Here is a 144,179-nt window from a genome sequence, read left to right as displayed (position 1 = left end):
GAGCAGAGATGGAAAGAAATTCATAGACTATGGATGTTTTCAGGGTGAAGGCAACAGGTTTTACTGATGGTATTGATGTAAGATGAGAAAAGATTTTTGGCTTTAGCAACTGAGTGAATGATACATACCTTTATGGAACCTAGGAGAAATCCATGGCTTTTGTCTTCTTAATGTTTTTAAATTTAACATGGTCTGAACTCATGATCCCCATGCCACTCCCAAGTTTGAGATGACAGCCATGTGGAGATGTCAAGTTAGATATGTGAGTTCCTGTGAGATGCTCTGGTTGGAGACGCATGTGGGAGTCAATGGTACACAGAAGGCATCCAAAGCCCTGGGATTGGAGACGTGAGGTCACCCTGGGAGAGTGGGTGGATGGAGGAGAGAAAGGCGGCCAGGATAGAGCCTTGGGGACCTTCAGCACTGTTAAATGAGGCACTCTCTTCTATTAATTACTCCATTAAGAGAAAGACTGAGGTTTTTAACATTAATTGTAATGGGAATACTCAATGATTGATGACACCAGTTTTGGCTTATGAACAGAAATTTTGAAATGAATTATACTCATTTATCAAAGCATGAGGATGGACTTCTTCATGAATTTCAAATTATTTCCCAATGCATAGAGAATGGATATCATAATAATCTTATGATACCAAAGTAGTAATTAGTGTTTGGATTAAGAGCAGGCCACATAAGGGAGGTCTTGGACTTACGTTCTCATGAAAAATTACAGATAAAGTCCATTAATCAGTATTTATTGGTCACCCATAGAATAGGCCGTGACATTTTTCAGTTTAAAAATTACTTTCGGCCGGGCGCGGTGGCTCAAGCCTGTAATCCCAGCACTTTGGGAGGCCGAGACGGGCGGATCACGAGGTCAGGAGATCGAGACCATCCTGGCTAACACGGTGAAACCCCGTCTCTACTAAAGAAATACAAAAACTTAGCCGGGCGATGTGGCGGGCGCCTGTAGTCCCAGCTACTTGGGAGGCTGAGGCGAGAGAATGGCGTAAACCCAGGAGGAGGAACTTGCAGTGAGCTGAGATCCGGCCACTGCACTCCAGCCTGGGAGACAGAGCAAGACTCCGTCTCAAAAAAAAAAAAAAAAAAAAAAAATTACTTTCACATTTTCTAAGGGAATTTGATAGATTCGATTTTCTAAATTAAAAAAAAATGTAACAGCCTTATTGAGTTGTATAACAACTCTTATACCATATAATTTTCATCTTTTTTTTTTGTTTTTTTTTGTTTTTTTTTTTTGAGGCGGAGTCTCGCTCTGTCGCCCGGACTGGAGTGCAATGGCCGGATCTCAGCTCACTGCAAGCTCCGCCTCTCGGGTTTACGCCATTCTCCTGCCTCAGCCTCCCGAGTAGCTGGGACTACAGGAGCCCGCCACCTCGCCCGGCTAGTTTTTGTATTTTTAGTAGAGACGGGGTTTCACTGTGTTAGCCAGGATGGTCTCGATCTCCTGACCTTGTGATCCGCCCGTCTCGGCCTCCCAAAGTGCTGGGATTACAGGCTTGAGCCACCGCGCCCGGCCATAATTTTCATCTTTAATTTGAAGTAGTTACAGTGCATTTTCAAACAGACATATGTAAGTTAGAAACTAAATGACCCTGCCAGCTTAACAAAACATGAAACAGCAATTACCGTTTATTGGGCATCAACTTAGGTGACAGTTATGATAAGCAGCATTTAATTGATCCCAATCCTCCCAGCATCCCTGAAGAGTATATCTTCCAATTTACAGAGCGAACATCCCACCTCAAAGGTTCTGGAGAACTGGGCCAGAGATCACCCAGAAGAGAGTATACAGGAGCCCGGATTTGGACGCAGGTCTCTCGAGCTCAAATCCTTTCTCTTTCCCTTACTTCATCCTCCCCTCATCTCCTGAAAAGTGGAAGCTGGAGTCTGGAATACACACAGAAAACCCTCCACCCATTTTAAGGATACATCAAGATCAAAACACATTGATATTGGAATCTTACTAGTTTGAACTTTAAAACATTTTACTGCCATATGGAAATTGGCTTCAAAGAAATGTTTTAGTGGTGTTACGTTTAATGCCTTGTGTTTATGTAGAATTACATATCCTACAAATGTTAGGTTGGCTTATCTTGTCTCCTCCCTCTCAAAAGGACCTATGCCAATTTAATTTTCTAAATATATTTAGGCAAGTGTTGGAGGGTGGGTAGGAAAATTAGTAGGGACATGAGTTAATGGATTTTACTAGGTACAAGTGAGTTAATATACGCTGACTGGTAAGGGTAGAATCTGCTGTGTACTTAGGGCAAAGTGGCTGCCAGTTCACCCAGTTATGAATCATACACTTCCAGAAGTGGAAGAGGAGACTTTGATGTCTTGACCAAAGGAGACAAAATTACACTACCAAAATAAATGCTTGCCTGCGAAGGACTAAAGAAGTATATGGGATGTGGAACTCTACAGAAAGAGAATATCCAAAGTCATGGTGAAGCCACATACTGACTGTGAATTCCTGGTGGGGTGAAAGAATGACTGGGATGTGGTTTCAGCAGCAACAGTGGGATGTGGATGACAGTAAGAACTGAAGAGTAGCTAGAATCTTTTGAGGTCAGCAGTGCTCTGAGGCTGAGGATGGGAGTCACAGGTCTGAGATCAGATGTGGAAATCATTCAAGGTAGTGTAACTGGATGGAACCAAGAATAACGAAATTATTTTAATATTGGGAATCACAAGGGTAAGGGATGCCCTAAAAAGCAGCTGACTAGTCTATAAATTAAAGGTGTGGTAGGGAATAATATATATGAAAATTTACATTTGTAAGTACCCTGAGAGTACAATTATCAGCAAATAGGTTAAAACTTGCAAAATAGTCACATCATTATCTTCAAGTCAGGAATCTACGGATGAGATTCCTGTTGGAAGCATTAGGGGAAAATTGGCAGGGTCTATTTTATTCACATCAGCTATATACATACCGAGCACCGCTTTTTTTTTTAATCTAAATTTTTTATAATTTTTTATACTTTAAGTTTAGGGTACATGTGCACAACGTGCAGGTTTGTTACATAGATATACATGTGCCATCTTGGTTTGCTGCACCCATCAACTCATCATTAGAAATACATTAGGTATTTCTCCTAATGCTATCCCTCCCACAGCCCTCCACCCCCCAACAGGCCCTGGTGTGTGATGTTCCCCGCCCTGTGTCCAGGTGTTCTCATTATTCAATTCCCACCTATGAGTCAGAACATGCAGTGTTTGGTTTTCTGTCCTTGTGATAGTTTGCTGAGAATGATGGTTTCTAGCTTCATCCATGTCCCTGCAAAGGACATGAACTCATACTTTTTTATGACTGCATACTATTCTATGGTGTGCATGTGCTATATTTTGTTAATCCAGTCTATCATTGATGGGCATTTGGGTTGGCTCCAAGTGTTTGCTATTGTGAATAGTGCCACAATAAACATACATGTGCATGTGTCTTTATAGTACTATGATTTATAATCCTAGGGGTATATACCCAGTATTGGGATTACTGGGTCAAATGGTATTTCTAGCTCTAGATACTTGAGGAATCACCACACTGTCTTCCATAATGGTTGAACTAATTTATACTCCTACCAACAGTGTATAATCGTTCCTATTTCTCCACATCCTCTCCAGCATCTGTTGTTTCCCGACTTTTTAATGATGGCCATTCTAATTGGTGTGAGATGGTATCTCATTGTGGTGTTGATTTGCATTTCTCTGATGGCCAGTAATGATGAGCATTTTTTCATGTGTCTGTTGGCTGTATAAATGTCTTCTTTCGAGAAGTGTCTATTGATATCCTTTGCCCACTTTTTGATGGGGTTGTTTGTTTTTTTCTTGTAAATTTGTTTGAGTTCTTTGTAGATTCTGGATATTAGCCCTTTGTCAGATGAGCAGATTGCAAAAATTTTCTCCCATTCTGTAGGTTGCTTGTTCACTCTGATGGTAGTTTCTTTTCTGTGCAGAAGCTCTTTAGTTTAGTTAGATCCTGTTTGTCAATTTTGGCTTTTGCTCCCACTGCTTTTAGTGTTTTAGTCATGAAGTCCTTGGCCATGCCTATGTCCTGAGTGGTATTGCCTAGGTTTTCTTCCAACGTTTTTATGGTTTTAGATCTAACATTTAAATCTTTAACGCATCTTGAACTAATTTTTGTATAAGGTGTTGGGAAGGGATCCAGTTTCAGCTTTCTACTTATGGCTAGCCAGTTTTCCCAGCACCATTTATTAAATAGGGAATCTTTTCCCCATTTCTTGTTTTTGTCAGGTTTGTCAAAGATCAGATGGTTGTAAATGTGTGGTGTTATTTCTGAGGCCTCTGTTCTGTTCCATTGTTCTATATATCTGTTTTGGTACCAGTACCATGCTGTTTTGGTTACTGTAGCCTTGTAGTATAGTTTGAAGTCAGGTAGCGTGATGCCTCCAGCTTTGTTCTTTTGCTTAGGATTATTTTGGCAATGTGAGCTCTTTTTTGGTTCCATATGAACTTTAAAGTAGTTTTTTCCAATTCTGTGAAGAAAGTCATTGTTAACTTGATGAGGATAGCAGTTAATCTATAAATTACCTTGGGTACTATGGCCATTTTCACGGTATTGATTCTTCCTATCCATGAGCATGGAATGTTCTTCCATTTGTTTGTGTCCTCTTTTATTTCCTTGAGCAGTGGTTTGTAGTTCTCCTTGAAGAGGTCCTTTACATCCCTTGTAAGTTGGATTCCTAGGTATTTTATTCTCTTTGTAGCAATTGTCAACGTGAGTTCACTCATGATTTGACTCTCTGTTTGTCTGTTATTGGTATATAGGAATGCTTGTGATCTTTGCACATTGATTTTGTATCCTAAGACTTTGCTGAAGTTACTTATTAGCTTAAGGAGATTTGGGGCTGAGATAATGGGGTTTTCTGAATATATAATCATGTCATCTGCAAACAGGGACAATTTGACTTCCTCTTTTCCTAATTGAATACCCTTTATTTCTTTCTCTTGCCTGTTGCCCTGGCCAGAACTTCAAACACTGTGTTGAATAGGGGTGGTGAGAGAGGGCATCCTTGTCTTGTACGAGTTTTCAAAGGGAATGCTTCCAGTTTTTGCCTGTTCAGTATGATGTTGGCTGTGGGTTTGTCATAAGTAGCTCTTATTATTTTGAGATATGTTCCATCAATACCTAGTTTATTGAGAGTTTTTAGCATGAAGGGCTGTTGAATTTTGTAGAAGGCCTTTTCTGCATCTATTGAGATAATGATGTGGTTTTTGTCATTGTTTCTGTTTATTTGATGGATTATGTTTATTGATTTGCCTATGTTGAAGCAGCCTTGCATCCCAGGGATGAAGCCAACTTGATCATGGTGGATAAGCTTTTTGATGTGCTGCTGGATTCAGTTTGCCAGTATGTTATTGAGGATTTTCACATTAATGTTCATCAGGGATATTGGTCTAAAATTCTCCTTTTTGTTGTGCTTCTGCCAGGCTTTGGTATCAGGATGATGCTGGCCTCATCAGATGAGTTAGGGAGGATTCCCTCTTTTTCTGTTGATTGGAATAATTTCAGAAGGAATGCTACCAGCTTCTCTTTGTACCTCTGGTAGAATTCGCTGTGAATTCGTCTGGTCCTGGATTTTTTTTGGTTGGTAGGCTATTAATTATTGCCTCAATTTCAGAGCCTCTTATTGATCTATTCCGAGATTCAACTTCTTCCTAGTTTAGTCTTGGGAGGGTGTATGTGTCCAGGAATGTATCCATTTCTTCCATATTTTCTAGTTTATTTGCATAAAGGTGTTTATAGTATTCTCTGGTGGTAGTTTGTATTTCTGTGGGATTGGTGGTGATATCCCCTTTTTCATTTTTATTGCCTCTATTTGATTCTTCTCTCTTTTCTTCTTTGTTAGTCTTGCTAGCAGTCTATTAATTTTGTTGATCATTTCAAAAAACCAGCTCCTGGATTCATTGATTTTTTGAGGGGTTATTGTGTCTCTGTCTCCTTCAGTTCTGCTCTGATCTTAGTTATTTTTTGCCTTCTGCTAGCTTTTGAATTAGTTTGCTTTTGCTTCTCTAGTTCTTTTAATTGTGATGTTAGGGTGTCAATTTTAGGTGTTTCCTGCTTTCTCTTGTGGGCATTTAGTGCTATAAATTTCCCTCTACACACTGCTTTAAATGTGTCCCAGAGATTCTGGTACTTTGTGTCTTTGTTCTCATTAGTTTCGAAGAACATCTTTATTTCTGCCTTCATTTTGTTATTTACCCAGTAGTCATTCAGGAGCAAGTTGTTCAGTTTCCATGTAGTTGTGCGGTTTTGAGTGAGTTTCTTAATCCCAAGTTCTAATTTGATTGCACTGTGGTCTGAGAGACAGTTTGTTATAATTTCTGTTCTTATACATTTGCTGAGGAGTACTTTACTTCCAATTATGTGGTCAATTTTAGAATAAGTGTGATGTGGTGCTGAGAGGAATGTATATTCTGTTGATTTGGGTTGGAGAGTTCTATAGATGTCTATTAGGTCTGCTTGGTGCAGAGCTGAGTTCAAGTCCTGGATATCCTTGTTAACCTTCTGTCTTATTGATCTGTCTAATGTTGACAGTGGGGTGTTAAAGTCTCCCCTTATTATTATTTGGGAGTCTAAGTCTCTTTGTAGGTCTCTAAGGACTTGCTTTATGAATCTGGGTGCTCCTGTATTAGGTGCGCATATATTTAGGCTAGTTAGCTGTTCTTGTTGAATTGATCCCTTTACCATTATGTAATGGCCTTCTTTTTCTCTTTTGATTTGTGTTGGTTTAAAGTCTGTTTTTTCAGAGACTAGGATTGCAACCCCTGATTTTTTTTAGTTTTCCATATGCTTGGTAGATCTTCCTCCAAGCCTTTATTTTTAGCCTATATATCTCTGCACTTGAGATGGGTCTCCTGAATACAGTCCACTGATGGGTCTTGACTCTTGATCCAATTTGCCAGTCTGTATCTTTTAATTGGAGCATTTAGTCCATTTACATTTAAGGTTAATATTGTTATGTGTGAATTTGATCCTGTCATTATTATGTTAGCTGGTTATTTTGCTCATTAGTTGATGCAGTTTCTTCCTAGCATCAATGGTCTTTACAATTTGGCATGTTTTTGCAGTGGCTGGTACCAGTTGTTCCTTTCCATATTTAGTGCTTCCTTCAGGAGCTCTTGTAAGGCAGGCCTGGTGGTGGCAAAATCTCTCAACATTTGCTTGTCTGTAAAGGATTTTATTTCTCCTTCACTTATGAAACTTAGTTTGGCTGGATATGAAATTCTGGGTTGAAAATTCTTGTCTTTAAGAATATTGAATATTGGCCCCCACTCTCTTCTGGCTTGTAGGGTTTCTGCCAAGAGATCTGCTGTTAGTCTGATGGGCTTCCCTTTGTGGGTACCCTGACCGTTCCCTCTGGCTGCCCTTACCATTTTTTCCTTCATTTCAACCTTGGTAAATCTGACAATTATGTGTCTTGGAGTTGCTCTTCTCGATGAGTATCTTTGTGGTGATCTCTGTATTTCCTGAATTTGAATGTTGGCCTGCCTTGCTAGGTTGGGGAAGTTCTCCTGGATAATATCCTGAAGAGTGTTTTACAACTTGGTTCCAGTCTCCTTATCACTTTCAGGTATACCAATCAAACATAGATTTGGTCTTTTCACATAGTCACATATTTCCTGGAGGCTTTGTTCGTCTATTTTTACTCTTTTTTCTCTAAACCTGTCTTCTCGATGTATTTCATTAATTTGATCTTCAATCACTGACACCCTTTCTTCCATCTGATTGAATCAGCTATTGAAGCTTGTGCATGCATCTCAAAGTTCTCGTGCCCTAGTTTTCAGGTCCATCAAGTCATTTAAGGTCTTCTCTACACTGTTTATTCTAATTAGCCATTCGTCTAACCTTTTTTCAAGGTTTTTAGCTTCCTTGTGATGGGTTAGAACATGCCCCTTTAGCTCGGAGAAGTTTGTTATTACCGACCTTTTGAAGCCTCTTTCTGTCAACTCATCAAAGTCATTCTCCATCCAGCTTTGTTCTGTTGCTTGCAAGGAGCTGCGATCCTTTGGAGGAGAAGAGGCGCTCTGGTTTTTAGAATTTTCAGCTTTTCTGCTCTGGTTTCTCCCCATCTTTGTGGTTTTATCTGCCTTTGGTCTTTGATGTTGGTGACCTACAGGTGGGGTTTTGGTGTAGATGTTGTTTTTTGTTGATGTTGATGCTATTCTTTTCTGTTTGTTAGTTTTCCTTCTAACAGTCAGGTCCCTCAGCTGCCGGTCCATTGGAGTTTGCTGGAAGTCCACTCCAGATCCTATTTGCCTGGGTATCACCAGCGTAGGCTGCAGAACTGCAAATATTACAGAACAGCAAATATTACTGCCTAATTCTTCCTCTGGAAGTTCTGTCCTGAGGGGCACCCACTTATATGAGGTGTCCGTCAGCCTCTACTGTGAAGTGTCTCCCAGGTAGGACCCACTTGACGAGGCAGTCTGTCTGTTCTCAGAGCTCAAACATCATGCTGGGAGAACCACTGCTCTCTACAGAGCTATCAGACAGGGCCGTGTAGTCTGCAGAAGTTGTCAGCTGCCATTTGTTCAGCTATGCCCTGCCCACAGAGGTGGAGTCTATAGAGGCAGTAGGCCTGACTTAGCTGAGGTGGGCTCCACCTGGGCCGCTTTGATTACCTACTCAAGCCTCAGCAATGGCGGATGCCCCTCCCCCCAGCCAGGCTACTGCCTCACAGTTCGATCTCAGATTGCTGCACTAGCAGTAAGAAAGTCTCCATGGGTGTAGGACCCACCGAGCCAGGCACGGAAGAGAATCTCCTTGTCTACTGGTTGCTAAGACCTTGGGAAAAGTGCAGTTATTTGGGCGGAAGTGTCCTGACTTTCCAGGTACAGTCTGTTGTGGCTTCCCTTGGCTAGGAAAGGGAAATCCCCCAACCCCTTGCACTTCCTGGGTGAGGCACTGCCCTGCCCTGCTTTGGCTCGCCCTCCATGGGCTGCACCCACTGTCCAACCAGTCCCAAAGAGATGAACAAGGTAACTCAGTTGGAAATGCAGAAATCACCCATTTTCTGCATCAATCATGCTGGCAGTTGCAGACCAGAGCTGTTCCTATTTGGCCATCTTGGATCGGACCTCTTTTTTTCTTCTTTTCTTTACCATAATGCTTATTATTGTTATGGGGATTTAAAAAATTCTTACTGGGTTTCAAATCAACTCTCATATCTCAAGGATACTGAAAACCCTACCACCTCCACTTTTTCTGTATACACTAGACCTATATTAATGAACCCCTCTAGGTCACCATGACCATTGCAGCCAAGCCACTATTAAGCACTTACTGTGTGGCTCTGTGCAAGTATTTAATGTGCATCACACCATTACAACCTCACTTATGAGAGAGTGACTGTTATTTTTCCATTTTACAGATAACGAAAGCTCAGGGATTAATTCACTTGTCTGAGGTGAACCAGCTAGAAAATGGTAGAGCTGGGAAGTCTGTATAACTCAGTATCCACTCCTAGCCATTACATATGCAGTATAATTCAAAATCCATGGGATGAAAATTAGGTGTAGGTGACTCTTCTCTAGTCTCTGTCAGACACAAGACCAAAGCAAAGATGAAAATGTTCTCTCTCCAGCTAGGCGTGGTAGCTCACGCCTATAATCCCAGCACTTTGGGAGGCCGAGGCTGGTGGGTCACTTGAGGTCAGGAGTTTGAGACCAGCCTGGCCAACATGGCGAAACCCCATCTCTACTGAGTAATAATAATAATAATAATAATAATACAAAAATTAGCCAAGCATGGTGGTACATACCTGTAATCCTATCTACTCAGGGGGCTGAGGCAGGAAAATCACCTGAACCCAGAAGGTGGAGGCTGTAGTGAGCTGAGATCACACCACTGCACTGCAGCCTGGGTGACAGTGAGACTCCATCTCAAAAATAAATAAATAAATAAGAGGTGTTTTTTGTTTGTTTTTAAAAAGAAAATGTTCTCTCTCATATTCTCACAGGGTTTGTAATCCTAGAGTAACAAGAAGCACTGTTGAAATTTCTTTTCTTTCTTTCCACTCCATTTAAAAATTGTCTAAGTTTACAGATAAAGAGAGCCATGTTATTTTGATATATTTGTTTTTTGGATCAAGGGGAAATTTACAAATTCTCAGGTTTTCACAAAGTATTTCTTAAAGACAATGCTCCCAAGCTTTAATTTTTTTTTTTTTATTTGTATTGTTTTCTCTTACTGGGTTTTGTTTTTTTTTCTTTTGAGACGGAGTCTCACTCTGTCACCCAGGCTGGAGTGCAGTGGCGTGATCTTGGCTCACTGCAAGCTCCACCTCCTGGGTTCACACCATTCTCCTGCCTCAGCCTCCCGAGTAGCTGGGACTACAGGCACACACCACCATGCCCACCTAATTTTGTTTTTGTATTTTTAGTAAAGACAGAGTTTCACTGTGTTAGCCAGGATAGGATGGTCTCAATCTCCTGACCTCGTGATCTGCCTGCCTCGGCCTCCCAAAGTGCTGGGATTACAGGCATGAGCCACCACACCCAACCTCTCTTACTGTTTTTTAAAAACTTTTGTTTTAGGTTCAGGGTACATGTCCAGGTTTGTTATATTGGTAAACTCATGTCACAGGGGTTTGTTGTGCAGATTATTTCATCACCCAGGTACTAAGTCTAATACCCAATGATTATTTTTTCTGATCCTCTTCCTCATCCCCCTCCACTCAGGGAGGCCCCAGTGTCTGTTGTTGCCCTCTTTGTGTCCATGTGTTCTCATCATTTAACTTCCACTTATAAGTGAAGACATGTGGTCTTTGGTTTTCTCTTCCTGAGTTATTTTGCTAAGGATAGTGGCCTCCAACTTCATCCATGTTCCTGAAGAGGATGTGATCTTGTTATTTTTTATGGCTGCATAGTATTCCATGGGTTACGTAGCACATTTTCTTTATCCAGTGATATGGTTTGGCTGTGTCCCCACCCAAATATTATCTTGACTTGTAGCTCCCATAATTCCCACATATTGTGGGAGGGACCTGGTGGGAGATAACTGAATCATGAGGGCGGTTTCCCCCATACTGTTCTCATGGTTGGTAATAAGTTTCACAAGATCTGATGGTTTTATAAGGGGAGACCCCTTTTGCTTGGCTTTCATTCTCTCCTGCCTGCCACCATGTAAGACGTGACTTTTGCCTTCTGCCATGACTGTGAGGCTTCCCCAGTCACATGGAACTATGAATCCATTAATCTCTTTTTCTTTATAAATTACTTTATCAGCAGCATGAAAACAGACTAATACCTCCAGTCTATCATTGATGTACATTTAGGCTGATTCTGTGTCTTTGCTATTGTGAATAGTGATGCAGTGAACATATGCATGCATGTCTCTTTATGATAGAATAGTTTATATACTTTTGGATATATACCTTGCAGTAGGATTGCTGGGTTAAATGAGGGTTCTGTTTTTAGCTTTTTGAGGAATTGCCACACTACTTTCCACAATGATTGAAACTAATTTATACCCCCACCAATAGTGTATAAGCATTTCATCTTCTCTGCAACCTCACCAGTATCTGTTATTTTTTTGATTTTCTAATAATAGCCATTATGACTGGTGTGAGATGGTATCTCATTATGGTTTTGGTTTGCATTTCTCTAATAATCAGTGATATTGAACTTTTCAAAATATCCTTGTTGGCGGCATGCATGCCTTCTTTTTGAGAAGTGTCTGTTCATGTCCTTTGCCCCACTTTTTAATAGGGTTGTTTGGTATTTTCCCTTGTAAATTTGCTTGTAAAGTTCCACATAGATGCCGGATGTTAGACCTTTGTCAGGTGCATAGTTTGCAAATATTTTCTCCCATTCTATAGGTGTCTATTTACTCTGTTGATAGTTTCTTTTGCTATGCAGAAGCATTTTAGTTTAATTAGATCCCATTTGTCAATTTTTTGCTGTTGTTGCAATTGCTTTTGGCATCTTCGTCATGAAATCTTTGCCAGTTCCTATGTTCAGGTTGGTATTGCCTAGGTTGTCTTCCAGCATTTTTATAGCTTTGAGTTTTGCAGTTAAGTTTTTAATCCATCTTGAGTTGATTTTTGTATGGTATAAGAAAGAGCTCCAATTTCAATCTTCCGCATACAGCTAGCCTATCCCAGCACTATTTATTGAAGCAGAAATCCTTTCCCCATTGCTTGTTTTCATCAGCTTTGTCAAAGATCAGATGGTTGTAGGTGTGTGGCTTTATTTCTGGACCATTCATTCTGTTCCATTGGTCTATGTGTGTGCTTTAGGACCAGTACCATGCTGTTTTGGTTACTGTGGTCCTGTAGTATAGTTTGAAGTTGGATAATGTGATACCTCCAGCTTTGTCCTTTTGCTTAGGATTGCCTTGGCTATTCAGGCTCTTTTTGGTTCCATATGAATTTTAAAATAGGTTTTTCTAGTTCTGTGAAGAATGTCATTGGTAGTTTGATAGGAATAATATTGAATCTGTAAATTGCTTTGGGCAGTGTGGCCATTTTAACAATATTGATTCTTCTTACCCATGTGCATAGAATGTTTTTCCATTTGTTTGTGTCTTCTCTGATTTCCTTGAGCAGTGTTTTGTAATCCTCACTGTAGAGATCTTTCTCTTCCCTGGCTGGCTGTATTCCTAGGTATTTTATTCTTTTTGTTGTAATTGTAAATGGGATCAGTTCCTGATTTGGTTCTCAGCTTGGCTATTGTTGGTATATAGGAATGCTAATGATTTTTTGTATATTGATTTTGTCTATGGAAACTTTGCTGAAGTTGTTTATCAGCTTAAGGAACTTTTGGGCTGAGACTATGTGGTGTTCTAGGTAGAATCATGTTGCCTGCAAACAGGGATAGTTTGACTTTCCCTCTTCCTATTTGGATGCACTTTATTTCTTTTCTTGCTTGACTGCTCTGACCAGGACTTCCAATACTATGCTGAATAGGAGTGGTGAGAGTGGCTATGGGCATCATTGTCATATGCCAATTTTCAAGGTGAATTTTTCCCAGTTTTTGCCCAATTCAGTATGATGTTGGTTGTGGGTTTGTCATAGATGGCTTTTATTATATTGAGGTATGTTCCTTCAATACCTAGTTTATTGAGATAATCATGTGGTTTTGTCTTTAGTTCTATTTATGTGATCAATCATATTTATTGATTTGCATATGTTGAACCAATCTTGCATCTTAGGGATAAAGCCTACTTTATTGTGGTGGTTAAGCTTTTTTGATGTGCCATTAGATTCAGTTTGCTAGTATTTCATTGAGGAATTTTGCGTCTATTTTCAAGACTATTGGCCTGAAATTTTCTTTTGTTGTGTCTGTCAGGTTTTGGCATCAAGATGGTACCAACTCATAGAATGAGTTGGGGAAGAGTCCCTCCTCCTCAATTTTTTGGAGTAGTTTCAGTAGGAATAGTACCAGCTCTTCTTTATACACCTGGTAGAATTTTGCTGTGAATCCATCTGGTCCTGGGCTTGTTGGTTGGTAGGCTATTCATTAATGATTCAATTTTGGAGCCCATTATGTTCTTTTCAAGGATTCCATTTCTTCCTATTTCAGTCTTGGGAGGGTGTATGTGTCCAGGAATTTATCAATTTCTTCTAGATTTTCTAGTTTGTGTGCATGGTTATTTGTATTTTTGTGGGGTCAATGGTAACATCCCCTTTGCCATTTCTTATTCTGTTTATTTGGATTGTCTCTTTTTTCTTTTTTATTAGTCCAGCTAGCAGTCTACCTACCTTATTATTATTATTATTATTTTCAAAAAAACAACTCCTAGATTCGTTGATCTTTTGAATGATTTTTCTTGTCTCAATCTCCTTCAGTCCAGCTCTGATTTTGGTTGTTTCTTGTCTTCTGCTAGCTTTGGGGTTGGTGTGCTCTTGCTTCTCTAATTATTTTAATTGTAATGTCAGTTTGTTAATTTGAGATATTTCTAACTTTTTTATGTGGGCATTTAGTGCTACAGATTTTCTGTAGCTATGTCCCAGAGTCTGATGTATTGTATGTTTGTTCTCATTAGTTTGGAAGAACTTTTTGATTTCTGCCTTAATTTCATTATTTACCCAGAAGTCATTCAGGAACAGGTCGTTTAATTTCTAGGTAATAGTATAGTTTTGAATGATTTTCTTAGTCTTGACTTCTTTTTATATTGCACTGTGGTCCAAAAGAGTAGTCAGTATAATATCAGTGCTTTGCATTTGCTGAGGAGTGTTTTATGTCCGATTGTGTGATTGATTTTAGAGTAGGTACCATGCGGCAATGAGAAGAATCTATATTCTGTTGTTTTGGGGTAAACAGTTCTGTAGGTGTCTATCAGGTCCATTTGTTCCAGTGTTGAGTTTACGTCCTGAATATCTTTGTTAAATTTCTGTCTTGATTATCTGTCTACTACTGTTAGTGAGGTGTTGAAGTCTCCCACAGTTTTTGTGTGGGAGTCTAAGTCTCTTTGAAGGTCTTTAAGAACTTGCTTTATGAATCTGGGTGCTCCTGTGTTGGATGCATATACATTTAGCATAGTTAGGTCTTGTTGAATTGAACCCTTTACCATTATGCAACGCCATTCTTTGTCTTTGTAAATCATTGTTGGTTTTAAATGTTTTGTTTGAAATTAGGATCACAATCCCCACTTTTTTGTGTTTGCTTGGTAGATTTTTCTCCATCCCTTTATTTTGAACCTACGGATGTCATTGCATATCTTCTCCTGAAGATGGCATATCATTGGGTCTTGTTTCTTTATCCAGCTTGCCACTCTGTGTCTTTTAATTGGGATATTTAATCCATTTATGTTCAAGGTTAGCATTAATACATCTGTATTTGATCTTGTCATTGTGTTGTCAGCTGGTTATTATGCAGACTTGTTCGTCTGGTTGCTTTATAGTGTTCCTGGTATGTGTACTTCCAGTATGTCTTTGTAGTGGTTGGTAATAGTCTTTCATTTCCATATTTAGTGCTTCTTTCAGGAGCTCTTGTAAGACAGGTCTGGTGGTAAGGAATTCCCTCAGCATTTGCTTATCTAAAGAGGCTCTTATTTCTCCTTCACTTATGAAGCTTATTTTTGACAGATATGAAATTCTTGGTTGGAATTGCTTGTCTTTAATAACGTTGTGTAGTGGTCCCCAATCTCTTCTGGCTTATAGGGTTTCTGCTGAGAGGTCCACTGTTAGTCTGATGGGCTTCCCTTTGTAGGTGACCTGACCTTTCTAACTGCCTTTAACATTTTTCTTTCATTTTGACCTTGGGGAATCTGATGATTATGTGTCTTGGGAATGATCTTCTTGTGAAGTATCATGAGGGGATTTTCTGCATTTCTTGTATTTGAATATTGGCTCCTCTAGCTAGGTTGAGGAAGTTCTCATGGATGATATCCTGAAATATGTTTTCTAAGATACTTCCATTCTCCACATCTCTTTCAGTGATGCCAGTGAATCATAGACTTTGTCTCTTTACATAATTCCATGTTTCTTGGAGGTTTTGTTTCTTTCTTTTTTCTTTATTCTTGTCTTACTGTCTTATTTCAGAAAGCCAGTCTTCAAGCTCTGAGATTCTTTCCTCATCTTTCATCTTGATCTATTCTGCTCTGAATACTTGTGATCACATTATGAAATTCTTGTAGTGTGTTTCTCCAGCTCTCTTGGGTTGGTTACATTCTTTTCTATATAGGCTGTTTTGTCTGCCAGCTCCTGTATCGTTTTGTTGTGATTCTTGGCTTCCTTCAACTGGGTTTCAATGTTTTCCTGAATCTCAATCATCTTTGTTCCTATCCATATTCTGAATTCCATTTCTGTAATTTCAGCCAGCTCAGCCAAGTTAAGAACCCTTGCTAGAGAACTAGTGCAGTCATTTGAGGAAAGAAGGCACTCTGGCTTTTCGAATTGTCAGAGTTCTTGTGCTGTTTCTTTCTCATCTTTGTGGGCTGATGTTCCTCAGTATTTAAAGTTGCTGTCCTTTGGATGATCTTTATTTTATTTTATTTATTTATTTTGTGGTATTTTTATTTTATTTTATTTTATTTATCCTATTTAATGACCTTGGGGATTTGACTGTGGTATAAGGTGGATTCATTTGAGTGGCTTCATTCCTGGAAGATTTTAGGGAGCCAGGCCTCAGCTCAGGACTCCTAGACTGCATGCTGTAACTCTGGGGGATTGGTATTGGGTCCTGGCTTTGTTCTTTGGCTCCTTGAGGTTAGAAACATGCTGCGCTGGAGGGGCTGACATGTTCTCTGGCTGTTAGTCACAAGCTAGTCACAACACTCCAATGGGTAGTGCCAGCCAAAGCACTTTGTGGGGCAGTAGCAGTGGTATCTATCTTTGTTTGCACAAGCCAGCAGCAGCAGCAGCAGCATGGCGGGGTACACACTCATTTGTTGCAGAAGGTTGCTAGTGGATACCAAAGTGCCTGTCTCTGTGAGGGCATTTGCAACATCGGTGGTGGCAGCATGGCTGAGAGGTGCTGGTGTGGGGGACGTGAGGGATTCTGCTGGTGACTGTGCATACATTCCTGCCAGTGGTGGTGTTAGCATGGGGGCAGGACACTGTTGGGCACAGTACTATGTGCCCTCTGTGCACGTTCACACCAGCAGTGGTGGCTACCCAGGGTGGGGGCACGTCCACTGTTTTCTGTGCCTAGTTTTGCACCAGTGGCAGTGACAGTGCAGGGATGAGGCCCTGGTTGGGGCATGGCTGGCAGGCTCCATGTCTGCCAACACTCTGACAGCAGTGGCCGTGTGGTGGGGGAAAGGGGCAGGGTGCACTTGTGCCAGCAGCAGTGGCATGACAGGGTGCACATGCACATGCCTGCTGGTGGGGAAAAGGAAGCAAGGTCTGCTGATGCACACGTGCACTGGCATAGTGATGTTGGGGGTGGCTGTGTGTGAATGCATGCAGGCAAAACAGTGCAGGGGAGGCTGCAGTGAGGAAAGAGTGTGAATGGGCTGGTGCATGTCTGTGGGAGCTGCTCTGCTGGAGCTCTCTTCCAGTCAGGTGTGGTCTTCCAGCAAAGGAACCATGATGTGGGCCCCCAGGCTCCCTGGGCACCCGAGGCTGCACTGCAAGTGGGCATGGGCAGGCTGGGATACCAGGAGAGGCCACCAGACCAAGGGACGCTCAGGTCAGACTGGCCCCATTTTATGGGCAGGATCACCCAACAGAGTTCAGCCTTGACAGTTCTGTTGGGGTTAAAGTCCCGTGTGGGAGTGAGTGGAGCCTAGGGTCATGGGCATCCCTGGCTATGCTCAACTACATGTGCTCCTGCACAAAACCCTGTGGGCTCTGCACCAGCTGGAGTTCTGCCCCTACCAGTTCTCTGAGCAGCTCTCCTTGTCAATTCAAGTGTCCATGGTGGTCACGGAGTCTCCTGCTGTCAGGACTCTGGAGGCCTATGGTAAGAGTGGGTTGCTCCTTGCCTGTTCAACTCACCCTTTCCCCAGGAGTCACTGGGGGCTAGGACCAAGTCCCAGTGTATGGTGGTCCCGTGCAGGGTTCCCACCTTCCTCCCCCTTTAGCCCAGCATCTGTGTCTTCTCATCATTCACTCTCAATGCCTTCCTTCTGAAGATCTGTTAGAAATATGCCAGTCTTCCCAATGTCCTGGTTTCTCAGTGGCAGATATACCTCCTGACTGTGTCTAGTCAACCATCTTGCCATATTTCCTCAAACTTTAAATATGGAAATTCCTTGCCTTTTAATTATCAGCCAACATTTAGTCTGAATAGATCATGTCCTTTCAATTGCAAACACTGAGCTTCCAAATGTGTTGAGGTGGTTTTACAGTTCCTGTGCTTGAAAACTGCAGGCCTGAGGTATCCCTACAGCAGTCTTTGGGGTACCATTGCTTTTGAAACCACTTAAGAATTATGAAACTACACATGGTACACAGTTACCAGACTCAATAAAAAGTAGACTTTTCAGTAAATTGCCTACAATTTGTGCAATCGCAATTATCCCAGAAAAAGTTAAAACAAACACATGTACATGTAACAAAGAAACCAATTATTGTGGCCTACAGCTCATCTTTTATGTTGGGTGAAACCTGAATCTGGCTCTTTTCTTTTCTTTTCTTTTATCTTTTTTTATTGTTTTTGCTTTTTTGTTTTTTTGGACAGAGTCTTGCTCTGTCGCCCAGGCTGGAGTGCAGTGGCGCAATCTTGGCTCACTGCAACGTCTGCCTCCTGGGTTCAAGCAATTTTCCTGCTTCAGCCTCCCAAGTAGCTGGGATTACAGGCATGCGCCACCATGCTCAGCTAATGTTTTTTAGTACAGACAGGGTCTCACCATGTTGGCCAAGCTGGTCTTGAACTCCTGGCCTCAAGTGATCCACCTGCCTTGGGTTACAAGTACTGGGATTACAGACATGAGCCACTATGCCTGGCCAAATCTGGCACACTTTTAAGACACCCAGCAAATTATTTCTTTTTAATAAGTCCTGGTAGTATACAAAAATGCAGGCATACAATGAAACATTATTTTAAGAAATACCTACTGTTCTAAATGATTATATTATATCAGCCCAGGAAATACCAAATGTCCTATGCCCATGGTCCCTAGAGTTGGCAATAGACAATGAGCTTTTCAGAGATTCAGTATTGTTTCACTTGTGGCTAGAAATACAGTGTGCTTTGGGAAGAAGAGAGGTTTGGCTGAGATGAAAAGATCTTGTATCCCCATCACCATATTCCTTTCCTGCTATTCTCTCTATGACCTTCTCACTACATTGCATTCATTCCACTTGCTGGGTGTGCTCTTATTCTGCATATTATTACTGACATAGTAACACGTGGGGAAGCAACTAGTTCATACCTGAAATATGAGAAAGAAGGAGACTCTCAAGAGCCTGGGAATTCTCAGTCAGTGTGCTTCACCAACCTAATTTTCTTCACCCCACACTTGTTTCCTCTTTCTTGAGTTCCTACTTTATTTAATAGTACCACAACCTCTGTGAAGTCAGCTAGAAATTCTTCAGAAATCCTTCTAAAACCTCAGGTATAGGGAATCTTTAAAAGATACACAAGACAGAAGATGAATGTCTACTGAGCTCTGGTATAATACCTGCCTCTGCCAAGCATGGGGAAGACCATTCTGATCCCAGGATGATAGATGTTGCTGATTTGCCCTGGTTTTCTTTCTGATTTATCTTCCTTTTCAGACCCTTGTTTTGGATTGTTGATGGTTTAACTTTTGTTTCTTCACTGCAGTGGTTCTGCCCCTCCCTTTCCCTAATTCCACTGTAATCTTCACAGTGCCTCCTGTATCATCATAGATAACTCAAATGTCTGAGGCTAGACAGTATCATTCACTCATTCTTTACTGAAAGCCTACTGTGAGTTAAGCACTACCTGGTGATGCAAGGAGGAGCGAAAACACTTCACTCCTCTCAGTCTACTTCTAGGTTCCTTGATTTTCCTCTCTTCCAATGACTTTCACAACTCTGATCTATATTAGCAACCCTTGTGAAATGGCCTTGGTTCAGGATTTATTATCTCTGAGAATTTCAAGATGCTTGTCTTCTCAAATTTCTCTGGGAGGAAGTAATGACTGAAGACTGTGGACACTCACACTGAATGCACTCTTTGCTGTCATCTCAGCTTCCCAGCAACTCCCTTTGGCTTCTTGTTCCTAGTTTGATTCTTAGCCTGCTCCACATAGGCCATCATTCCAATGATAGTCATTAGTCTGACAGAATTTCCCCAGGACTGCTTTGCCGATCCTCAACTCTAAGCACTTTACCATTCTTTTTCTCTGATTTGGTCCCCAAATTCCAGAGACTTTGTATGATTATGTGGACTGAATCCACCTCAAGGTCCTATCACCCAGCCTTTGCCATGCACACTGATACTTCTTGACAGTGCTTTGGTTTATTACTAGTGAACTCCTCTCTTCACAGTGGCTGCTCTGACCTTTCTGTTCTTCAACCAGTCTTAGTCTCCTTTGAGTGGATGACCTTACCAAGGAGGCAGACATCATTGAACAGGCATGTCCATAGCTCCTTGTTCTAACAGAGTCTCTCTCCACAACTACTGATCTCTCCAGTCACCTCATTCTATTCTCTTTGCGTCCTTCTTACCAATAAACTTTTCTAGAATCAAAATGCTTTTAAGCTGGGCACAGTGGCTCATGCCTGTAATCTCACCACTTTGGGAGGCTGAGGTGGGAGGATCACTTGAGCCTAGGAATTTGAGACCAGCCTGGGCAACATAGTGAGACCTCATCTTCACAAAAGAAAAAAATTTCCTTCACTTTTTTTTTTATTATTATACTTTAAGTTCTAGGGTACACGTGCACAACGTGCAGGTTTGTTACATATATATACATGTGCCATGTTGGTGTGCTGCACCCATTAACTCATCATTTACATTAAGTATATCTCCTAATGCTATCCCTTCCCCCCTACCCCCTCCCCACAATAGGACCTGGTGTGTGATGCTCCCCTTCCTTTTAGTCCCTTGTAATTTGGCTTTATGCCCCACTCCTACAAAACTTTAAGGTTATCAAAGACTTCCTAGTTACTAAGTGTAAACTTCTTCTAAGTTCCATCCTTCTCTATATTGTAAATCAAGCCCTGCTTGTTGAAATGCCTCCCTTGGCTTCTATGATTATTTCTCACTCTTTGTTAGCTCCTTTCTCCTCCTTACGTGTATGGTTGGCTGTTGGTTTTCTCCTGGCCCCTGTTGATCCTTGGGTTGAGATCCCGAGGAACTAAAATCTTTGGGGAACATCCCATTTCTTAGCAGAACACACACAAGATTGTTAATGGCTTGGCCCCTTCCTACCTCTCCATTCTCTTACTTATCATTGCATATAATTGTCCTACATTCCAGCTACCCAGAATTACTGGTGGTTCCCAACAGTCTTGCCTTATTTTCTGCCTGGTACACATTTCCCTCTTCCCATCCCTTGCTGTGTAATACCTATTAGCACAGCAAGACTCAGCTCTGAGGCACTGTCTCCTCTGAGAATTTTCCCCTTACTCCTCTCTGGGTTATGTACCGTTCTTTGCTCCTTGCTATCATGGCACTGTGCCATCAGTCTATTTACTTGTCTGTCTTTCCCATTAGAGTTCAGGCCCCTTGAGGGCAGGGCTGAGATTTGTTCACTTTTATCACCCACCACAGTGGCTGACACAGGATTGGTACTCAATAACTGCTTAAAAAATGGAGTCAATCATCATCTCTTTACTAAGCAGGTGATCCAACTAACCTCTAGACTTGCATTTCCTATAGCATGCTACCTCTATGCCAGGTTATCCTGACCTAGTTCAAGGATAAACTAATTTACTTATCATGGGTTAATACAGGTGATTTTAGGTTTCTTCTTTTTGTTCATCCCTTACTTTATGGGCCCAGTACGCTTCCACTGCATGACTCTGCTTTTTTATCCTATACTTTAAAAATCTTTCGTGAACAAGTATTATTTTGGTTAAAAGAAAATGATCTATTTAAAAAAGGATCTTTTTTTTTTTTTTAAAGTCAAATAGTTTCATACAGTATTACTTAATCCTCATTTGCTTCTTTCTTGTCTCCAGCCCATATAGCAGGTGAGATGACAGGGGACAATTCACAAGGTTTACTGTATCTTCAGCCACGCAGAGACTTTATTTCCAGCTCCAGAATTCCCAAAGAGCAGATTCCACCCAACAGTGGCCAGAGGTGATATGTAATGCAGTGTGATAAATCCCAGTCACCCTGAGGTTGGAAGGCACATCTTTAAAAACTGGGGGGTAGATGCTGGGGCATGGCAAACAACAGGTATCTGTCTTGGAGTCTTCTCCTGCCCACGAGTTCCTCCAATTATCAAAATGCTTCCCAAGATTAAAGCTCAATCTTAAATGACACTTCCTCTGTAAAAACTCCACTGATCTCCAGCCAACCAAGTCTTAACTACTTCTTCCCTCTGTGCTCTTCATTCTACTTTATTTTATAGTAAGTACATATGACTGTAAACTCACGAGAAAGAATATAGTATTTAATAGAATTAACTCTAGATTTTAAAGTCAGATCTGAATTGAAACTCTGATTTCCACACCAACTAGCTAGGTGACTTTGGGCAACTTACTTAGCTTCTGAGTTAAATTTCCTCCTTTATAAGAAAAATGGTGGCCAGGTGCAGTGGCTCACACCTGTAATCCCAGCACTTTGGGAGGCTGAGGCGGCCTGATGACCTGAGGTCAGGAATTCAAGACCAGCCTGACCAACATGGGAAAATCCCATCTCTACTAAAAATACAAAATTAGCTGGGCATAGTGGCACATGCCTGTAATCCCAGCTACTTGGGAGGCTGAGGCAGGAGAATCACTTGAATCCGGGAGGTAGAGGTTGCGGTGAGCTGAGATCGCGCCATTGCAAGCCAGCCAGGGCAGCAAGATTGAAACTCCATCTCAAAAGAAAGAAAGAAAAATGCCATAAGGAGTTGGGGACAGAGTGGTATCTCATATGTCCTTGGGAGGATGACAGACAATGTTTGGGAACCCCTTGCAGAGTCCTGGAAAATAACAGGCTAGGTACTCAAGCATTGCTAGTTTTCTTTCTCCAGGTTTCTCTCTCTCGACTCTGAGTTCCTCAAAGATAAATCTTCCACTGTGTCTATTAAATACTTCAAAGGTAAGTAGGTCTTCATCAAACTCTCTTGAATAATCTTCCCAGCCAGATTTAGCTGGCTGTATTAACACTTATTGAGAGGTTCTAACTGCTTTGCATGTATCAGCTTAATTTTCATGATAATCCCAGGAAATAGGCTTTATTGTCTCCATTTTACAGATAAGGAAACAGGTGAAGAAAAACTAAAAAATTTGATGGAAGTCAAATACTATTAAATGAAGAATGACGCAAGAGCTCTAGGACCCTCCACTTCTAATAGTTGATTTTTTCCATTCCTTTAATTAAACCTTTCCAAGAGACTTATAGCCTCCTATGGCTGGTGACAATGGTCTTCCTAAGATTTCACCAAAAATACATAGAGTTGCACTTAACCATGAAGGACCTACTTATGCACCATGTTGCAAAGTCCACAGGTCCTCAACCAGGAGATTTCAATCTACGGGATGATCCTGATGTTTTATCTGATAGAACTTCAAGCTGGCTACCAGCATTGCTACACCCAACTAACAACTTGCATAACTGTCCCACCAGGCAACCATGGGAACTCAAAAATGGCTTTTCACTAGGAAAAGTATGAGGAATCCTAGCCTGAGCTCTTTATCTCTTTACTTCATTGTTAAGCCTAATAGTTTTAATATCAACTTTGATTTTATCTCACCAATCACTATTATCTAGATCGCCTGTGCTTGAAATGACTTAGGTAAGTGGAAAATAGAGCGTATGGGAGAGTTCAACCGATCTTCACACTTGCATGGCAGATGCGTTTTTAAGGCATCTGCACCTCAATTTTGTGACAAGGCACAACTATATTATTTCCACTTGACAAATGAAGAAACAGAGATTCACAGAAGTTAAGTGACCCAGCAAAGATGTGTGTGAATTTGTGTTACAATGTAGGACTTCTGTCCGGGGATTTCTCTACTTATATCATGATGTTTTTTGGACACAAAAAGCAGCAGTAGAAATTTTTGCTTGGTCATAGTTTAGGGAATAAATGTTGTATTTTGGGGGTGAAAAAGCAAGGCATTCTTTTCTTTCAAACCAGGTTTAAAAAGGGAGGGTCCTTAAATTTCAGGTCTCATAAACACACTCCAGGAAAGATACACAAAAATGTAAAGGAGAAAGAATGGCATCTATTGGGGCAGGAAATAATCTAAGTGTCCTTCAATCTGTGTCCCTCATTGGGGAACTTTTTTGTGGGGGAATGGGTAGTGTTGGGATCATCCCAGCCTTAAGTAGACTGCAAAGGTAGTCATCATCTGCTGCACTGTGAGTTCTCATCCCTCCCCCTTTATTACCTCCTCCCACAGTCACACTTGTATCTTCATCTGAAGTTTAGAAATTGTTGCTTTGGTTGACTGCCTGGTACTAACCAACAAGTGCTGCTGCTGTAATTTCTAAAATTAAAAAGTTTATACACGTAAGATTTTTGTAGTTTTTCTTAATTTTTAAAGGTGTACATGTCCTGTGTTTTGTGATTGAAATTGGCTCCAGTCTCTTCATGCTGCTGTGTCCAGTCTCTGAAATAGTAATTTCACTCATGTTTGGTGGAGGATATTTAAGAAAAAAACTCTCACAAGGGTAGCAAACTTTACTGATCCTAAAATCTAGTAGGTGAACAAAGGAAATGACAAATTTTTAATCAAAGTAAGCAATAATGACAGGTTTATTGAAAATTTCCAGTAGAGAAAACCCACTAGTTTTGGAATAAAAGTACTCAATGTACGAGAGCATAAGTGAATACAAAAGATTAACAGAAGAAAAATAAAACCAAACATAGTACAAAAAAATTAAAAAGTTTGAAATGAATTCAAACTGGGATGTTCTTTAAATCCTCCAAATATTTAACAGAGTTACTAAGTTTGGCAAAAAATTCACTTGAAAATTAAAGCCTATTTCTGTACTGTAAACTCCATAAAAACTGCTTATTAAATTCAAGCACTCCATATAACTGGTATTGAAACATGTAGGCAATTTCAGAATAGCAGGAATTATTCATTTGTTCTCACAGTTACATGAATTAACCAGCTGCAGAACTGCCTTTTGAAGAGCATGAGATAAAAGAATGCCAAAAGAGAGAGAAAAAAATGATAAAAATCTCTAAAAAATGGAAACACAGCAAAATTCAGATATCAGTTTGTTTCTTTAAAGCAACAAACTGAATTTTTACAGTATAGTCTACATTTGCAGTTGTCATTTCCCTCTTCCCCCCCACCCACCTCAAATACTCCTAAATTCACTAGTCTAATCAATTCTTAACTTCCAAATACTCTGTACATACATATTTAGCAAAGAGCATATGCCTAGCATTATTCTGACAGCAAGTAAGGTCAGTATACAATTTTAGAAAGATTATTATGTATATCATCAAGACTAACCTTTACTTAAACAAACAAAACCATCGCTAAACAAATAGTTTTAAAATATTATGAAAACCCATGAAAAGAAGACTCAACATGGGCTCTAAACCTGATAAAACACGTTTCAGAACAACTATTAATGCTAAACTTCTGCCCAACGATGACCTTAAAGTGCCAAACACCAAAGAATCTCTTAGGACCATTTTCTAATAGACAATTTGTCCCTGGCTTGGTCATTTCTCCTTTAACTATACACAAAGTCCTGCTAAAAGTCTGCATTTTAGTTTGATTTTACAATAGAATGTTACGATGTAAACTAAACAGGTTCTTGATATCAACAGTATGTTACCAAGGTGGTTTTTTTTGTTTTGTTTTGTTGTTTAAATTTCTGAATCCAACAGTTGGTCACAGAGGTCAAGTATTATCAAGGCTCCTTTGTCAGTTCTCAATCGTGTCTGACTCATCCATCCTTCAAGTACATGCAAGGCTCAATAGTTTTCAAGAGGCAGATGCCTGGGGCCATTTAAGACACAGATGAAATAGGATTATGAGGTGAACCCATTTGAGTAAGAACTTTATCCAGCCACTGGAGGGGGCCGTGCAGATGTATCTCAATCCAGCAGGGGGTGCTAGTAACATCCTGGCGGTGGTATTCTGCTCCCCAGCCCTAGGAAAAACATACTGGAGGTCATTTAACTTGTTCTAACTCAGTGGTTAAACTTATTAAGTAAGAAGGGTTCACACAACCAAGACTCTGATTAAAGCTATGCATCTTTCCTCCCTGCTCTCCGCCGCCGGGGAGAAAAAAACACACATATACAAACACATACATAATTTGGCAAGCAATTTCAAGGGATGGATGTTAGCTCCCCAGGCAGAATCCATGGATTCCAATAAGAATACCGGTCTTGAGGAATGAAGGTTTTAAAATACATTATAAAGTTGTCTTAATAAAGGCACTTTAAAACTTTTATTTTAATTGCCCATTTCTGATAGTAATGTAATAGCTATTATTAAATTCTCATTTTATCAAGAAAATAAAACAAAAAAGCTATGCTAGACAGACTGACATTCAGTTTCTTCCTTATTCGGCCACTGATTCAGCCTCCTATCAACACACAGCTCTTGATCTTTCAATCTCTAAGCAAAACGGGCAGGAGTACATTCAAGTATCCAAAAAGCTATTATTGACACCTAGCCATTGCCATGAATCAATACATTCTATCATTCATTTGTACAAGAAGGTAGCTTGTCAGAACTACTGCATTAAGACAGTAGAGTTCCACAGAATAAAGTCACTATGAAAAAGAGAAAAGTAACTGCTACTGCAAAGACCAAAAACTCATTGGTGGGGATGGACAATGATTAATCCTTTAGTCCTGTTTCATGGGAGTATCAGAGAAGGTTGGGTTCTATTTATTTCTGCTACCTATCTACTCCAGCAGTTTTAAGAAATAGATCTGGGACCAGGCGCGGTGGCTCACACCTGTAATCCCAGCACTTTGGGAGTCCGAGACGGGCAGATCACCTGAGGTCGGGAGCTCCAGACCAGCCTGGCCAACATGGTAAAACCCCATCTCTACTAAAAATATAAAAAGTAGCCAGGTGTGGTGGTGTAGCCCTGTAATCCCCGCTACCTGGGAAGCTTAGGCATGAGAATCACTTGAATCCAGGAGGCGGAGGTTACCGTGAGTCAAGATCACACCACTGCACTCCGGCCTGGGTGACAGAGCAAGACTCTGTCTCAGGCAGGTGTATCACTTGAGATCAGGAGTTTGAGACCAGCCTGGCCAACATGGCGAAACTCTGACTCTACTAAAAATACAGAAATTAGCCGGGTGCTGTGGCACATGCCTGTAATCCCAGTTACTCGGGAGCCTGAGTCAGGAGAATTGCTTGAACCTGGGAGGCGGAGGTTGTAGTGAGCCGAGATCACACCACTGCACTCCAGCCTGGGCGGCAGAGCGAGACTCTGTCTCAAAAAAAAAAAAAAAAAAAAAAAAGAAAGAAAGAAAGAAAGAAAAGGAAATATATCCAAACATCAAAACTTGTATAAACTACATCTATATGGATATATGTAACTATATAGATGTATGTACACTCATGCATTCGTAAATATAAACAAACTCCTAAATTTAATTTACAGGCTTATGTGCAGGTTTCCTCCATCAGATATCAACATCTTTGAAGGCAGGAATTTATCTTTACCTCCAATATATAGCATAATGACAGAAAGCAGAAGCTCTATAAATATGTGTTCAGCTGAGGTGACTTGGACTTTTCAGACATAGAGTTTAAAGTACAAATAATTTATAAAATATGTTTTATGTTAACATCCAAAAATGATCATTTTAAAAACAGCACAAGATTGGCTATTGTTAGTAAAATGTTCTCTTATAATTTCTTTAAAATGTTGAATGGGAGAGGATAAAGTATGCAGTCCATATAATAAAGAACAGTTCTGTAAAAACAGTGTGCACACTTTTGTTGCTAATATATGATAAACAGCTTCTCTTTAACATTCAGCAGGATTTTAAAATAGTATTTACCTTCAGCTCTCTAAATCCAGCTTCCAAGCTAAGTTCATTATATCTTTTATAACTCCATTCTAGTGCTTATCAGATTATAATTAAAGATATACTAGAGCATAAGGATCTTGATGATAGAGACTTTAGGTGCTTTTTCATCTTTGTATTACTTCTCTGAACTAGTGCTAAAATATCTGCTGAAAGAATACAATCTAATACATTTTGAATGCATAACTTTGCATTATAAATACTTTTATTAGTGTAAAGGTTGTTTTTACTTGTGTAAAAGTAAATTATTAAAACTGTACAAAAGTGAAATAATGAACATTGATTGGATAAACAATAAAAATGAGTTTGAGCAGGAAGCTAATTGGAACATTAAAGTCATAAATTCTCCTAGAGTGGTCCTTCAATAATAGACTCACTGAGGGACCTTAATAATAATTACCACAGTTCTCAACTCCATCCACCCCCATTTCAAAGATAATAAACATGAGAACCAGAGAAGAAATCTGTGCCTTAATCACACAGTTAAAATGGCAGAAAAAACTGGAAACTGCACCTCGACTCTCAAGAGTTGTTCTTTCCCCCATAACAATAAAAACAATAAACGAAAACACTTCTGGCAGGTCACTGTTCTTATTTTAAAAACCATTTGAGCCAAATGCTAAGTCAAAAATTAAACAGCACATGTTAATAATGAATAAGATAGGTCTTTGTAGCCCCATATGTACATAGCATATAGGTCAACTTCTTTAAAGGGTAAAAAAATTTTCTTAATACTAACAAGGTACCAGACTCAGCTACAAATAACTGTTGAAGTACACTGCAAAAAGGAAGCAAGCAAGCAAACAAACAAAAACAAACACTAAGGGAACACATTGAAAATCTAAGATGCTTTAAATAAGCAGGAAAAGTAATTATATTCAGGAAAAGATATCTTTGATCTAAGGGATGATTAACAAGTAAGGCTCCAAAATTATCCTCAGTAATAAATACATTACAAAACAGGTTTAACAACAAGTTTGGTGAGCTTCTGAACAGACGACATAAAAGGTAATTGCCTCACTCAAATATATAATTAGTTCTGTTTCTCAAAGTACAAGAGGATGAAACTTATTTTTGAGAATTCAGAGACAGGTCAGTTACTAGAATAAGTCACTGACTCATGAAATCTAATCGGACGTTTAAGGTTTTTTAGATTTCAATGGCATCCTGAACATTTTTATTTCTCAAAGGCAATCTCAAAGAAGATGAGACAGCAAAAAGATCAAGTATTATGAGCAATGTGTTTAACCTTCTCCCTCATCAAACCTTACAATGCAATCTTTGAGCTAAGGCATCTATTTATCTTGGGCAAGGGCCTTATTAACTTCTGAATTGTAAGAAAATCATGAGGCTTACTGAAACCACTAAAAAAACCTGACCAAACACAATTTCCAATGTGATGAACTTTAAGTTTTACAAAAAGATCACTTCCTTACTGTTGAAACAAAAACAAGCATTACCATCATAAAAGTACTAAAAACAAATAACAAAAAGGAAGATATGTTTACTCAACTGATCTTGTAAAACAACCATGTATTTAAATTATATTTTACATATGTAACATAACATATTCTACTGGTAATACAATAGCTAAAGTGGTGCTACCTGAATAAGGAAAAGGCTATTAAAACCCACAGCTATTGATATTTAATACAAGTACTCTTATGTTCCTATAATATTTTCCTAATAATTGACACTCTCGTTACAGTTTAAAAATGCCTAGATAATAAGTCAGCTAATATGAACATATTATCAAGAGGATATAGATTCACATATTGCCAAAAAAAAAAAGCACAGCAAAAGTATGTGAGACCCTAAATGGAGGAGTCAGAGCTCACTTACCTTCACAAAGCTCATACGTATAGTACACATTTTTGTAAGCTCATAGACTGTCTCAAATCCATGGTTCACAGACTGTGCCAATAACTGAGCAAATTCTTGGTTGTTAAAAATTTTCAGACTACACCCACTAGGGATCTTGCAAACAGTAGTAGGATGAAATCCATGATGGTAGTTGCAGTTCCGACTTTGCACAAAGATGCTACTGTCACTAAGGCATTCGGCATACACCTCCCCTCCAACATAATAAAGATGAACTCCTATTGGAAGGCAAAGCATATAATTTAGTTATTATTAATTTTTATAGCTCAAAGGCACCTGTGCAGCTTCAACACAGAAACTTAAATTTACATGGATTTAAACTTTGGCTAGTTAGATAGCTATTCTCTAAGTCCTGTACAACAGGGGTCCCCAACCCCTGGGGCCATGGACCTGTATCAGTCTGTGGCCTGTTGGAAACCAGGCCACACAGCAGGAGGTGAGTGAGCAAGCATTACAGCCGGAGCTCCCTCTCCTGTCAGATCAGCGGCAGCATTAATTCTCATAGAAGCATGAACCCTATTGTGAACTGTGCATGTGAGGGATCTAGGTTGCATGCTCCTTATGAGAATCTAATGCCTGAGGATCTGAGTGGAAGAGTTTCATCCTGAAACTATCCCTTCCCCATCCCCTGTGGAAAAATTGTTTTCCATGAAATTGGTCCCTGGTGCCAAAAGATTGGGGTGGCTGATGTATGACTGATAAAATCTTAGTTAACTATATTAGTTAATACAGTATCTAGGAGGTTTCTAGAAAATAACAAAATGTTTAAAAAAATACTAATAGGCCAGGCACAGTGGTTCAGGCCTGTAATCTCAGCACTTTGGGAAGCCAAGGTGGACAGATTGCTTGAGTTCAGGAGTTCAAGACTAGCCTGGGCAGCATGGCAAAACCCTGTCTCCACAAAAAAAAAAAAAAAAAGAAAAAGAAAAAAATTAGCTAGGCATAGTGGTGCACGCCTGTAGTCCCAGTTACACAGAGGCTGAGGTGGCAGGATTGCTTGAGGCAAGGAGGTCAAGGCTGCAGTGAGCTGTGATCAAGCCACTGCACTCCAGATTGGGTGACAGAGTGAGACCCTGTCTCAAATAACAACAACAACAACAAAATGAAGCAATTTCATTTTGGTAAGTAATTAATGTCTTACTTGGCCAGACATGGAAAGTATATTTTCACTCTAAAAATACAACATAATAAAACCTGGATGCTATGTATTTACTATAAAGCGCTCTTGCATTTATTGTACAGCTAAGATGTTTGGAAAATTTTAGAAAGGGAAGAGAGGAGAAAGAGAAGAGAGGAACTGTAAAGTCACAGGTGGAAGAAGTATTGCCAAGAGCTGTAAGATACAAGAACCAGTTAAAAAAACCATGAAAATGAAACTAGAAAAGTCATACGGTGTATGTAAAATTAGATCTCACTAAACTATCACCTGCTCCTAACTTCTTCCTTTGAGACCCAGGGTGCTTAAAGTGTAGGAAATTGGTCTTACCCTGCCTTTAAAAAAAGTGAAGTAGAGGTAAAAAAACTCATTCTCACAAAGCCCCACACCACTGTGGGAGATGACTTTATATAGGTCACCCAGCAGCGTTAGATCCCATGTGGGTTTAAATGATCCACCTTGTAGGTAACTCTGGTATGGCTTAGTCAAGGCTATACTGTGTCTCATAGAAAATGTTACATGTTGTGTTTATATGTATACACAACAGTTAGGATTTCTGTAACAATTAAATAGCTGCTGGAGCAGAAGCCCATTTGTTTGGTCTGATGTAGGGAAAACAATTTAAGAGTGTGTGTGCCACTAATTTTTCCTGATAAAACTGACAAATTTTCATCCTGAAAAATCAGAAAGTAAATCAAAATATAAAGAGGCAGAAAATATTATCACTCTTTTAGTGACTCAGAGGCAATAATTATTAATAGTTTGATACACTGTATTTGGTTTTGGCTATCATTAAAATGTCTTTGCAAACATTTAAAATATCTGTATGATTGTATGAGTGTTTTTAAAATGATTTTCCCATTAGTGGACCACTGGCTTGATAGCAATTTTCTGCTTTTATAGTAATGCCATGATAAATGTCTCTGGACAATTTTTGATAATATCCTTAGGAGAGATTCCTGGAAGTTAAATTATTGGATCGAAGGCTGCTGATTAACTCTGCCAAATGACTTTCCAGAATGCATCAATTTACACTGTCACCAGCAGTGTAGGAATGCTTTTCTCATTTCACCCGTGCCAGTACTGAATCTGCGTGTAGAGCATAAATAAAATTTCCCTAATTTATAGTTGACAAATAATTGTTTAATTTGCCTGTGAGGCTGAATATGTTCTCATAGTTTATTAGCCATCTGTGTTTCTCTTGTGAATTCACTGTTCATACTTCTTACCCATTTATCTCACTGGGGTCCTATTTTTATTTTTTTTATGAACTGTTCATGTAAGAAGGATATAAATACTTTCTTATTTGTTTCCCTGTTAGTCCTTTGTCTTTTATTTGTGACACATTTTTAACCTACAGAAGTTTGCAATCTCTTGGTCAAACCTTTTATAATCCTTTGTTGCTTTTTATGCTTAGAAAATTTCTACCTCTCTGATCAAGCATATTTTCTTCTAGCTTTTTAATTGTTTGCCTTTTGAAAAACATTCAACTCATTAATCTGTTTGCATATATAGTATGAGGTCAGGGTTTCTCTTTCCCAGCCTCACCCAAAAGTTAACTTGGTTTTGTAGAACCATTAGAAGACTCTACTGATTTGCTATGCTTCACTTAACATACATTATATTTTTATGTACAGAATAGTCTGAGTTTAACTAATTCTACTGTTTTGTCTACACACTGGTTTACTTGTAGTTTTACAATGTTTTATTAACCCTAATGCCAATAATTTTTTTCTTTATTTTTCCATTTACAAAGTTAGCTAGCCTTACTTGCTTATTCTTCCAGGTAATATTCAGAATACATTTTCCAGTTTTCAAAAAAATCACACTGTGATTCTGAAAAGAGTTGTTTTAACCTTATAAATTAAATTAGATGGAATTAATATGCTTAAAATGTTCTCACAATATTAAGCTTTCCCTTTAAGGAACACAGACTGCCTATTTATTCAAATTTTCCCTCTCTCAGTTAAATTTGGTTTCTTCATGTAATTCTCACATATTGCAGGTTCAGATTATTTCGAAGAAACTGATGTTTTCTGTGGCTATTGGGAAGGGGATTTCCCCTTTCATTATATTTTCTAACTGGTTATTACCAGATTAAAGGAAAATGACTAACATAATTTTTAAAAGATAGATTCTTTGGAAGTTTCTAGATAAATAATCATATCATTTGAATAGGCACAATGCCCAACCATAATACTGGCATGGATGAAGGGAGAAAGGCACTCATATATTTCTGGTAGGAATGCAAATTCATTTTATGTATGCATCTATGTATTTATTTTATTTTAATTAATTTATTTATTTTGAGACAGTCTCCCTCTGTCACCCAGGCTAGAGAGCAGTGACTTGATCTCAGCTCACGGCAATCTCCGCCTCCCAAATTCAAGTGATAACTTTTCCTCTGCCTCCCGAGCAGCTGGGATTACAGGCATGTGCCACCACACCTGGCTAATTTCCATATTTTTAGTAGAGACCCGGTTTCACCATGTTGCCCAGGCTGGTCTCAAACTCCTGACCTCAACTGATCCACCTGCCTTGGCGTCCCAAAGCGCTGGAATTACTTTTTGGAAAGTAATTGGGTGAAATATATCAATAGATTTTGATCTACTAATTTTACTTCAAGAATCTATCCTGAGAATATTGTCAATCACACATATCATCTACACATAATAATCTTGCCTTATTTCCATTATCTATAATTGTATATTTGAGTACACTATTCAGGGCATCTGGAACAATTTTAAATAACAGCATTCCAAGAATCCTTATTTTCTTAATAATGTTTTAGGAGGAAATGTCCCATAGTACAATTTTTTTTTTGTTCCTTTGGGATAAGAGTCATCTTTAGAATTTAATGAAAAGTATGTCCTTTCCTCCCAAATGTATGCAAAATTTTGTTTATATACAACTTCAGAGGTTTACAGACCATAGAGAGATATCTATGTATGTTATGAACCTAGGTTCTAGCATTTCATTATTAAATTTATAGTCAGAGTTTTTTCCTTTAATTATACAAGAAAGTATCTACCAATTTCTGATTTAAGAGTTGGAGTTCTCTTCCCCTCAGGATTAAATGTTACACTTTATCTTGAGTGCTTTTAAAGCATCTAATAAATAACCTTTTAATCTGGTCCACTGTTCTAAATTTCACAGGTCACTGTTTCATACTTTTACCCTGGAAATAATTTTAGATTTGTAGAAAAGTTTGAAAAGGAACAAAGAAAAACAGAACAAAGAATACCCGTATAACCATTATCCAGATGCATCTATTGTGACAATTTGCTCCATCTGCTTGATCGCTTGGGCCCTTTCTCCCCACTGCTGCTGCACACGCACCATGCATGTGTGTGTCTGTCTGTATGTATGTATTGTAACACAGGTTTTAGGTAAATAGATGGTGAGTAGACAGGTATCTTTACATACTAATTTCTTCCTGAACCACTTTCTTAAATACTTAAGTATTTCCTAAGAATAGTGATAGTCTCTTATATAGCCATAGTATAGTTGGCAATGCTAATACCTTTAACATTGGTCTAATCCACCATTCATATTTCAGTTTTGACTGCTGACCTTAATAATGTCCTTTACAATATTAATATTTTTCTCCTGTTCAGTACAGGATCATATCCAGGGCTAGATATTGCATGCAGGTGTCATATCTCTTTAACTATTTTTAATCTGGAACATTTCCATACCTTTGTCTTTTGACACTGACATCTTGGAAAAATTAGTCCCCCTTCTTCACCCTTTTTAATAGAATGTTTTGAGTCTGTCTGATATTTCCTCAGGATTAGATTCGGATTTGCATTATCAGCTGGAATCCTGTGTAGGTGATGTTATGGCCTTCTCGGGGTATGACATCTGGAGGTATATGATACCCATCTGTCTCTCATTGGTGATGGTAATTTTGATCTCCCAGTCAAAACTGGGCATCCATCAATTACACAATTATAATTAAAATACAAATGATACACTTTTCCACTGTTTAGTTAATGCTTTTTATTCTCCCTCATACTAAAAGGCAGTTTGACGATAAACACTCTTAAGACCATGCAAATATACTGATTCTCATAAACATTTTCTTTATATTTAGCATCCATTGATGATTCTTGCCTGATCCTTACTATGATGGTTGCAAAATGATGATATTCAAACTTTAGCACTCACTCTGTATTTGTCAACCAGCCTTCCCCATTCACTTATTTATCTATTTATTATGAGTATGGACTTATGAATTCATATTGTTTTTCAATGGTGTAAAATTCAATGCCGTACTGAGGCCAGGCACAGTGGCTCACAACCTGTAATTCCAGAACTTTGGGAGGCCAAGGCAGGCTGATCATTTGAGGTTAGGAGTTCGAGACCAGCCTAGCCAACAAGGTAAAACTCAATGACTCTACTAAATATACAAAAATTAGCCGAGCATGGTGGTGCACACCTGTAATCTCCCAGTTACTGAGGAGGCTGAGACACAAGAATCACTTGAACCTGGGAGGTGGAGGTTGCAGTGAGCCAAGATCACACCACTGGACTCCAGCCTGGGTGACAGGGGGAGACTCCATTTCAAAAAAATATAAATACATAAATAAAATGAAGTAAAATTCATCACTGTAATTATTTTGGGGCTCAAACTGTCTGAGAGTTGGCTCCTGAGGCATGCCTCATGATTTCCATAAGCATTTCTTTACTTTCTGCCACAATAAGATGCTCTAGGGTCCTCCTGTGCCTACCTATCCCAGCCTAGGGGTCAGCCATTTCTTCAAGGGGCCCTAGCTCCTTTTAGTGGGACATGGTATTAGTGATGATGATCTGAACACTAGACATGCTTATTGCTACTGGGTATGTACGCTTCTGGGCCCTTTCAGCAGGCAGATCAGAAACCATACGCACGTAAAAATGCATATACAGACGCATACACATGCACATACGTAATACATGAGAACTTAAACATACATACACACATACACATAAGTATTATTAAAATCAGAATTTTGCACTGATACCTCTATTCTCCTTCATATAGTTTATTTTTTGCTCCCCTCTGCATTTATATGTCTATCTTCCACAGTGGAAACCCAGGCTCCCAACAATATCCACACATTTAGTCATTTGCTTCATCTTTACATATGAAAATTTCAGAATGGTTTCACTCATACTGCTATGAAATAATCAAGTTTACCAAAAAGAATTCAGGATTTATTTGAAATCCTGCCCCTACTCTATCTATTCCACTCAGCCTAGGCTGAGGATATGGACAGTTGTTCTTATATGGACAGTTGTTCAATCTGGTGTCCCTGTGAAGGTACAATCACTGCAGGGTTCTATCATGCCACCTTGCACGATGTTTGTGCTAGAATCTAGTTCTTTATTTACTGAGTTATGGTATTCATCTGAAATACAATTAAGCAATTAACTTTAATTTGCTTTTAATTTTAGGTTGTAATTCATTTTTTAACAGCCAATTTATTCGGTAGCAAAATATCATACAGAATTGTGTCTTAAAATGGCAAATCATAATTTCAAGTAATTAATTTCAATATTATGACAGTTGATCGATCACAAAAATCACTGACTGCAAGAGCTTCCAGATAGCAGAAACTGGAAAAATATTTACAAACTGCGGCAAGTGAAATGACTTGGTCTTTGCTACACTAGTTTGTTACAGGAATGATTTTAAGTCAGCTCTGGAGGAACAGGGACACAACAGATAAACATCTGAAAGAGGTTAAAGCAAAAACTCACCTTTTCCAATATGCCGCCTGGTGTTTTCAATAGTGGAATTCCGGTTAACATTGGAGAGCAGCCCAAGGCAGAAACGGTTCTTATTATTGGAAGGATCAGTGAAACCATCCACCAACACACTTGTGGAGGAGGCATGGAACGCTTCACCCACACGATTGTTGAGCTCATAGTAGACAATAGAGCACCAGTGTTTTGGTTCCTCATAAGCAACCGCCTGAACATCTATAGGAAAGAAAACGTTGTATCAACCAAGGTTAGTGCCTCAGGCTCTCAAAAACTGAAACCGTGTGGTTGAATTGGCTCAGGATCATGGAATGAAGACATTGGAAAAGCAATTGCTATTATAATGTATACAGTTTTTCTATGATGTTTAAAGCAGGTACTTCTTAACTAAATATGACATTCTCCTTATTCTCCTAATTGGAGAAAATTGGAAAACCATTTTCTCCAGTTACTATCAGATAACCAAAACACCAGATAAGGAAGCACAGCAAAAACTTTTGTTGCATAATACGCAGAAATGGAAATCACCCCTACCATAGACTTTGGCTCACCATCTAAAGAAACACAACAAGTGACAAGTGAAAAAATAAGTGGGAAGAGAACAATAGAAGATAGGAAATATGCCAAAGGTATTGGCATAAAAATAAATTACTTTTGGCAAAGACTAAGTATGCCTATGCTTATTCAAAGCAATGAAAATCAGTTTCTAATTATTGATAAAAAGTTACTTTACCTCATATTAAGTTGCCAATAACTATCACAGCTACAGTGTTGCTCCAGTTCTCAAACTCAGGAAGAAATCTTGCCAGCTGGCCATTCTTACAGAATGAATCATATCTTTCTCATCCAGATTTCATGCTAACTTCCTTATATTTGCTTTAAGTCATGCAGAGCAGGTGTGTTTTGTCTCTCCATTCCCAGAATGGGCCAACAATGGAAATTACCCAACTTTACTGACAGGATGCAGCTTGTTAAGTCAAATCTCTTAAGACTAACAAATCTCCAAACAGAACATGGTTCTAAACATTTGCAACTAAAAGGTTTTAAAGATGAATTCCTTCTGTAGTAAAACCTCTAGTACCACTGCTTTAGAGATTCCTGGAATACAAACCATATATTTCCAGCATACCAATAATATAATAATCTGAGGTTTATGAAGTCTTGGGTGTACAATAATAAGAGAAAGAAAAGAAAGAAAGTCCACATCAGAAGCCCAGACTATAACTGCTAAGGGAGAAACACCTCTGTGTTCTTAACATCAAATTCCACAAATACTAAAACGCACTTTTAGAAATTGGTAAAAAAAAAAACAAAAAAAAAACAAAAACAACAACACACACCACACACACACAAGAAAAAAAAAAAAAAAAAAACAAGGAAAATACTCATTAAAAAACCCACATGTAAGTTAGCTGCTTTATATACGTAAGTAGTTAGCTAAAAACATACACTATCTTCCCTGCTTGCTAAGCAACTCTACCACATCAATTTGCCATAATCCAAAGAGCAAAACTTTAGTGATTTACCAGTGCCAAATCTTAAAGCAGACTGCAACATTATTAACAGAAGGCTTTTATCAGCTATCAGGATACTTCAAAATATTATTCATCTAGGTCAGAGGTTGATAAATTTTTTCTGTGAAAGGCCAGAAAGATTTTGTGGGCTGTAGAATCTTTATCACAACTATCCAGTTCTCCCCTTGTAACACAGAAGCAGTCATAGACAATATGTAATAAATGAATACAGCTGTGGCCCAATAACGCTTTATTCACAGAAACAGATAGCAGGCTGAACTGGCCTGTGGGCTGTAGTTTGTTGACCCCTGCTCTAGGAAAATCACCAAAGGTTAAAAAGAAGTAAAAAAAAAAAAAAAAAAAAAAAAAGGCGGGGAAGAAAAAAAATGGCCAACATTCCTTCCTCGTGAAAATACTGACTGACTATAAACTATAATGGAAAAAAAAAATTTAAAGCTATTTAAATGAAAAAAATCTTAAAGCAATTTAAAGATCTGTTTCCTGAAATTAGACATTTTGGGTTTAGCAATAATAGTTACTGGGTCCACATGCTCCTAATAGTGTGGTACTGTGCCGATTCTCCCCTGGTATCCTGGTCTCCAAATATAAATTCCACAGATGTGTGAGATAAGGGTTACTTCCCCCAACCAGAGTGTTCATTGACAAAGAATTATGTTTGATAAGATGTTTAAGAGATAATCAGGAACCATAAAACACAGAGGTAATAAAAAAGATTTAAAAATCATATTGATTAAAACGGTGTACATTCCAACTGATGACACTGTACATCCAAGAAAGGTCCTTTGAGTTCATCACCAATGTTTTTTTTTTTGGGGGGGGGGACTGAGTTTGCTCTTGTTGCCCAGGCTGGAGTGCAATGGCGTGATCTTAGCTCACTGCAACCTCTGCCTCCTGGGTTCAAGTGATTCCCCTGCCTCAGGCTCCCAAGTAGCTAGAACAACAGGCACCCGCCACCACACCCAGTTAATTTTTGTATCTGTAGTAGAGATAAGATTTCATCATGTTGGCCAGTCTGGTCTCAAACTCTTGACCTCAGGTGATCCACCTGCCTCAGCCTCCCAAAGTGCTAGGGATTACAGGCGTGAGCCACCACACCCAGCCTTCATCACCAATTTTTAAATCAATGTTTAGAGCAGTTTTACATTCACAGCAAAAATGAGTATATGATAGAGTGATTTTCCATATGTCCCCCACCCCCACACCTTCCTAGCCTCCCCCATTATTAATATCCCCCACCAGAGTGGCACATTTGTTGTAACTGATGAACCAACATTCATCCTACAGACCTACACCCAAAGTCTACAGTTTACATCAGGGTTCACTCACGGTGGTGTAAATCCTATGGGTTTGGATAAATGTATAATGACAGGCAGTTACCACTGTATAACGTATCATAGAGACAAAATCAATTTTAAGTACTTAAAAATATAAGCAACTCCTATTTTAATAAGTATCTCCTATTTTAATAAAAAAGCACTAAGAATGAAATAAGACATACCTAGTAACCAAACTGCACTTTAACTTCAATTTGCATAAACATTATATAAATTGCATGATCCATGCCATGTGTTGAGTGCAGCAGCGAAGCACTTTCCTTCATGAGACGTTATTTAGGAACAGTTTTATCTGCCAGTGTGGCTGTGGATTCTAACAGATTCTCAGAGAGTCTACCAAACTCATTTACCTGAGTTCTCTGCTCACTTAAGTCTATGCCACTTGCCTATGCAAGGCTGGAAGAGTGACGGCATCCTCCACCCAGTCACTGCTAAGGACAATACAGTGCTGGAGTCAGACCCGCCCGTTACTGGAGGGGGAAGAAATTTTCATTTCTGCCTGCAAGTTCTTCAGGCTGAGAAGGGGAAAAACTTGTGCCTCAATTTCTTTCAGTAACAAAGTCAGAAACAAACAGCAAGAAAGAAATTCTATTAGTTTGTTCCAGTTGTAGTTACACACATAAAAGGCCTGAAAAATAGATGGGGTTTATGAGTATCTATCCTAATTACAGAAGAAAGCCTTTGGACAGCCCAGTTATACCAACTTCCAACTTTGGAAATCACCAGTGAAAACTCTACTTTAGTTCTGTTATACTTATGGTTTCTAAATACCATTTTGTTCATTTAAAAATACTCTTTTTGGCTGGGTGTGGTGGCTCACGCCTATAATCCCATCACTTTGGGAGGCCAAGGTGGGCGGATCACCTGAGGTCAGGAGTTTGAGACCAGCCTGGCCAACATGGTGAAACCCCATCTCTAGTAAAAATACAAAAATTAGCCGGGTGTGGTGGTGTGCGCCTGTAATCCCAGCAACTCAGGAGGCTGAGGCAGGAGAATCACTTGAACCCAGAGGTGGAGGTTGCAGTGAGCCAAGATTGCACCATTGCACTCCAGCCTGAGTGACCTGAGCAAAACTCCATTTCAAAAAAAAAAAAAAAAAAAAAATTCATCATCAGTTAGAAATGATTAAGTGTTAAAGATCTAAACAGATAACTGCAAAATTATTCTCAGGTCTTCATTAGTTAAGTCAGTGTATTTGTTCTTTAAATGAAAGACTAACTTGTTATCTAGGAATTCTACTGAGCTTCTCTTATCATTGGGCTCTATTTTTCTCAAGTAGCTCTCTTTTTAAAGACTAACAACAATTTGTGAGAGAAAGCAACATCTGGACAAACTTTAGACTCTAAGAAAGGGAACAGGTAGCAATTAGTTTTACCTCCTCTGTTGATTTCTGAGGGAAGGGGAGGCGCCATCATGTTTGTGTCCATCGGCTGAGAGCCATCCTGGGTCATGGGGTCTTCAGGAGGCAGGTAAGCAGGTGGGGGTGTATCAGCTACAAAGTTTTTAAAGAAGTTATTTCTTAACCCTTAGTAAACATACACGCTCAAAACACATATCCTCTTCTGTACTGAAATTCTTAAGAGATCAAGTTGCCATTTCAATCTCCCCATTAAAAGACTAAAGGCTACAGGCACTGGCCTTGATGTACAATTTTTGAAAAGTATTAACCATGCCACAATCATATACATTTTTGTCAAAATTCAGTTTGAGGAAAAATATTATACTATATGCCAGTTCTAGAAGCTGTTTGCCTATCCAGGATCATGCTGTTTAAAAGCAATCAGAAGAGTATTTTAAGCATACTTTAATATAATCTGCTTTGAGAGAACCTCTGCATTGCAGTTTCACTGGTAGATGGAAAACTTCTGAAAGCTTCAATGGACTTCTTAAGAAAAGGAGCCTCAGGGTCTTTTGCATTAAATCTATAGACTTTTAGAAAATTTACCAACTGAGTTTCATTATAGCCTACTGATTTGAACTGTTAATTTTCCATGACTTTAGGGAATCTGTTAGGACCACATTCTCCCTACCCATTTAAATGATCACTAGCTTTAAAATCTCTAGCAACAGAGTAATAGAAAATGAATCAGTTTGTCACAGCTATCTTCTATTTCAGAATTTACATATATGTTTCTTCTGGTAAATAAGAGGCAAACATGATTTTTTAAACAAAGAACACTAACACAAGTCTTGCATTTTCTTAATATAAAACAAAGGGTATAGGGTTCTCACAAATAATCCTTTTCCATCCAAAAGCAAGTTCCTCACTAGTTATCATGAGCCCATCTAGCATACGTGACATAGTCTTGGAGACAAAATTTTACCTGAGGGAATCGCGAATGCTTGGATAAGTAATCGAGACCACTCAGAGCAACTGTCAAATACACGTAACTCATGCTGTTCCTTCAGAGAGCCCTAGCGATTTCCAAGACTCACTCTTCAGCTGAATCATAACCCAGTAACTTCACATCCAGCTGCTAACAAGCAACGACTCATAGTACTGAGACAGGACCACTGGGATCTTCTCTGGATGCCTCTTTTGCCCTTTCTCCAGCTTCTTTTAATTCAGCCTCTTCCCTGCAGCTGTAAGCCTGACTCGGCTTTATCTCAAGCCAGGAACAAAGACAAAGAGCCTCCTCTGAGCCCAAGTCAATGAATTTCTGCCAAGAAGCTGGTGAAAATTTCACTGGCAACCTGTGGCATCAGCACAACCAAGAGGGACCTGGTAATTCTTGATACTATTCTACTATTCCTACAAGCACCTCCTCCTGTCCCTTGCAACTGTTTTCCATATTTCCGTTACTTGGCCTGTGCCTTAATCTCTGACATCTAGGGACAAAGTGTAAATTCAAGCAATAATCTTTAATTCAATCTTGGGGCCACTCTGGGCTGCCGTCACTGCTCAAAAGTCTTCTGAAATGTATCTCCTCACCGCTAACCCGTCCATCATACAGGTTAGCGGTGAGGAGGAAGGGAGTGAGGCAGACAGGAAGTCACCAGTTACTTTAATTTTTAAACTAGTCTATCTCCCAACTCTCATCCAAAAAGCTTTGGAGTGAAAACCAGACAAAGTAATGTGAAATAAACAAGATTTAAATAAAAGAAACTAATAAATACATAAATAAAAGGAAGCAATATAAATGTGGACCACTTTTCAATTTTTGAAGGCCTAGCTCTGATGCTGAATTCAAATTTACTTAAAAATATTTCAAGCAGCCCAATAAACACACTTGCCCAGTCAATTTCCCTTCCGAAAACACTAATAGATATTAAGTATATTTTTGTTTAGGGTATCCTTCTTAAGGTCTACTGGCAAGAAATCTGGCACTTTTTTTTTTTTTTTTTTGGAGATGCTTGCTCATTAACCTGTAACTTCAAAATATATAATGTCCTTATTAATCATATATTTTGATAACCATTACACCATCAGTTACGTCTAAAAAAAGAGGATGTTTTTTGTCTTTGCTAAGTTGAACAAGCAGATGGTTTCCAGTACTTCTGTTGTAATTCCTTTGTTGTTAAAGTATACGTTTCTTGGGATTACATCATCATTTAAATGAATTTAATTAAGTAGGGGGTGGGATTATCCCTCAGGAAATACTTTTTCTGAGGTTGCACTTACAACAGGAGTTTTTTCCATGTATGAAAACGATGCTAATTGAACTTGTGCTCTCATAACAGCAAATGTGTGTAACACACTATTTTTCTTTTTATCAAGAGTAAAGACTGTAACAATTATGCCACTCCCAGAAGGATGCAGCTGTTTCAAAACCTTTTAAAAAACAAGGGAAAAATATAGCTTATTCAAGCATCTGTGCCTGACAAATAAAATAAGACATTTGCTTACTTGGCTATGAGGTCTCCTTTCTCCAGAAGTTGTATCCTAAAAGTGCGAGAGCACTATGTCATAATACCAGGACTGAAAACCTCCCTCCACTGCAGGTTGACCCAGTTTTTCCGTGACACTGTGATAACACTGTCTGATGTGACCACAGAACATCCATCACTGAACATTCCAACCTACCTGGCATCTGGAAAGGACTTCCTGGGTCTGAGCTGGTGGGAGAGTGAGGGTAGGTGCTGCTGCTGCTCCCAGGAGAGTTTGGGTAACTGCTATTGGGAGAGTGAGGAAACGGGTGGCTGTTGGGTTGCTGGAAAGAATCTGGAAAAGTGGCGTTGAGTGGCATGTGAGGCTCATTTTGTCCTAAGTTACGGAACTGAGCTAAGAGGCTGTGCTGAGGATTATATTCGCTGTGTCTTGGAACCAGCACAGGAGGAAGTACTAGAAAAAGGAAGGGAAAAAAGAGAAGGACAAAAATGAGAATGATGATCTATAATTACATCACAATAAAGTAAAACATAATCTGTAAGCAACAACAAATTATCTGTTCCATGCCCTGCTGCCAACTCAAAAGCATCATTCATATGAAAAGCTATTTTACCCTCAAGAACAAATGCAGGAACAAATACAATCCCTTTAGAATCACTGATGACCTATGCCTGAGATTTGCAGTATTCACAAATTGCCCAAGGAAAGTTGGCAAAATACAATCTTTTAGGTTACAAATGTTAAGGTTCTCTCATTCTTAATTTTGTCATTCACTAAAAACCAAAGCATAATTGTTTATCACCATTGACACTTTACTTCACAGCCCCAGCTGGTAAGACTTCACATTTGAGTTAATGCTTATTGAATGATATGAATTATTCACCACAAGTGTTTTAAGCTGACACACTAGTTCACTTTAACACAAAAAAAGCAGCATAATAAATAGAGCTGAAGAGGTAAAATCAGTGAACTGTAGAAAACTCAAATGCCATGAAGATAATTATACAAAATACGAGGCGTTTTGTGGGACAGAATTTATCTTGAATCCTGTCCTAGGAGTCACACTTTATGAACATCTGTTTTCTAAGGATCTTACCCACTTTTCAAGAATCCTTACCACCACCTGTGAGGTCAAGAAAGAAACAGGTCATACAATTCACATTTTGCTAACTGAAAACTCAAGGTACAAACGTGGCCCAACAGGCAGGCACCTGTTGAGAAGCAAAGAAAACAACTCCTGTCACTCCTAAATGCTCTATATTAGGAACCTAAGGAGTTAATAATTGGCATGGTCATCAACCTCCAGAAACCTCCTGAGGCAAAGCCACTATAAATATAATTATCCTAGAAAGGTAGGGCTGGCTAACAGTCAGTTACAGAGCCCTAGCCAGATCCTAGGGTTAGATCCTAAGTTTCCCTACCAGGGTCACCAGATGGATGCTCTTTAACAAAGGCCTTTGCAATCCCTCCAGCTCCTGTGGCCTCAGCTGCAAAGAGAAAAGCAACCCATTTTATAAACTGCATGAGAGGAGAGATTTAAAACTTATGATTATTGTTGGTTGTTAGGAATCAGAATATATTTCCCCAAAGAAACAATATTTGGTGGCAATAGGAATTTAGCAGACTTTTGAGGGCTTTCCAGGGAATCTATGCATAATTTATATCATTTCTACAGTAAAAAGTGCTCTTAACACTTGGATTATCACTTTTTTATGAACTGAACATTGCCTTTTAGATAAAAATAGGTATTTTAAAAAGCATTAAAATTTCTCATGTGCTACATTTTATACTCCTATATAATCCCATAGCATCAGATTTGTTATTTCCCTATTTGATCCTTTAGGAACAAATCTTTTGAGTATATAATAAATGTATTTTCTTTTTAGTACAGTGATGGAATCTTCCCAAACCAAACCATTAAAAGCATAATTTCTTCTTCTACCTTTCAATAGTCATCTGAACTATAAAATGCTTTTGTATTGTTGAAGAAACATTCCTGATAAGGGATCCCCAATGCCAATAAAAATTTATATTCCCAAACAGTTCAATACCTTTCAATTACCTTTGCAATGACAAACGTTCCCTTTGCTTTTAGCTGCTGTGACTTGAATTGCCATTTCCCAGCTTGCCTTTTACAGGCATCTAGCTATGGTCTCAATTACGATTTTTACCCATAAAAGGGGGAAACATTGGCCCCTAAACCCCTCCCCACAAATGCAGCACCATACAGCAACTAGAATCAATCTGTCATGTCCTCTATCCTTCAGAGGACCTCTCCCTCCCAAAACACACACTCACAGAGTCCACTAAAGTTGGTGCAAAAATAATTGTGCTTTTTGCATTTAATGGCAAAGACTGCAGTAACTTTGCACCACCCTAACACTTAGCGGAGCATCTGTTTTAGCAGTTCCTGTTTCCTAACAGTTTTAGAACTGGAGACTTACTTGTTCCTACTACTTGCAGATTCAGGGAAGAAGAAGCCTTTGCAATGGCCACAGCAAAGGGCAATGTATTTCTGCTCCCCAAGTTGATAATCTGCATACGTGTTCCTCAAAATGTGAGATTCATCCAATGTTGTGTTACGTGTAGCATCTTGTTATGTGTATAAACTACAATTTATTTGATGATACAATTTTGTCTTCTGCTGATAAATACTTGGGTTGGGGAAAAGAAAAACAACCCAATGCTTGGGTTGTTTCCAGCTTGAGGAAGTTATAAAAACTTCTATGAACTTTAAAAAATGTAACTTATTTTGAAATAATTTCAAACTTACAGAAAACTGCAAGAGTACAAAGAACACTCAAATATCCTTTACCCAGATTCACCAGTTTTTAACATCTTGCCACATTAACTTACTCATTCTCTCTCCTCCCTTCCCCGGCCCCAGAACACAAATACACTTCTGAATTATCTGAGAGCAGGTAACACACATATCCCTTTTTCCTAAAGCATTTCAGAGTAACTCCCAAAAGGAACATTAACTTACATATACACATTTGTTATCAAACTTGGGAAATTTAACATTGCTGATTTTATCTAATATAAAATCATATTCCAACTCTGTTAACTGTCTCAACCATGTCCTATGTAGCAACTTCCTGATACAGGACCTAAGGTAGAATCACATATTGTACTTTGTTGTCATTATTTCTTCAGTCTCCTGTAATCTGGAATAGTTCTTCAGCATCTTTTTTCCTTCCTGCTTTCATGCTACTGACATTTTTGAATACAGGCAGTTATTTTACAGACTGTTTCTCAATTTGGGTCCCTCCAATGCTTCACCATGATTAAACTCTCAGATTTTTGGTTGGACTACTAGGTAAGTGGTATTATTCCCTTCTCAGTTCATACACACAAAAGCACATGATGCGTCTGCCTGTTTGAGGTTTAATCCTGATCACTTGGTTAAGGTATTGTGCATTTCTTCCACTGTAGACAGTTACTGTCTTTCCTTTTGTAATTAATAAGTAGTGAGACACGAGACTGTGTAAATATCCTGTTCCTCATCAAGCTTTATTCCCTATATTTAGCATCCATTTTGCTTGAATAAACTTTTGCTACAATGGTTGTGAACTGGTGAATTTTAACTCCATTATTCCTTAATTATTAGTCAGAATTCTAATATGAGGACGTGCTTTTCCATCTCGTGTATATATACCTATATATAATAGTTATCAGTATGGCTTCATGGATTCTTAATCAATGAGCTATAAATAACTGTCTTTATTTTGATGGTGATATTGTCTTAGATTTGGCCATTGGGTGCCTGTTCAAGCTAGGCCTTGTGCCTTTGTAACATGTTCCAATTATTTGAATATTTCTTAATTTCTGGAACAAGACATTCCAGGCTTATCTCTTACCTTCCCTTTCCACCAGTCTAGCAATCTCTGGTTCCCTTTAGTGAGGAATAGTATTTAGAAACCAAAATCTGGGATGTGGCTGTGTTCTGTATGTTTACTGGAGCCACACTGATTCTAAGCCCTGTGTGTGTGCGTGTGTGTATGGAAATTGGGTTATGCTGTTACATTCAAGTGTAAGCTAACTCCACAGGGTTTTCATTTGCCTTTCTCTATTTCCTATCTGTATCTCCTTACTTCAACAGTGAGAACCTTGGCTACCAACATCAAAGTATTTATGAATGTGCTTAATTCTACAATACACTGAAAAAGTTTCAGAAATTATAAAATAAACCTATTAAGTTTTGGGTTTATTTTAATTTTTTTTTTTTTGGTATACAAAGTACTTGGATTAATTCAAATTCATTTAAAATCTACTTGGATTCATCCCCCTTTTCAGTGTTATTTTATTACTTTGAAATTTTATTCAATTTCTCCCTTTCACAGTTAGTTTATTTGAATACATCTGTTGCTGTTTGCGCTTAGTTTTAGGAATTCCCCTCTCTCATTCTTGTTGACTTAATTTTACTTTGTAAATACAGACAATATTAACATGATTTTAAAGTCAAAACAATATACTCCCTACTCCGTCCCTTCTAACTTAGTCCTCCAATTTTAACGTCCTCAAAGGGTCACCAATTTCCTTTTTTTCTGGTTTATCCTGTGTTTCTTCTTGAAAAAAGCAAGCAGATAAATGGATGCTTTCTTATTTCGTCTTTACTGCTAAAAAGAAAGGTAGCCTGCTATATATGCTCTTTTGCATTTTGCTTTTTTCACCTATATGAGAAATAACTTTATATTAATGCACAGAGGTCTTCCTCATGTGGTTTGACAGATAATAACACCAAAGTTCATTTAACAATCTCCCATACCTGGCCATTTAGGTATTTCACAGTATTTTGCCATAAAATGTAACACTGCAATGACTGTGCATATATATGGTAGCACTGTCAAAGGTGTATCTTCAGGGCAAATTCCTAGATGTGGAAATGCTGGGTGAATGGGTAAATGCATATATAACCTTGTTATTGTCAAGCACCCCTTCCCAATGGTTGCACCATTTTGCACTGTCACACAGGAGTGCCTTTTTCCCACATCTTCCAGAATAGAGTCTGTCGCACTTTTGAATCCTGACAACCTGATGGGTGAGAAATGGCATTTTGGTGTAATTTTAATTTACATTTCTCTTATAGACAAAGTTGATCATCTTTTCATGTATTTCAGAGAGTGCTTTTCCATCTTTTTCTGTGAACTGCTGGCTTATGCCTTTTGCCCATTTTTGGTATTTTCACCCTTCATTAAAAACAACATAATAGAGATACTAGCCTGTGATATATGTTGTAGATATTTTACCACGATTATCATTTGTCTTTTCACTTTGCTTATGTATATTTTTTGGTAGTCACATTTATCAACATTTTATTTTACTGTATATGGATTTCTGAGTCCTAGAAAGTATTCTCCTATACCCAGATTATGAGGAGGAATTCATCCATGCATACTTCTAGTGCATATAAAGTTTCATAATTTATTCAGATCTGTGATCCCTTTGGAGTTTAGTTTTATTTGTGGTATGAGGAATGGATCTAATTTTATCTTTCCCCAAATGGTTAGCCAGTTAACCCCAACACCATTCTTTAAAAGCCCATCTTTCACCCAGTGATTGGAGTTGCCACTTAAAAAAAAAAAAAGTTCCATAAGTGTTGGAGTCTACTTTCAGACATTTAATTCCACTACATTTCATCCTGTTCTAGTCTGTGCCCCAGTACCATTCTCTTTTAATTATAAAGGCTTTATAGAGATTTTAATAGCTGATAGGGCCAACCCCTGTCACAGTTCTTCCTTTTCAGTGTTTTGTTCGCATGCTTAAGCTTTCCATGTGACTTCAGTTATGACCTTGTTTACCTCCAGGAAAAAAAAGTTATTAATACTTTTACTGAGGTCACATTATATTCATGAATTAAGATTAATATCTTGATGATACTGAAATGCCCTTCTGAAGATGTAGGAAGGTCTGTTCAAGCCTACTTTTGTGTTCTACAAGTACTGTCTGTATTAGTTGCTAACACTGCTGTAACACAATACCACAGACTGGCGGCTTAAACAACAGAAATTTATTTTCTCACTGTTGCTGTGAAGGCTGGAAATCCAAAGCCAAACTGTTGGCAGGTTGGCTTCCCTGAGGCTTCTCTTCTTGGCTTGCAGACAGCTGCCTTCTCAGGGTGTACTCACACGGTCTTTTCTCCTGATGTCTCTGCAGGTTTCATCCCTCTTCTTATAAAGATCCCAGTCAGACTGCATTAGGGCCCATGCCAATGGTCTCATTTTAATTTAATTACCTCTTTTAAAGGCCCTATCTCCAAAAACAGTCATATTCTATGGTGTTTGGGGTTAGGGCTTCAATATATCAATTTTGGGGCAGGCAACTCAGTTCCTAACACTACATACAGGATTTGTACATTTCTTGTTAAATTTATCAAGTTGTTGCTATTTTCAATGAGATTAAATGAGGCTTCTTCTCCAATGTATCTTCTAACTGGTAATTACTACCACATGGTCCACAGCAGCACTTACAAAAACTTCCTTCTCTTATTTGTTTTTTTTTAAAACAAATTTTATTATTATTTTTAGAGCTGGGGTCTTGCTATATTGCCCAGGCTGGAGTGCTGTGGCTATTCACAGGCATGATCATAGAGCAATTCAGCCTCTAACTCCTGGGTTCAAGTGATCCTCCTGACTCAGCCTCCTGAGCAGCTAGGACTACAGGTGCCCACCACCATGCACAGTTAATTTTTATTTTTTGTAGAGACAGGGTCTTGCTATGTTGCCCAGGCTGGTCTCAAACTCCTAGTCTCAAGCTATCCTCCTGCCTCAGCCCCTCAAAGCACTGGGATTACAGGTATGAGCCACCACACCCACACCGGAGACTATATAAGTAGGGTGTCTGTAAATTCTGGCTTGCCTGGGACAGTCCCAATTTGTACCTGTTGTCCAGTGTAATTAGTAATAGGTGACTCTTGTCAATTTCAAGCCTCCTGGCTTGGATAATAAATGTTCACACTAACTATAAGCAATGACTAATTAAATTCAGGAAAGTAAAGAGACAGGTCTGGAACAGCTGCCAGCCCTAGAAAGAAGTATTAATGTAGCAGAGAGGAGACACATGGAAGTTAGTCAGGCTAGGTTAAGCTTACACACACGTGCTGCTCTAAAATAACAAGGCCCAGGCCTCTCTCCCTGTGTGGAATCCTGAACGACAATGCTGTGGTTCTCTCCCAGATCTCTCACTCTACCCCCACTTCATGCTCCTTTCATTTCAGCAAGATTTCAGTAAAGAATAATTAAAATATGTTTTCTATTAGGAGAAAAGGAAAGAAGAAACATTCAGATAATTATTCATGCTTAAGCACATTTTCTTTGTGCAATTCTCATTTCTTGGGTGAGAGATTTACCAGCCTAAAGAATGAGGATTTGCAAACTGCAGGCCCAACTCAGGTCACCAATAGGAAGGGAGAGAGGGTGAGCAGTGTTTCCCTCTGACTTGTTCTCTGTCTCAGACTGTTCCTATTTTATGGAAAACAAATATGGGAACATAGACTTTTCTGGGGAATCATTTTCTTAGTGCACTAAGGTGACCCTGCTTGGTAACTTCAAAATATGGCTAAAGTGTGGGACTTCCCTCTTTAAGGGCTGCCCCTATTGGTTAATTTGAATAAGAATCTGCTTTCAAAGAGGAGCCCAACGTTAAAACATCATTCTTTGTACACATGAATTTCTTCTGAGTTATTTAAAAATCAGACCATGTATGGCCTTCTTGTATCCTAGGAGCTCTAACCTTAGTAAAAACCCAGATCTTGTCTCCCACCCCAACCCCTCAAATGTATGCTTAAAAAAGGCCCCAGGTGATTTCACTAATCCTCTCCACCCATTTGAAAATCTCTAATTGTGTTATATCTTTAAAAGGCTGAAGCTATCTTCTTTTCCTGATCTATTTTCCTTTTATCTCAGTAGAAAAAAATCTTCAGATTTCTGTCTTTTCTCAGTGACATTAATTCTGCTTTTCAAACTGTGTATCTCTGTTAAAAATAAAATCCCTTTTCCAGTCAACAGGGAAACCTAACTAAGAATGTTTCCGGAAGCAAAAGTTTCAGAGATATTTGTGATTCTGCTATTACACTCAGCTTTTCTGCGTTGCTAAGGTACAAGGAAAAGAATGAAAAAGAACAGTTAAAATTGTAGAGAGGAGCTGAGCTCTGGAAAGGATTCCTGTAAACTCTAGATGTGAGAGCTTTTTTAAGATTTTGAAGTACTGCTTGAAATTCTACCACCAAGTTGACAGTGGTAAAGTAGTCTAGTAATGAGACTAAGTCTGACAAATCCCCACCCGCCAAATGTTTGTGAGAAAGCAGCTTTTTTCTTTTTTAAACACACAAGAGAGTTCTGATATAATGCCCAAACAGAAGTAATGGACACAAGCTACCTGTTACCTGGCAGTACAGAAATGCTTTCTAGTTCTGACAAGCTGGAGAAGGCATTTAGGTTAGAGTCAAGACACCTGAGTTCTAGTCCTGACTCTCATAACTACCTTTGTGACTTTGAGCCAATCATTTAGTGTCTCAGGGACTCAGTTTCCTCACACAAAAGAGGAAGAAACTTGCTCTGCACAGCGTCTTCCTGCTCTAAATTCTGCAAGTCTTCTGATTGATAAGAATGCCGCTCATGTACACCTGGAGCTTCGTAATGTTCAAAGCTCAGCACCAGATGGCATCTAAGTTGAATCTCAGGACATTTCAGTGAGGCCACCTACAAGCAGAAAGAAGGCCCAGGGCTAGAGCAAGAATGGCCCCAGAGCCAGTTAGCTGCAGCAATTCTCATGAGAAAAGGAGGACAAGCTGCCAGAGCAGCTGTGCCCAATATGATGCCTACACGAGACAGATGTCCCCAATACAGTGTGTTCAGTGACCTTCTAAACAGAGACACTTCAAGTAGGAAGTGCCGGAAAGGGTAAGAGTAAGAACACTTAAAATTAATAGTAGACACATTTATGAAATAGAATTCCTTACCTCAGGATATGTCAGGGAAACTTTACGCTGAAGAAATGATTCTGGGAACCTCAATAGAGGTTAAATTTTAATGAAAATATATAACAGCCTAAATCCCGCAGTGGTGGCACTTTTTTGGTCTGCTTATTGGTGATGAGATGATAGTACGGAGGGTCTATAATATAAGGTTCGCTGGGTACCATATATGCCTCCATCATGCAGGGCACTGCAGGTATGAGTCAACAGGACAGACACTGTCCTTGCCCACTGGGAAAAGTGTCTATCACTAAATCCTCACAGTAGCTATCTCCGTTTTACAGGTGAAGGATCAGGCTCAGCCTCGCTAAGTAACCTATCCAAAGTCACACAGCTGCTAATTGAGGGTCAGGTTGTGAATCAAGGTCTGCTCACAACCACTAGACAATCACTCAGTACTATAAAACTGGAAAGAGATTGTGGAAGTTGTTTTTTAAATTATCTTTCCATTTTTCTGTTTTTTGGGGGCCAAGATCTTTTTAAAAGGCATGACAGTTTTGCCTAAAGGTAGCAACACTGTAGTATTTACTTTCTGGGAGTATAATTACTCAAGTACAAATATATTAAAGGACAAACATATGAACATAATTTCACATAGAGACATGAATTTCATTCAATAATATCATCAAGCATTAAAAGCCACTAAATTTACCTAAAAATCACCTAAATCTAACTCAACTTCTGAGAATCCAACTTCCTAGCTAATGCCAGGCCAATGATTCTTTTTGTATACCACAGATTATTTTCTTGAAAAATACCTTCTCTGGGCACCCACAGAACATCTGCTATGACTCCATGACCTAGTTCAGATTCCTGCTCCAACCTATCTTTGGGGCTTTTTGCAGTTTTCATCTGCTAGTTTCATACTTCTGCACCTTTGCTCACTTGGCCGTATTTCCAAGTCTCAGTTCTAACAGCACTCCCATGGTGCCTTTCCTGGTCTTTCTACCTACCCCTGGTAGAAAAGAATTCCTCCCTCTGCCTCAGGGTGCCCCACACAGACTTTCATTATAGCATCTGCAACATTTTATTGCTAATTTGACTTTACTTCACCTGGACTGTAATGCCTTTGTGGGTAGAACTTTCTTTTGAAAAAAAATAGATGCCAGTGTCTGGCAACTAATAAGTCCTGAGTGAATGTTTTTTCAATTATTGTATGTTTGTAAATTGTATTGCTCTTCCTGACCTGTCTAGTATAAGTGTTCATATAAACCAGTCTTTCTGAAAGTTCGGCCCTCAGACTCCTTGCACCTGAATTACTTACTTACTTAAAAAGGCAGATTCTTATACCTCATCCCAGATATAACAAGTCAAAACCTTCAGCAATTTTGGGTGAATAGAGTCTAGGTACAGGAGACAAACGTTAGTTACTACATGCACTGGCAAGAGAGCTAGGTGTCTGGCCCTATCTATGTCTCTAAGTAGCTGTGGGACTTGAACTTCAATTTTTCTCATCGTAAGTCAAATTTCTAGAGATCATCCCTTTCATTTATAAAAAACTCTACACAGTGTTGGTCCTGATTCTTTGATAGTATACAGATATAAATCCAAATGACATGGAAAAGGCTGGCATGGCCTTATAGTAAGCTTACAGAAAATTTATAGGGTCCAGTTTGTTTGGTCAAGAGGCATAGTGTCATGGAAAAAGCACTGGGTTGGGATCAAGATAGCCCAGGGTCTTAGCTGTATGAATTTAGGTGACATAAATTCTTACTTCAGTTTCCCCAAAGGGATAGCAAGCCCTTAACAGCACTCTGAGAATTAAGAATGGTGGCACACAGCAGTTTGTCAAACCTAGTTTTCTCTTCCTGCTTTCACCCCAGTAGCTTCCTTTCCTTTGCCAAGTATTTATTTGCTTTACTTCCACAGAAGGAAGGTGCTACGTTATTAGAGACTTCGAAAGTTGTTAGAGGTAGGAAAAAACTTCAGGATATAACCTAAAAACATCAGGAGAAAAAAAAAAAAAACTTTCAAAAGCTACACATGAAGTATAATAACAGTCAAAAGCAGGTTTTAGTTTTTCAGTTCCAAAGTTGGAAATTCTGCTTATTTACTAGCCGATTAAGTAGGGCAATTTACTATTTAAACCTCACTTTTTTTTTTTTTTTTTTTTTTTTTTTTTTTTTTTTTTGAGACGGAGTCTCGCTCTGTCGCCCAGGCTGGAGTGCAGTGGCCGGATCTCAGCTCACTGCAAGCTCCGCCTCCCGGGTTCACGCCATTCTCCTGCCTCAGCCTCCCGAGTAGCTGGGACTATAGGCGCCCGCCAGGTCGCCCGGCTAGCTTTTTGTATTTTTAGTAGAGACGGGGTTTCACCATGTTAGCCAGGATGGTCTTGATCTCCTGACCTCGTGATCCGCCCGTCTCGGCCTCCCAAAGTGCTGGGATTACAGGCTTGAGCCACCGCGCCCGGCCTAAACCTCACTTTTAATCGAAAATAGGAATAACAGTACTTCTCAGATTTTCTTTTAATATGGTGCTTATACATGTGTGTACCAAGTGCCATATACCAAGCTGTACCAGATATTAACCCATTTAATCCTCGTAACAACTCTGATCCTAGGCACTACATTACCCCTACTTTATAAAAGTGGAAAATGAGATATAGAGAATGAGATAGAGAATATATCACCAATAACGAGGGGAGACAGGATTCAAACCTAGGCAGCCTGGCACCGCAATCCAAGTTCTTAGCCACTATGCTATGGTGTCTCTCAATGCTGCACATGTTAGTTTTAACAAAGTTCCATAAGCACTCAGTGACAGTCATCACTACACATAAAGCAGTTAGCCTATGGTGTGTAATCATCTATTGCACTATCAATATGTAAATGACTAACCGAGGTGTCACCTAGGCATCTTTGTTTAATTTGTAACTGCAGCTGAATTAATTATATTTGGCTCATTCTGAGTTTATATTTGACGCAATTAAATACATTCCATGAAAATGAGATACTTGATATTAATAAAGAACATTATGGTCAGGCGCAGTAGCTCACGCCTGTAATCCTAGCACTCTGGGAGGCCGAGGTGGGTGGATCACTTGAGGTCAGCAGTTCAAGACCAGCCTGGGCAACTTAGCGAAACCCCCATCTCTACTAAAAAATACAAAAGTTAGGCTGGGCGCAGTGGCTTACGCCTGTAATCCCAGCACTTTGGGAGGCTGAGGCAGGCAAATCATGAGATTAGGAGTTCAAGACCACCCTGGCCAACACAGTGAATCCCCGTCTCTACTAAAAATACAAAAAATTAGCTGTGTGTAGTGGCGGGTGCCTGTAATCCCAGCTACTCAGGAGGCTGAGGCAGGAGAATCGCTTAAACCCAGGAGGCAGAGGTTGCAGTGGGCCAAGATTCTGCCACTGCACTCCAGCCCTGGTGACAGAGTGAGACTCCATTTAAAAAATATATATGTGTGTGTGTGTGTGTATACACACACACAAATTAGCCAGGCATGGTGGTGCATGCCTGTAGTCCCAGACACTTGGGAGGCTGAGGCAGGAGAATCACTTGAACCCAGGGCAGGGGCAAGGGTGGGGGGGTGGAAGTTGCAGTGAGCCGAAATTGCACCACTGCACTCCAGTCAGGGTGACAGGGTGGGATTCTGTCTCAAAAACAAAAAAATTACTGATCAACGGGAAATAAACACAAGCCTCCATAAACACTTCAAGGGCAGATGTGGACTTGCAGCCCAAAACTCATGCAGCTGGTGCACATATGATCATTCTCTACTACCAAAAACTCTGGATGCCCCTCCTTTTTGTTGAGAGAAAACTGATTAAAGAAAAGACTTCTTTTGGGAAGCAGTCCAGTACAGTGGTTAGCAGCATGCATTTTGCAGTTAGGCTTTAATTTGAATCCTGGCTCTCCAGATAAAAGTTGTGTGAAAAATTTACTCAAATTCTACATCTCAGTAGCCACGTTGGTACCATCTTCCTGCAGTCGTGGTTAGGATTAAATGAGAATAGATGGTAAGTGATAAGCAGCGTCTAGCACACAGGAAGCATAAAAAGTCATTAACTTTGTTAATATTTTTATTCTAGTAATATAATTCATTTTCTGAATATTTGTTTAATGAAAAGTTGCTTACATTACTAATTTTGTTTCTATTCTAAGAAAGATACACAGAAGTGATGTTCCTTGTATCACTATTTCAGTCATATTGTTTCAAGAATGCATTAGTACATAAAGCCTTTTCACATGCATTAATTTTATCCTCAACCTGAAAAGTGGATGTAACCACTCCCCCATTTTATGAGTTAGCAAACACAAGCTCAAAGAGGGCAAATGACTAACACAAGGTCAAAGTTATCAAGTGCCAAAATTCAGTCCAGGCCTTCTAACCCTAGATTCTTCCCCACCATATTTTAACTACTAAAGAGAAATAAGTATCTCCTTTAAACAGCCTTATTGTCCAGAATATCCTAAAGAACTCCACATTTACTGGTAGGCAACGGCATTCTACTGTGAGCAAGAGCCTTTTCCTTCTCCCCCATTCATCATCGGCATGGATTCCTGTTTTTCTCCCAGTGGTTTATAATTCGCTTCTGTCCTTAATTATTCTGTTGATCAAATTGTCTCAGATTTGTCACAAGCTGGCCTCTGGGTCTTTGTGACATGTTCCCATCAGTTTTCTCTTAAATAACATTTTAAGATTAGCTATTATTTTTCCTATTTAAAAGCTGTAAATTATATGTGAATAGACATTTATCCACAACTTTTCTCCCAACTTGATCATCTTACTTAAATACCTGTCAGGCACACCACCATATCCTGGGTAAACTTCTCATGTGCTCAAAGGAAGATATTGTCACACATGAAAAATACTGCAAAATCTGCTACAAAGCTAGCGAGCTAGAACTGATAGGGGAACTACAGGGAAACAAAGGCAAAAAACATACAAGGCAATTTCACTCTGTTATCATTTATATGTTTATTTTTAGTTTATAATAAGCTGTCCAAATACTCCTCATACAATCACTCTTCTTTTACTTTATTCTCAGTGAACATCCCAGTCAGGCAACTGGGCAATTAATCAAGTGAAGGGGATGTGCGACCACATAAGCCAGACCATGCCAGGCCACCATTTAGATAAGAAATGGCTTTTTTCATGCAAAAGAGTAAAGAACGAAGAACAACAGCATCTCTTGGACAGCTGTTTTAGAACCAGGGTAGTGATATAGCAGAATATAAACCTGGTTTTCCATTTTTAAAACCTGCTAAGATTCCAGAACATGAATATTACAATTTAGAGAACTGGAGGAAAATTGCCAAACACTCCTTTGTTGACCTAAATCTTGATTTAAGCCACAGAACGTATTTCCAAGACCCTAGATCTTTTATCAAGGAAATTACATTTACCTCTAGTTACATAGTTTTATGTGGAGCAGACCTGCAGTTGAGTATTACGGTCAGGCTTCAGTGCTAGAGAAATCCTGTTGAGGACTGAGGGCAATGATAATTAGGAAAGTGGAGAGGGTAAGCAGCAAGTGATTATCTCTCTATCTCCCATACACGGGGAAGCCTAGCCCAGCCCAGCCGAGCCCAGCTGAGCCCAGCCCAGCCCAGCCCAGCCCAGCCCAGCCCAGCCCAAACCCAGGGGAAACGAGTCTGCATGCAGACATTCAAACTAGATTCAGCACCAGTATCAAACAACTACACCAATCCCCAGCTAAAGTGGCAAATTAACAAAATGTGGGGGTTTTAGCGCTACTACTCTGCAAGCCCTCTTGGATTTTTACCACAGTGCTTATGGTATCCACCCTACAGCTGCTCCAAATCCTCCAGCTCTGCTTCTTCAAAACAAATAAACCCTTGTTGCTTCCCCATCTCCTCCCCAAACAAATCTCATTTTTCCAAATATCAGGGCAGAGGTTTGATGATCTGGCTAATTCATGCTTATTAGTCATGATGCTTAGTCTTTCCAGAGAATATTTTCATTTTAAGGGGAAAATGGCAAGGGGATAGAACATATATTTGAGAGAAAGCAATCTCTGGTCTGTTCTCTGGCCTTTTGATATCTAGCACCAAAAAAGCTGAAAGTAAAACCAAATTAACCAGCCTGAGATCATTACATAAGCCGATCATCCCATTCTATTTCTCTCCCTTTTCCAAGTGTCCAGCAAGGCCATAGGGCACTCCCACATGGGGCAAATCACCTGTGACTCCTCCCAACCCCAACCACATATAAAACTTCCTCAAACCTACAAGAAGTCATTGTTTCAGGATGATCCACATGTGGGAATAATAAGCCAAAAAGCACAACTCAGAAGGTCTCAATTATTATTTCACCCAAAGCTAGTCCTGGAAATATTACTCTGGTTTTTTTCTTTTAATTTAAAATATTATGACAAATGTTTTTGTATGGTTTTCAAAATTGCTAGTTTTTTTCAGCCACTTTTTTTTTCGTTTTCTTTTTAACAGTTGCTGGCTGGCCGGTGTTCTTTCTGCTCTATGAACTAGCAATGGAGGGTGGAAGACAGCTGCACTTTAAATGAATCTGAAAGATCTGAAAATATCTTCTCCTGGCCACCTAATATTGCAGAAATAGAAGAAGAAGAAAAATAATAGAGCAGAAGATAAACATCAGGAAAGAAAAAGTACGAGAAAGGTACTTTGTATGATCTATAGACTACCATCTTAAAATTTCAAATTAAAGTAGATTTGGCGATAGAAAAATTCTGCCCAGAAACAAATAACATTGTAGTTGTCTAGATGTCTGCTTCCATCGATGTATAATAATTTATGTTACTTTTACAATTTATGTAAAAGTAACATAAAGTAATGGCTGAAACAGTATCTATTCATCTATTAATAACCCAAAACAAATGCCACAAATAATGCATTTAAGAACAGTTGCTCAGAAAAGAAAAAAAATTAAAATAACAAGCTTCACATTTTGCCTAGGATTTAACACGAATCCACTAAAAGATCTGGGTATAAAATCCTACTCATGACTATATTATTTTATCTGTTTCTAGTAATATTATAGATGAAAACGATAAAATTAACCATAAGCCAATGCCAATGATAAAATCCTGGAGAGGGTTTCACTGTCTTATCTCTATGTCTACTTGGCTGTGTGGATAGAAACCTAAGTAGTGACCTTGTGCTTTTTCAAAAAAGAACTTCCAGGCTGAGCATGGTAGTTCATGCCTGTAACCCCAGAACTTTGAGAAGCTGAGGTGGGAGGATCCCTTGAAGTCAGGAGTTCAAGGCTGCAGTAAGCTATGACTGCACGACTGCACTCCAGCCTGGGCAACAGGGCCAGATCTTGTCTCAAAAAACCAAACCAAAACAAAAAGCCAAAAAATAACTTTCATGTAAACCGAAGACTGGAGCCCTGAGAGGACTGTGGAAGAGAAACTGCAAAAGCCAGGGGGCACCCACTCCACCCTAAGGCACCCCTCCTGCTGGAAGCCTCTGCAACCACCTCAGTGGCTCTGCCCAGAACCCAACCTTCAAGTTTAAAGCTGATTTGTATCTCCTCTTAAAACTTTCTTCCTTCATCTCCAAGCTATTAATACCTACACCTCTCCCCAACACCAAAACTATTACAAAAAACATGCAGACTAGGATTACAAACATATAATAACTATACATAGTAGTATATATGTATTATAGTAACTCCTATGGAACACCTCTGTGCTAGTTTTTCTTAGTCTTGATCTTTCATTGTGTTTTCCCTGGTCTATTTTATCAGTAATTCTTTTCTATTTTATTGTATGTCTACCTGTAAACTGATTTAAGTCCTTTCTACACTGAAACATACACATATATTCCATCACCACACAGGCTGAAACACCATGTGTTATATGTATCAGAGTTGAGTAAGTAAGCTTTTCTGTGGTTACTCCTGGGTGTATAAGAGTTAGCTGTAGCCTCTATCCAGTGTGTAAGAGCTGGTTGCAGTCTCTGTCCACACCTCTATTCAATTTAGCATACAGCGCTGTAATTACATGTTAACCTTCTGGGGCAGGCACAGTTCCTGAGGAGTTTATCATGTGCTTTAAATGTCTGAATGAAAACAAATTTAGACACGCAGGAACACAAGGCATAATGCCTTATTTTAATTTTTATAGTAAATATTATTGCTAATTAATCCCAAATATTTAAAAACTTTAAAAAAAACTTCAATTAGACTGAAAGTTTTTGTTAAAACAGACATGTCATAAAAACACATTCACAGCCGGGCACGGTGGCTCATGCCTGTAATCCCAGCATTTTGGGAGGCTGAGGCAGGCGGATCACAAGGTCAGGAGTTCGAGACGAGCCTGGCCAACATGGTGAAACCCCGTCTCTACTAAAAATACAAAAATTAGCTGGGCATGGTGGCAGGCATCTGTAATCACAGCTACTCAGAAGGCTGAGGCAGGAGAACCGTTTGAACCTGGAAGGCAGAGGTTGCAGTGAGCTGAGATTGTGCCATTGCACTCCAGCCTGGGCGACAGGGCGAGATTCCATCTCAAAAAACAAAAACAACAAAAACACATTCACAATGTGGTGAAGCAAGACATTTTTTAAAGTTTTCCACTTTTTTTGGAGACGGAGTTTCGCTCTTGTTGCCCAGGCTGGAGTACAATGACGTGATCTTGGCTCACCACAACCTCCGCCTCCCAGGTTCAAGCGATTCTCCTGCCTCAGCCTCCCGAGTAGCTGGGATTACAGGCATGCACCACCACGCCCACCTAATTTTGTATTTTTAGTAGAGATGGGGTTTCTCCATGTTCGTCAGGCTGGTCTTGAACTCCCGACCTAAGGTGATCCACCCGCCTCAGCCTCCCAAAGTGCTGGGATTATAGGCGTGAGCCACCGCGCCTGGCCCATTTCTGTTTTTTAAAAACATTAATTTTATTACATCTCCACTCTTATCTTTTTAATATTCTGTGTGACAAAATGAAAAGTACACAAAAAGCACCAGTGTGAGCTGTAAGCTGAACTAGCTGCTTTTTTTTACGCAAAACTATTTGTTAGATCAAGATAATTGTAGATTCACATGCGGTTTTAAGGATAACAGAGAAATCCTACTTAACAGAATCAGAATATTACAGACTATCACAGAATATTACAAAATTGTCACAGTCAGAATATTGACATTGATATAGTCAAGACACAGACAATTTCCACTACCTCAGGGATCCCTTACTTTGCTCTTTTATGGCTACATCCACTCCCCTTCCCCTCTTTTCTCTTCTTGGCTCCTGGTGGGAACTAATCTGTCATCCATTTCTATAATTTTAACTTTCTCTTCAAGGTAAAATTTACCAAGACACGAATTACACAGTGACTGAGGCAGCCAAAGCATGAAAACATGCATTCAGTCAACAGGTGAAGAGGATTTTACGTGAATTTTAAACAGCTGGCAGCCATCATGCTGAAAATGAAAGCACCTGGAAGCTAATGCCAGGGTGTTACCTTAAAGATCAAAACTGAAATCTCAGAATTTCAAGCTCAGATTTAATATGCCCTTTTAAGCTGATTAAGTTCAAAGTGCAAAAGATAATTTTCAAGAACCATGTGAAAAACACTAAAAAAAAAAAAAAAAAAAAAAAAAAAAAAGGCCAATGGCAGGTAATCTCCATTAAGGCATTTTTAATAGCAGAAGATAGCAATTGAATGGTCTTCTCAATACCAGAGTTAGATGACTTGCTTAACCACTGTCAGCATTTACTCTGGTAAGAAAAAATAAACCCTACATTTAATTCAACCACTAATAAGTAGCCTTGATTCTGAAGACTAGTAAAAGTCCAAGTAAATAGTCCACCTGTTAAATTATCAGCAGGGTCATAGTCTTCAGAAGCTCCAGGAACTTTCTCTTTCCTGTAAGTATTCACACATTTGCAGAAAAAGAAATTCCTAACATTTTCTACTTTCCCAAAGATCTATCTTTCAGCAATGGTCAAAGTAGCAAATTTCAACAAAAGAAAGGTTTTTCTCCTTTCACACTTGTCATTGTTAACTATAATAAACACAAGTTGTGGCAAATGTTTCCAGAAGTTTGTTTTTCTCCACTACCATTTTTTTAAACTGTTTTACGCTGTTTTATTTATAAGAAAATAAATGACATAGGTTAAGGAAAAACAACAATTACTCCAGTCCGTAATATTATTTTTGTCAAAGAAATAGAGATAGTACACTCTAAAGAACAATTCCAAAACTTGCACTGAGCCGAATAACAAAAAGCATGGACTTCTCCCCCAACTTCCCCACCCACTTAAAGACAACTTATCCATTCCGTCAGAGGGCTAATCTTAATGAATATCAGAAGGAAAATTTTGGAAAGAGCAATTTTCTATCTGTATCCAAACATGCAAAATTAAAAATCCTGGAAGATTTAAAAGACTAGCTCATTAGCATCTCTTCTGAATTCAAGACAACTTCATCTAGACAATTGGACTTGATGACTTGCCTGGATACCTTAACCCAGTGATTCTCAAACTTTTGCAGCATCAGTTTCACTTGGAGAACTTGTTACAACAAAGATGGCTGGCCCCATCTCCAGAGTCTGATTCAGTACTGTCGGTCTGTGGAAGGGTTTAAGAATTTGTATTTCTACACATTCATCCACTGAAGAGCACTTAGGTTAATTTCATACCTTGGCTATTGTAAATAATGCTACAGTGAACATAGTAGTGCAGACATCTCTTTGACACACTGATTTGACCTCCTTTGGACATATACCCAGTTGTGAGACTGCTGGATCATATGGTAGTCCTATTTTTAATTTTTTGAGGAACCGCCATACTGTCTTCCACAATGGCTGTCCCCTTTCTCTACATCCTTGCCAACACTTGATATCTTTCATCTTTTTGATAACAGCTATTCTAACAGGTGAAAGGTATATCTTACTGCAGTTTTTGCATTTCCTGATGATTACTGATGTTGAACTTTTTTTTTCAAATTAAATACTATTCAGCCTTAAAAAAGGAAATTGTCACTTGTGACACGTGGCGGACATTACTGTTAAGTGAAAAAAGCCAGGCACAGAAAGATGAATACTGCACAATCTCACTTACATTTGGAATCTAAAATAGTCACCGACTCATAAAAGTAAAGTGTAGAATTAGAATGGTGGTTACCAGAGGCTGCAGGGAGGGGTGAACATGGAAAGAGGAAATGTTGGTCAAAGCATACAAACCTTAAGCTAGGAGTGAGTAGTAAGTTTTGGTGATCTATTGCACAGCATGGTGACTATAGCTAATAAAACATTGTGTATTTCAAAATTGCTAAGAGTGGGTTTTTTTTGTTTTTTGTTTTTTTTTTTTTTGAGACAGGGTCTCTCTCTTACCCAGGCTGGAGTACAGCAACATGGTGATAGCTCACTATAGGCTTGCCCTCCTAGGCTCAAGTGATCCTCCTGACTTAGCTTCTGAATAGGTAGGACTATAGGTACATGCCACCATGCCTAGCTAATTAAAAAAAAAAAAAATTAAGACAGGGTCTTGCTATGTTGCCTAGGCTAGGGGTGGATTTTAAATGTACTCACCAAAAAGAAATTAATATGGAGGAAAAAAAAAAAAAGGTTCAGCTGGGCTTGATGGCTCACGTCTGTAATCCCAGCACTTTGGGAGGCCGAGGCAGGTGGATCACTTGAGGTCAGGAGTTTGAGATCAGTGTGACCGACATTCCATCTTTACTAAAAATACATAAATTAGCTGGGCGTGGTGAAGCACATCTGTAATCCCAGCGACTCGGGAGGCTGAGGCAGGAGAATCTCTTGATCCCAGGAGGCGGAGGTTGCAGTGAGCCAAGATCGTGCCACTGCACTCCAGCCTGGGCAACAGAGCGAGACTCCACCTCAATAAAAAAAAAGGTTCAAAGAATAGGCAGTAAAAAGAAATTAAAAACAACAAACAAAAACAAAAACAAGAAATAAGCAAATACACATGGGAGGTGACAGGTGTGTTACTTAGCCTCATTTGATCATTCCACAATGTACACTCATACCAAAACATAACACTGTACTTCACAAATATATACAATTATTTGTCAATTTTAAAATAATAATTAGCTTTTCTAACAAGTTCAAGGTGGTGCTGATGCTACTAGTCTGTGGATGACACTTTGAAAACCACTACTCTAAACCTAAATATTCTCAATTTTTGAGTTTTTTTCAAGAGTCATTGGGACCTCAGCAGAAAACACCAAGTTTGGGAGACTTAAATACGTTAAACTGCTAAACTGTTCTTTGAGATACTTCATCAGAGGTAAAATAGTGACAAAGTTCAAAATCATTCAGTGTTGAGCTGTGCATACGTGCAGCTTAGACTTCCAGACCCCCTTTTTCTGATTTCACAGAAATAATACCCAGGTGTACTCTATAGGGCTTTACAGGGGGAAATGACTTTTCAATTCTGGCAGTGTGAGGGGCTAGAGCCCCTTGCACTTTTTTTTTTTTGAGATGGAGTTTCACTCTTGTCCCCCAGGCTGGAGTGCAATGTCATGATCTCGGCTCACCACAACCTGCGCCTCTTGGGTTCAAGCGATTTTTCTTCCTCAGCCTCCTGAGTAGCTGGGATTACAGGCGCCTCCACCTCGCCAGGCTTATTTTTATATTTTTAGTAGAGATGGGGTTTCACTATGTTGCATTTTTTTTTAACCTTATTTTTCTAAGACAGGGTCTCACTACACTGCCCAGGCTAGAACGTAATGGCTATTTACAGCCACAATCATAGTGTGCTGCAGCCTTCAACTCTGGGGCTCAAGTGATCTTCCCACCTCAGCCTCCTGAGTAGCTGAGACTACAGGCACATACCACTACATCTGGCTGCTTCTTGCACTTTGATTTAGTAAAGTTTCTCTTCAGAAGGTACAGGGACTGCTTCACAGTGGTCTCTGGAAAAAGTCCTTTGTTCCAAATCCCACATCAGTCACTTCACAATGTGAAAAATATACATAAAATCTTGATATGTTCAAATTAAATAGATCTTAGCCTCAGCTTCCATGTTTTCCAGAATTGTTCTATTCTATAACTCACAAGATTCCTGGGTAAAGGGGAGGTTGAAACGGCATTTGTGGAGTCTCAAAATGCCTATGTAAGACAGTTTTCCACCTCTTGCCCATTATTTTATTAGCACATATGTTATTAAGAGTAACAAATTCATCTCAGTATTGGTTTTAACTTTTCACCTTGTATCAGAGGTGTAACAGCCATAAAATGACCAAAGAAGGGAAGAAGATGGTCAAAAGGTATAGACAAACTGAAAATTCAGCTCTAAAAAAATGGCCAAATGATGATATTAAATTAAAAGTCAGCCTTATCATTTAACAGCATTTATCAAATTATGCTTGTTGCTAAAAATAGAGATGCTAATAATATGCACAGTGCCTGCCCTCATCGAGCTTTATTTACTATCTTGCAGAGAAGACCAACAGAACAATCATTACAAGTGTGACGAACATTCTAAAGAAATTCAGGTTGCTACGGGAAATGAGACCTAACCTCCCCAAGTGGAATAGGGAGATTTGTGTGGAGAAGGAGGTATCAAGAAAGGTTTCCCAATGAAACTGACCTCCATCACACAATTACTTAGTTTATTAAGTAATGACTATGTGCTAGACATGAATGATAAATAAGAATGGACTAGGCAAAGAGGGAGGAGAAATAGGTACAGATAGAGGAAATGTGCATGGAATGTTTCCACAGAACTCAAGCACACAAAGCATGCAAGAGTACAAAGGAAGTTGGAAAGGGAGGCAAGGACTAGAATGTGCAGACCTCTCTAGAGGACTTCCCAAGAGCAGTGAAAAGCAGGACAACAAGAGAATCATGTCTGCATCTTAAAAGATCCCTCTCTGTTGCATATGCAGTAGAATTAAAATCTTCCCTATGTATTAATACTTTTTAAGGTTACTACGAGGATCGAAAAAATCATGTGCCTAAATAATAATGCTGGTACATATTACTTATCCACTACATTTTACTCTCCAAAACTCTCAGCTCCATTTCCATTTCCGGCTAGAAGAGGGACATGTACCTCTGTGTTGAGTTTAGAAAAAAGAACACTGCATCACAGCTGATATAACAAGCAATAAAGAATGTCTATATTGGAACTGGTAAGGAGAATTCAGCACAGTTGTTAGAAAAAAGGCAATGCTCTCTTAGCCAAGAGCAACTGTAACAAATGTAACTTTTAGAAGGATACAGTAAAAACGAGTTACCTAGAAATAAATCTAATATGTACAAGGGCTGTATGTAGAAACTTAAAAGTGCACTAAATAATATTATGCTTAAGAGCATACTATGCCAGTCCTCCCCAAATGAAATCAATGAAATTCCAATAAATTCCCAAAGTGTTTTTCACAGGACTTAACAAGGTAATCCTAAAGTATATAATCTAGAAATCACAAAAACATCATGTTGGATGAACATAAACAAGTCGTACAAAGAAACTCCAATATTATATAACATTTAAAAATATATAAAATATTACATATTGTCATGAACTCATATGTATGTATTAACAGTATAAAAACACGCATGTGAATGATAAGCGTCAGATTCAGAACAGTGGTTACCAAAGGGAGCAGGATCTGAGGAGCAAAAACAGGGACTCCAGTTTACATGTAATCTTTTATTGCTTAAAATGAGTAGTAGATACAAAGATGTTTGTTATACTATTCGTCTTTAAAATCTTTTTAAAAAATATGTCTTAAATATTCCACAAAAATACAGAATGCCTTTTATTTGAAAACCATGTTATTACACGATCTAGTTTAGTAATTCCCAAACACCAATCCAATAGCTACATCAGTAACACCTGAAGTACTTGGGAGGCCGAGACGGGCGGATCACGAGGTCAGGAGATCGAGACCATCCTGGCTAACACAGTGAAACCCCGTCTCTACTAAAAAATACAAAAAACTAGCCGGGCGAGGTGGCGGGCGCCTGTAGTCCCAGCTACTCGGGAGGCTGAGGCAGGAGAATGGCATAAACCCGGGAGGCGGAGCTTGCAGTGAGCTGAGAACCGGCCACTGCACTCCAGCCCAGGCGACAGAGCGAGACTCTGTCTCCAAAAAAAAAAAAAAAAAAAAAAAAACACAGATTACCAGGCTATCCCAGGATCAGGATTTCTGGGAGGAGAGCCATGTGATTCTAATGTACAGCCTTAGTACCCCAGTAACTATTAACAGCCAATCCATTAACGAAATTGGTCCCAATCTGACGATGAGACATGTAAGTGCTTGAATATCTAATCACTTTCCAATGATCCAACTGTCTAGAATGTAGATTCTAACTTGAGGGCAAAACCGTACAAATTTTAAAACATATCCTTTACTGTACCTTTCCAAAAGACTATACATGTTAAAAACTAGGTATATTTATAAAGTAATAGTATCAAATAATTCCATAGAAGAACACAATTCCTTCATATTCTCCACAGGAAACATGCCACAGCAAAAGTCACACAGACGATAAAAAATGCTGTTCTTAAGTTCAAAATGGTTTAAGTCACTGGCAACTATCCTCATGATGTACTTCCTTCAAGCATATAGACAGCAATACTGCATTTCTTTCCTAATTTTCTTCCCTTAGAATACAATTCATAGCTAATTTTATCTAGAGAAATGCAGAGAACCATGTGAGACATAAAAAATAAATTTAGAAAGAAAATTTATTAAAAATTAGAGGTATTAGCACTACAATGACAATTGTCATAGCCTGCTCCCAAGACATAATGTTAACTAGAGATGATTAAGCTGTTAAAATGTATGAAACACTCAAGGGCCTTCTCTCTTACATACACACAGACACACACATACAGTTTCCCTGAATATTTTTAAATTACAACTAAAAATAAGGAAAGGGATTATTTTGATGTTCTAAACAACACAAATCTGGTACTGGGCACACAAACCGTATCAACATAAAATAACTCACTTACCAGGGCTTTCTACTCGCTTATAGTGGTAGGGATTGATGCAGACCTCCTTCTGCTTGGAACCAAAAGGAAACTCACAGCATTCCAGTGGTTTTAGTTCATGGTGGCTCTGAAGATCGGGCCAGCGCCATACACGGCAGTAAATGACATGAGGCAGTCCCTTCCGGTGGGAGACTTGCAGCCTGCCATCCAAAGAGCGGGGAATGGTGACACAGTTACTTGGTTGCCCTGGGCAGCTCAAGGCCTTCTCCAGTTCCTCCATGGCACCTTTCTTTTTCTTCAGTTTTTTCACCAAAGCATCAACAGCTTTCTCTGCCCATTTTTCTTCTTCATCGCCCTGTTTCCACCCAAGAAGTCTCTTCACAGCTGGACTTGTAAAGGAAAATAAACTTGTCACATTCATAATGACAGCACTAGTTATATAGTCCTTGGATATGGTGAAATAAAGGCGTCTTCAAATGCAAAAGGACAGCAGAAGAGATTTATTTACAGAGAAGTCTCTTTAATTTCTTAGTCTGAAGTCCAGAAAAGTAGAAATTACCAATCCTAGTGTTTAAAAAAGTAACCCAGTCACCACCTACAAAAGAAAAAAAAAATGGTTAGAATCATCTCTACCATACAACCAAATTTATTAAGTAATCACCATGTGCTAGGTACTATTTTAAGTGCTTTTATGTAATACGGTATGCTGTGCACTGAATTGTGACCCCTTAAATTCATATGCGGAAGCCCTAACTCTCAGTATGACTATATTTAGAGATGGAGCCTCTAAGAAAGTAATTAAAGTTAAATAAGGTCATCAGGGTGGGGCCCTAATTTGATAGGACTGGTGGTCTTAAGATTGCTATCTCCCTCCTCCAGCCTCTATGCCCACACACTGAGGGCACTGCAAGCCAGGAAGAGAGCCCTCACCAGATCATCTGCAAGCCAGGAAGAGAGCCCTCACCAGAGCCTGGATTGTCCACAACCTTGATCTTGGACTTTCCAGACTCCAGAATGAAGATAAAATCTATTTCTGTTATTTAAGCCACCTAGTCTATGATATTTTATTATGGCAACCAAAGCAGACTGATATATAGCATTTAATGCTTTTCACAATTCTTTGAGCTAGGTAATACAGTTGCTGCCACTTTTCAGATGAGTAAACTGAGAAGCAGTTTAAAAAGTAAGCCACTGTTAGCAAAAGCTCTGGGATAAAAGCAACAAAGTTAAAAAGTCCAAGTTCTCCAAAGACATTGTAATATTTTAGATTTAGATTCACTTATAACCTCTAAAAATATATTTCAAAATACCTCAATCAACAAAAACTGAAAGCAACAGAGAGTAAAAAAAAAAAAAATTGGTCTAATATCTCTGTTTTTTGGTTTGTTCTACAAATATATCTTATGCTAAAAGAAAATTCCTATTATATAAATGTAGTAATATTTTAGGGTATTTCTTCAGTGAACAAGCCTGTGTCTATGGGTTACAGGGCAAACAGGACAGGAAATACATTTCCTGCTTTAAAAATTTTGCTATTTATTGACATAAAAGGAATAAAGCACATGGACACATACTGTACCAAATTCTTCAGCCAAGTTGCTTCACTTAAACTTTCTATTTACCCTTCAGCACATGAAAACATAAAATGTGAAAAAGGTTAAGGAGGCTAACTTTGTACAAACCCTGGCTAAACTGGAGTAGCACATATCAGACCAACCTCCTTCCAAACAAACAAGCCAGAAAACAAACAAAAGCCCAGTTTTTTAAAGGCATCAAAGAGGAACCAAGGCACGCAGGACTTGAGGGGGCCAAGATCCTGGAGAGAGGGGAAATGCAATGAAGTGAGATGAACATTTGTCACCACTCTACCTTTCCAGGGATTTGCCGATAGCTATGCTATGAGCAGCAAAAGGTCTAGGAGCCAAGCAGAAAGAGGTAACTAAGAGGCTTACAAACTAAGCAGAGCTTCTAGTAGCCTCATAGTGCTGAAGAACCCCAAAATAACAACCCACAACAAATGGAGTTGAGGGCCTGCTGAGGAGAAACCCTGGTAAATAGTCTAAGCTTTCAATGGAGTCTCCTGGAGGAATATGCCCCAGTCTAAGGGCAAAAATGAAATGGAGCAGTCTTTACAACCAACCTAGAATCATCTTAATCCTAGCCTTGGTCTAGGTGATGTGTATTGCTCTCTAACAGCTTGCCAGAAGAAAAACAATTTCGCTATAGAGGAAGACAACATCAACCTTAGTCACTACAATTTTAAATTCACAGTGTATAGCAATGAACCAAAAGTTATCAAGCATACCAAGAACAGGACCAAATGACCAAAACAAAACAGAATAGAAACAGACCTAAGGGGTGACCCAGGTAATGGAGTTACCAGAAACAGACTTTAAAGTATTAATGATTACTACTTTGTATGTCAAGGAAAGAGAAGACAAGGTTGAAGATTTTAACAGAGAACTAGAATCCATAAAGAAGAATGAAATAAAAATTCTAGAACTGAAAAATATAGTAACTGAGACTTTAAATAAGATGAACTTATCAAGAGGCTAGATACAGTAGAATAAAAGATTAGTGAGCAGGCAGATTGGTAAAAAAAATGCTCATACTAATGCAAAGAGAGGGAAAAAAATGAAAAATAAAGAACTGAAGAGACATAATGGATCCAGTGAAAGGTCTAGCACCACGTAAGTAGAGTCTTAAAGGAAAAGAAGAAAGACTGTAACAGAGCAATATTTTTAGATACTAGCCAAGGATTTTTCCAAAACTGTCAACAGACATCTAACCATACATTCACGAAGCCCTACAGCTTCCAAGGATACACACAGAGAAATCCACAAATTTCAATGTGTCATATTACAGTAAAATTCCTGAAAACCTAAGACAAAACTCTTTAAAAAGCTACATTACCTTCAAGTAAGTAATCAGGTTGACAGCTGACATTTCAGCATAAACAATGGAAACCAGAAGACAATGAAATGACATCGTTAGTGCCAAAAGTAAATAGCTGGTAACTTAAAACTCTACATTTAGAGGAAAAACACATTCAAAAAATGATTGTGAAATAAAGATGCTTTCCAACAATCAAAATCTGAGAGAACTGGTTTACAGTAGATTGTCACTAAAAGAAATACTAACAAGAATTCTTCAGGCAGAAGGAGAAAGATTCTAGAAATAAGCAAAGAACTGCAGGAAATGAGGAAGAGCTCCTGAAGAGGAAATAAGGGTAAGTTTAAATGAATACTGACTTCACAAAACAACAATAGGAATGTCTTATGATGTTTAAAATATACGTAGAATTAAAATGCATGGCAACAGCAAAAAGAGATAAATGAAGTTAGCATTCTAAGGTCCTTGTGTTATCCAGTCCATGGTAAAGTATAATTTATTATTAGTATAATAAGTTATGAATTCATGTCATAATAAAGCAACTGAGAGAATACATTAAAAATTATAACAAGCTAATAGATGGGTTAAAAATATGGAACTAAAAAAATACATATGATTGGCCCAGTGTGGTAGATCATGCCTGTAATCCCAGCACTCTGGGAAGCCAAAGTAGGGGGATAGCTTCAGGAGTTCCAGAGTAGCCTGGGCAGCACAGGAAAACCTTATCTCTACAAAAAGTAAAAAAGTAGTTTGGCAAGATGGCATGTGCCTGTAGTCTCAGCCACCCAGGGGGCAGAGGCAGGAGGACTGCTTGAGCCTAGGAGTTATGATAGGCATTATGATCATGCCCTCCAACCTGAGTGACAGAGTTGGATCATGCACTCCAACCTGAGTGACAGAGTGAGAGCTGTCTCTAAAAATCAAATACAAATTTTAAAAATGATTAATGCAAAACATATGAAAACGAGAAAACAGATGAGACAAATAGAAAATAGTAAGATTTAGATATAATCCCAAAGTATAAGCAATCACTTAAATATAAATAGACTAAAATATGACAACTAAGAGATAGAGTTGGGGGGAACACTATTTAACTAGATTGTACTTAAAAGAGACACACATTAAATATAAGAACACAAGATTGAAAGCAAAAGAGTGGAAAAATATATACTATACATATTCTACCCAAAAAGCTGGCATACCTATCCATTCAGATAAAACAGACTTTAAAGTAAGAGGTATCACCAGAGATTTTTAAAGAGAAAAAAGAAAAAAAGGACATTTTATACTGATGAGTTGAGCCACCATGTAGATTTCTAAATTCCAAATTTTATGTAAATAGTAACAGCCTCAAAATTCATAGAGCAAAAGACTAACAATCACAATGACAGGCAAACCCACAATCCTAGTGGGAGATTAACATAGTAAATGATAAAACAAGCAAACAAAAATCAATTGATACAGGGAAAAAAGTGTTTAAAAACTTGATCCAATTTATATACATATTATCACAGCACTCAACAACTGTACAATTCATAACACTTTCAAATACACATGGAATACTTACTGAAATTGACCATATAATGAACAACAAACCAAATCTCAATCTGTATCAAAAGACTAAAATCATACAGAATATATTCTTTGATCTTAGTATAACTAAGAAATCAATAAAAACATTGTTATTGAAGAGAACCAAACTTTAAAATAACCCAAGGGTCAAAGAAGAAACTACAGCGGAAATAGAAAATATTTTTAACTGAATGATTGTAAAAATAACACAGCAAAAATGTAGGATGTGGCTCAAGGCACAGAGAGAAATTTATAGTCTTAAATGCATATATTAGAAAACGAAAAAAGCTGAAAACTAACACTCTAATACCCACCAAAGATTGTTTAAAAGGAAAAATAAATCCAAAGAAAGTAGAAGAAAATGAAAGCAGAAATTTAAAGCATACTAAAGAAAACCTATAAAATTAAAGTTGATTCTTGGAAAATACTAATAAAATTGGATAAATCCCTAGCAAAACTGATACATAAAAAAAAGAAGGCACAAATTACCAATAAATGGATTAGAATGGGGGAAACCATTAGTGAGCCTCAGAAATTAAAAAAATATAATTATTATAAATAGCTGTCACGGCAAATTGTGCATGTCTACAGCTACATTGTGATAATCTACACATCTGTCATCTTCACTACAGGAAATGAAAATGATGTGGGACTCCAACTTATTATTTTCTTGCCTTTGGAACTTGGCATAGTACCTGGCACACAGCTGATTCTCACCAAATGCCTGATGAATAATTTAGCTCCCTGAAGAATTTAGAAAGCCAAATATGGAGTGTCAACTTCATTTGGGAGGCCATAGGGAGTCTGCTGTTTTCCTTCTTCAAGTAAAGAGTTCACTCAAATTTACTAGTTTTTCTGAAGTTGGCATGATTTTCATTTAACATTAAAGGAAAGAGAAAACAAAACTATGCTATTATCAAGAGTCACACCTGGTCAGAGTATACCTATTGATATGATAATTTCCTTTTTACTAAAAGGTTAGTTTTGCAAAAGAACAAGAACTTTTTTCTAGGCTTCTAGGAACAATTTATACAGGGAGTGTATTTCTTCATATTCTATATGTCCATTTCTTCTACTTCAAAAACAGCTTTTTAACATTTAACCAATACTTTTTAAACAGAATGGCTAAGTTTGTATCAAAATAACTTGGGGCTATTTTAAAATATATAACAAATACATTTAAACAACCCCAAAATCACTTGTTATATAAAGTAAGAGTGTTGGGCAATGTAGTATGTAAGAACCACCATTTCAGATTTTCGTTTTAACTATTCAAATCGGCATTCATTCAACAAAGCTGTATTAAGTGCCTCCTAAGTGCCTAGCACAGTGCTAGACACAGGAGACACAGAGGCAAACATGTCTAACATCCTGGAGGAGCTCACAATCCATTGGGAAAGCCAGTGTGTAAACAACTAACTCCCATAAAGCAAATTGCTAACCTGCATGCTAATTCTAAAGGACTTTACTGAGATGTTTTATTAGGTGACCTTCCAGGCACTCAGTCAGAAGAAATGCTATGATTATACCGTTGCCCACGGGCACAAGAATAATAGAAGAGGAGGCCCACATGCTGTGCATTTACCTACTATTAACCAATACCATGTGATAAAGGCTACAAAACAAGTATCAATACCACTCTGGTCTGAATATTTGTATCCCCTCCCTAAATTCAGATGTTGAAATCCTAACCCCAAAAGTGATAGAACTAGATAGACGAGCCCTTTGGGAGGTGATTAGGTCATGAGGATGGTGCCCTCATGAATAGAATTAGTGCCCTTATAAAAGAGATCCCAGAGAGATCTCTCTTCCCTTCCACCATGTGAGGTTACAGTGAGAAGAGGCCATCTAGGTACCCTGACCTTGGATTTCCCAATTACTATAACTTTGAGAAATAAATTTCTGTTGTTTATAAGCCACTCAGTCTATATGGTATTTTGTTATAGCAGCCTACAAACAATAATATATAAAAACAGAAAAGGAAAGAACAATTCCAGAGATTCCAGAACTTCTTTTTCCAAGAGAAAACATCAGACTTAAAGGATAAGCAGAATTTTGCAAAACAATAGAGCAGACATTTTGTGTGTTCATTACTTGACAAACACTGTTCACTGCTGTTTATATATTAACCAGTTTAATCTCAGCAACAATGCCTTAGTATTTACTGTGAAGTAAATACTATCATTTTCTTTATTTTACATGTAAGGAAAATAAAATATAGAAAAGTTAAGCATCTTGTCCAAAGTTACGTAGACAGCTATAAGTGGCAGAACCTGGATCTGAACCTGTTTTGCCTGGCTCTAAAGCCAGAATTTTTAAACCACTTTTCCAAATGGCTTGTTTTAATAGACACGTGATAGAAATACTAGGGTTTAATCCAGCTGGAGATGACACAGGCTGATATGAAGGCAGGGGCAAGACTGAAGAATCTTATCACGTGGACAAGTGGAAGGTTTTACATCTGAGAACTAGCATGATTAGATATACATTTTAGAAAGACAACTAGGGTAATATCTTCAATACAGAAAAATTTCTTCATACTGGGAGCAAAAAAAAAAAAAAAAAAAATCTAAATCAAGGGCATCCAAACACTACAGAAGCCAGTTGGGTGGTAAATGTCATGAGGCCACTCACAAAAATTAAGGTGAAAGGAGCACAGCACTTTGCATATAAACATGCACAGACAAAACAAAATGCAGCCTGATGACTAATTTTCACCTAAGTTAAGCATTTTTTAATATACAAGTCAAACAGGTGACCTACCTCCTATAAGGAACTCAAATGAGTCCATGATATTATGGCCTTGGCAAGACAACTATTTTTTTTCTGCCCCTTTTTGTACTTCCTGCCTTAGTTTATGTCAAAAGCTAAGTGGCCTTATCAGTTTAAAGTGCAAAATAAAAACATGAGTCAGCAAACAGAGATTTCCTTCCCTCTTGTCCAAATATAAACATTTCACACTGACAAAAAAGTATTCATCTAGTAAAAAAAAAAAAAAAAAAAAAAAAACTCAGCAGCCTTAAAAATATTGAGATCTTTATTCCAGCAACTTTACCTTCAGAAATTTACTCTAAGGAAATATTCTGAACCGGAAAGGGAAAATAGTTTTCGCACAAAGATTTTCATCAGAGCATTATTTATAATAGGGAAAAAAGGAGAAACATCTAATAATTGAAAAATAGCTAAGTAAACTGCATACATCCACTCAATGGAATATTATATAGCCCTTAAAAATTATGTTCATAAAGACTATGTAATAATTTGGGGAAAACTGTAAGCAGAACATAAAATGGTTGGTTATATGTACCATGAACAACTATGTAAATATATGAAAATATTAACCATGACGGGGTTTGGAAGATTAGTAATGTGTCTCTCTCCTCCTTTTCTAAACTTTTCAAACACTCTTTAACGAAAAAATGTAACTTTTGATTTTTTTAAAAAAGCTTTTCTATGCAAATACTTGCTAATTACAAAAAAAAACAAAAAACCCACAAAAATCAATTCATTAGCTCAAGCCACATCTATATTCTACTTAGAAATCAGGTTGGATTTATAGTGTGATCTGGTTGGAGAAGTAAAAAAAATATAATGTAGTTTAAAGCAGTGTTCTAAATTCAGAACGTTTTCCTAAGGAGTCTCACCCATGGGAAGGATTTCTATCAGAATTGCCGGAAGTGAAATTAGAAAGATACTCTTATACTACTCGACATGGCTATTTAATTTTCCAACTTACGTGTTATTCCTTAATATTAAAAGAAAAAAATGTTAAAGTACTCTTAACTGCTGTGTAACTTGCTTTATATTTAAAGTAAACCTAATCAGCCAATTGCAGAACAAATGGGCATTTTCTTCATCTTGGCCTCATCTAGTAAAGCAACAAGTAAATTATCCAACTCTTGTGAATATCAACAAAATACACTCTCTTCCATTTAATATGTTACAGATGACAAATTCCCACAGAAAGTTTTTTTTAATTACTCTAATTTGTACATGAAGATATAATTTGTTTTTTAAAGGAAGGAGTAACCACCAAATGTTACAACCCAAGTACCTTTAATAAAAAGATGAAGAAACAAATAATGTCCAACCACTCTCTGTATCAGCTTCAGACTAGAGGCTGTTTGTAATTCTTGCACCAGCATGGAATTCAACAGACTAAACAAATGCTCCCATTAAATATTGAGGGAATAATTATATTATTCAATAAAATAAACAAAAAAATACAGGCTACAAAAAGTGACTGGGGGAAAAAATATCCAAAAACTGTCAGTACTTTAAGAAAGGCAAACAACAGAAGATAAATGGTCTATTGTCAAATGAAGCAGGCAACTATTTTCTCCTCCTACTTCTTGATCTTTGGTTCATTACTCTTTTTAACTAATAGTAAAAAATCATGGCACAAAGATCAAAAGAATTAAGGAACTAAAAGTACAGGGTATTGATTAACTTCACTTTGAAAATGTTTAACAGCTGGATACTTTTTTTTTTTTTTAAAGACAACTTTATAAAAATTCTGTTTGATCGGCCGGGCGTGGTGGCTCACGCCTGCAATCCCAGCACTTTGGGAGGCCGAGGAGGGTGGATTACAGGTCAGGAGTTCAAGATCAGCCTGGCCAACATGGCGAAACACTGTATCTACTAAAAATACAAAAATAAGCTGGGCATGGTAGTATACACCTGTAGACCCAGCTACTTGGGAGGCTGAGGCAAGAGAATCGCTTGAATAGGAAGGTGGAGGTTGCAGTGAACCAAGATTGTGCCACTGTACTACAGCCTGGGTGACAGATTGAGACTCCGCCTCAAAAAAAAAAAAAAAAAAATCTGTTTGATTCATTTTTTTTTTTTCTTTTGGAAACACATATTTCCGAGTAACAAAACTACATATGTGTGTTTCCAGACTTACATCACCAGATATCTTCTTAATCAGATAGACTGGTCTTGTGAATACACAGAAAAAGTAAGACTTGAGCTCCCAAAGTAGACCTATGGTGGGCTTCAGAGTGATCATAAGCAAACTGCATGCATTTTGTAGTTCAGTATTTTTAATATATGAAACCATTTCACAACACACCTCATTAGATGCCATGGAGATGTAAGATCTCTCAGAGACATGTTGTAGAAAGTGATCAAAATTAACTGGCAATATTAATTAGTGTTACAGAATGTGTCATCTATCCTAATACCCAATTTTGGATAGGATTCAAGGCCTGGTGAGATTAACTCTTGCCTTGTTTGAGATGCTTAAATTAAAACATCAAAAAAGGTCAACGGGGAACATGCCAGGGGACCTGTAATGTAATTCTCATTACTCTAAAATAAACTACTTTTTTCTAACCTGCTCCATTTCACTTAGGTACTCAAGTCCACCGTATAGTCCGAACAAAGATGGAATTGTCCAAATAGATCATGATTCCAAAGGATAATAAATTGAATAATTCATTTTCAATTTATTGAAAAATTCCTGACACTTATAGAAACCACAGACTCACAGAAGATTATACACTAAAGATGTAGGGTTAAAAATGCATAGAAACACAAAGGTTGCAAAAACCATATTATTTCAGCAATTTAATGCCAAAAAATATTTTAAAACGTAAAGAGCAATCCATCATTGCTTGCATCTTTCAAGCCATCTTGTAAGCAAAGAATTGCAATGACATTTATTGGTAAAAGATGAAAAATTCACAAAATGGGAGGGGGATAATCATACTCAATCGCCCTAAATAAAATCAGGCTGAATTAATCAGAAGTCCAGAAGAACTGGGAACTTACAAACTTTGATAAGGCTGAAATAACTATTAGTTAAATGTGGAACAGCAGACAATCCATGAGACAATGGCCCAGCAAGGGGGCTGAGGCAGAAACTGCCATCTGCTCACATTTCCAAACACAGAAATAGTACCCCTAAAAAACAGTACTCCTAAAAATGAAGACAGGTGGAGACAGAACCCTGGAATAAGTAGAACACAATGATGAGTAGTGGACAGTAGGAATTGTAAATGGTTCCTAATAAAAAGAATGAAAGATTACTGTACAGCTCCTTAAGAAAAATGATAAATCTCTATCTACCCTTAAGGCAGACAGGCAAAAGACAAGTTAAAATTTGCTCTACGATTCCAATGACATTACAGTGAATATAAAAACAGAAATGGATCTAGTTATTTCAGTTCCAGAAAATACCCTAAAGTAGCAATGTTCTTTGATCTGGTTCAACAAATAATATCTTCAAACGCTTCTTTAACCCAGTTACTCCAATTAGGAGCTAACCAGGTTTTCAGACACAGTTAAGTCCTTCCTGGTTCTTGGAAACTGTGGCTTTAAGTGAAACAATGTAAAACAAAATTGATTTTAGCATCGGCTAATTTACATAAATGAGAGCTAAGTTCCTACAGGACATTTCTGGTCACAAAAACATCACCAAACTTCTAAGACCCAAAACACTTCTAAAATTAACACTGAAATAAATGTGAGCCATATATACATTTAAGAAAGATTAACAGAAACAAGATAATTATTTACCCAATTATTCCAATTCAGGGTTGCAGTGGCCCGAGCTGATCCAGCAGCTCAGGGTACAAGGTGGGAACCATCCATGAACAGGACACCATTTAATGGCAGGGCGCACTCACACACACACACCTACATTCACTGCAATGGGGACAATGTAGACATACTAATTCACCTAACGTGCACACCTTTGGGATATGGGAGGAAACCAGAGTAGCCAGAGAAAGCCCAGCAGACATGGGGAGAATATGCAAACTCCACACTGGCAGTGGCCTAAGCTGGGAATGTTTTTTCTCATCATCATTATAAGGAAATGGCATTGAACGAAATGAGGTTGTTTGAGGACCTGCTGTATTTGTCTGTATTTGTATTGGAGGATGAAACAGGTGAAGTGCTTGCATTCCTTTTTCCTGTTTTAAAACAGCAGTTAGCCCTCAACTTTCAACATTTGTCTCAATCTCAAATGAGTCAAATTTAGCTAAATAAAACTCACCACTAAGCAAAATAAGTGAGAAAAAACAAAAACAAAAAAAAAACAACCCTAGAACAGAAAGAAAAATGAAAATGGATAAAACCTTGCTCTTTACTAATTCTAATGTACTTCATAAAGTACAGCGCTTAACTTCATTGCTAAAAAGGCTCAAATGAACTCTACTTTGATTTAGTCCGTAGGGGAAAAAATGTATTTAAACAAAATTCCTACACAAGAAAGCCATATGGAGACCCACAGAGAACACAGAACTCTGCTGGTCTCAGTTCACAGCAGCAAGAGAGTCCTACTGTCACAAATACCCATAAGTAAAGTTCCATCTTACCGAGCCTCTTACTAGTCAGCCTTAATCTGGTTACTTCCAAACAACGCCCAACCTTCCATACATGGGACTGACGACGCAGAATAGCCAGTTTGACATGTTTCCCACTGAAAATTTATTTTTGTCAGAGATTGATTTTCTAAATCTGGAGAAATTGGGGGTTGGAAGTAGGAGAGAGGTTCAGCTCATGAAAACCTATTTATAGTCATGCAATAATGCAGGTACTGTTGCCTTTAAAGCACAGACACTGACAGCAAGTCTTCCAGTCTCTCCAGTAAGACTTAAGTGACATGCTAGCAAGAGATGCAATGTGGTCCCTCAACAGAGTTAAGTAGAAATCTTAGGAATCAAAAAGAAAAGGAATAACATGTAGACTGAATTCCAGCTTACTACTTACCACTTGTAAGTTCACTGAAGTTGTGAAATTTCAGCCAAACAATTTCAAAAGTAGCATCTCCTTGATGAAAAGGAAGCAAGGAACTTATGGATGTCACAATGACAAAAGTCTCTAAGGATATAACTGTAGTTTATGTATTTTAGGTGTGCCAAGTATGCTATTAACATACCTTCATTGTATCAGAAAATTATTTAAGAGTTCTTTCTGGTTCTATTCTGCATACATAAAACCTTCCATCCCGACAAATCCAGGCTGCTAATAGAGTACCTGGTTAATTTTTCTTAATCATAGAGATTCCCCATAAAATAGCGGCTGTCACATCTGTTTTCTCATTAGATGATTACTTGAAGAGTTAAGGCAATTAAAAGTTTTCTCATTGTCCCCAACTTCAACAAATAAAGTTGGCTTTTGAATATCTTCTTGCCATTTCCTCTAAAAGTTGTACAACATGCCTTAATCCTATTGAATCCCCATTCCCAAATTCATGCTTTTAATGGCATACTGTCCTTCAGGACATGGGAGCCTTTCAAGATATCCAGCTCCCCATAAGCTTACCCTGATAAAGTCCATTCACATTCATGTCAACTCAAACACTGTAAAGACTCCTGGCCTAAAATGCTCACTCCTCAAACATAGGAAAGATTGAAGACCACAGACATTTTAAGATTTAATTTTATCGACTACCCCAGAAAAAAGTCTACGGTAGTTGTCTCTTAGAAAAAAACTATTCTCTTTGAGTCAGTTATCCTAAAATAGCAATTTTAGACTACAAAGAATGCTAAATGTGGTAGATTTCCGTAAGTGGCTAGTTATGAATGATTCATCAGTAGCTAATAAATGAAATTATTTGAGTTACCACCTTACACAAGCATTATACTGGTTGTTTTTACAAACATTACATTGACTCCTCACACCAATCCTTCAAGGTAGAAATCATTATCTCAATTTTACTAATAAACTTGAGGCTCAGAGGTTAAAGTAACTTTCTCCAGACCATATTCTGGTAAGTAGTAGATCTACATTTTAAACCAGTACTGACTAATACTAAAGTCCCTCAGTCAAGCTTTTTTTAAAAAAGTAATCCAAATGTCAAATTCACACATGAAAATGGAATCAACTACAGGAGGAAAAAACTATCCCTTTAAAAAAAAAAAACAAAAAACAAAAAACCTGTTGTATTTCATGTTTTGGAATATATTTCTCTCTCTCCACTGATCTCACAGGTGCTGTTTATGACAACAAACATGCACATCTGTAGGGGTGAACTGACAGACACAAAGCAGGAGGGCCTGAACTCTCTTCCTATATTTAGATCCTTCAGCTCAGCTCTTAATTGCATAATTTAATCAGGACCCTCTAGAAGGGAAACACATCTATATTCATCACAGGCATCAAAGGAAACATCTTTACAAGTTATATCCTTTTACAAACCAACATATGGTCTCACGCCACTTTCCCAATTGTTGAACTCCTCCTCTGGGAAGAGCATGGAATTTTATTTCTTTTTATCACTTGAAAAAATCACTTCCCTCCTAATTCAGTAAAACTGGGTGGAGGCCACTTCCTCCACAGGTGAGAGAAATAAAACTTGTTGATCTGTCATTGTCAGGAATTTTAAAGTTAACCATTTATTTTACATATTTTCAAAATGGAAACAAAAGGCAAACAAAACCCAGAAGAGAAATTGGGGCACATTCTCCATGCTTTCAAATAAAACCTCTACCTATTTTTTTGTCATTTTAAGATGGTTTCTAAATTAGAAAACAAGTGTCTTTAACTTGAATAGGTTTGAACTGCAGCTTTCCACTTAGTAGCTGTACTTTGAAGAAAACAACTCTGAGCCTCAATTTGCTTTTCCACAAAATTGTGATACCATCACCCAATCCACCAGGTTATGCAGATTAAACATAAATATGAAAGGCTTACTTCAAAATTATAACATGCTGAAAAACAAAGTGATTTATTAACAAAGCAAGTTCACAAATAAAGCTAATTTTAATATTTTGCATATCTAAAAAAATGAGGTTTACAGTCTAGTTTTTGTCTGTTTAATGAAGCTCTCACTTCATACAAAAAGAGAAAAACTGATAACCAGTACAGTCATACAATTCACTCAATAAACAGCTATCACAAGCCAGGCACTATTCTAAGCACTAGAAACACAGCACTGAAAGAGACACAAAAAGTTTTTCAAAGTCTTTGCCTGTGCCTTGGTGGGGCCTACATTCTGGTGGTCAAGGAAAGCCTCATTGCGAATGTGATATCTGAACAGCCCCCTGAAAAGGAATTATCTGGGGAAGTGCATTCCAAGCAGAGAGAAGGGCAATTGCAAAAGCCATTTAAGCCATTTGGCAAGGATGTTCCTGAGATGTTCAAGGAATGGCAAGGAGTCCTCACCGAGGCTAGAATGGAGTAAGTGTGGGGACAGAAATGAGAGATGAGGCCAAAGAGGTCACAGGGGAAGGTATGTGCGGGACCCACAGAGACTTCAGAGCTTTTGATCCAAATTGAGATGGAAACACTGGGAGATCTGAGCAGAGAAGAGCCATCATCCAACCTACAGTTTAATAGAATTACTATGGCTTGCTGGGTTGAGAACATATTGAAAGATGCAGGGATGGAAGTAGGGAGTGGTGGGTAGGGAGACCAGTTAGGAAGCTATGCCAATTGTTAAGGTACAAGATGATAAAGATTTCAACCAGCGTGGCAGAAGTCGCCAGATTCTGGATATATTCTCAAAGCACAGATGTGAACAAATAATACTTTACTGCTTATATAAATAAAGAAAATAATTAACTGTAAGGTTGGAGAATTGTTTAATTTTTAGAAGTACAAAATCCCTTATTATGGGGACTATGAGACTGAGATTTTTTTTTTTTTTCTTTTTTTTATGGAATCTTTCTACCCAGAGATTGAGTATCTGAGATAGGACCAAAGACAAGGCCACTGGAGGAAAAATAGTCCAAGAATTATGGACTAAATGTCCATAATTCCTGTACAGGAATACAGGTTGAGTATCTCCCTTATCTGAAATGCTTGGGACCAGATGGTGTTTCAGATTCCAGATATTTTTGAATGTTAGAATATTCTGAATATACATAATGAGACATCTTGGGGATGGGACCCAAGTCTAAACATAAAATTCATGTATGTTTCATCTATACCTTATGCACATAGGCTGAAGAGTAATTTTTCTTTTTTTCTTCAGACACGGTCTTGCTCTGTTGCCCAGGCTGGAGTGCGGTGGCATGGCTCACTGCAGCCTAGACCTCCCAGGTTCAAGAGATCCTCCCACCTCAGCCTCCTGAATAGTTGAGACTACGGGCAAGTGCCATCTCGCCTGGCTAATTTTTGGATTTTTATTAGTGACAGGGTTTTGCCACATTGCCCAGGCTGGTCTCAAACTTCTGGGCTAAATGATCCACTGCTTCAGCCTCCCAAAGGGTTGCGATTACTGGCATGAGCCACCATGTCTGGCCAATTTTATATAATAATTTTAATAATTTTGTGCACAAAAAAAGTTTTGACTATGACCTGTCACATGGAGTCAGGTGCAGAATTTTCCACTTGTGATGCCATATCAGTCCTCAAAAAGTTTTGGATCTTGGAGCATTCTGAATTTTCGGATTAGGGTTGGTCAACCTATAGTATAAAGGGAATAACAACTAGGAGTTAAATCTTGTAGGAATTAGGGTGAACGATATGGGCAGCGGGGCAGAAAATGACTAACAACGAAGGGTAATGAGTGGTATAATTTTACGTGATAGTCGAAGCTGGGTGTTTTTTACAGAGGATGGTAGAAGAATGGTCTGAAGGTGGCAATAAGAGGTAAGAGGTTTATGGGAGAAACCAGGCACGGCTTGAGAGAGCCACAGGGGAAATTGCTCCCTCAGATGAGCACACACAAAGATCTATGTTCAAGTATATTTGTGTTCTAAATAACCCAGGTGCCTAACAATAATGGAATGATTAAATAAATTATGGTACATTCGACTATGATGTAACTGTTAACAAAATAAGAAAAAACAGATGGACTTTCATGTACAATACTACCATGAAAAGAAAACCATACCACTGGAGCTGTTCAGTAAGAAGTAGTAAAAAGGACCTATAATATGGTCTCTTTCTAAAAACACAAATAGAAACAAAAACTGTCTATGTATATACATGAGCATTTTTAAAGGCCTGGAAAAAAATAAACGAAACTGAACACGTAGTTACCTTTAGCAGAGAACTGGGTACAAGGGAGTGCAGGAGAGCCTACTACTTTTACTTTTAACCAATCGCTGCTTTCAAATTTAAAACCCCAATAATAAAAATAAATAAAAACTGACAGTAGGTAAGAGAGTTATTTCTACATGGCTCTAGAAGACAGCATTATGACCAACAGGTGGCAAGATGTATCTTCTTATAAAGGAAAAAAATAATTTAAAGTGTATCTGCATAGGATTTTCAGATAAATGTATTCTGGTAAAATACATCACCCTATTCTGGGTTAATATGATATGGATAGGAGTGGAATGTACTCTTTTATTAAGGATTCAGGCACATAATCAAAAAATTCCATTTCACAAAATGGCATATTATAGCAAAAAAGTAAGTTTCCCTCCCATTTTAGACCCTTACTCCCCTTTCTATTAATTATTCACATCAAATTTTTCAATGCATGAATTTCTTACTAAATAAAAATGTTCGATGTTATTCAAATATCTTCATGAGCAATTTGGTCCTGCACTTTTTCCATTACAGAAATCTGTTATTTGAAAGAATAACTTCTAAAAATAAAAGTCTATCTAACCACTGAAACAAACATTGACATCGGCCAGATTTCACTCTCCTTCATATGACAATCAATGACAGACTTTTTCAGTCTCCCAAACTGGACTGGAATTGCAAACATTCACTTGGCCGCCCCAGAGGAGAAACTGAACAAACAGCAGCAACCCCCTCTTCCAGAATGTGAGAGCTCCCTCCACCTAAGAGCTAAAAGAAGCATATGCAAAGTTTTTCACTGGTTTTAGAGAAATAATGCTTTAGATATATGCAAGCATTACCTATAGAATTAGGTGAGACCTGTACCCATGAATCTAGTCCTTTCTACCTCTGATCACTTGTTCAGTACAGTCTTATCTGCTAACTTCCCCAAAGTAACTTATTTACCAATTACAATGGAAAAACCTAAGACAGTATTCTCAGAAGACTTCAGAACCCAAGTTCTCCTCCTTTACATGCTCAGCTACTAAGAAGGCTTTCATTTCCATTAATCCAGTATTTAACTGAACAAAATTTTAAGCCCTTATCACCAACACAAACATGCAGTAGAAAGAAAATGAGTTATAACACAGTTCCCATCACCATCAAGCTTATGGTAATGAAGTGTGTATGGGAGAGATGGGAGAACTATATCATATGGTAGACAGTGGTAAGAGTCACAGGACTGCCTGTTTAGGCTCTTCATCCAAGAAGAAACATACATGCAGACAGAGCGGCCTACAGCCTGTGCTACAATGACATCTTCCACGCATGCTGACCTCTGTGTTACTTACAATGGAAATCCAAATGGTCCAATTATCAACCAGCTGTTTCAGTGGGTGTGAAAAATGGAACGGATAATCCAAAGCAGCCTTACTAGTAATTAACTATTGCTTTGACAGTGTATTATGATTCAACAAAGAAAGCTTTTAATCATTTATATTTTGCTTATACTATTAATAAAGCTGCAATATGCCCTGAGAACACAGTAAATTCTAGAGAAACGCCTCTTTAAGATTCAAAAATTGCTGTGGAAAATCTGTAAATGGATGACAGTTAACTCTAGTGTTTTAGTATATTACAAAAACATAAATACAAACATTTTATGTCATATAAATCACTCTTTCTCTTGGAATTCAGAGTATACGCAAAAAAACAGACTTCTACAGAACACCTGAAACATATTAGTTTGAAAACTCAAGAAACTTTCATCACTATCACCACCAACTTCAAAGGGAGAAAGTGGTAGGTGGTTTTATGAGAAACGCTGTAAAAAAGTGCATCCATGGTCTCCATCAAATTTCAACAGAAGTACAGTCATCCCTCAGTATATCTGGGGCACTGGTTCCCAGACCCCACCACCCAATGCCAAAATCCTTGCATACAGGTCTCAGTGGGCCTTGTGGAACTCGTGCATAAACAAAAAGCTGGCCCTCTGCATATTCAGGTTTCACAATCTGCAAACACTGTATTTCCTATCCACTTTTGGTTGAGAAAAAAATACGAGTATAAGTGGACTCATGTGGTTCAAGTCCCTGTTGGTCAAGGGTCAACTATATTCAAAAACAACCAAAAATCATCCTTATATCATCCTCATCACCACAACCACCACCATAATGAATCAACACGCACTGTTTTGAGCACTTTAAATTTAATTAAATAGCTCTCTTAATCCTTACACGAGTCCTACAAAATAAGTACTATTTTATAGATGACAAAACTGAGGCACAAAACAAGTTAAGGAACCTGCCAAGGTAACCTCTCTACTGCTTCTCCTCAGTAGCCCCCTCCTTGGTCTGATGCATAAGGCAGAATAACAGGCAAGGATTTGCTTATAGTTTAAAAAAATTCCCTCCATCTCCTTCTATCCCTTGCTAATTTATTCTTGTTTTTGCTATCGCTTTCCTTCTTGGTATCTTCCCACTTACCCAGAACATGAAAAAAAATAAGAGTTTCATCAGGGCAGCAGTGACAAAATTAAATTTGCTTTAATCTAAAGAGCTTAGAATAAGACATTATAAGCTATTATCCAACAAGACATCAGAAAATTGGTACCATTAGCTCTTGTATGTGTTCAAATCTTAATAATCCTTTTCTCTTGATGAATTTGTGGAACATTAAAATTAAACTCCTTTTAAGAAATTCATTTTCTTGACCCAGGTGCAGTGGCTCACACCTGTAATCCCAGCACTTTGGAAGGCCAAGGTGGAAAGATTGCTTGAGGCTGGGAGTTTGAGATCAGCCTGGGCAACATAGCATTTAAAAAAAAAAAAAAAAAAAAAAAGGTCAGGCATTGTAGTGCATGCCTGTAGTCCAAGCTGCTTGGGAGGCTGAGGCAGGAGGATCACTTGGGCCCAAGAGTTCGAAGTTACAGTAAGCTGTGATCACACCACTAGACTCTAGCCTCCAGCCTGGGCAACAAAGCAAAACCCTGTCTAGTAAAAAAAAAAAAAAAAAAAAAAAAAAAAAGGAAATTAATTTTCTTTACATTCCCACTGATTATTTTAAGATCCTCTATTGAAAACAAAAAACAAAAACAAAAATTGCTAGCTCTCTTTATCTTGAGGTTAATAGTTTTCCAATCAAGTAGATGCAGAGATAAAGAAAATTTAAAGGAATCTTTCAGGTATATTTTAACATAGATAAGATACTAAGATATTAATTTCAACACCTAATACACAGTTGTAAGTCACAATGCTACTTATAGATAATGGCAAAAATAGTGCTCTGCACTCTGAAGGGGGGGTAAGGAAAGTGGGAAGACAAAGCACACAAACTGTGTGCTGGTATGGCAGAAATGGTCATGACACTACCACTTCAGTTATCCCATCTGTCTCCTGATCCCCTTTTTTATCCTCTATTTCAGGGTTCCTCAACTTTAGCATTACTGGATGTTTGGTTGCATCCCTGGCCTCTACCCACTAGAAGCTATTTGCAACACTCCAGCCTCTCCCTCCAATTTGTGACAACTAAAAATTTTTCTGACATAGCCAGATGAGCCATAGTTCTATTGCCACTTTTCCTCTCCTTTTCTCTTTGCAATCTAAGCACCTCAGGCCTCAATAGCTTCCTATAACTCAATTCTAGACTTCAGGATTCACAGAACTGCTGATTCTTCCACAAAGGGAAAAGGGAGAGATGTCAAACACACATACCCTTTCTATCTCTGTTCTCCTCAATGAAAAAAAGGGGAAGCAAAGCAATCAATTCTCAGAACTTAACTGGTGTGTCTGAGCACCCACAACTGGCATCACACAGTACTGAGTGCTACAGAGTATAAAAGATACGGTTCATAACCACAATGAACTCACAACATACCATATTTCCTGACGTATTTCTAAAAACAACAAAATGAAAAAATTCATTCATCAAGTACCTAGTGTGTGTCAGCCCAACCATTCTTAATATTGCTGGATATTAACAATATTAATATTTTTAAGAGCTTCCTTACGATAACCCTTCGATAGGATGGGCCCAGGCATTTTTGCGGCGGTAGTTGTTCATATGATTTTGATGAGTAGACAAGGGAGAACCACTGCGCTAGGCACTGTGCTAACACAAAGATCATAAAGACACTGGCCATACCCTCAAGGAACTCTAGTCTAAAGAGTTAATAAGGTAACTGTAATAAAAGGTATGACAACAGATGCTAGACAAGCAGGTTTGTACTGTTCCTCAAAGTTAGAAGATCCTCAGTGCAGGTCCTATACTTACAATCCCTTATCCCAACTTTATCAAGCTGTCTAAGAGATACACTATGAACATAAGCATAAATAGAAATACGGACACTCAAAACTTTGCTGAAAGAATGAACTGGGGCTGGGCGCGGTGGCTCACGCCTGCAATCCCAGCACTTTGGGAGGGTGAGGCAGGTGGATCACGAGGTCAGGAGTTTGAGACCAGCCTGGCCAACATGGTGAAACCCCGTCTCTACTAAAAACACAAAAATCGGCTGGATGTGGTGGCGGGCACCTGTAATCCCAGCTACTCAGGAGGCCGAGGCAAGAGAATCGCTATAGTCTGGGAGGCGGAGGTTGCAGTGAGCCGAGATCGCGCCACTGCACTCCAGCCTGGGTGACAGGGTAAGACTCCGTCTCAAAAAAAGAAAAAAGAATAAACTAAGGTAGAAGTGAGCCAGAGGCAAAAGCTCTACCAAACGCATCAGACTTTTCCCCCCAATCCCTTGATTTTGAAGTGAAACAGCTTCAAATGTATAATCTCCTCTTACCAATTAGATTGCTTCTTCGGGGCAGAAAATGACTTACACTTTTCTCTGTCCCACCCAAAACATAGTCCAGTGCTGGATGCACAGCAGGAATGTATAAAATACTTGCTGAATTAATTAATATCAGCTTAACAAAAAAGCAGAACTCCACAGTGAGGATACACCCCTTTTAAAGGAGACTTTTCTAGAATACAGAACATCTCAGCCCACACAAATTGACAAAACTCTTCAGCAAATATGTTACAAATAAATGCAAATAAATGCTATAAATACAGTTTTTGTGCCAACATTTAAACGATAATCTAGTTAATTTTGTTCACAGTTAACAGAAAAACATTTAAAACTAATCATTCCCTCAAGCTTGAATAAACTAAATAGAAGTCCTGAGCACACAAACATAAACACATGAAAAATAAAGACGTTGTTATTAACTATGTTGCACTGCAAAGCCAGCAGTGGGGCAAAAAGCAAAACAGGAAGCTGTAATAGATGAGATGGCAAGCTATACACAACCAGCTGTATAATTTCTACAGCAATATTCACTGCATCATTATTCTCTTTCATTAAAAACTACTGTCTCTGATAAAATTAAGACCGATTTTCCTGGCATTTCTCCTCCCTCTAACACTTAGCTCAAAGAGTTTAAGTGACAAGTCTCACCAATGCGTATCACTTTAGGGCCCGTATTCCCAGTCACACCTCACTCAGAAAGGACTTACGGATGGGCAGGGGATGCTGGTGGCCCAAGCTGTGAGCCTTAAGGTGAGATTTAAAAGCCTTTTTTATCCAACTTTAAAATGTTTGCAGGTCATTTAAAAGAAAGGAGATGATAAGAGAAGACACAGACAAATTCTGATTCTGTCTAGGGCAAGGTAAGAACCCACTTAAGACTGAATGTAATTCAGTTAGGTAAGGATCCTACCAATAACCAGCAGACTCATTCCCTTATGGGCAGCATATGAATAGCCATTTAAACCTGCGGTACCGTAAAATACATATTTGGGCTTCAACCTTGTTTCTGGCATACAGCTCCTAAAATCCTTGGAGACTCCAAAGTGATGTCTTTTTGTATGCTAATGATTGACTGCTGGCTGGCAGCCCCTAACTAGCTTTAGGATGGTGGCAGGATTAGAGGATTGGGACTTTCAGCTCCACCCTCCAACCTCAAGGGAGTAGGCAAGGGGCTGAAGGTTAAGTTGATCAACAGTGGCCAATGGTATAATCAATCATGCCTATAAAATGAAGCCCCATAAAATACCAAGAGGACAAGGTTCAGAGAGTTTCTGGACAGTTGAACACGCAGAGGTTCCTGAAGCGTGGCACGCCCAGGTTAGGCATGGAAGCTCCATGCCCCTTCCTCCATACCTTGCCCTATGCATCTCTTCATCTGTATCCTTTTTAATATCCTTTATAATAAATCAGTAAATGTAAGTTTCCCCGAACTCTGTGAGCCATTCTAGCAAATTAATTGAATCCAAACAGCGGGGTCATAGGAGCCCCAACTTGAAGCTGGTCAGCCAGAAGTTCCAGAGTCCTGGACTTATGTCAGAGGTGGGTGGGACTGAATCCTCAATCTGTGGGATCTGAGGCTATCTCCAGGTAGTGTCAAAATTGAACTGGAAGACACTCAGCCAGTGTTTGGTGTGTAGGGAAAACCCACACACATTTAGTCACAAAAGTATTTTGTGTTGACTGTTGTAATATGAGAGCAGAGGGAAGAACAGTTTGAGTTTTCTACTGACAGAAAACCCACGACCACTATTATCCTTTAAAAAAATTTGGAAAATTAAACACTGATGCCTAACTTTTAAGTTTTTTAAAAAACATTATAAGGTTTTACTACAAGGGGAACTTTTCTCACTTTAGTTAATACCTCATCAACTCGTCCATCTCAACAATCAAAACCACACTCCAAGATCATCACTGTGTCTCATATCAATGAGTAAATGCCACTATAAAATCTCATACTGCAATTCAGGTAGGAGAGAAAGGGGCCTATTTCAATATGCTGTAGGAAGCACTGGTGTCTTCAAGGTTCATCATCTATGCCAGGTGACTGAGAAACTGTGTATAACTGATAGCCCCTCACACTGTAATAAGGAAACTCCTGGATGAAAACCATGTCATGGAGGGAAGCAGGGTGCTTGCCTCTTACAACTCCACTTTATATATATCTTGTACCTCCCTGAAACTCCAGATTCTCTTAGAAGGCTGGGAAATTTGGACTTCCTTTCCTTAAATGAGAAAAGCCCAGTTTACTCAGACTGATACTTCCTAGTATACAACGAATGACAAAATACAGGAAAAAGGAAGACATCATCCCCATTTCAATCAAGAGTCTGATAGAGGACATAACCAAAACATGTTATGTTCATTAGTAGTTTGTATTTCTTTTTTCCTTTTTCTTGAGATAGTCTCGCTCTGTTGCCCAGACTGGAGTGCAGTGACATAATCATAACTCACTGCAGCCTTGAACTGCTGGGTTTAAGTGATCCTTTTGCCTCAGCCTCCAGAGTAACTGGGATTACAGGCACAGAACCTTCCTGTCAGCAGTTGGCATCTCATTTGTTTGTGAAATGCTTGTTCAGGTCCACTACCAATTTTTCTATTGGGGTGGTGCTTCCTATTGACACAAGTCTTTCTTACAAAGAACAGTATTCGTTGCAAATCTCTTTATCTTTCAGGTTTTGTTTCTTAGTATGTTTGGTCACATAATAAATGCTATCAAATCTATAAAAAGTTTCCTTTATTGTTTCTGCCTTTGGAGTCACATTTAGAAAGGCTCTGTGGCTGGCTATTAATAACCCTCCCCCCAATGGCATAAATCAATCTCCCCTTTCCTTCTAAAGCTATGACAAGAATCCACTGCAGAATCTCTGCATTAAGCATGTATTGGTTTAATGAAAAAGCAATGTTTTTAACCGTAATGAATGCTATAAGAAAAGCCATAGAAAAATTCAGAATACAATACTTATTTTTTAAAGTTCTAATCAACTTAAATAACCTTTAAAATCATTAAAGGGACTCTTCTGTTAGTTCAATTTCTATACTTTTCTTAGAAACCTTTGTCTAGAATTGTTATCTACAAATTCTCAAACTTGATATTTCACTACCTCATTACCAGGATTTTCATTGCTTACCTCTTCTCAATTCATTTAGTTCATCAGGCTCCTTATAAAACAAGTTAAGTGTTGGGGCTTGGTCTTACACCCAGGCAATCTGACTCCAGAGTCTTATCTCTGAACCCATTTGCTATCCCTAAGCCTATCAGGCCACAAAGCGATACCAAAAAGTAACAACCTAGTCTCCTATATAACAGCTTCACCACACATCACCCCAGGCTTCCCCCCAATTGTTTAGAATTTGACTTCTCTATAGATTGCCCGGCACACTACCTCCGGTGCTTCTTCTTCCCTTACCATGTGCTGATCTTCCTCCTCACCATCCCAGTGAAAGGACTTACCTCCAACAATACAGGAAAATCAGCAAAAGTGGGCAGGAGCTCTGCCACATGCTTTCCTCTCACTCGGACCCCATTCTGTTTCTTTCTCAGACAACCCTCCCTCCTTACCATGGTCAATATTTTGTCATTTGTGCTCCAGATGGCTAACTCCATCACCTCCAATTGCTCTCTGTCCACTGACTTCTTCCCCTCAACCTTCAAATATGAAGAGGTCTCATCTATCTTAAAATGCAAGCCACTTAAGGCAGTATAAGACTCTATTTCTTGCTTCTTAATGTATTCAGTCTTCTCTGAAACTGCATTCACGTGATTATCTGACTTCTCCTTCACCCTGAACAGTACATTTTCCCCTCCCAACCTACTTCTAGAATCTCTCTTCCAGTGGCTTCCTGGTTTCCCCACTCCTCTGACCCCATGCCTTTCTTTCAGTTTCTTCTTTGGTCTAGGTCAAACAGCCTCTCAGACAGTCTACTTCAAATTAGCCTCTTCCTTCTATCAATTCCTAACTGTGGGCTCCAATAAAGATTCAGTCCACCAGTTCTTTCTCTCTCTGTGGTTCTCAGAATACCCAGTAGATGACTGCAGAGTCTAACGTAAAGCTTTCAAGTCCTCCCAAACCTTATCTCTGACTTGCCTGTAGCATACTCTGACTTAGATATCGCACCTTAAATTTAACACATCAAGTCTAATTTATCATTTGCACAATTTTTATTCCTTTTACAACCAGCTCTTCCCTATTCTTAACACCTTTATTAGTTTTCCAGCCACCAAGGTTAGAAACTTAAGGATATATCTCTGACATCTCTTTCTCATTACTTTATAGCCACGTAATCACCAGGCCTTCACGTTTTTTGTTTTTTTTTTAATCCTTCTCTTTCCATGTTTACCTTTATCAGAGATTTATCATCTCATACATAACTCAATAGCTTTCTTATTGATCTCCTGGCACTGGGCTCTATTCCTCCAGTGCAAACTGCATGTTCAAACACTTTCAGTGACTTACCAATGTTTCCTTATTCTTGCAGTTTAAGGCCCTAAAATTCTCACTGGAACTCAACTTTTCTGAAAATCCCCTCCACACCACCATACTAGGCTCCATGAGGAACACCCACTGAGGTCAGGCAGGGCTGCTCACTACCTCTAGATCCATGCTATTTGATATGATAACCACATGTGGATACTGAAACATAAATTAATTTATTAAAAAATGCTGTTCCATGTGTTGCTACAGCTACTGTATTAGCACAGACGTGGAACATTTCCATCACTGCAGAAATTCTATTGGACAGTGCTGCTCTACAGATACTCAACACTCATGCTTATCTCCCAGGTTTTCCATGCCATTACTCTGCCTATAATGTCCCTCTTCCTTCTACCTATGCAAACTCAGGCCACAGTGGTCCTGATGTGAGCTGTCTGTACAATTTACTCCTATACTACCTTGTAACAGTTCTTATAATGTTGCTGCATTTAATTTTTCATTTTTGTGTATCCTCTAATTATTGAGCCTCAGAACTAATAAATATTCAAGGAATAAATGAAGCACATACTTATTATAATACTGCAGCAAAATTATCAAATAAGGGCCCATTTAATATCCCTCCTTCATTAAAAAGATACGCTTCTTTTCAATCTAAACAAGCAAAAGATCGTGCATTTAGTTAACTGAATAATGATTCAATTTAATGCCTAATTATAACAGCTGACAGACAGTCTCCCTCCACTTTTCTTGAAGTGTTTGAAACTAAAAGAAGAAAAGCTATAAAGGTCTGGAATACATCTACTTTGCATAAGCACACCACAAAGAAACCACACACACACAAAAAAAAGACAGGGGAGGGTAATAAATGAATAGTTTGAGTAACTATACCCTAACCATCTCAGATTGTAGAGCAAAATATCCACAGTACAGCAGCCCTACAATTACGGGGAAACTACAAATAAAGCATTAAAACTTATGTATAAAAATATATTCTGAATAAACAGAGAGACCCCTCTCTCCTCCTCTTCCCAAACAGGACCTAGTGAATATTCATTTACATCCTGAACTCAAAAGCATATACATGCATAATTAACAATTCTATGTTCTTTCTTCAGATCCAGGCTTATTGCCTCAAAAAAAAAAAAAATTGTTAAGAAACCAATCTATACTGCAAACCTAGGGGTGTGTGTGTGTGTGTGTATGTGAGTGTATATATATATATATATATGCTCCTTTTTCAAACACTAAAAACAGAGAAGAGATTTGGGAGAATCACCAGGTAAGGACTTCCTCACATCTTAGAGGATTTAATGTTTTATTTTCAAGAGAGAGTCTTCTCTAAAGTTCAGATTTTAGCTTATAACAAAAATTATAAAGATGCTAAACTGTTCAAATACTGTAGTTCCCAGTATTTACTAAAACTCTGATGTCACTGGAGTGAAAATGCTTATGAAACTTTTGGCTTTTCTTTTCTGAAAGACAGTTTCCTTTATGCAAATGAATGTTCTAGAGAAGTCGCTCATTTCTGCAAGTCAGCCCGCAATAGCTATAGACATTACTGTTTTGCATATAGGACTAGCCCTGCACCTCTAAAACTGACACTGTCTTAATAACGCACACCAAGATGAGTATTTTAATTTAGATTTTAAGCAGTTACATTAATACTATTTGGCTCTGCCTTTTTCTTCCCGTTCCTTTTCTTTTTAAAGGTGGCTACAGTGGAGTGATGAAAATGCGTCAGGTATTTTTGCTGCAAATCAGATGACAGATCAACAGATTAGACTGAATATTTGTACTACCAGATAATAGCAGGAAAGGAAAATAAAGGGTCAAGAGGTTTCAGGTTGGGGCAAAGAGGAGATGCCCCTATTTGTAAAAAAAGTACATCCTAAAATCTTGGTACCAAAGAGTAAAACCACATACAGAGGTAGCAGAACATTTCATCAACCTCAAAGACATGCTATGACTTAAAACCGATTTTCTCCACTTTTCTATATTTAAATTATCCTTTTTCTCCTCAGACCTGTCCAACTCTCTCCCTAGGACTCCCTAGCTCCCTAGTATCCCCTAAATACCCCAAACTTTAGCTTTTGGTTAGGAATGTGATTTGTTAAGAGTCAAGAGAAGATTCGCATATTTTGCTAGATATCAGAGTTGCCTGCTTTCATTCGAACTTTGTACAATCTTGGATTTCCCATTTTCTAATAAGGTCCCATTGATTAAATTAGATATAGGGCTTTTCTTTTCCATCTCCAGAATGAAAAAGAATCAATTTTAATATGTAGAAAATAAGCATTTCTCACTGGTTGTCAGATTTGATTCCTACTAAGTTCAAACAATGTTAGGTATAAAAAGTTGCCACAATGCCAAAAAATTTTTTCCTCCCTTCCCTAAATTACACTGGATATGCTCACACCAAAGCCTCAGAAATATAGTGACCGTGGTGGGGGGGGGGGAAGGGCACTTAATGCTAAGAGGAATCCAGATTCTGGCTTTCCCTTTTTCCAGTCACTAGACAGGTAACTTCAGATGTCAGTTACCTTCTCTAGACTTCAGATTGTTCACTTTGATATGAACCAATCAGATTAGAAAATCTTTAAAGCCACTTTTAATACTAAATATCTCTATTCTCTGTAAAAGAAATTACAAACCTTAATGTTTATGAAAGCACTTGGCAGGGCAGTCCCATGGACTTACCTCACCCAAAAGACCATGAGATTTGGAGAGTTAAGTGTATACATTAACTCACCATGGCATATAAGCATTTTGGGATAGGAAGGTGGGAATAAGAAGATTCAAGAGCCATAGTTTCATCAGATTCTTAAACAGCCCTGACCTTGTAAAACATTTATAAAAATAGATGCTAAATGTTTTTTTAAAAATCCCCAAAGAATTAGCAATTACTATTCTTACAGTGTTTAACAGCTCAGGAAAGACAGACTAATTTTGATAAGACAGACAAACTGAATTACTACAACTTTCCTCCTAACTTAATACCAGTTTGTGATTATGTAAGAAAATGCAAGAGGAAAGTGACAAGAATAATGCAGAAAAGCAGAGATAAAACTAATTTGGCTTTGAAACGCGTTACTTTCAAGTCAGATTTATTCTTCAAATTATGTGCTGCTTAGATAAGCATTATTTTTCCTTTCTTAAACATTTACAAAAGGACGACAGAAGGTAGCCCAGAAAGGCACAACAGAAGGTAAATTTATTTAAAGACCTAAAAAAACACAAGCCAAGTCATGTCTATACTGGCATACCAAAGCACAGCAGAACAATGACGATTTGGGTCTTCTGAACGAAAGACCAAAAACATAGTTAAGATGGAGTTTCTAGAGTTTGACTGCCTCGATCATATCCCAGGAAAGATTAGAAATCATAATCGTTCACTACACGGTTGAAGCAAGATTCTGAATCATTCTGGCCTCAGTTTCTTTACCTGTAAAATGTGACAACAACAGTACTTATGGACGTTTTGAGGCTTAAATGAGATATGGGTATTACAAACAATGCCTGGCACACATACGTAAACATTCAGAAAAAAAAGGTTAGCTACAATTATTTCTCCTCTCTAAGGCGCTGAACCAAATTAGAATCGATGACACTAATAATAATAAGATCTACAGAAAAGTCAAACTCCTTTTATCCAGTAGCTTCAACTGTCCCTTCCAAACTGCGTTTTACTTTTAAAAAAACAGCTAGTTAGTGATAAAATTAGTTTATATATGTCTTTCCATCTTTGACTCCAGAAACTCATTAGTAGAGGGAACAAGTGAGAAGAGTAAAGGTCCTGGGGCGGCACTGGCTAGCAGAACCTTCTGTGATAATGGAACTATTCTATACACATACTGTCCAGTATGGCAGCCACTAGCCACAAGCAGCTACTAAGTGCTTGAAATGTAGCTAGTGCTGAGAAAGTGAATTTTTATTTAATTTTAATTTAAACTTAAATAGCTATACGTAGCAGAGTGCAGTGGCTCACGCCTATAACTCCAACACTTTGGGAGGCCGAGGCGGGAGAAAAGCTTGAGCTCAGGAGTTCGAGACCAGCCTGGGCAACATGACGAAACCCTGTCTCTACAAGAAATACAAAAACAAATTAGTCAGGCAGACATGGTGGCAGTGTCTGCAGTCCCAGCAACTTGGGAGGCTGAAGTGGGAGGACTGCCTGGGCCTGGGAGGTTGAGGCTGCAGTGAGCCATGATCGTGCCACTGCACTCCAGCCTGGGTGACAGAGAGAGACCCTGTCTCAAAAAAATAGAATAAAATAAAATTTCAAAAAAGCTACATGTGACTATGGCTACCTTAGTGGATAGCAGAGCCCTAGATAATCCATAAGCTAAATAAGGATTGTCAGAAATTTAAGCAAAATAAGGATCTTCTTTTCCTGAATTTTTATATGTTCAACTCAAATATCTTTGTTTCTGGTATAGGCCTGGTAAGTTAGACTAGTTAAAGAAACATGTCAGTTGATACATCAATACAGTGCAAATTCAGGGGTAATAAAAGGATCATAGTTAAGTATGTGGTCCTCTGATATTTTAGAAGGTCCCTAAGGCCAAGTTAAATTCAAACTCACATGAAGCATTCAGTACACATATCAGAGCTGCAAAGGTCCTTATCAGCATCCCTAAAGCATCTGTTCCTCCTCTACCAAATGAAAAGCTACTTATACAATTCAGACTGAATATCTCTGCATTTATCTTAAATTTTTCTCTAGAAATTGATAGTTCTGTAAGCCTTTTCCTTCTTTCAGGCACACTGGTGTTCCTGGCCATCTCAGCCCTTCCACTATAAACAAAACCCATGTACCACCCATATCTGAAGTATAACGCCAGACTCCTGCTTAGCTACCCCTGTAATATGGTTTAATTACGATGACTGAACTAACAGGCTGACATCATAGACTTTTACAGGCTGACCCCATGTCATCCTGATGTATCATTTTGCACCAGTTCAGTGCTGTAAATCAATTTAAGATCTCAAGCAGGTTGAAAAGGCTGGTAATGATGCTTTCTCTGCCGTCTCTGGAGACTCTACATTATACCCAACTTACATTATTTATAAAGCCTCAGTGGTGCCTCCATTAGCCTTGTAAGACTACACAAATGAGATCTTTTATACACACACACACTTGGCCTTGATTATGTAGGCTACTGCAGCTTAAACATGCTTGTCTAATTATACCCAAGTTACTTCTTTTTCCAATCTACTAAGTTATTAGATTTTATCTTTAACCCAGAATTGCTAGAAATCAAAATTACAAAGTGAAATTTAGTTTTTAACTAATAAATGTAATACACGTAGCTGAGAAAATGTGACTTACTTCCTCTTAATGCCTTAATGAACTTAGTAGAAATAAAATTAAATTCCAAGAAGTGTAAGAGGTCAATGTCTTTAACTGCCTAAAAATTGTCATTTCTCTAAAACACAAAGGTCATCAGCTCTTCAAGGATATGAAATCAAAGGATACTGCAAGGGGTAAAATGTATTTGGTTACACACCTATGGTTGTAGGGGTCAAAACTAAATCAAGGACAAATCCCTACCCTCAGAAGAAACCTGATCCTGCCTGAATCCTCTAGAGGCTCTGGCATCACCCATCTCCAAAAAAATCATCTCTCACGACCCTAGTTACACTTTCCTAAGAACTGCAGTATTACACCAATGATACACCACCTGCACAGAAATATCAAATAACTGCAAATAGGGAAGAGGGTGGGAGAGGGCAGAACAAACACTTTAATCAGTACAGCATATTTAGATCTGGCACCTACATCAGAATAACACTGATGCAACAATATTTACACCAATTGAAAATGCTGGGGCAGTGAACACTTCTGTCCCGATTCTTTTTTAATACAGCTCACCCACCTTCAATACAATTTAAAGTAATTACAAACAAGATGAAAAATCAACATGGGCAGGGAACAGTTTTCTCATTGTGTTACCGAGGTGTGGGCAAGTTATCCACAACAATTAGACCCAGAGATGTTCTGAAATAAAGGCATTCTGAGATTTAGCCGCTGAGAGTTGCAGCAACAGGAAGACATAACAGAAATCATGCAACTTCTTTATCATTCCACGTACTTTGAAACTTCAGATACAATGGAAAGAAAAGAGGGGGGAGGGCAGAGAAAAAGGACAGTTGTCTCAGCACTCACGAAAACGATGCTTTCTCAGGAGATGGTTGAGACCGGCCTCAATTTTCAGAAGGAACGCGCCTTTACTGGTTATCTTGCACCGTGTATTTAAAAATTGCATGCGCTTCAAAATAAACAAAAGCTCAGCTACTGTAGTTTTGAGATCTGGCAGGCATTTGTTCCTCCTCCCCTCCTAAAGCACATCAAGGAAACGTTCTCCCTTTAAAGCCTTCATACAGCTTCAGCAACTAGAAAAACAAGCCCACGTCTGTCTCTCACGCCCACCACCCCCACCTTCCTACAGAAACAACCCCAAGAAACACTAACAAAGACAGGGAGCAGAGTAAAGGAACAGTTGTTCAACCGCGAACTCACGAATACACATGCAGTGAGGCAATCGACTCCGGTAAAGGGAAAGGAATGAGACACCAGGAGACGCAGCGGGTGTAGGCGGAAGAGGGGGAAAAAATTACGCGCCGCCGCCAAACCTTTGAATAAATTAGAGGGGATTTCGGTGCGAACTTTCCTTGACCTCGACCCCAAAGAGGCTCGCTGGGGCCGAGAAGGAAACCTGTGCGGGATGTGGCGGGGCTCGGGGCGCCAGGGTCCCCCGCCCGCGAGACCCGCTCCACCAGGCGCCTTGGAGGGCAGCGCCGGCTGTCGTCCTCCAGCTCCCTCAGGAGTCGCCCCGCCGGCGCGTGGGACACAATGGGTCCGCCGGCCGCGCGAACGGGCCTCGGCCCGGCTGCGGCACGGGAGAGATGTGAGGAGCGCGCGGAGGGGGAGCGCGGCCAGGGAGGTCCCAGCGCGGTCGGGCCCGAGGGCCGAGGCTCAGGGGCCCGGGAACTGGGCTTCCCACAGCAGAAGACCCAACAAAGACACCAGGGGAGCCCGGCGGGCTGGGCACGAGGAGAAGACGCGGTGGCAGGTTCGCTCCTCAGAGCTGCAGGGAGGCGCCATCATGGGGGGTGGGGGGTTCGCGGCCCGCCCCGCGCAAAAAGAGCCCCCTCCCTGCCGCCGCCCGCGCCCCAAGCCCAGCACGACCGCGGTGGCCCCACGGGTGCAGAGGCGACGGCGACGGCGCTGGAAAGCCTGGGGCGCCCAGGGGAGGGCGGCGACGCGGCATGAAGGGAAAGTTGGGTTCGGGTCTGTTTCGTTTTACCGGGTTAGCGGCGCGCCAGTCCGCGCGGGCGCACGAGTGGCCGGGCGAGCGGGGTCCCGCGGCCCAGGTCTGGCCGGCCGGGCGCTGCGCCGCGCTCCGCTCCCAGGGTCCCTCCCCGAGCCTCGGCCCGGCTTGAGCCGCTCGGCCTCTCCTTTCTCCGCCCGCCCGCCTGCTCTCTCCTGGAGCCTGGATTGATCTGGTCGCGCTGGCGTCAGGGAGTCGGAGCCGCCCAACCTCCACTCCTCCGCTGCCAATACCCGGCGCACTCGCCTGCCCGCCCGCCCGCTCGCTCGCTCACACGCTCACCCGCTCACCCGCTCACCCGCGCGCCGCCGCCGCTGCCGCGCGACCAGGGATCCTCTCCAAATTCCCGGCCCGACCGGCGTGAGCGCAGCGCGGCCGGGGCCGGAGGACGGCGCGGGGGAGCGGCTGGAGCCACCCCCTTCTACCAGCAGCCCCACGCCCCGTTTATTCCTGGAGAAAAAACAGTGTAGCGGCGTTCAGGCTTTCCTAACCCTGCCTTTTTAGTCCCGGTGGAGCGGACTTGGTCCATTATCTGCAAGTGAATTTCGATACTCCATGTTTTTATTTTCTGAAATGTTCATTAATGCTTCCACCGCGCCCACCGAATCGTTCTATAAACGTGGAGTGCATGTTGTCAGTTATCTTTGGAGACGCGCCCTTTTATGTCTAGTTTTCGTTGCCCCTCACGCACTCTCCAATAATTTGCGCACCCCAGAAGTTGTACGTACCCAGAATTGGATAGCCTAGTAACTGCTGCACGTGCTTATACAAACCGTGAGTCAACAGATGCGTTTTATGTCAACTCAGGATCCAGTGATTCGAGTAGGTAACCTTGTTAATAAATAAAATTAATTTATTTTATTATTTATTCAGTCGCCCAGGCTGGAGTGCTATGGCATGATCTCGGCTCACTGCAACCTCTGCCTCCGGGGTTCAAGCAATTCTCCTGCCTCAGTCTCTCGAGTAACTAGGACTACAGATACCAACCACCATGCCCATCTAAGTTTTGTATTTTTAGTAGAGACAGGGTTTCACCATTTTGACCAGGCTGGTCTCGAACTCCTGGCCTCAAGTGATCCGCCCATCTCAGCCTCCCAAAGTCCTGGGATTTCAAGCATGACCCCTTGTACCCAGCCTAGATGGCCTTTCTTAGTGCAGTCCTAGTAGTCTTAAATAACTATTAATATTATTATGTATGCAATAAAATTTGATTTTGCCCATTATGCAAGTTACTTCTTTAAATGATAATAAAAATTTGGATATTCTTTTTAAAAGGACATTGATGAGACCATTGTAAAAGCTAAATATGGCCAGTATATTAATAGCATTATATTAAATTTTTTAAAAATCCTCCCTTGGGTCCTCATTTCACTCAAAGTAAAAGTTCCTATAATGAGCACAAGACTCTACATAATCTTTCCTTCCCCCTCCTTTACCACTCTGACCTGCACTTCTACTCTTCCTCTTGCTCACTTCCCCAAGTCACATTGACATTCCCACTCTTCTGGAACAATCTGGGCACATTCTCACCTCAGTATTTATGTGCTAGCTATTCCCTCCCTTTCTAAGCTCATTTTGTGTTGCTATAATAGAATACCAGATAGAGTTTGGCTATGTGTCCCCACCCAAATCTCATCTTGAATTGTAGCTCCCATAACCTCCATGTGTCATAGAAGGGACCTGGTGGGAGGTAATGGAATCATGAGGGTGGGTTCTTCTCATTCTGTTCTCATGATAGTAAGTCTTGTGAGAATCTGATGGTTTTACAAAGGGCAGTTTCCCTGCACACGCCCTCTTGCCTGCCACCGTGTAAGATGTGCCTTTGCTGCTCTTTCACCTTCTGCCATGATTGTGAGGCTTCCCCAGCCAAGTGAAACTGTGAGTCCATTAAACCTTTTTTTTTTTTTTGGAGACAGAATCTCTGTCACCTAGGCTGGAGTGCAGTGATGCAACCTTGGCTCACTGCAACATCCGCCTCCAAGGTTCAAGCAATTCTCCTGCCTTGGCCTCCCGAGTAGCTAGGAGTACACGCATGCACCACCACACTTGGCTAATCTTTTTTTTGTATTTTTTAGTAGAGACAGGGTTTTGCCATGTTAGCCAGGCTGGTCTCAAACTCCTGAGCTCAGGTGATCCACCTGCCGTGGCCTCCCAAAGTGCTGGGATTACAGGTGTGAGCCACCGTGCCCAGCCCTAAACCACGTTTTCTTTATAAATTACCCAGTCTCGTGTATTTCTTCATAGCAGTATGAAAATGGACTAATGCAACCACCACTAATACAAACTATTGTGTAGTTTATACACAATAGAAGTTAATTTAGCTCATGGCTGTGGGGGCTGGGAAATCCAAAATCAAGAGGCTGCATCTGGTGAGGGCCTTCTTCCTTCATCATAACATAGCAGAAGGCATCACATAGCAAGAGAGAGAACATGAGAGGGAGGGTAGAAAAGGGCCAAACTCATACTTGTATCAGTAATCCACTCCTAAGATACCAAACCGCACTCCTGTAGTGCCATTAATCTATTCATGAGGGCAGATCCCTGTTAAAAGAAAAACTTTTACGCAAATTAAATTTAACAGAGTTTAATTGAGCAAAGAGCAATTTGAGAACTGAGCAGCCCCCAGAACCAGAATCGTTTCAGAGCAACTTTGGGGCTGCCACAGGGTCAGATGATATTTATGGGCAGAGAAGGAAAAGAGACAGAAAATGGAGTGAGGTACAGAAAAAAGCTGGATTGGTTAGAGCTAAATTTTTGCCTTATTTTAACACAGTTTGAACAGTTGGCTGCCTGTGATTGACCAAAACTCTGTGGTTGGTACAAGAGGTGGTTACAATCTGTTTGCATATCCAATTAGGTTACAGTTTGCTGTGTCCAGAGAAACCTTTAGGCTTAACTTAAAATATGTATGGGCCGGGCGTGGTAGCTCACGCCTGTAATCCCAGCACTTTGGGAGGCCAAGGTGGGCGGATCACCTGCGGTCAAGAGTTTGAGACCAGCCTGACCAACATGGAGAAACCCGTCTCTACTAAAAATACAAAATTAGTTGGACGTGGTGGCGCATGCCTGTAATCTCAGCTTCTCAGGAGGCTGAGGCAGGAGAATCAGTTGAATCGGGGAAGTGGAGGCTGCAGTGAGCTGAGATTGCGCCATTTTACTCCAGCCTGGGCAACAAGAGCAAAACTCCATCACAAAAAAAGTATATGTGTATATATATATATATATATATATATGGAGGCAGCTGTAGTCTGAACTTAATTTAATAGCCCTCATGACATCATCACTTCTTAAAGTTCTTACCTCTCAACACTGCTGCATTGGGGATTAAGTTTACAATATATAAACTTTGGGGATGCATGCAAGCCATAGCACTCCCTAGACAGCTCTTCCCACAGATGTCCACATGGCTCACTCCTTCATCTCCCTCAAGTCTTCACTCAAATGTCTCCATATTATTTAGCCAAAAGAGCAGGATTTTTGGTCTACTGTGTTCGTTGCTATAATCTCAGTGCCTAAGCAGTGCCTGGTATTTAATAGGAGCATATTAAATATCTGTTGAATGAATCAATGAGTAAATGAAGCACTGTTCTAGCAGGGGATATGGTGGCAAGCAGAAAAAAATCCCTGCCCTCATCAAGGAAGACAGATAATAAATAAATAAATACATGGCTGGACATGGTGGCTCACACCTGTAATCCCAGCACTTTGGGAGGCCAAGGCAGGTGGATCATGAGGTCAGGAGTTCAAAACCAGCCTGGCCAGCATGGTGAAACGCCGTCTCTACTAAAAAAAAAAAAAAAAAAAAAAAAAGCCGGGCATGGTGGCATGTGTCTGTAGTCCCAGCTACTTGGGAGACTGAGGCAGGAGAATTACTTGAACCTGGGAGGCAGAGGTTGCAGTGAGCTGAGATCGTGCCACTGTACTACAGCCTGGATGATAGAGCGAGACTCCATCTCAAAAAATAAATAATGAAATAAATAAATACACAAATATGCTAGAGAGTGGTACAAGTGATGGAAAAAAACAGGGGAAGAGGGATTGAGAACGGGATAGATGACTATTTCTAAAGGGACAGAGGAAACCTCACTGCAAGAGGTCCTGAAGGAAGGGAAGGAAGCACAGTACATAATCTTGAGGGATGAATTCCCAACCTCCCAAGCAGAAGGAAGAGCAAGTGTAAAGACCTAGAAGCTGAGTCTACTTTACGCATGCACTGAAAAGCCAGGGGGCGGGGTTGGGGGCAGTGCAGTGATGTAGGAAAAGCTAGTGACTGGAGGGAAGGCAGAGTATGTGGACCCAGATGCACACAAGCTGGTGCTTGCTTGCAGAGGTGAGAACACAGGAATGGTCTCTTCTCAACACTCTCATCTTGGTGAAATTGCCAGGGAACCTGCTTCCTGAGAATGGTGGGATTGAAGAGATGCTGGAGGTTGGAAAAGAGAGGAGTGATATCTAACAGTCATCTAGGAGTGTTTGAAAGCAAATGAACTCTGGAAATGTGGTAGGATTGCTACTATTAAGTGTCCATTTGAGGTTAGTGGCCATTAATTAATTACTTTATTTATCTGAGACGGAGTCTTGCTCAGTCACCCAGGCTGGAGTGCAGTGTCACGATCTTGCCTCACTGTCACGATCTCAGCTCACTGCAACCTCTACCTCCCGGGTTCAAGTGATTCTCCTGCCTCAGCCTCCCTAGTAAGTGGGATTACAGGCATGCACCAGCATGCCCAGTTAATTTTTGTATTTTCAGTAGAGACGGGGTTTCACCATGTTGGCCAGTCTGGTCTCAAACTCCTGACCTCAGGTGATCCACCTGCCTCAGCCTCTCAAAGTGCTGGGATTACAGGCATGAGCCACTACGCCCAGTTTAGTGGTCATGAATTTAAAGTAAGACCGGTCAGCATGGCTGTGGGTTTTTCTCCAGCCTCGGTTAACCTAAGGGGACAGAGCTGAGTTTAACTAGGGCTGGGGTTTTGCAGGTGTATGTCATGGAAGGAAAGGGCATCAGACAGCAGAAGGTATAGGCAATGGAGTGACTGTGGGGGTCTGTGATAGGAAGAAGGCGAAAACGTATAGTAATGTGAAATGTTGGAAAGATGATAGGATCCACCGAGTGAAGGTCCCAGTGGGGTCCATGAGTTACTGGAGTTGGGACCCTTTCCCAAAAGCTGGGGAGCAGTCTGGGAATGAGATACTTGAAATTGAAATCATGATGCTGGGGCAGTTTTGAGCAATGCCAAGATGTAAGGGTGTGACCAGAGATAGTGTACGGCTGAGGTAGAGAGGAGGACAGGATCCTTCCAGAAAAGGAGATATTGAGGAACTGAAGGCAAATTAATTATGTTATGTAATCAGTTTATCGGGAAAAAATCAGCTACTAATCACTTAAGAGAAGCTCTTAAAATTGGCTGCAAATTTTATATAAGCAAAATGTAAATCCAAAAACTTGTTTTAAGAGATGATTCTACTCAATAGAAAAATAAATGTAATGATTTATAGTTCAGCTCCCTCAGGGAATTTAAGTGACTCAGTTTTCCTGGAATGAGCCTGCCAAGGATCATTGGTGTGTTATTTTTCATATTAAAAGGAATGCTGGCCCGGCATGGTGGCTCATGTCTGTGATTCCAGCACTTTGGGAGGCCAAGGTGGGGGTCAGGAGTTCGAGACCAGCCTGGGCAACATAGTGAAACCCCATCTCTACAAAATATACAGAAAATTAGCCAGGTGTGGTGGTACACGCCTATAGTCCCAGTTACTCAAGAGGCTAAGGTGGGAGGATGGATTGAGTCTGGAAGGTCAAGTCTGCAGTGAGTTGTGAGGATGCCACTGCACTCCAGCCTGGGCCAAAGAGCAAGACTCTGTCTCTGAAAAATATGTTGTTGTTGTTGTTGTTGGAATCCTTTATTCTCCCATCACACCCTTTGCTCCAAAGAAGTTATAGCTCTCTGTAATTATAAATGTATTTAGTCAAATTGTTGAGTATCCAGTGAGAAAACCCCACTGCTCTTCTAAGTACTATGTGGGTGGGAGCTGTATCTAGTTTGTGTTCCCATCTCCAAGCCCAAAGTTTGCGCAGACCTGTCATGGCAGATCCTCAAATATTTGCTGAAAGAATAAATCTCTAATACAACTGTTGTGGTCAAATACAAATTGGTATTTTTTCTTAATTACAGCATACTTCATAGTAATTGTCCTCATTATTGCCCCCACGTCTGAAATTCAGATCTAATTATAAATTGTAGGAATTAATAAAAAGTTGTCAGCCCTTTTCCTAAGAGTTTTGTAACAGTCTATACATTACAAAGTTCCATGTGAAAATTCTATGGTAAACATTATGATGACAGTAAAACTTTGTATTTCCAGTTTCTTAAATTTGTGGGGTGATATGGTTTGGCTCTGTGTCCACACCCAAATCTCATGTTGAATTGTAATCCCCATGTGTCAGGGGAGTGACCTGGTGGAAGGTGATTGGATCATGGGGGGCAGATTTCCCCCATGCTGTTCTTGTGATAGTGAGTGAGTTCTCATGAGATGTGATAGTTTAAAAGTATAGCACTTCCCCCTCACTCTCTCTCCTGCTCCACAATAATGAGACATGCTTGGTTTCCTCTTCAACTTCCACCATAATTGTAAGTTTCCTGAGGAGTCCTAGGCTTGCTTCCTGTTTAGTCTGCAGAACTGTGAGTCAGTTAAACCTCTTTTCTTCATAAATTATCCAGTCTCAGGTAGTTCTTTATAGCAGTGTGAGAATGGACTAATACAGAAAATTGGTACCAGGAAAGTGGGGAATTACTATAAAGATACCTGAAAATGTGGAAGTGACTTTGGAACTGGGTATTGGGCAGAGGTTGGAACAATTTGGCACACAGAAGACAGGAAGATGTGGGAAAGTTTGGAGCTTCATGGAGACTTATTGAATGATTTTGACCAAAATGCTAATAGTGATATGGATAGTGAAGTCCAGACTGAGTTGATCTCAGATAGAAATGAGAAACTTATTGGGAACTAGAGTAAAGGTCACTCTTGCTATTCTTTAGCCAAGAAACTGATAGCATTGTGCCCTTGCTGTAGAGATCTGTGGAACTTTGAACTTGAGAGAGATGACTTAAGGTATCTGGCAGAAGAAGTTTCTAAGCAGCAAAGCACTCGAGATGTGGTCTGGCTGCTCCTCACAGCATACAGTCATATGTGTTCACAAAGAGATGGTCTGAAATTGGAACTTATATTTAAAAGGGAAACAGAGCATAAAAGTTTAGAAAATTTGCAGCCTGATCATATGGTTGAAAAAGAAAACAGAGCCATTTTCTGGGGACAAATTCAAGCTGGCTGCAGAAATTTGCATAAGTAAAAACCCAAATATTAACAGCCAAGACAGTGGGGAAAACATCTCCAGGGCATGTAAGAGACCTTTGCAGCAGCCCCTCCCATGATAGGCCTGGAGGCCTATGAGGGAAAAAAGGTTTTGTGGGCCATGCCCAGGGCCCTGCTGCTCTATGCAGCTTTGGGACATGATGCCCTGCAACCGAGCCCCTCCAGCTCCAGCCATGTCTAAAAGGGGCCAAGGTACAGCTTGGGCTGTTGCTTCAGAGGGTGCAAGCCCCAAGCTTTGACAGCTTCCATGTGATGTTGGGCCTGCAGGTGCATAGACGACAAGAGCTGAGCTTTGGGAGCCTCTGCCTAGATTTCAGATAATGTACAGAAATGCCTGGATGTCCAGGCAGAAGTGTGCTGCCAAGATGGAGTCCTCATGGAGAGCCTCTACTAGGGCAGTACAGAGGGGAAATGTGGGATTGGAGCCCTCACATAGACTCCCCACTGGGGCACTGCCTAGTAGAGCTGTGAGAAGAGGGCTGTCGTCTTCCAGACCCCAGAATGGTAGATCCACCAACTGCTTGCACTGTGCACCTGGAAAAGCTGCAGGCACTCAATGCCAGCCTGTGAATGCAGCCAAAGGGGGCTGTACACTGCCACAGGGGCATTGGAGTTGCAGAGCCACAGGAGGTGCCAAAGGCCTTGGAAGCCCACCCCTTGCATCAATGTGACCGGGATGTGAGACATGGAGTCAAAGGAAATTATTTTGGAGTTTTAAGATTTAATGACTGCCCTGCTGGGTTTTGAACTTGCATGGGGGCCTATAGCCCCTTTGTTTTGGCCCATTTCTCCCATTTGGAATGGGAGTATTTACACAATTTCTCTATCCCCATTGTATCTTGGAAGTAACTAACTTTTTTTTTATTTTACAGGCTTATAGGCAGAAGGGATTTGCCTTGTCTCAGATGAGACTTTGGACTTGGGGGCTTTTGAGTTAATGCTGGAATGAGTTAAAACTTTGGGGGACTATTGAAAAGGGATAATTGTATTTTGCAATGTGAGAAGGACATGAGATTTGGGAGGACCAGAATGATATGGTTTGGCTCTGTCCCCACCCAAATCTCATGTTGAATTGTAATCCCCACGTCAGGGGAGAGACCTGGTGGGAGGTGATTGAATCATGGGGGCAGATTTCCCCCATGTTGTTCTCATAATAGCAAGTGAGTTCACATGAGATGTGATGGTTTAAAAGTGTAGCATATGTAGGTTCTCTCTCTCCTGCTCTACTATGGTAAGATGTGGCTTGCTTTTCCTTCACCTTCTACCATGATTATAAGTTTCCTGATATCTCTTAGCCATGCTTCCTGTTAAGCCTGCAGAACTGTGAGTCAATTAAACCTCTTTTCTTCATAAATTACCCAGTCTCAAGTAGTTCTTTACAGCAATGTGAGAACAGACTAATACATGGGGCATTCTATACTCTTTGCTTAATGGAATTATTGTCTTGTGCTACATTGTCAGTGAAGTCAGGAAGTATTTGTAGCATTTACACACAGACCTTTGAGGATAATTTATTCTCTCACTCACTTTCCTGCCACGTGAAACTTCAATACTTCAATGTCCTTATTCCCCAAAACATCACAGAGAATATTACTGCTACTGGACTCCTGATGTAGACTGACAGCATTCTCTTCACTTATCTGATCTCTATTAATTCAATCATTTTATATCCATTGTTCAAATGTTGCTCCTAAATTCACCTAACAAAAGCAGAGTAAACAGACAACCCACACAGTGGGAGAAAATATTTGCAAACTATGCCTCCAACAAAGGACAAATATCCAGAATCTATAAGGAACTCAAATCAGCAAACAATAATAATAATTATAATCCCATCAAAAAGTGGGTTAAGTAAATATAAATAGACAATTCTCAAAAGAAGATATGCAAACGACCAACAAACATGAAAAAAATGCTCAACATCATTAATTATCAGGGAAATGCGAATTAAAACCACAATGAGATACCACCTTACTCCTGCAAGAATGACCATAATTTAAAAATCAAAAATAATAGATGTTGGTATGGATGTGGTGAAAGGGAACACTTTTACACTGCTAGTGGGAATGTAAACTAGTACAACTACTATGGAAAACAGTATGGAGATTCCTTAAAGAACTAAAAGTAGAACTACCATTTGATCCAGCAACCCCACTGTTGGGTACCTTCCCAGAGGAAAAGAAGTCATTATGTGAACAAGATATTTGCATATACATGTTTATAGCAGCACAATTTGCGATTGCAAAAATATGGAACCAGCCTAAATGTCCATCAACCAGCAAGTGGATAAAGATAATGTGGGCTGGGTGTAGTGGCTCACCCCTGTAATCCCAGCACTTTGGGAGGCCGAGGTGGTTGGATCACCTGAGGTCAGGAGTTTGAGATCAGCCTGCCCAACATGGAGAAACCCCGTGTCTACTAAAAATACAAAGATTAGCCAAGCATGGTGGCAGCCACCTGTAATCCCAGCTACTCGGGAGGCTGAGGTGGAAGAATTGCTTGAACCCAGGAGGCAGAGGTTGCCCAGTGAGCCGAGATCGCACCACTGCACTGCAGCCGGGGTGACAGAGCAAGACTCCATCTCAAAAAAAAAAAAAAAGTGATATATATATATATATATATACACACACACACACACACATATATAGTAGTATACCATGGTATACTACTCAGCCATAAAAAGGAACAAAATAACACCATTCACAGCAACCTGGATGGAGTTGGAGACCATTATTCTAAGTGAAATAACTTAGGAATGCAAAACCAATTGGTGCATACTCTCACTTGTAAGTGGGAGCTAAGCTATGAGAATGCAAATATGTAAGAACAATACAATGGACTTTGGGGACTTGTTGGGGAAAGGTGGAGGTGGGGGTGAGGGATAAAAGATTACACATTGGGTACGGTGTACACTGCTCAGGTGATGGGTGTCCCAAAATCTCAGAAGTCACCACTAAAGAACTTATCCATGTAATGAAAACCACCTATTCCCCAGAAAGTACTGAAATAAAATTGAAATGAGAGCCTTTTTCAAGTGTTGTTACATATCAAACTTATAATGGCTAGAGTTGACAGAGCACTTACCTGTCACAATACTAAACACCTGAGAGGCATCATCTCTTTCAGTCTCAAATCTCCATACAAGGTAGATGCCATCTTCCTTATCTGTGGATAGTATCAGTGTTTATTGAATAGGGTTTGTGAGAAACAATAATAATAGTGATAATAATAGCTAACACTTATGTTTACTGTTTGCCAGACATTGTTTTGAGCACCTTACATATATGTTATAAACTCCTTTTTTCTTCAGATCAATCCTATGAGATAGATACTATGCTATTTCCATTTTATAGATGAGGAAACTGAAACACCAACATGTTAAGTGACTTGCCAAGGTCACATAGCAAGTATGCTAATGCATCTAAAGTACTTAATGAAGTATCTGGCATATATATGTGTTCAGCAAATGTAGCCAATATTCTTTTCACTGGACATTCATAGTGTTGTACTTAAGTGAAGTATTTTAGGTAGACTCAATTAGTGGATTAGTACCTTTTTTAAAGTTTTAATGATCACATGATTTCCAGAAAAAGTTATTTAACAATTTTGCTTTCAAAAGTTATTTCCCTTCACTAGGCCTTCATCCATTGGCAAGGTTTTCCATGCTGAAAGATTGGCTCTGGCTACGTTTAACACAAAACCTGAATAACAGCAGCTTAAGCAAGATAGGATTTACTTTATCACTTATAGAAAAAGACCAGAAAAAGGAATTTCAGGGACAGTTCAGTAGGGCAGCTCAGGACCATATCTGGCACAAACCAGGGGTTTGAACGTGTGTCAGGTAAATTTTAAAAACCCCCAGTAATCGATTCAGAGGTGTTAGGCCAAGGTCTCTGTGATTCCCTTTGCCTCTCCCTCACTGTTGATTATAAAATGGCCACTGCAGCTCCAGTCACCTCTTTATTCTGGACAGGAAAAATAAACAGGCAAGAAAAAGAGGGATGGACCAAGCCTGAAGCCCCTTTAAGGAAGACACCACTTACCACCATGGGTGATAGGCTGTCATCACTACCAGAACATCTGCCAATGCATCCTTGGTGAGAACTCTCATGTGGCTTTTCCTATTTATAAAGATGGCTAGGAAATATCATTTTTGGTTTTTAATCTAAGCAAACTATTTTTAATCCAGACAACAAAAGGACAAAGTGAGAAAGAAGGTAAAGGATGAATGCAGTGGTGTGCTCCAAATGTCTTGTACTGACTGTGAGAGCTGGTGGTGACATTTTCAGATTTTTTGCAAGCTTATTAAACACATTGCTAGCCTGAAATTGGCCACGGTGGGAGCATTTACATTGCAAAAATTGTCAAACACTGAAAATTAAGGCCCTGCTCCCTTTTGTGGAGAGGCAGTTGCTAAACTTTTACCAGCACACCACTGAATATTGGATAGGTAACTGGGAGTCCCTGCTACTGAAGGCTTTTTTTTTCTGTCTTACTATGTTTTCCACTTATTTCTGACTTTACTGGTTGAGACTTATTAACACATAGGTAAGTAATCTTTTGAAATACTTGGTGTTTTAATAATCCTCCTCTCTTTATTCTATTGAGTTTTATTCTTTCTGCAGAGAATGTACAAGTTGTTTCTTGGTAGTAAGTTAGGAGAGTCATACAATATTGTGAATTTCTGTTCTAGACATTTAAAAAGTTTTATTTTAAAATATTCTGATCTAGAAAGATTCAGATATATTCAGAAATAGCTTCTTAATTTTATATTTGAAGCAATTGTGATACCAAGCTGTTGCTAAGACCATTAGCTTTTCTAACGTATAATTTTACTGAGGTAGAAAAAAATACCTTACAATAATATTTCTTCCCAAATTTAATCCTGAGAAAAGGGTAAAGTGGAATATTGTCCCCTCCTGGTTATAAGGAGGAGTCAATGGCTCTTCACTCTCAAGGACGAGACTTCCTAAATAGGTCTTTTCCCCTTTTCTTTAGAATGTAAACAGGTACTTAAAAGCACAGCATTGACAATGACAAAGAATACTTTCCTTTTGGCTTGAAAGAAGGCAATAAGAAGAAAGATTTTAGGAGCTGAGCTGAAAATTAAGAAGAAAGCCTCAAGGGTTTGTGAGCATGAACCTACTTAAGGGGTCTTGCCTCCAAGACAGTGTTTAGGATGTACAGAAAGAAGCACGGGAAACAAAGGTATGTATCAGTTAGAGTTGCAACATGTACCTTAGATGTTTCTTTGAAAAATCTCGCTTTGTATGACTTCCTTTAGTGTTATCCAACTGTAGTAGCTATGATGAAGAATTTCTTTAATAAAAAAATGATCCGTATTGATTAGTCTGAAAGGCTTGGCTATGCAGCTGAATTATACATATTTGAACACTGTTTATTGAGGGCTTTTAGAGGATGGTCAACAAATGACACCTGCTTGCTTTCCTAAGTATGAAGCCAAATAAAGACCAAAATCAGGCCCAGCACAGTGGCTCATGCCTGTAATTCCAGCGCTTTGGGAGGCTAAGGCGGGAAGATTGCTTCAGCCCAGGAGTTAAGGGCCACAGTGAGCTATCATTGCACCAGGGCACTCCAGCCAAGGTGGCAGACCCTGTCCCCAAAAAATAAAACAAACAAAAATCAGAAATCAGAGAGATAAAAGTCTAAATATGATCTTTATTATCTAAAACGTGGACTGGAAGATTTGGCCTTAGATCTGTGGCCAGATTTGCTTGCTAATGTTTTACCTCTAAATTAAAAAGTCTCGGATACTACCATAGTGGAACAGCCACAGGCTGCAATTTATTTGCAATAACTGTGGATCACAAAAGGTCTCTCTCTCATGAGAAAATGCCCTTCTTCTGGTTTCCCGAAAGATTATTCCACTCTGTATCAGTTTATACCCTTAGTTACCTCATCTTTCAAAAGACAGGCTAATGTTGTGCTTTTCCATTTGAGACAAGGTGATCACTTTTTTCCCCAGCTAACCAAGGGAGGCTCCATTTTGCCTAAATAAGACTTCCTGAAATTGTCCTTGTTTGTTTGTTTTGAGGTCTTACTCTGTCTCCCAAGCTGGAGTGAAGTGGTGCAATGACATCTCACTACAGGCTCGAACTCCTGAGTTTGAGCCCATCCTCTCATTTCAGCCTCCCTAGTAGTTCTAGGTCTGCAGGTGCATGCCACCACAATCAGCTTTTTTTTTTTTTTTTTAATGGATATAGGATCTTCCTGGTCTTGAACTCCTGGCCTCAAACAGTCCTCCAGCCTTGGCTTCCCAGAATGCTGGGTAGAACCCACAGGGATTCAGATGTAGGTGGGCCACCACATCCAACCAAGTTCGTGTTTTCTTCTTAAGGTGCTTAAGCTCAAATTGTATCCGTTTCAAATGGGTTGTATTGTCCCCAAAAGCCACGGCTAAGTTGGAAGGCTTTGTGTAAAATCACAGGAGACAAAATAGTAAGTAAAAACATGGGAACGTTACTATAGAAAGTCCTGATGACAGTTAAAGAACAGTGTTAACTTAGTTGGCTAATGTTTAATGAGTACCTACTGCGTGCTGGGCACAGTTCTAAGCACTGGATGACTGCAGTGAGCAAGAAGCTTCCACTTTAAGTTGGCAATGATATTTTATTTGAGGAGAGCAACAATGAACACTGGAACACAAGATCTAAGCTATAAGTACAATAAAACAGAGTAATGTAACAGAGAATGATGTTAGGGGGTGGACACCTTTATATTTTTCAGCCATACTCTCAATAACCTCAGGAGTCTTCTCTTCAAAAAATGAAGAATTGCACAATTTCTTCACCAGCAACAACCTTTCTTTTCCTGTAGTCTCAACTCTTTCTCTCCATTGACTCCTTCCCCTGAACAGTAAACATCCTAAAAATATACACATATGCACACAACTTATAAATACACAAAACAGAGCCACAAAAATAAAACCCTTCTTGTTCCTAAATATTTATCTAGTTTTATCCATTTTCTTTTTCTCTTCTCATTCACACTTCCAGAAAGAGTAGTTTATGCCCCCACTGTCTTCATTTTTGTGAATCACATTCATCCCATAACCCACTAAAATCCAACTTCTGTCTGCTCCATGCCATTGAAACTATTCTTGCTAAGACAGGGCCATTGCATACTGCTGGGTAGGTTGTATATATACAGTCTTTTCCTGGTTAAAATTTCATTGACCTTTGTATTGCCAAATCTAATAAATACTTTTCTGTCTTTATTCAGTTGCATGGCTCAGATTCATTAAACACTACTAGTCATAAGTCTTCCATTCTCAAAAACCTTGGCTTTGTCAAAGGCTGGAAACAACACAACTGTCCGTTCCTAGAGGTCTAGCTGAATTAACACAATGGAGTACTTTGGAGCTATAACAAAGTGTTAGGACTGTTTTTTATATGCTACAGAGAGTAATTGCCAGGATATATTGTTAAGTGAAAAAAGTTGAGTAGAGAAAAATATGTATTGTATGTTATCATTTATTTTTAAAAGGTGAGGGATATGAACATATACATATTTGATCATAAAAAAATAATGGAAGGATAAACAAAAAAATATTTTACAGTTACATAGAGGGCAGAGGGGAAAAAAGGTAGAGAAAACAGGATGGAAGCTGATGTCTCTGAATATACCATGTTTTGTGGATTTGACTTTGAACCCTGGAAATATTTTACCTACTTATAAAATGAAAGTCATTTTGTAAAAGAATCTAAATAGAAACTAAAATAGAAATAAAACTAAAATAAATAGAAACTAAAATAAAAAAACAAATCAACCTGTTAATCAAGCTTGTGATACAGAAAGGAATTATTTCAAATGACTTAAAAAATGCAGGCAGATCACGCGGTCAGGAGATCGAGACCATCCTGGTTAACACAGTGAAACCCCGTTTCTACTAAAAACAAAAATAAATCAGTTGGGTGTGGTAGCGTGCACCTGTAGTCGCAGCTACTCAGGAGGCTGAAGCAGGAGAATCGCTTGAACCCAGGAGGCAGAGGTTACAGTGAGCTGAGATTGCACCACTGCCCTCCAGCCTGGCAAGAGTGAGACTCCATCTCAAAAAAAAAAAAAAAAAAAAGGCCAGGCACGATGGCTCACGCCTGTAATCCCAGCACTTTGGGAGGCTGAGGTAGGTGGATCACGAGGTCAGGAGTTCAAGACCAGCCTGGTCAAGATGGTGAAACCCCGTCTCTACTAAAAATGCAAAAAATTAGCCAGGTGTGGTGGCACGTGCCTGTAATCCCAGCCACTCCAGAGGCTGAGACAGAGAATTGCTTAAACCTGGAGGGGCGGAGGTTGCAGTGAGCCGAGATTGTGCCACTGTACTCCAGACTGGGTGACAGAGCGAGACTACATCTCAAAAAAAAAAAAAAAAAGCCACAATCTGTAAATCCTTGGTGGAATATAATTGAAGGGCAAAAATAACTAAAAAAGAAAAGAAAACTTTCAGTAGTCATATCATTATTAATAATATTTGGCATTTTACATTTGAAATTATCATAAAGATATACAGTGATGCAACACATAGTGATGTTTTGGTCAATGATGGACTGCCTGTATGATGGTGGTTCCACATAAGATTAGAATGTAGCTGAGGAATTCCTGTCACCTAGTGACATTGCCATCATAATGTCATAGCATGATTCATTACTCCTGTTTGTGGTGATGCTGGTGTTAACAAACTGGCTCTACTGCCAGTTACATAAAAGTATAGCACATACAATTATGTACAGTACATAATACTTGATAATAAATGACTATGTCACTGGTTTATATGTTTACTAACTATATTTTGTAACATTATTTTAGAGTGTAGTTCTTCTACTTATTAAAGTTAACTGTAAAGCAATCTCAGGCAGGTCCTTCAGGAGGTATTCCAGAAGAAGGTATTGTTATCATAGGAGGTGACAGCTCCATGCATGTCATCTCAGAAGATTTTCCAGTGGGGCAAGATGTGACAGTGGGAAGCAGTGATATTGATCCTTATCCTGTACAAGCCTAGGTGGATGTGTGTGTCTGTGTCTTAGTTTTTAACAACAAAAAAATTCAAAAGCAAAAAGAAAAATATTTAAAAATTTAAAAATAGAAAACTTTATGGAATACTAACAATAGAAAGAAAATATTTTTGTACAATTGTACAATGTGCTTGTATTTTAAGCTAAGTGATTATGAAATAACTCAAAAGTTAAAAAATTTAAAAGTTTATAAAATCTAAAAGTTATAGTAAGTTAAGGTTAATTTATTATTGAAGATAGCCTTTATTATCTAAATTCAGTGTAGCCTAAGTGTGCAGTGTTTATAAGTCTACAGTAGTGTATAGTAATGTCCTAGGCCTTCACATTCACCCATCACTTACTCTCTGACTCACACAGAGCAATTTCCAGTCCTACAAGCTCTATTCATGGTAAATGCCCCATACAAGTGTACCATTTAAAAATCTTTCCTATTTTATTTTATTTTTCATCTGAATGAAGATAATAAAGTACTTTTACTGCAGGTTTGTTGCATTTAAATGACACAATGTAAGGGGTAAAAAGTGTACAACACATAAAACCCCAGCATCAAACAAACAAGCGAAACAAAACACCAGCATCACTCATTTCCTCTAAATTCACAGTACAAAAGCAAATTATGGAAATGATGCGAGAGGGAACCAACAATGGCATGTTTTCTTCTTTCTTAAGGAAAGTCATAGCAGTTATTAATATTTATTCCCCTGTGAAGTACGTTGTTCTAATTTCCATTATTCCAAGGGGAAGTTCTGTCCTTGAGGACACCCAAAATTATGCTATTACACGGCTACATCAGCAGCATCCTGGGCACTGGGAGAAAAAGCCAAGCAGCTCATTCTCTCTACAAAGTTGTTGCTCCATAAATAGTGTAATGATAGGATCATTTCACCATTACCAAGGCTCCTATCAGGGTCCCTACATGCCTTGACCAGTGAGGTCCTAAGGTCAGTAGAGTCACAAGTGAGCAGGCCACGGGTACTTCTAAGTAGGAAAGCATGACAGCGTGAGAGAAGTCCACTCAGGTCTGCTGATTCAGCTATCAATAAAGGCTAAGAACATTCAGACTTATAAACTCCTTGAATGCCACCCCTCATTCTCTGTGGTTCTCTCAATTCAAGGTAGCAATATGTCATCTCTGAAGTTGCTCCTGAAAATAGAGGGCAGGTGATGGCTAGGCATGGTGGCTCACGCCTGTAATCCCAGCACTTTGGGAGGCCGAGGTGGGTGGATCACTTGAGGTCAGGAGTTCGAGACCAGCCTGGCCAACATGGCGAAATCCCATCTCTACTAAAAATATAAAAATTAGCCTGGTGTGGTGGCTTGCCCCTGTAATCCCAACTACTTGGGAGGCTGAGACATGAGAATTGCTTGAACCTGGAAGGCAGAGGTTGCAGTAAGCCAAGATCATGCCACTGCACTCCAGCCTGAGTGACAGAGCGAGATCATGATCCACAACAAGGCTAAGTGAATGTGTATAAAGTGTAAAGCAGCAGCTCTCTACCTCTCATGGGCATTAGAAATACCTGTGTATGTTTCTTTTTTTTTTTTTTTTTGTTGAGACGGAGTCTTGCTCTGTCGCCCAGGCTGGAGTGCAGTGGCCGGATCTCAGCTCACTGCAAGCTCCGCCTCCCGGGTTTACGCCATTCTCCTGCCTCAGCCTCCTGAGTAGCTGGGACTACAGGCGCCCGCCACCTCGCCCGGCTAGATTTTTGTCTTTTTAGTAGAGACGGGGTTTCACCATGTTAGCCAGGATGGTCTCGAACTCCTGACCTCGTGATCCACCCGTCTCGGCCTCCCAAAGTGCTGGGATTACAGGCTTGAGCCACCGCGCCCGGCCATACCTGTGTATGTTTCTAAACATATGAGGGCTTGGACTTCACTCCTTAACCTCCAAAGGTGGAGCTCCAGGGAGATAGGTCTTGCCAAAGTTGAGTTGGCAATTCTGATGTGTGCCACAAAGAACTAACTATTGGTACAATGTTTCTGCCAGGCCTTGATTTCTGCCAAGATTGAACAATCTTTATTTTTGTGTAACTAGAGATGATTTATCAATGGTGCATTTTACAAGATCACCACGTTAAGAATTCCTTCGTTTGACTAACCTGGCTTCAGATTACCCACCAACAGGTGTGCATAAAATGTCAATTCACTTCATAACCAAAGTTAGAATTTTATTTTATTTTATTTTATTTTATTTTATTTTATTTATTATTATACTTTCAGTTCTAGGGTACATGTGCACAACGTGCAGGTTTGTTACATAGGTATACATGTGCCATGTTGGTGTGCTGCACCCATTAACGCGTCATTTACATTAGGTATATCTCCTAATGCTATCTCTCCCCGCTAACCCTACCCCACGACACACCCCAGTGTGTGATGTTCCCTACCCTGTGTCCAAGTGTTCTCATTGTTCAATTCCCACCTATGAGTGAGAACATGCAGTGTATGGTTTCCCTCCTTGCGATAGTTTGCTCACAGTGATGGTTTCCAGCTTCATCCATGTCCCTGCAAAGGATATGAACTCATCCTTTTTTATGGCTACATAGTATTCCATGGTGTATATGTGCCACATTTTCTTAATCCAGTCTATCATTGATGGACATTTGGGTTGGTTCCAAGTTTTTGCTATTGTGAATAGTACCGCAGTAAACATACGTGTGCATGTCTTTATAGCAGCATGATTTATAATCCTTTGGGTATATACCCTGTAATGGGATGGCTGGGTCAAATGGTATTTCTAGTTCTAGATCCTTGAGGAATCACCACACTGTCTTCCACAATAGTTGAACTAGTTTACAGTCCCACCAACAGTGTAAAAGCATTCCTATTTCTCCACATCCTCTCCAGCACCTGTTGTTTCCTGACTTTTTAATGATTGCCATTCTAACTGGTGTGAGATGCTATCTCATTGTGGTTTTGATTTGCATTTCTCTGATGGCCAGTGATGACTGTTTTTTCATGTGTCTGTTGGCTCCATAACTGTCTTCTTTTGAGAAGTGTCTGTTCATATCCTTTTCCCACTTTTTGAAGGGGTTGTTTGAATTTTTTCTTGTAAATTTGTTTGAGTTCTTTGTAGATTCTGGATATTAGCCCTTTGTCAGATGTGTAGATTGTAAAAGTTTTCTGCGGTTCTGTCTGTTGCCTGTTCATTCTGATGGCGGTTTCTTTTGCTGTGCAGAAACTCTTTAGTTCAATTAGATCCTATTTGTCTACTTTGGCTTTTGTTGCCATTGCTTTTGGTGTTTTAGTCATGAAGTCCTTGGCCATGCCTGTGTCCTGAATGGTATTGCCTAGGTTTTCTTCTAGGGTTTTTATGGTTTTAGGTCTAACATTTGAGTCTTTAATCCATCTTGAATGAATTTTTGTATTAGGTGTAAGGAAGGGATCCAGTTTCAACTTTCTATATATGCCTAGCCAGTTTTCCCAGTACCATTTATTAAATAGGGAATCCTTTCCCCAGTTCTTGTTTTTGTCAGGTTTGTCAAAGGTCAGATGGTTGTAGATGTGTGGTATTATTTCTGAGGGCTCTGTTCTGTTCCATTGGTCTATATCTCTGTTTTGGTACCCAGTACCATGCTGTTTTGGTTACTGTCACCTTATAGTATAGTTTGAAGTCAAGTAGCGTGATTCCTCCAGCTTTGTTCTTTTGGCTTAGGATTGTCTTTGCAATGCGGGCTCTTTTTTGGTTCCATATGAACTTTAAAGTAGTTTTTTCCAATTCTGTGAAGAAAGTCATTGTTAACTTGATGGGGATGGCATTGAATCTATAAATTACCTTGGGCAGTATGACCATTTCCACAATATTAATTCTTCCTATCCATGAGCATGAAATGTTCTTCCATTTGTTTGTGTCCTTTTATTTCTTTGGGCAGTGGTTTGTAGTTCTCCTTGAAGAGGTCCTTCCCATCCCTTGTAAGTTGGATTCCTAGGTATTTTATGCTCTTTGAAGCAATTGTGAATGGGAGTTCACTCATAATTTGGCTCTCTGTTTGTCTTTTATTGGTGTATAGGAATGCTTGTGATTTTTGCACGTTGATTTTGTATCCTGAGACTTTGCTGAAGTTGCTTATCAGCTTAAGGAGATTTTGGGCTGAGATGATGGGGTTTTCTAAATATACAATCATGTCATCTGCAAACAGGGACAATTTAACTTCCTCTTTTCCTAACGGAATACCCTTTATTTCTTTCTCCTGCCTGATATCCTAGCCAGAACTTCCAACACTGTGTTGAATAGGAGTGGTGCAAGAGGGCATCCCTGTCTTGTGCCAGTTTTCTCCCATTCAGTATGATATTGGCTGTGGCTTTGTCATAAATAACTCTTATTATTTTGAGATACGTCCCATCAATACCTAGCTTATTGAGAGTTTTTAGCATGAAGGGCTGTTGAATTTTGTTGAAGGCCTTTTCTGCATCTATTGAGATAATGATGTGGTTTTTGTCATTGTTTCTGTTTATTTAATGGATTATGTTTATTGATTTGCCTATGTTGAACCAGCTTTGCATCCCAGGGATGAAGCCGACTTGATCATGATGGATAAGCTTTTCGATGTGCTGCTGGATTCAGTTTGCCAGTATTTTATTGAGGATTTTCACATTAATGTTCATCAGGGATATTGGTCTAAAATTCTCTTTTTTTGTTGTGCCTCTGCCAGGTTTTGGTATCAGGATGATGCTGGCCTCATCAAATGAGTTAGGGAGGATTCCCTCTTTTTCTATTCATTGGAATAGTTTCAGAAGGATTGGTACCAGCTCCTCTTTGTACCTCTGATAGAATTCGCTGTGAATTCGTCTGGTCCTGGATTTTTTTTGGTTGGTAGGCTATTAATTATTGCCTCAATTTCAGAGCCTCTTATTGATCTATTCAGAGATTCAGCTTCTTCCTAGTTTAGTCTTGGGAGGGTGTATGTATCCAGGAATGTATCCATTTCTTCCATATTTTCTAGTTTATTTGCGTAAAGGTGTTTATAGTATTCACTGATGGTAGTTTGTATTTCTGTGGGATTGGTGGTGATATCCCCTTTATCATTTTTATTGCCTCTATTTGATTCTTCTCTCTTTTCTTCTTTATTAGTCTTGCTAGCAGTCTATTAATTTTGTTGATCATTTCAAAAAACCAGCTCCTGCATTCATTGATTTTTTGAAGGTTTATTGCGTCTCTGTCTCCTTCAGTTCTGCTCTGATCTTAGTTATTTTTTGCCTTCTGCTAGCTTTTGAATTAGTTTGCTCTTGCTTCTCTAGTTCTTTTAATTGTGATGTTAGGGTGTCGACTTTAGGTGTTTCCTGCTTTCTCTTGTGGGCATTTAGTGCTATAAATTTCCCTCTGCACACTACTTTAAATGTGTCCCAGAGATTCTGGTACATTGTGTCTTTGTTCTCATTAGTTTCGAAGAACATCTTTATTTCTGCCTTCATTTTGTTATTTACCCAGTAATCATTCAGGAGCAAGTTGTTCAGTTTCCATGTAGTTGTGCGGATTTGATTCTGTTTATATGATGGATTACATTTATTGATTTGCATATGTTGAAGCAGCCTTGCATCCCAGGGATGAAGCCAACTTGATAGTGGTGGATTAGCTTTTTGAGGTGCTGCTGGATTCGGTTTGCCACTATTTTTATTGAGGATTTTTGCATCGATGTTCATCAGGGATATTGGTGTAAAATTCTCTTTTTTGTGTGTGACTCTGCCAGGTTTTGGTATCAGGATGATGCTGGCCTCATCAAATGAGTTAGGGAGGATTTCCTCTTTTTCTATTGATTGGAATAGTTTCAGAAGGAATGGTACCAGTTCCTCTTTGTACCTCTGGTAGAATTCGGCTGTGAATCCTTCTGGTCCTGGACTTTTTTTGGTTGGTAGGCTATTAATTATTGCCTCAATTTCAGAGCCTGTTATTGGTCTATTCAGGGATTCAACGTCTTCCTGGTTTAGTCTTGTGAGGGTGTATATGTCCAGGAATTTATCCATTTCTTCTAGATTTTCTAGTTTATTTGCATAGAGGTGTTTATAGTATTCTCTGATGGTAGTTTGTATTTCTGCTGGAATCAGTGGTGATATCCCCTTTATCATTTTTATTGCGTCTATTTGATTCTTCTCTCTTTTCTTCTTTACTAGTCTTGCTAGTGGTCCATCAATTTTGTTGATTTTTCCAAAAAAAACAGCTCCTGGATTCATTGATGTTTTGAAGGGTTTTTTTGTGTCTCTATTTCCTTCATTTCTGCTCTGATCTTAGTTATTTCTTGTCTTCTGCTAGCTTTTGAATGTGTTTGCTCTTGCTTCTCTAGTTCTTTTTATTGTGATGTTAGGGTGTCAATTTTAGATCTTTCCTGCTTTCTCTTGTGGGCATTTAGTGCTATAAATTTCCCTCTACACACTGCTTTAAATGTGTCCCAGAGAGTCTGGCACATTATGTCTTTGTTCTCATTGGTTTCAAAGAACATCTTTATTTCTGCCTTCATTTCGTTATGCACCCAGTAGTCACTCAGGAGCAGTATGTTCAGTTTCCATGTAGTTGTGTGGTTTTGCATGAGTTTCTTAATCTGGAGTTCTAGTTTGATTGCACTGTGGTCTGAGAGACAGTTTGTTATAATTTCTGTTCTTTTACATTTGCTGAGCAGTGCTTTACTTCCAATCATGTGGTCAATTTTGGAATAAGTGTGATGTGGTGCTGAGAAGAATGTATATTCTGTTGATTTGGGGTGGAGAGTTCTATAGATGTCTATTAGGTCCGCTTGGTGCAGAGTTGAATTCAAGTCTTGGATATCCTTGTTAAGTTTCTGTCTCGTTGATCTGTCTAATGTTGACAGTGGGGTGTTAAAGTCTCCCATTATTATTGTGTGGGAGTCTAAGTCTCTTTGTAGGTCTCTAAGGACTTGCTTTGTGAATCTGGGTGCTCCTGTATTGGGTACATATGTATTTAGGCTAGTTAGCTCTTCTTGTTGAATTGATCCCTTTACCGTTATGTAATGGCCTTCTTTGTCTCTTTTAATCTTTGTTGGTTTAAAGTCTGTTTTATTAGAGACTAGGATTGTGACCCCTCTTTTTTTTTTTTGTTTTTTGTTTTCCATTTGCTTGGTAGATCTTCCTGCATCCCTTTATTTTGAGCCTATGTGTTTCTTTGCACATGAGATGCATCTACTGAATACAACAGACGGATGGATCTTGACTCTTGATCCAATTTGCCAGTCTGTGTCTTTTAATTGGAGCATTTAGCCCATTTGCATTTAAGGTTAATATTGTTATGTGTGAATTTGATCCTGTCATTATGATGTTTCCTGGTTATTTTGCCTGTTAATTGATGCAGTTTCTTCCTAGCATCGATGGTCTTTACAATTTGGCATGTTTTTGCAATGACTGGTACCGGTTTTTCCTTTCCATGTTTAGTGCTTCCTTCAGGAGCTCTTGTAAGGCAGACCTGGTGGTGACAAAGTCTCTCAGCATTTGCTTGTCTGTAAAGGATTTTATTTCTCCTTCACTTATGAAGCTTAGTTTGGCTGGATATGAAATTCTAGGTTGAAAATTCTTTTCTTTAAGAATGTTGAATATTGGCCCCTACTCTCTTCTGGCTGGTAGAGTTTCTGCTGAGAGATCCACTGTTAGTCTGATGGGCTTCCCTTTGTGGATAACCCGACCTTTCTCTCTGGCTGCCCTTAACATTTTTTCCTTCATTTCATCTTTGGTGAATCTGACAATTATGTGTCTTGGGGTTGCTCTTCTCAAGAAGTATCTTTGTGGCATTGTTAGTATTTCCTGAATTTGAATGTTGGCCTGCCTTGCTAGGTTGGGGAAGTTCTCCAGTAATATCCTGAAGAGTGTTTTCCAAGTTGGTTCCATTCTCCCCATCTCTTTCAGGTACACCAATCAGACGTAGATTTTCACATAGTCCCATATTTCTTGGAGGCTTTGTTCATTTCTTTTTACTCTTTTTTTTCTCTAAACTTCTCTTCTCACTTCATTTCATTCATTTGGTCTTCAATCACTGATACCCTTTCTTCCACTTAATCAAATTGGCTACTGAAGCTTGTGCATTTGTCACGTAGTTCTTGTGCCATGGTTTTCAGCTCCATCAGGTCATTTAATGTCTTCTTTATGCTATGTATTCTAGTTAGCCATTTGTCTAATCTTTTTTCAAGGTTTTTAGCTTCTTTGTGATGGTTTCGAACATCCTCCTTTAGCTCAGAGAAGTTTGTTACTACCGATCATCTGAAGCCTACTTCTGTCAACTCATCAAAGTCATTCTCCATCCAGCTTTGTTTCATTGCTCGTGAGGAGCTGCATTCCTTTGAAGGAGAAGAGGCACTCTGATTTTTGAAATTTCAGCTTTTCTGCTCTGGTTCTCCCCATCTTTGTGGTTTCATCTACCTTTGGTCTTTGATGATGGTGACGTACAGATGGGGTTTTGGTGTGGATGTCCTTTCTGTTTGTTAGTTTTCCTTCTAACAGTCAGGACCCTCTGCTGCAGGTCTGTTGGAGTTTGCTGGAGGTCCACTCCACACCCTTTTTGCCTGGGTATCACCAGCGGGGGCTGCAGAACAGCAAATATTGCAGAACAGCAAATGTTGCTGCCTGATCTTTCCGCTGGAAGCTTCATCTCAGAGGGGCATCTGGCTGTATGTATGAGGTGTCAGTCGGCCCCTACTGGGGAGATGTCTCCCAGTTAGGCTACTCGTGGGTAAGGGACCCACTTGAGGAGGCAGACTGTCTGTTCTCAGATCTCAAACTCCATGCCTGGAGAACCACTACTCTCTTCAAAGCTGTCAGACAGGGACATTTAAGTCTGCAGAAGTTTCTGCTGCCTTTTGTTCAGCTACGCCCTGCCCCTAGAGGTGGAGTCTACAGAGGCAGGCAGGCCTCCTTGGGGTGTGGTGGGCTCCATCCAGTTTGAGTTTCCTGGCTGCTTTTTTTACCTACTCAAACCTCAGCAATGGCGGACACTCCTCCCCCAGCCTCACTGCCACCTTGCAGTTTGATCTCAGACTGCTGTGCTAGCAGTGAGCAAGGCTCCGTGGGTGTGGGACCCTCTGAGCCAGGCGCAGGACAGAATCTCCCGGTGTGCCCTTTGCTAAGACCATTGGAAAAGCGCAGTATTAGGGTGGGAGTGTTCCAGTTTTCCAGGTACCATCTGTCATAGCTTCCCTTGGCTAGAAAAGGGAATTCCCTGACCTCTTGTGCTTCCCGGGTGAGGCGATGCCCCACCCTCCTTCGGCTCACACTCTGTGGGCTGCACCTACTGTCCAACAAGCCCCAGTGAGATGAACCCGGTACCTCAGTTGGAAATGCAGAAATCATCCATCTTCTGCATTGCTCATGCTGGGAGCTGTAGATTGGAGCTGTTCCTATTCAGCCATCTTGAAACCCAAAAATCTCTTAGTTAGAATTTTAAATGAACTTTTGCTCTTCACACTTTGCTTCTTTTATGTGGTAGAGCTAGGATGTACTTTTTGACTGCTTATTTATAGTTAGTTTCACAGAAAATTCTTCTGGTTTTAGTGTGCTGCCAATCTCTTGTTTGAAAGATAAAGAGATTTATATATACATATATATTTTTTAAAAGACCAAACAGCCTGAGTGTGGTGCTCATGCCTATAATCCCAGCACTTTGGGAGGTTGAGGTGGGTGGATCACCTGAGGTCAGGAGTTCAAGACCAGCCTGGCCAACACGGTGAAAACCCATCTCTACTAAAAATACAAAAAATTAGCCAGGCATGGTGGCGCATGCCTGTAGTCCCAGCTACTCAGGGGGCTGAGGCACGAGAATTGCTTGAACCTGGGAGGTGGAGGTTGCAGTGAGCCAAGATTGTGCCACTGTACTCCAGCCTGGGTGACAGAGTGAAACTCTGTCTGAAAAAAAAAAAAAAAAAATACAGAAAACATTCATCTTAGCACCTTCTGGTAAAAATTAAAAAAAGAAAAGATGCTGATTTTACCTTACCACTGATTTTTACTAAACTTATAAGCTTTAGTTTAAGCAACAGGATCACAATTTCTTTTTCCTGTCACTAACACCCAGATTGTTGCAAATACTCAAAAAGGAAGTGCAAAGCATCATGCTGGAGGATTTCTATGCCTTAGCTTCTGCAGTATTTCTCTACAAAGGGGCCAGGATGACCCTAGCATTCCTGTCTTCATTCTCAGAGCTATACAAATTATGCTTTTTCAATGCATTCTTGAACAAGATCTGGTAGCAAGTAGTGAACGCTCTGCCCCTTCTAAGGGCTCTCCAGATTTTTGTGGATGAGCTATCATTAGTGATCCATTCATTCACCACATTAATGTTGCTCTGGTGTTTCCATAGCACATTAGAGTCATGGATGAATTTCTGAGCATCATTTCCAGCCCAAGTAATACATATGAGCCCATTGTCGACCACAATTTGGGTGATGTCTTCACTTTTCCACAAATTAGGAACACCAAAGCACTCCAGTAAATCTGGCCCACACAGCAGCTTGACCTTTGGTGCACCTTTTGATTTTGGCTCTAGGGACTATTTTTCTTTTTACTAGAATCTTGTCTTTGTTCAGTTCATTCTCCTCTTCCATCCAGCCTTTCTGGCGTAGGTGAGTTCTGCTGGTGATCACAGTTACTAGCCTCCAGTTTCTCCTAATGGTGTTTTAGTACCATAACAGCCTCTTTTCACTTTTTCTGAAGACTTTCCCATGTATCAACTTCCACTCGTTTGGAATTCTTGGTGGCAAGTTCGGCTATGACGACCCGGTGATGGGCAGGAATGAGTCCTTTCTTCTTATAAGCATCACCAACAGGAAATATCATGCCTTTGACAATTCTATATCTTCGTGTTCCATTCATATAGTCCTTGGCCAGCTCAGACAACCTGAGGTGCCTGTTGGTGATAGGACTGATGGAGCTACAGCTAGGAGAACCACTTCAGTCTTCTCCGAATTTTCCATGGTTAGAACTTGAAGTTGTTGATGTAAATGGAAAACTGTGATGCCTCGCTTGTTGTTTTTACAAAGGAAATTCTTTGAATCTGAAGTGTCTTGCAAGGTAGACTATTGGAACCATTCCAATTAGTGTGTCAACAGTCTTCTCTAAGGTGAGCTAGAAAAATGGTTTTATATCCAAATTGTAACTTGCACCCTCACTGTCCACTGGCCTGAGTGCTCCTGGAGACAACCCATGTCCAGGATGCCAGTGAGGGAAATACTTTTCCTATTGTATTTTTACTGGACCTTTTCCAGTATTCAGTACAGTAACATGCTGTATAGATTTATAGCCTAGGAACAATAGGCTACAGCATATAGCCTAGGTGTGTAGTAGGCTATACCATCTGGGTTTGTGTAAGTACAATCTATGATGTTCACACAACAATGAAATCACCTAACAATGCATTTCTCAGAATGTATCCATATCATTAGCAAATATGACGGGGTAACAAAAAGTAATTACTTTAACATTGTCATCAACCAAGCTTTTCCACATAAAAGAAAAGCAATAGAAATACAAATTTAAACAGTTTAATTAAAACTACTTTAACCTTAATTTTGAACTGAGAATATCAGTATGAACTCATGATGTACTTTGTCTAAAAATACATATTCCCTGGCTCTTTTGAAGAAAAAGTTTTACAAACAATTACCAATGCAATAGCAATGAACGTCTTTCACACCCAGATTGTGACCTCTAAATAACATTCCCCATTTAAAGAAACTAAAACATTTTGGAGAAATGACTGATTCTACATCTGGAGCAAGACATGCATAAGATGACTATGGGTCATTGTTCCTTCCCCTCCCTCCCTCCCTCCCCTCCTCCCCATCCCTCCCTCCTTCTCTTTTTTCCTCCTTCCTTGCTCCCTCCCTTCCTCCTTCCTCCCTCCCTCCCTCCCTCCTTCCCTTCCCTTCCCTTCCCTTCCCTTCCTTTCCCTTCCCTTCCCTTCCCTCCCTTCCCTCTTTCCTTCTCTCTTTCTCTCTGTCTTTCTTTGTGTTCCTTTCTTTTAGATCTCACTCTGTCGCCCAGGCTAGAGTGCAGTGGCATGATCATAGCTCATTGTAACCTTCAACTCCTGGGCTTAAGTGATCCTCCTGCCTCAGCCTCCTGAGTTGCTAGGGCTACAGGCGTGTGCCACCATGCCCAGCTAATTTTTTACTTTATTTTTGCGGAGTCTCATCGTGTTGAACTCCTGGCATCAGACAATCCTGAAGTGCTAGGATAACAGGTGTGAGCCCCTGCACTTGGTGCCATCTACATTTTCTTAATGTCAGTTATGCTAATTGTATAAAATGATCTCACTACCTGTTTTTCTATTATCAAAATTGCTTTGCAGACACCTAAATAGTATTTTCATTAAAAAGGAAATGCACAGAAACTGTAGAACATTAATATCTGTTAAATTTTACCTCTACTTTTTTACAGTAATGAGAACCCAGCCCTGCATAAGTAAATTTTCTAACTGTGTTTATTTCCCACACACGATTTTTGAAGCCCATAGCTATTTCAGTCTTTCAAACTCCTATGCTTTGAAATTCCTATAGTTAACCAGGAGTGGTGGCTGGCACTTATAATCCCACCACTTTGGGAGGCTGAGGCAAGAAGATTACTTGAGTCCAGGAGTTTGAGACTATAGTGAGCTATGATCATGTCACTGTACTCTAGCTTGGGTGACAGGGCAAGACCATGTCTCAAAAATAAATAAATAAATAAAAAATAAAGAGAGAGAAAAGAAATGCCTGCTGTTGCAGAAAAGCCTCAAATTTTTTCTTTTTCTTTTCCTTTTTTTGAGATGGAGTCTCGCTGTGTTGCCCAGGCTGGAGTACAGGGGTGCAATCTCGGCTCACTGTAACCTCTTGAACCTGGGTTCAAGGAATTCTCCTGCCTCAGCCTCCCAAGTAGCCGGGATTATACACCCGGCTAATTTTTTGTATTTTTAGTAGAGACGAGGTTTCACCATGTTGGCCAGGCTGGGCTCAAACTCCTGACCTAAGGTGATCCACCCTCTTTGACCTCCCAAAGTGCTGGGATTACAGGTGTGAGTCACTGCACCCGGGTGCCTCCAATTTTTTCTGAACGAGGTATAACCTTTGTAGACCAGAGATACCCTGTGCCTTTTCAAAACTCTTCCCAAATTATAAATGGAAAGATACAGTTTACTTACTAGGTCATTCTCACCATTAGAATGGGAGAAGTGTAGTATAGAGTCCCAGAAAATCTGTAACAATAGCATTTTCTGACGGTATAACAAACATTTCAAATCAAATATAAAATGTCCCTCTTTCCCAGTAAGTAGAGCTACCCTGGCCCTTTCAGTTACTCTTTGAGGTAATCAACTATTAGTGTATACTCAGCTACAAGAACTCTTGAACAAGATACATCTTACCATCTTCCTTTACCTGAAGATCCACCCATTTCTTCTTACTTAGTCTAGATATCACAGGATTAGTTAGACCCCAAGCTTCCCAGATAGTGTAGCTCCTAAAATTATAGAGAGAACAGGAGAAACTTTCTTTCCCCACATTCTCTATTACTTTCTCAACCCACAAAAGGAGAAAAATACACAATCTAACCCACAAATGGAGGAAAATATACAATCTGGAATAAATCTTAAGGTGTCATCTCCTTTGTCTGACATCTTTAATGTGCTAGAATATCTAGCATCAGGTCCAGAAAATTGAGGTTTACTTCCACTTCTCAAAGATCTCTATTTCCTCTACAAAGGAATACTCATCAGTAAGACAACGCTCTTGGCTCAATTTAGCTTAAAGGGACTTAGACTGGAGCCCTCCGTTACATAAGCTTTCTCCCCTGTGTATTTGTATTAATGTATTCTTTCCTCCTGACAATCTTCTCCCAGAAAATTTCTCCCTCCCTAATAGTGTTTTCAGTGGACAGACATTAACCATCAACAGTCTTCAATCCTACTTTGTAGTATTTAGATACTCTGATGTCCCTTAGTTCACTAGATTCATTGGTTTATTCAGTAAATATTTACTGAGCATCTACCAGGCCCTGGTATAGGTCAATAAGCAACACAGAACTCTTCCTTTCATGGAACCAATGTCCCAGTGGCTCTTGCAATTATCCTGTGAGGTGGCTTCAAACAGGCAGCACGGTAGTGTGTCCTACACAAGCAGAAAAAAGAATCAGACTAGTACATGCAGGTTTTCACTTCATGAAGCTCTCTCATTCCTATCCTCTGAGTCCATTTTTTTCATAGGTAGGTTGTGCACTCTGCTTCTTACATTCTCAAAAACAGTGCACTGAACTGCAGGTGTTGTGGGAATACCTTTAAGAAATGTTAAAAAAGACCATAGGGGAAATGACTCACTTTGTAGAAATTCACATCAATAGTGTATCTGGAATGATCCACTTTGCTAGCTTGGAATACACACACAATTGCCTCACATTTATTTATTCAATTTCTTGCTTGATCACCACTTGCCCTTAGTGACAGGAAGTCCACTTATTTCCTAAGGCCTCCTGCAGCCAGCCTGCTTGGGTAAGAACACTAGGAACTTACTCAGTTCAAAGGAGATCAGTCCTACAAAAAGCCAGGAAGAAAGAGAAATCTGGGAAGTATGAACAATCCACTAATGCCTTGGCTTGGTCTCTGCTACATGAGGTTAAAGATGGGTCCCACACATTCTGATATCAGGACATTTGTTTGTGGCTGCTGTGATGCTCCTACTGATTCAGCTCTCTTCTTCCCATCACCCCAGCAGTGTCCCTCTGGAGCTCTGAGATCACATCTATTTTAGATCACATTCACACACTCATCTATTTTTCCCTTCAATGCTTAGCACCAAGCCAGGTGGCCAAGGCTAGAAAAGAACCCAATCCCAGCCTCTTGTCATGCTGGACACATAAGTCTTCTCCATAAATCCTTGTTTGGTCTGTCTTAGCATCTCTTCCTGCCACTGGACTACCTCGGCACACCCAACAATGAATCTCCCTATTTCATGCAAAGGAGAAAAGCAGACGTTGTTAAGCAACAAACACATGCTGATTTTGGACACTTACACCTACACACAAACTCTCACAGGCAAAGATTGTCTGTTTGCCTTACATCTGCACAACTTGGAGGGTCTTTTAAATGATTTTTCCTACCGTGAAGCAATATCCTTCAAGGAACTGTTTTTGGCTGACAGTAAAAGAAATGGAAGCTCATCACAACACTAACTTTTCATAGAGAAAGGTCTGCTCCTAGCACTATGGATATTGAGTGGGAACAAATCATCATTACTTAGGGCTTCATTATTCATGAGGGGAGGGCTACATTGTTTGCTTCTCTCCCATCACCTGGTATTTTTACTGAACATTAGCATTTAATAACTGAGGAAAATATGAATGAGAATATGTGAGTGTGCCATTTGTGGTGGTTTTTAGAAAATGTGATGTTGCACAAATGGAAGTCAATGATACTGGTGACATAAGACTTTCTGGGCCACCTATTCGAAGGCTCCTTTATCCTTCAAACACCTCATTGCTCTGCTACTTTCAATGACACTGCATGAACTGCAGAATTAAATCAGAAATCTTTAGCCAGGCATTCAAAGTCTTCTGCAATCTAGGACTTACCCACCTGTTCGTCTTAATTTATCATTATCTTTCTAAGTAAATTCTGAGCTTTGGCTGTATTCATTTACTCACTAGTTCATAAACTTACCATGCACAGTTTTAAAGATAAATTTTAATTTGGGATAATTTTTAGATGTACAGAAAAAAATATAAAGTTGGTATGGAGAGTTCCTATATGTGTACTCTTTATCCAGTTTCCCCTAATGTTAACATCTTACATTATCATGATACATTTGTGAAAGTTAAGAAAACAAAATCAGTATATTACTTTTGACTAAACATCAGTTTTCATACAACAGTCCTTTTGCTGTTTCAGGATCCCATCCAGGATAACAAATTATATTTAGACCACACATCTTTTTTGTTTCTAGTCTCTGTTCATCACATTTTCCCCCCTAGGATGCCTTTTTCTCTCTTTTAATATTCTCCAAGGTCCATTCATGTCTTATCTCTGCAGTGCTTTTCCTAATTGCTCCTGTCCTCTGTGATTTTACTAATCTTCAAATTGCAGAACCACTTTTGTCTGGATTACATATTTGGAACATGGCATACCCTGACCTGCATTATTATATATCTTTTTATATTTTGTTTGCCAATTAGCTTCTAAGGAAAGGATAATATCTCATTCATTTTCTCATCTCTGGCACATGTGCAGGCATTGGGTTCTGTAAATATTAATGGATTTATTAGAGGCCTAAGGCTACTACATTTACATTTTATAATATACGAAATATAAATATAACTTGACAAGTCATAACAACTAATATTTATTGAGTGGCTACCATATGACAGGCACCTTAAAGGCTGTAGATGTAGCTTTAGAGTTAATTCTTTTAATTTGTCCCACGATGTTTCTATTCTGTACACTGGGCTGGGATTTAGAAGCTATTTTGCATCATGTCGTCTCTTTACTCTCTGAGGGCAGGGACATTATATCCTCCTGCCCAGAACTAAAAGGTGAATGTTATAGAACACAATACCAACTATTTATTTTTCTTCCTTATGACAATATTTTCTCTTACAATTTTTTAAATTATAAAAGAAGTTTATGCACATGAAGAAATTCTATATATATATATAGTAAGAGATACCTTCTTCAATTTTTCCTTCTCATTCAAGGTCAAATTGTTTAAATTTTTGAACTTGACACAGATTGCTAAAAATTTGAATATTTTAAATTGTAAATAAATATGGATTCGTGATCTTAAAAATTCCAAACTCCAATTATACAGAAGAATAGATACAAAAAGGAAATCTCCATGAGTCCTACTTTTTAGAGGAAACTACATGTGAAAGTTTACTATTATAAAACCTCCAGGAGTTTTCTATGCATATAAGCTTTTTTTTTTCTTTTCTTTTTATTATTATTATTATACTTTAAGTTCTAGGGTACATGTGCATAACGTGCAGGTTTGTTACATATGTATACTTGTGCCATGTTGGTGTGCTGCACCCATCAACTCGTCAGCACCCATCAACTCGTCATTTACATCAGGTATAACTCCCAATGCAATCCCTCCCCCCTCCCCCCTCCCCATGATAGGCCCTGGTGTGTGATGTTCCCCTTCCCGAGTCCAAGTGATCTCATTGTTCAGTTCCCACCTATGAGTGAGAACATGTGGTGTTTGGTTTTCTCTTCTTGTGATAGTTTGCTAAGAATGATGGTTTCCGGCTGCATCCATGTCCCTACAAAGGACACGAACTCATCATTTTTTATGGCTGCATAGTATTCCATGGTGTATATGTGCCACATTTTCTTAATCCAGTCTGTCACTGATGGACATTTGGGTTGATTCCAAGTCTTTGCTATTTTGAATAGTGCCGCAATAAACATACGTGTGCATGTGTCTTTATAGCAGCATGATTTATAATCCTTTGGGTATATACCCAGTAATGGGATGGCTGGGTCATATGGTACATCTAGTTCTAGATCCTTGAGGAATCGCCATACTGTTTTCCATAATGGTTGAACTAGTTTACAGTCCCAACAACAGTGTAAAAGTGTTCCTATTTCTCCACATCCTCTCCAGCACCTGTTGTTTCCTGACTTTTTAATGATTGCCATTCTAACTGGTGTGAGATGGTATCTCATTGTGGTTTTGATTTGCATTTCTCTGACGGCCAGTGATGGTGAGCTTTTTTTCATGTGTCTGTTGGCTGTATGAATGTCTTCTTTTGAGAAATGTCTGTTCATATCCTTTGCCCACTTTTTGATGGCGTTGTTTGTTTTTTCCTTGTAAATTTGTTTGAGTTCTTTGTAGGTTCTGGATATTAGCCCTTTGTCAGATGAGTAGATTGCAAAAAATTTCTCCCATTCTATAGGTTGCCTGTTCACTCTGATGGTAGTTTCTTTTGCTGTGCAGAAGCTCTTTAGTTTAATTAGATCCCATTTGTCAATTTTGGCTTTTGGTGCCGTTGCTTTTGGTGTTTTAGACATGAAGTCCTTGCCCATGCCTATGTCCTGAATGGTACTACCTAGGTTTTCTTCTAGGGTTTTTATGGTATTAGGTCTAACATTTAAGTCTCTAATCCATCTTGAATTAATTTTCATATAAGGAGTAAGGAAAGGATCCAGTTTCAGCTTTCTACTTATGGCTAGCCAATTTTCCCAGCACCATTTATTAAATAGGGAATCCTTTCCCCATTTCTTGTTTCTCTCAGGTTTATCAAAGATCAGATGGCTGTAGATGTGTGGTATTATTTTTGAGGGCTCTGTTCTGTTCCATTGGTCTATATCTCTGTTTTGGTACCAGTACCATGCTGTTTTGGTTACTGTAGCCTTGTAGTATAGTTTGAGGTAAGGTAGCGTGAGGCCTCCAGCTTTGTTCTTTTGACTTAGGATTGTCTTGGCAATGCGGGGTCTTTTTTGGTTCCATATGAACTTTAAAGCAGTTTTTTCCAATTCTGTGAAGAAAGTCATTGTTAACTTGATGGGGATGGCATTGAATCTATAAATAACCTTGGGCAGTATGGCCATTTTCACGATATTGATTCTTCCTATCCATGAGCATGGTATGTTCTTCCATTTGTTTGTGTCCTCTTTGATTTCACTGAGCAGTGGTTTGTAGTTCTCCTTGAAGAGGTCCTTTACATCCCTTGTAAGTTGGATTCCTAGGTATTTTATTCTCTTTGAGGCAATTGTGAATGGAAGTTCATTCATGATTTGGCTCTCTGTTTGTTACTGGTGTATAAGAATGCTTGTGATTTTTGCACATTAATTTTGTATCCTGAGACTTTGCTGAAGTTGCTTATCAGCTTAAGGAGATTTTGGGCTGAGACAATGGGGTTTTCTAAATATACAATCATGTCATCTGCAAACAGGGACAATTTGACTTCTTCTTTTCCTAACTGAATACCCTTTATTTCTTTCTCTTGCCTGATTGCCCTAGCCAGAACTTCCAACACTATGTTGAATAGGAGTGGTGAGAGAGGACATCCCTGTCTTGTGCCAGTTTTCAAAGGGAATTTTTCCAGTTTTCTCCCATTCAGTATGATGTTGGCTGTGGGTTTGTCATAAACAGCTCTTATTATTTTGAGGTACGTTCCATCAATACTGAATTTATTGAGCGTTTTTAGCATGAAGGGCTGTTGAATTTTGTCAAAGGCCTTTTCTGCATCTATTGAGATAATCATGCGGTTCTTGTCTTTGGTTATGTTTATATGCTGGATTACGTTTATTGATTTGCAAATGTTGAACCAGCCTTGCTTCTCAGGGATGAAGCCCACTTGATCATGGTGGATAAGCTTTTAATGTGCTGCTGAATCCGGTTTGCCAGTATTTTATTGAGGATTTTTGCATCGATGTTTATCAGGGATATTGGTCTAAAATTCTCTTTTTTTGTTGTGTCTCTGCCAGGCCTTGGTATCAGGATGATGTTGGCCTCATAAAATGAGTTAGGGAGGATTCCCTCTTTTTCTATTGATTGGAATAGTTTCAGAAGGAATGGTACCAGCTCCTCCTTGTACCTCTGGTAGAATTCAGCTGTGAATCCTTCTGGTCCTGGACTTTTTTTGGTGGGTAGGCTATTAATTGTTGCCTCAATTTCAGAGCCTGCTATTGGTCTATTCAGGGATTCAACTTCTTCCTGGTTTAGTCTTGGAAGAGTGTAAGTGTCCAGGAAATTATCCATTTCTTCCAGATTTTCTAGTTTATTTGCATAGAGGTGTTTATAATATTCACTGATGGTAGTTTGTATTTCTGTGGGGTCAGTGGTGATATCCCCATTATCATTTTTTATTGCATCTATTTGATTCTTCTCTCTTTTCTTCTTTATTAGTCTTGCTAGTGGTCTGTCAATTTTGTTGATCTTTTCAAAACACCAACTCCTGGATTCATTGATTTTTTGGAGGGTTTTTTGTGTCTCTATCTCCTTCAGTTCTGCTCTGATCTTAGTTATTTCTTGCCTTCTGCTAGCTTTTGAATGTGTTTGCTCTTGCTTCTCTAGTTCTTTTAATTGTGATGTTAGAGTGTCAATTTTAGATCTTTCCAGCTTTCTCTTGTGGGCATTTAGTGCTATAAATTTCCCTCTACACACTGCTTTAAATGTGTCCCAGAGATTCTGGTATGTTGTATCTTTGTTCTCATTGGTTTCAAAGAACATCTTTATTTCTGCCTTCATTTGTTTTACACCCAGTAGTCATTCAGGAGCAGGTTGTTCAGTTTCCATGTAGTTGAGCGGTTTTGATTGAGTTTCTTAGTCCTGAGTTCTAGTTTGATTGCACTGTGGTCTGAGAGGCAGTTTGTTATAATTTCTGTTCTTGTACATTTGCTGAGGAGTGCTTTACTTCCAATTATGTGGTCAATTTTGGAATAAGTGTGATGTGGTGCTGAGAAGAATGTATATTCTGTTGATTTGGGGTGGAGAGTTCTATAGATGTCTATTAGGTCTGCTTGCTGCAGAGATGAGTTCAAGTCCTGGATATCCTTGTTAACTTTCTGTCTCATTGATCTGTCTAATGTTGACAGTGGAGTGTTGAAGTCTCCCATTATTATTGTATGGGAGTCTAAGTCTCTTTGTAAGTCTCTAAGGACTTGCTTTATGAATCTGGGTGCTCCTGTATTGGGTGCATATATATTTAGGATAGTTAGCTCTTCCTGTTGAATTGATCCCTTTACCATTATGTAATGGCCTTCTTTGTCTCTTTTGATCTTTGATGGTTTAAAGTCTGTTTTATCAGAGACTAGTATTGCAACCCCTGCTTTTTTTTGTTCTCCATTTGCTTGGTAGATCTTCCTCCATCCCTTTATTTTGAGCCTATGTATGTCTCTGCATGTGAGATGGGTCTCCTGAATACAGCGGACTGATGGGTGTTGACTCTTTATCCAGTTTGCCAGTCTGTGTCTTTTAATTGGAGCATTTAGTCCATTTACATTTAAGGTTAATATTGTTATGTGTGAAGTTGATCCTGCCATTATGATATTAACTGGTTATTTTGCTCGTTAGTTGATGCAGTTTCTTCCTAGCCTCGATGGTCTTTACATTTTGGCATGTTTTTGCAATGGGTGGTACTGGTTGTTCCTTTCCATGTTTAGTGCTTCCTTCAGGGTCTCTTGTAAGGCAGGCCTGGTGGTGACAAAATCTCTAAGCATTTGCTTATCTGTAAAGGATTTTATTTCTCCTTCACTTATGAAACTTAGTTTGGCTGGATATGAAATTCTGGGTTGAAAATTCTTTTCTTTAAGAATGTTGAATATTGGCCCCCACTCTCTTCTGGCTTGTAGAGTTTCTGCCGAGAGATCTGCTGTTAGTCTGATGGGCTTCCCTTTGTGGGTAACCCGACCTTTCTCTCTGGCTGCCCTTAAGATTTTTTCCTTCATTTCAACTTTGGTGAATCTGGCAATTATGTGTCTTGGAGTTGCTCTTCTCGAGGAGTATCTTTGTGGCGTTCTCTGAATTTCCTGAATTTGAATGTTGGCCTGCCCTACTAGGTTGGGGAAGTTCTCCTGGATGATATCCTAAAGAGTGTTTTCCAACTTGATTCCATTTTCCCCCTCGCTTTCAGGCACCCCAATCAGACATAGATTTGGTCTTTTTACATAATCCCATACTTCTTGCAGGCTTTGTTCATTTCTTTTTCTTCTTTTTTCTTTTGGTTTCTCTTCTCGCTTCATTTCATTCATTTGATCCTCAATCACTGATACTCTTTCTTCCAGTTGATCGAGTCGGTTACTGAAGCTTGTGCATTTGTCACATATTTCTCGTGTCATGGTTTTCATCTCTGTCATTTCGTTTATGACCTTCTCTGCATCAATTAGTCTAGCTATCAATTCTTCCACTCTTTTTTCAAGATTTTTAGTTTCTTTGTGCTGGGTACGTAATTCCTCCTTTAGCTCTGAGAATTTTGATGGACTGAAGCCTTCTTCTCTCATCTCGTCAAAGTCATTCTCCGTCCAGCTTTGATCCGTTGCTGGCGATGAGCTGCGCTCCTTTGCAGGGGGAGATGTGCTCTTATTTTTTGAATTTCCAGCTTTTCTGCCCTGCTTTTTCCCCATCTTTGTGGTTTTATCTACCTCTGGTCTTTGATGATGGTGACGTACTGATGGGGTTTTGGTGTAGGTGTCCTTCCTGTTTGATAGTTTTCCTTCTAACAGTCAGGACCCTCAGCTGTAGGTCTGTTGGAGATTGCTTGAGGTCCACTCCAGACCCTGTTTGCCTGGGTATCAGCAGCAGAGGCTGCAGAAGATAGAATATTGCTGAACAGCGAGTGTACCTGTCTGATTCTTGCTTTGGAAGCTTCCTCTCAGGGGTGTACTCCACCGTGTGAGGTGTGGGGTGTCAGTCTACCCCTAGTGGAGGATGTCTCCCAGTTAGGCTACTCAGGGGTCAGGGACCCACTTGAGCAGGCAGTCTGTCCCTTCTCAGATCTCAACCGCTGGGTTGGGAGATCCACTGCTCTCTTCAAAGTTGTCAGACAGAGTCGTTTGCATCTGCAGAGGTTTCTGCTGCTTTTTGTTGTTGTTGTTGTTGTTGATTAGCTGTGCCCTGTCCCCAGAGGTGGAGTCTACAGAGACAGGCAGGCTTCCTTCGCATATAAGCTTTTCATGTTTTGTTTTTGTCAGGAATGGAATCCAGGCATATCTGATCCTGATATTCCCCCAGGTGTTCCTGGACTTCTGCTGCCTTGGACATTGTTACCTGTTCCCACCACCCCCCGCCCCCCATTTTCCTGGGCACTAACCAATCCTTCCCCCTTTTCAGGCTTCCTCTTTCTGACTCCAAACAGTAAGTTTTTGTAGGATTTTTTTTTTTCTTTCCTTGCATGTTTTCATCCTCAGAGTTTATCCATTCTCTGGGTTGGTTACCATTTTCTCTCACTCTATTTTCTTATGGTCAAACTTCTTTTTGGAGTTTCCCAACCCACACTCATTCCTTCACCCTCTGAAATTTAACTCACATCCACCACTCCAATAAAATTATATTTGAAGATTCCTGAGACATCACAGAAATTATTTTAGTTCCTACCCCTATGGGTTTCTGGATACCATTAACTCATCTTTCTCCTTCTAGAAGCACTCCTCCTGGTTTCAGAGGCATTGCAAAATCACAGTGCTAATTCTACCTTTAGGATTAGCACCTCCCCTATTGACCCTATGGGGTCTCTTGTTCCCCCTCTCTTTCTCCAGCCCACACCCCCTCATCTCCCTGGGGAATTTTTCAGCTTCCCAAACCTCAAACACCATCTAACTCCATCTGTCCAACATGAACTAACCTTTCTTAAATTCTAGTCCCACACTTCCAACTCTCTGCAGGTGATATCACAATTTTACTTCAACATTAGCAGCTCAAAACTTAAAACTCATCCTCTTGATTTTTTATTTTTGTTAATGGTACTGCCACTCTTTTGGTCATCTAGGTAACATATTGGTCATTTTTCTCTCCAGTGACCCTTGAATCTCATCACTCTTTCTCCCATAAGTTCCACTGCTACATCGTTTTGCCTCCTTCTCATATCTAGTCCATTATATCCCCAATTCTCAACTGCACTTTTATAGCCTTCTGATTGTTTTTTCATTCCCTTCTTCATTATCTATCCATCCATAAATTGCCAGGCAAGTCTTCACTAAAGCCTGACTCTGATTATGACACCTCCCTGCTCAAAACTCTTCAGTAATGAGCCTGATAGTGAAAGATAAATTCTTCGGCATGATTTTTGAGACCTGGTATAATAGCCATTCTCAAACTTCTTTGTTTTAGGACTTTTTTTGAGATGGAATCTTGCTCTGTTGCCCAGGCTGGAGTGCAGTGGCATGATCTCAGCTCACTGGAACCTCCACCTCCCGGGTTCAAGTGATTCTCCTGCCTCAGCTTCCCAAGTAGCTGGGACTACAGGTATGCACCACCACGCCCAACTAGTTTTTTTTATTTTTAGTAGAGACGGGGTTTCACCACATTGGTCAGGCTGGTCTTGGACTCCTGACCTTGTGATCTGCCAGCTCTGGCCACCCAAAGAGCTGGGATTACAAGCGTGAGCCATGCAACTGGCCAGGATCCCTTTTCACTCTTAAAAATTATCAAGGACTCCAAGAAACTTTTATTTATATGGACTATACCTATGACTATTTATTAAATTAGAAGACTGAGGGAAGTTTTAAAATATTTATTTCTTATATATTTTAAAATAGCAATAACAAACCCATTACATGTTAACATATTTTTATGAAAAAATTATTTTTCCAAAAAAATAGTGAGAAGAATGACATTTTCATTTTTGCAAATTTACTAATGCCTAACAATAGAAGATGGCTATAGTGTCATAGCTGCTTGTACATTCAATCTGCTGTGATATCACACGTCATGTAGACTCTGGAACATTCCATTGTGTATTTACAAAAGAGGGAGTATGAAAAGGCAAATAGCATCTTAGCATTATTGAGAAAATATTTTTGCCCTCAGTCCTGTGATAGTGTCCCAGGTCCCCAGAGCCACTGCTAGGTACTTTTCTCTCATTGATGCTCAACCAAACCTCACAGCCAGTTAAAACCAGACTATCCATCCTCTAAGCAAATTCACATTTTCATAGCTATTCTCTGAAATGAGTAATGTGATCAGAGAATTTTACTTGTACGTTGGGGATACCCTATGGTTGGCCCAGGGTTTAAAAAAAAGAAAAAGAAAAGAGAGAGAGAGAGGGATTTTTTTTCCCCCCTCTCATTGACTGGAAAGCCTAGAGTGCTTCTAGAGTACTAGCATCTAGAGCACTAGAAATCAAGGAACTTAAGTGCTAGTGACAATTCTGTAACTAACATTTTATGTGACCTTGGACAAGTCATTTAATATATTGATTCTCAGTTCTTGAACGTATAAGCCAAGGAAATTAGATGAGATGATCTCTCAGAGATGTTCCAGATCTAAAATCATCAGTGAGTTGGAATTAAATCACCCAAAGTCTGTTCTGAAGAAATAGGAGATACCTGCCACTTCCCATCTTTTGTATACTTCTCTCTCTCTCTTTCTCTTTTTCTGAGTTCATCACAAACTACTGTCTTTTCATGGGTACATAAAACAATCAGATTCCTTGTTTCTGTAGTTTCTAATGACTGTCTTGAATGGCTTCAGGAAATAATCTGGCTGGGCGCCGGTGGCTCATGCCTATGATCCCAGCACTTTTGGAGGCTGAAGTGGGAGGATCACTTGAAGTCAGGAGTTCAAGACCAGATTGGCCAGCATGGTGAAACCCCATCTCCACTAAAAAATAAAAAAAATTAGCTGGGCGTGGTGACACATGCCTATAATCCCTGCTACTTGGTAGACTGAGGCACGAGAATCTTTTGAACCCAGGAGACAGAGGATGCAGTAAGCTGAGATTGTGCCACTGCACTCCAGCCTGGATGACAGAACGAGACTGTCTCAAAAAAAGAAAAAGAAAGAAAGAATCCACGAGACCTTTGTTAGTTAAAATTGGAATAAAATTTCAATAAATTTTATGAAATTTAGAATATTTTCAGCCATTATTTCTTCAATTCTTTTTATGCTCCTCCTTCCTTATTCTTTTCTCTTTCAGAAACTCCAATTACACATTGTCACATACTCAGTGATGCACTGTGCTTTTCGGTTTGTTTTGTCTTTTTTCCTCTCTGTGTTTCATTTTGAATGGTTTCCACTGCCATGTCTTCAAATTTAATAACCTTTTCTTCTACAGCATCAACTCTTGTTAATGACTGTATTTTTCATAACTAGCAATTTGATTTGGGTCTAAAAAGACCCACATTTTTAAAATTTTAAATTTTTTTTTTTTTTTTTTTTTTTTTGAGACGGAGACTCCCTCTGTCGCCCAGGCTGGAGTGCAGTGGCCGGATCTCAGCTCACTGCAAGCTCCGCCTCCCGGGTTCCCGCCATTCTCCTGCCTCAGCCTCCCGAGCAGCTGGAACTACAGGCGCCCGCCACCTCACCCGGCTAGTTTTTTTGCATTTTTTAGTAGAGACGGGGTTTCACTGTGTTAGCCAGGATGGTCTCGATCTCCTGACCTCGTGATCCGCCCATCTCGGCCTCCCAAAGTGCTGGGATTACAGGCTTGAGCCACCGCGCCCGGCCTAAAAATATTTTTTAAAAATCTCTTTCATATCTCTTCTTAAAATGCTCATGTTGCCCTCTATCTTCCAGAACATATGAAGTATACTTTTTGTAGCTGCCTTAACATCCTTGTCCACTAATTCTGTAATCCATTTAATTAGGTCTGTTTTTATTGACTGATTTTTCTCCTCATTTTAGATCATATTCTTCTTCTTTGCATGCCTGGCAATTTTGATTGGATGTCAGACATTTTGAATTTCATATTGTTCCTTGCAGGACATTTCTTCATTCCTTTACATATTCTTGAACTTCGTTCTGAGAAGCAGTTAAGCTATTTAAAAACAATTTGATATTTTCAATGCTTGCTTTTAAGGTCATTCAGGTGGGAACAGAGCAGCATTTAGTCTAGAGACAATTTGGCCCCATTAGTGAAGCAATGCCGTTCTGAGTACTCTATGGCCCCATCTAATACAGTTTTTTCCATTCTGACTTCAATAGCCCTTTGTGTGATCTCTGGGGATTATCACACCTGTTCCTTTCTGGTGATTCTTTCTCTGGTTCTCAGCATATACATTCACTGATCAATAGTTAACTGAAGATTCAAGGGGAACCCTCTGCAGATGTCTGGAGCTCTGTCTGTGCAGATCTCTTCTCTGTGCAACAATTTTTCTGCTACTCAGTCCTACAAATTCTAGCTGCCTTGGCTACTCCGAATCCTTAGCTCTGTCCCCTTAATGCTGGGAGCCTGCAGGCTGTTTGAGATCCTCATTCCTGCACTGCAGCCTGGAAGCTGCCTTTAAGCATTAATTTGGGAGCAATTCTGGGGCTTACTTTGTACATTTCTATTTTCTCAGGGATTGCTGTCTTGAGCTGCCTGATGTCTAATGTACAAAAACTGTTGTTTCATGTCTTACATCCACTTGTGGTAAGTTTTAAAGTTTTGTCTTTC

General features: G+C 39.4%; 1 protein-coding gene, 1 long non-coding RNA gene and 1 pseudogene across 5 annotated transcripts; 1 reads left to right on the top strand and 2 right to left on the bottom strand.

Annotated features, from left to right (window-relative positions):
• Positions 1–24,256: 24,256 nt before the first annotated feature.
• SMAD1 (SMAD family member 1) lies at positions 24,257–101,088 on the bottom strand. Of its 4 annotated transcripts, none has more exons than XM_010361280.1 (7): positions 100,771–101,088; positions 67,880–68,453; positions 43,223–43,480; positions 40,574–40,690; positions 36,327–36,548; positions 29,387–29,643; positions 24,257–25,635 (listed from the first exon to the last, which is right to left on the bottom strand). In XM_010361280.1, the coding sequence occupies exons 2-7, from the start codon at positions 68,277–68,279 to the stop codon at positions 25,492–25,494; spliced, it is 1,398 nt and encodes a 465-aa protein (XP_010359582.1). In that variant the 5' UTR covers positions 68,280–68,453; positions 100,771–101,088; the 3' UTR covers positions 24,257–25,491. The 4 variants fall into 4 exon arrangements, with proteins under 4 accessions (XP_010359582.1, XP_030777856.1, XP_010359589.1 ...); XM_030921996.1 differs by lacking the exon at positions 100,771–101,088 and adding an exon at positions 99,984–100,465; XM_010361287.2 differs by lacking the exon at positions 100,771–101,088 and adding an exon at positions 99,630–99,999.
• LOC104660794 lies at positions 79,873–85,779 on the top strand. Its single transcript, XR_004054653.1, has 2 exons — positions 79,873–79,975; positions 84,791–85,779. It is a non-coding gene; the product is annotated as an uncharacterized LOC104660794 (long non-coding RNA).
• Positions 101,073–128,095, bottom strand: LOC104660940 (annotated as a pseudogene).
• Positions 128,096–144,179: the final 16,084 nt, after the last annotated feature.

Source organism: Rhinopithecus roxellana, chromosome 2 (genome assembly GCF_007565055.1).
Source record: "Rhinopithecus roxellana isolate Shanxi Qingling chromosome 2, ASM756505v1, whole genome shotgun sequence".
In the NCBI taxonomy this organism is placed as follows: domain Eukaryota; kingdom Metazoa; phylum Chordata; class Mammalia; order Primates; family Cercopithecidae; genus Rhinopithecus; species Rhinopithecus roxellana.
Note: the sequence above shows the minus strand (reverse complement) of the source record. Positions and strands in the feature narration are given on the sequence as shown.

Excerpts from the sequence above, each read along its gene's own strand:
- SMAD1 (XM_010361280.1), bottom strand. The coding sequence starts at position 68,279 with ATGAATGTGACAAGTTTATTTTCCTTTACAAGTCCAGCTGTGAAGAGA. Across the intron at positions 43,481-67,879 it reads TAAGCGAGTAGAAAGCCCTG|TACTTCCTCCTGTGCTGGTT; the intron begins GTAAGTGAGTTA and ends TCCTTTTTCTAG. Across the intron at positions 29,644-36,326 it reads CAGGCGGCATATTGGAAAAG|GAGTTCATCTTTATTATGTT; the intron begins GTGAGTTTTTGC and ends GCCTTCCAATAG.